Genomic DNA, 134,660 nt, shown 5'->3' with positions numbered 1-134,660 from the left:
TGGGACTGGCCCCAAGCCAAGTTTCCAACCCCCACTGGACTTTGTCCATTCGGTGTGTCCCTCTCTGAGGGGCTTATCCTGTCTGTCAGGGGCTCAGAGTCCAGCCAGGGCTGGAGAAGGGACATGCCGGCCCTCTTTGTCCAGGCTGGATGGGAATGCCTGGGGAGCCCGCTCGGCAGGCCCCCGGCTCCATCGCGAGCCCCTTTGGGGGTCACTGTGTGCACAGTGTCTGTTCTTAAACCCCATCTGGAGCAGTGGTCCACCCACCCCATCCACTGGGCTTTTTAATTACAGTCCAGGACCCTGGGAAGCCGGCCTCGGGGTCCCTGTGGCTGGGACAGCTCCCTGGCATCCCCTCCAGCCACTCACCCACCCCTGGGCCCCTACTTCTCTGCTCTTGGCCTGACCTTTCCTGCCCCCCATCCCTTAGTTTTGGTGAGCATCTCATCACGGCTGCCTGGGGCTGGGTTGCCTTTTCTGAACACCTGGCAGCGTCTTCATCTCTTCCCTCCCCCTTTCTTCCTGACTCCAACCCAGGCCTTTGCTGCTGCTTTCATGTTTGGAAGCCTGTGTTTTCAAGGCGTGGGACCAGATTTGGTTGGATCAGAAAGCCTGACCCTTTCTCTGCACGAAGACAGCACCCTCCAGGCCAGGAAGAGAGCAGCGGGCTGCCGGAGGAAGGTGGTGCCTAAGCCCGGAGCCTCCTCCAGAACCAGATGAAACAGCCTCAGCTGATGAAACGACAACATAACAGCCCAGCCTCCCCTCCACCGCCGCCAGCCCACCGCCCTCAACCCAAGCAGCTCCCCAAGTTGGCATGACTCCCTGGAGTGATGACAGGTCTCAGGTGGGGGCTGCCCCCACAGTGAGAGGAGGATCTTATTTTCCTGGCTGGGGTTGGGGGTGGCTGCTGAAGGGGTAGAAAAGAGATAGCAATTTATGTTGCATGTTTAGTGACACAATCCAGACACAGGTGGGATTTTCTTTTTGAGTGACAGGTGTCACCATGAGTCCCAGTGTGGAACGGCTTAATACAGGGGTTTGTGTACCTGGAAGGGCATCTCCAAAGTTGAGAAGACATCAGGCTCAGGGGAAGTCCCCTTCCAGGGAACTGATATGTGGAAGAGACGAAGAGGACCCCGCCTGTGAGCCTGTGAGGATTAGCCACGCGGGAATCAGCTCAAAAAAGCGTCATCTGATTAGACCATGGTCTCGGATTATCGTCTTCATCAGATAAGGAGCAGCGGCTGGTGCGCTGGCTGCGGTCTGAGCTGGCCGCTCGGGCTGTTAGAAGGCCGGAGTTAATTCATTAAACAGCAGCCAGCCGATGAAACAGCTGATGAAAAGTAGGGTTCTCGTGCCACAGGTGCTTGGCGGACACAGCCCTTTGGTGACGGAGCTGCGCTTGCCTCTATGGTCCAGCAGTCACAGGGCACGTTTTAGGTTTGGCCTTTCTTCGGTCAGAACCCCACAGGACGCTCCTTGGCTGTGGGTGTTTGGGGGTCACAGAGGTGCAGAGAGATTTATAGTAAATAAGATGCTCCCAGGACCTAACTGTGACAGTTGGATGAGGTGGCAATTCCCTGGGGCCAGAGTGGAACCGTGGAACAAAAAGGAGCCACTGGCGGCTCGGGAGAGTCCTGTCGGTGTGGAGACTGTTGACCTGGATCTTCAGCTCCGAGTCGGCTATAGAGCCAAGACTTGGGCTGGAGGCCAGGCTCCCTGTGGCGCAAACCCCTGTCACCGCCCAGACAGGGTGTTTGTAATGTCAGCGTCGCTTCGATTGTGCCTAGATCCATCTCCTCTAGGGCCCCTGGGTCTGAGAGGGGTGGGGAGGGCGTCCACTCTGGGAGAGGAGCCTGGGCCCTCTGGAGTCAGCTCCCAGGCCCACCTCAGGCTTCATGACACTGTTTTTCCTGTTAGTGAAGTTGGCAGAGAAAGTCTCCTGCGCTGTGTGAACTGCTTGGGGATGTGTCATTTAAACGGAAACGATCCAGTTGGTAGTTCCAGGTCTTGTTTACTGTTATTATTATTACTCCCTCTTGCTGGTTTGTTTGGAGGTGGAGGAGCACTTTCAAAGCACTTCGGGCTGCACTGACCCTCCCCCGAGACCAGGCCCTTGAATGTGATTGGGGCTTCAGGCTTGGAGAACAGTTTGAAGAGGATGCTGACCATCTGCTGACCGCACCCCCCAACTCCCCCGGCCCGGAACCTGGGCCTGAGGCTGAACAGGGGCAGGGCTTCCTCTGTGGTCCCTCCTGTGGCCTCGCTCCTGTGGCCTCCTGGCGTTACATGTAGACATTCAGCAAGCACTCGGGGGCACTGATGTGGGCCTCGCGGGTCCTGGGCACAGCCTTGGGGAAACAGATCGAGATGCCACTTTCTGGGGGAGCTTCCCAGTCCCCAGGCTTCCCAGGTGAAACAGCAAGGTGAGCAGAGGTGGGAGAGGGGAGACCCATTCTTCAAAGACTAGGCTGGACCCCCTCCCTGCAGAGACGGGGAGACCAGGCTGTCAGGGGAAGGGGGGCTGAGGGGGTCCTGTATTTCTGACCAGTTTTCTTCCTGTTAGATATTTAGAGCTTCAAAATGTGCATGGGGTCCCAGAGGTAAGGAAGCTCACACACAGACTCTCATGACCCCCCTACACCCCATGAGACAGGATGACTCCTCTGGTGACAGGTGGGGGAACCCTGACCAGGGTGACTCCGAATGCCCCCAAGCCCTGGGCATGACTTCCAGCCTCAGTGCTGTTTGTCTCTTCTACGGCTTCCTGCCTCAGTTTAGCCATCTATCTATAGGTTGAGAACAAGGAGGGGGCCATTATTTTTCCCATTTCTGTAAGAGCAAAGGGCTGGGAGGGGCCCGGGGGGGGGGGAGGGAGGGAGGAAGAAAGGGGGGCTCTCTCCAGCACAGGCCTCCTGGACTCAGGATGGCAGCCCTGCCATCAGAACTCTTTCTAGAAAAACAGAAACACTGGCCCCCACTTCCGCTCTCCCTTCCTGACCCTGTCCCACATGGGTCCCACTTGCATGTGTCTAAGTTTCTGTATGAGTTGTCTCTCGTTTTGATTTAGCTGTGGACTCTCTGTCCCTCCCTCTCCCTCCCTCCTGCCTGGATTTGCCAAAATGCCAGCCACCCCGGCTGGTCCGGACTCCACAGTAGCCTCTACTGCACTTCTACTCCTAAGTGGGCAGAAGCACAGACACACACACATGCATACACACTCACGTGCACACTCACAGCCCCTGGACTGCTAGGTGAAGGCAGGACAGGGTCCGCCTGGAGGCTCAGGATGGGCCTTTGCAGCCCCAAAGGGGGTCCTAGGCCTGGCCCGAAGCCATGTCCTTCCAGCCTGGGCTCTGCTGGTGGCACTTTTCGTCCTTGTCAGTCCCACCAGGGGCCCAGATTCGCACAGTTTCCTCTCAACAGGGCACCTGGTCTTGGAACTCTTCTTCCCAGTGTCCGCACCCACCCCCCAACGGGGCTGTGCTCACCCCCCGTGCCCCAGCCTGGCCGTCTGTGGGTGGCGAGTCTGTCCAGAGAGCAGGGACGGGGGTTTCTTTCTGGGCTATTCCTGAGCTGCAGACAGGCCTCTCCTTAGGCTTTTTCTGTTCCCACAACCTCCCACCTGCCCCAGTAGGAACCAATGAGGAGAGAACGGGGATGGGGTTCACGTCCACCCCACTTTCTGGGTTAGTGCTGGGTCCATGTTTCGAGCAGCGAGCGGGTAGCGGCGGCTGTAACAGGCCTGGGCGCCCGGTGGGAACCCTTGGCTGGCCCAGTTCACAGGCTAAGTTCTATGGTGTCAATGACTTTTTGTTTTTTAAACAACGTACATAACAGCAAGACTGGTTCCGTGTGTATATGGATGAGTGTTGTGTTGTGAACTGTAATGTTTTGATACCGTGACTGGCTTTGTTTGGGTCTCTTTTTTCTGTTACAGCAATCGCTGTTTCTGTTGTTCTCTGACAAGACATGCTCTCTGACCTCCCAGGGCGTTCTTGACCTAATTCTACCCAGACCCACTGGGAGCTGACCCCCAGCCCCCGCCAGCTTTCTCCGGGGATCCAATCCAGCCAGGGAGTGTCCCATCCCATCTCAATGACTCGAGCCTTTTTGGTTCCAAGATAGGAAGAAATCTCTCATGTCAGGGACCTAGGGAAGCTTTCAGACTTGCCCTGGTCCAAACTGTGCAGCCTGGGCCCAGGCCTGCCTACAGCTTAGCTTTTCCAGAGCCCTCAGGACCAAGTCTCCCGCAGACCTGCCCACTGCTACTGGGATCTCCACAGTGCCCCACAGACGCTCAGCAGAGTTCCAATTTCTCCAGCATTCTGCCAGCTTCGAAATTCATAACTCAAGCACCATTACCGTACATGTAATGAAAAATACCATGTATGACAATAAGCGGCTTTGTACATATCTCCATGTACATATTTATATATACACAGGCATTCCTATGATAAGTATATAAAGCATGACATCTCTGGCATTCCAAGTTTGTGGTTTTTTAAAATCCTGGAAATATGGCTTTGAAAACCTGTTCTTCCTTTTCCCTCTTTTCTATGTAATAAACATTCATGTGACCTTTTTGGTGGCTTCTCAAACTGGTGTCCTCTCACTTGCATAACTGAACAGATCTTTGATTGATTCCTAAATGTCTCCCTCCCTGTCTCTTGGCAGCATTAGCTATCAGTGTCCTGTCCATTATGAAGGTTGCCCTTCCCCAAGGTGGGCCTTGCCTTCGTTCAGACCTTCTTACCCACATTCCTCTTCTCCTGGGAGGCTTATGCAAGGAACTCCTCAAGGGCCATGTCTTTGGTGATCTGATCCCTTTGCAACTGGAAATTTGCACAGACTGGTGTATCAAGAATAAGCGTAGAGATGAAACTCATTTCCTTGCCTTCACTGCTCGAGGGGTTGATGAAGCATAGGTGTGCCATGTACACATTTGTTGAAGCCTCCTGCGTAAATAAAAAGCTGGGTAAGAGTGATTAGGAGAACTTAGAACTAGCTGGTCAGCTAGAACAAGGGGCTGGCTGGACTGATATCACCTTGGAGGGTATTGGCAGGGCACAGTCCACAGCCCAGACAGCATCTTCGTCAATGACTGAGTGAAGACCTAGAGAGCTGATCAAATTTGTGAATGAAGGGAACTAAATCTATTAGAACAAATCAGAGTTCAAAAAGCTCTTGACAGGCAGAGGAAATCTCACAAGATGAAATCTAATAACTAAATCTAATAGTTAAATGAAAAAGTAGTGCTTAGGATTAAGAACCCTCCATGCTTTTCCTCATATGTAGGGGCTTATCTGATGGGCCGGTTCGGGGCCCATCAGCACTGTGATGTGGCTGACCGAACAGAGCATCGGATTTCAGATGCATTAGAAGCAGCAGGCTGGGGTCTGGAATGAGCCACATTTTCAGCGTTGTATTCAGCTCTGGGTGCCGTGGGGGTGAATCTTACACCCCAGTGGAAAGACCCAGCCCCCTGGGGACTGGCCATCCTGGCTCACTGACTGGCGGTGTTCTCAAGGGCCTCGATATGACTACTGTCCAAAAGAGCTTAAAGTACAACCTTTCAGTGAGACTCCAAGCTCAACCACAGTGACCCCCTTCAAGGCCCCAGAGGTGGCATCTGTGCCCACTTCTAAAGCCAGAGCTCAAAGCCCAAGGCAGCACAATGACCTGAGGCAGTCTCCATGTTGCCCAGACACCCCAGGGTGCATTTCTAGATTTTGTTCAGCTTTCAAATACTTCCTGCGCTCAGGTTATGCCAGAGAATTCCTTCTGCAAGGTGTGCAGCTCAGAGGGGCTGGTGGGAAGGCACCATGGGAGGTGAAGACAGCATCACCCTGGAGTCCTGCCCCGTGAGGGACGCACCTCAGGCCCACTGAGATCTCTCCTCTCCCAGCCCCAGTTCATTTGTCCTCAGGAAGGGTGACATGGGACAGTCAGTGCCTGTCTCCTGGAGAGCGAGTGTCTCCCCCCACCCCAAACAGCTTCCCTCAGACCCGGAGGGAAAGGGCTGGGCCGGACGTGAAGACGGCTGCTCCCCAGAACTCCCCACAGGCTCTGAGAGGTTTGCGCTGGTCTGTGGCCAGCCACAGGAGGACATGAGGACACACAGGGGAGGGGAGGTGGGGGGTGGGAGGGCCAGGGTTGGGGATGTAGACCAGGTCGGGGATCTGTCCTGAAGGAGCATGGCTTTCGGAGAGGGAGAGCAAAAACCTGGGGCAGAGAGGGTCCCTAGAACAAGTACCCAGCCAGGACTTGTAGTTACTAGTGAGAGAATCCCAACTCGAGTCAGCCTGTGGAAAGGAAGATGATCAAAGGGAGGGAAGAGAAAGGAAAGGAGGGAGGAGGGAGCTTGGGTCGGCTGAGGAAGCAGCAGGCCCCGGCAGCTCCTTGAACAGGACGGCCTACCCCGACCTCATGCCGCCACATGGCCAGGAGATGCTGAAATGGAAAACTTCCCAAGTGGAGGATGGCTTCCATTTGAGTCAACAAGACCTCACTGTGACACAAACCAGGGATCACGGAAATGCTCACTTGGCCGACAGCAGGAGGAGAAGGGGGGACCTCAAAGAAAAGGAAGACAGCAATGGCTGATCACGTGAATGGGGTACAAGTTCACGGCTCAGGGGCGGCAGCATATCCCCGGCTGAGGCGCGTGGATACTTCCGCTGCTGCCCACTTTCGGGTTGTGGGAGGCACAGCTTTGCAGTGGCTTCTGTGGCCTGTGGCCTGAGTGTGGTTGTGATAAACCTGGAGGCCTGAATGGCCCCTGGCTCATGCCCTCTCCGCCCACTGACACTGAGCTCAGGCCCCCGATGGAGCTGGCTCCGTGGAGAGTGATCAGAGCAGGAGCCTGCAGCTGGGTCCCAAGTCTGAGCAGTGGATGTTTATATTTTCACCCAAAATAGCTACATTAAAACAAAAACAAAAACCAGCTTTAGAAAGCAAAGAAAGTTTTAGAACTTGGGATGCCGATGGTGGGAGAAATAAGCACTTTCCAAATACTTAAGAGGTGTCCCCATGCAGGACGAGAGGGGAGCCCAGAAGTCAGGGAGGGAGGAGTCACCTCCACTGTTGTCTTCTGGGAAACTCCAAATACATCCAGAGCATGGATTTTATTACAAATAAATCAGTGTTGTTGCTTTGAGCCTCCTGTCCCCCGGCATGGCGGTGTTCCCAGAGTCTGCATCTGCTCTCTCCCCGGTGGAATGCACCCCTCCTTCCTTCTCCCATCAAATGTTCCCTGGCTCCCCACGCCCAGCTCAAGTCCACCAGAGTGACCTTGTTTGCTCTGCTCCCCACCCTGTTCCAGAAGCCATCTTCTCTCCCTACTCCACCCATGCGATTCTGGGGGCGTCTGCCAATCACAGAACCCTCCGCCCCCAATCCCAGCCAGGCTAATAGCAGGGCTCTCTTGCGGAGCTAACCTGCAATGATGGGGTCTTTCCTGAAATCTTCCTAACTGGATTTATGGGAAAGCTATTTTCCTCCTTGGCCCGCAGGCTGAAGCTACCTAGGACCAAGGATCCCACCTCATAGAGACGCGAGGATGGAGCAAGACACCGGCACACAGAGAAGGCAGAGATGAGAGACGGAGCGAGAATGTCATTCCTGTCATCCCCAAGGCCCCTGCCTGTGCCCTAGTTTAAGTGCACAAGCCATCTTCCTTCCTTCCTTCCTTCCTTCCTTCCTTCCTTCCTTCCTTCCTTCCTTCCTTCCTTCCTTCCTTCCTTCCTTCCTTCCTTCCTTCCTTCCCCTAAACTTGTTCAAGATGAGCTTCTCTCACTAATAACAAGAAAAAATCCTAACTAAATATTTGCTACCAAAGCCTCCTCTGACTTACTCTGTCTTCACTGTTCTTCCCACCAAAAACAATAGCTACTGAGTTTCTACAGTGTGCCAGACACAGACCAGATCTTTATGTCTGTGACACACATACACACACATGTGTGCACACCAGGCCTGGTCACACATACAATTGTTTTCCATATGTGACAAGTGATGGATTTGGCACTTACATGTGACACGTGTTTGTTCCTTCCAGCCCCATCCTCCTACCTTGTCACTCTGCCTGATTTCCCCTGTCTCAAAGAATATTGGAGAACAGTATTTAAAGAAAAAAAAAGTAGCTGTATACATGCACAATGATTTCAATGAAAACTTTTTTAATATAAAAACTTCCAGAAAAAGCTAACATGCTTGTGCCCTTTCCTTTCCCATCAACTCAGCCGGAAGTGTAGAGGCCCAGGAGAGGTAGGGCCTTGGAGGACCCTTGGTGGGCGCCTCCGGCTTGCTGGGACTTAGCTGGTTCATGAGGGGCCAGTTAAGGGAAACAGAGCCTGAAGTCTCAATACCTATGTTTAAGTCTCTCCTTTCTGAGCCTTCATGGAAACTGAACCTTAGGTTGGCATTCCGAAGTCCCTGGGAATTCTCAGATTCTCTCTGCTCTGCCAGGGTCTTGCTGTCCAGCCTGCAAAGTTATCCACAAAGAAAGACCTATGGCCCAAGTCACTTCACAGAGGGAACCAGGTTTCTTAGACATGAAACTCTCCAAAATAGCACCGCCTCCTATACCATTTTTATTTTCCTCGTGCCCCCCTAGCTCTGTTCCAGGCAAATTCCCTGCAGGGAAAGGTGCAATTAGAAGCAGCAAGATGCTAATTGATATGAAGCGCACCTGCATATTGGCCCCCTCTTCCCACCTCCCATCTTCTACCTAAAATGGAAAATATGGCTCAGCTGGGGTGGCTCAGTGGCTTGAGTGTCATCCCATGAACTGAGAGGTCCTGGTTCAATTCCCGGTCAGGACACACGTGGGTTTCAGGCTCGATCCCCAGTAGGGGGTGTGCAGGAGGCAGATGATCGATGTTGTCTCATGTCAAAGTTTCTATTTTTCGCCCTGGCCGGTTTGGCTCAGCGGTTAGAACATTGGCCTGCGGTCCGGAGAGACCCGGGTTCGGTTCCCGCTAAGGGCACGTACCTCGGTTGCAGTTTGTCCCCGGCCCTGGTTGGCCATGCAGGTGGCAGCCACTCGATGTGTCTCTTTCACATCGATGATTCTCTCTCTCCCTCCCACTCTATCTGTGCAAAAAATGGAAAAATGTCCTCGGGTGAGGATAAAAAAAAAAAAAAAAAGTTTCTATCTTTCTCTCTAAAATAAATATTTAAAAAGACTCCCAACTGAAATTATAAAATTAACAATAAGTAAATAAATAAAATGGAAAATATTTTCTGCAGAATCCTCTCTGTACCTAGTATAGAGGCAGACTTTGTTTCCATTGGCTTCCTGCCTATCTGAGGGGTTGGTTATTTAGCCATGCAAATATGCTCAAGCCTACAGGCCCAGGAGCTCCAAGAATTTCATTTGGACCTGAGAGAAGGTCACAGTAAGAGAGCAAACATTTGGAAGATGAACAGCCAAGTTTCAGGAAGGGTGGCGATACTTTCATGGTCTGACAAGGATTTCCAAAATGACTCGCAATTTCAGCGAAAGCATTTCACTTATAGGCTTCATTCTTTTTATTTTTTAAATGTATTGGTTTTAGAAGGGGGGAGGAGGAGAGAGAAACATCATTTTATTGTTCCACTTATTTATGCATTCATTGATTGATTCTTGGATGTGCCTGACTGGGGATTGAACCCACAGCCTTGGTGTATTGGGAGGATGCTCTAACCAACAGAGCTGCCTGGTCAGGGCCTAGGCTTTGTTCTTTGTTGTGAGACCCAAGAGGCATTGTTTAACGTGGCCATATGGCAGTCCAGGCCCTAGGTCACTGGGTGGTGAGTCTGGAAACATCACAGAAGTGGGTAATATTGTGTGTGCCAAGGTCCATGGTGAACAAAAAAAGGTGACTGCAGATCACTGGCCTTAGCTGCTGCCTTGGCCTGGAGGGCCCAGCCTGAGGACCATTTTTCAGGGTGTGGAGCCTGGGAATGGGTCTGGCCTATCCCACGGAGGTGGACTTTAATCACATCCATAAAATACCTTCACAGCAACACCAGGTGACATAGAGCTGACCATGACACTTGGTTTCTGCAAATAATAACTGTGTTTAAGGATTAATAAGATAGCACATACATGCCATCTAGAGCTGATACAGACCAAAAGATAAATGGCGATGGCACACAAGAAAGACATGTACAAAGAATTGCTCGCAGACACTGACAGTGACCGTGAGTGATTTTTCTCTTCTTTATGTTCCAGGCTTTTAAAATTCATATTAGGGACTAATTAATTTTTTAGTTAGGTTTTTGTTGTTGTTGTTAATCCTCACCCAAAAATATTTTTTCATTGATTTTTTTTAAAGATAGAGTGGAAGGGAAGGAACAGGGGGAGGGGGGAGGGAGAGAGAGAGAGAGAGAGACATTGATGTGAGAGAGTCACATCGATTGGTTGCCTCCTGAATGACCTCCCAACCGGGCTGGGGATCAAACTTGCAAACCAGGCATGGGAATCGTACCTGCAACCCTTTGGTCCTTGGGCCAACGCTCTAACCCGTGAACCAAACCAGCCAGGGCTTAGTTGGGTTTTTTGAGGAATGATTTACATACAGTAAAATTCACCCTTTATAGTTTTATACACAGTCCTGTGTGCAATTTGTCAGACACATGCAGCTGTAGAACTGTGACCACAGTGAAGACATGGAAGAGTTCCTTCAGAACAAAGAGTGTCCTGGTGCCCCTCTGTATTCAAACCACATGAGGGGTTATCCTTGGGGATGTAAGACTGGTTCCAAATTAGAAAAGTAATCAGTGCAATTAATCATATCAGATTGTCAGGCCAAAGAATTAGCTCAAGTGGGACAAGTCACGAAAGGAAGAGAATTTTTTCTTCCCCTGTGCTTTCCTGGGGGACAGCGGAGGAGGCTCACTGAGCAATGGGGCTTCCAGACCTTAAAGTTAAATGAACTTCTGACCCATCTTCCTTTTTTTTTTTTTTAGGTACCTTGTAATGCACATGACCGTCCAGAAGGGGGCAGCCTTCCCTGACGGGATTCCCTATCTCTTGATTTCTTTCCAGCACGTGTTCTCAGACAGCATGACTAAAACTGGGCGTTTTTTTCCCCATTGAAATAAACAGGGCTGCTGGCGAGAGCAAATTGTCTCAGTCTGATACTGTTTGCCCATGGTTTGCAGAAACTGTTTTTGAAATAACCCAAATACACGTTGCCACATTGAAAACCTCAGAAATCAGCATCACAGAGTTCACCCCCTACCTCCGCACCCCAAAACTGCTTCCCTCATTCACAAGTTTGGAAGGGACAGAATGGAAGGTGGAGTTGGAAACAGTCGTGATGTTAGTTAGCAAAAGGGGGCGCTGTTATGGCTGAATGTTTGGGCTCCCCCACTGACCCAAATTCATGTGTTGAAGCCACGGCCTTCAACGTGATGGTGTTTGGAGATGGGGCCTTTGAGGACCTGATAAAGGTTAAGTGAGGTCATAATGATGGGGCCCTAATTGGATAAGGCTGGCACCCTTAGGTGAAGAGGAGGAGACACCACAATTCCCTCTTCCTCTCCTTCTCCCTGCCCCACCCCCCAGCCGTCTGCCAGCCAGGAAGAGGGTCTTAGCAGAACCCCAGCCCTACCAGAGCTTGGTCTTGGACTCCCGCCTCCCGAGCTGTGAGAAATACATTGTTCACGCCCGGTCTGTGGTATTTGGAGCCGACTGAGGCCGGCCCGACTCAGGGCAGCACTTCCCTTTTTATATTATTATCGTTGTTAGCATGCTATCAAACTAGTTCTTTTGGTTAAAACAACAACAACAACAACAACCAACCAAACCCTGCAATCGCTCACATGTTGCTCAGTGCGAGATGCCTCTCCACGCGGGCCACGTGCTTTCCCTCCCTCACTTCCCTGTGAGTTTGTCGTCTCAGGCCTGCAGGGGGCGCCCTCAATGCCAGGAGCAGGCCAAGCTGTCACAGGAGAGAAACGACACATGCTGTTTCTGGGCGTTTGCGAGACTAGGATGCCTTTTCGGGTTTCCGTGGAAGGGCATGTGAGCCAGACGTGAGCTGGGGAGTGAATTGGTTCTGCAGTCGGGGGGGGGGTGGAGGGGGAGGGGGCCATAGTGAATCTGCATGTCTGTGTCACAGGCGCTGAGAAAACAGAGGGCTGCACCTCCCTGCAGGGTCCCCCAGAGCCCAGAACAGTGTCAGTGTCAGAGAGCTCCTGATTCAGGGTCCCCCCCCCTCCTCCCCCGGGCGGATGTTGGTCTTGGGAGCCAACCCAGTTATACAGGGTCTGGAAAGATCTTGAGCATTGGTTCAAAGCCTGGGTCCCTTGCTTCCCAGCTCTGTGAACTTAGATACGTTCCTCCGCCTCCCCTCTGCGCTCTCACATACCAGGTTCACATACCAGGTGGGGTCACAGCTCATCTGATGAGGTTTCTCTAAGGATTAAACGCCTCAGCCTTAAATCACCTGGTGTGGTGCCCGACAGGTAATGCTTCATCGGTGGTCACCAGAATGCAGAGGCAGGGGATGGAGGACTTTTCTGTAAAGGGCTCTACGGTAACTGTCTGAGGCCTTGTGGCTGGCAGTCTCTGGCGACACCCGGCTCTGCCGTTTTGGTAGAAAGCAGCCATAGACCGAGCATAAAGCAATGGGTGTGGTCATTTCCAGTAAAGCTCTTTTTAAAAACAGGTGGGCCCTCGTTCTAAGGTGATGCCTGTTCAGAAGGCCGGATGTTCAGGGAGGGGAAGGAGGGGGGCAGAGATGTGGGGGTGTTGAAGGGTTGTCAGCCAGCCTGGGAAGTGGGCATCGGAGGCTGGGCAGAGGAGCCTGGGGGAACGCAGGGGGCCGTGTGTAATGACCACTGGGGCTGCACATGGCTGGGGGTGATGACAAAGCCCTGGAGGTAACAGGAGAGGGTTGAGGTGAAGAGGAGTGAAATTGTCCAGGCGAGGAGGTATTTGGGAAGCTCTCTCCTGACCAGTCATTGGTCATGATACGGTTAGAGCAGGACACAGAGAAGGGACGGCTGCAGGATGAGGTGGCTGGAGGACAGGGCCGAGGGGCTGGGACCCACGCCAACTGGGAATGTTCTCCTGCCTAAGCAGGGGCGTCACTGAGGCGCTCAGGCACCCCAGCCAGCACTTACTAAGCATCAATCACATGCGTGGCACCGCTAGACTGAAGAAACAAGTTACAGAATCCAGCCCCACCCTCCGGGGCAACGTCCCAGTGAAGGAGACGGACCCCAAGTCCCGCAGATGGCCGTGAATGCTGAGCAGTGTGACAGATTAGTAGTGGGGCACTGGAGGGGAGTGGCTGGGGAGGCCTTTAGCTGGGGCTTCTGGGACTTTCTAAAGCGGCACCCCCTGAACCGAGACCTGGACGATGGAATCTGTTCAGTTCTCCAGCGGGTAGTCTAAGGGGAGGCTTACTTCCTACTGCTTTGTTGGAGTGCAACCCTAAGAGGAAGTGAGGGACAAGGCCAGGTAGCCCCGATACAAGGACAGTGATCAAGGGGGGCCCACAGAGTGCAGCTGGCCGCTCAGTCTCATGGGAGCACCCTCTGGAAGGCTGGTCAGGCTGCATCCAACCGCAGGGTGGGAGGTGAAGGAAAGACCTACCAACCTGTTCTTGTCTGCAGGGTTTATACCGTGGGGGACTAAATGCCCCCGACTTCAAGGTTACACAGGCACGAGCCTGGGTGGATCTGAGCGAACCTGGGTACATTTGGTGGGATCCCACAGAGCCAGTTGCTGGGGCACCGACAGGAATAAGGTACAGATGGGAGAGTCTGAAGTTCCCATAGTTACCATGTGATAACTTGGGGGGAACGTCCCAGGCAGAAGGAACAGAAGGTGCCAAGGCCTTGGGGCTTTCCTGTAACTTTTCAAAATGATAAAAGATGCACCCCGCCCCAAATACGGAGTTCTGAAAATGAAGCCCCCAACCGTGCAGAGCTGGGAGGGGCCTGAAGGGAAGCGGCGGTGGTCCCGGTAGGTCTTTGATGTGCTCCAGGGGCTCCTACTTTCAACCACTCTCCCTGCCAGCTCAGCCAGATGCCCGTCATTAGGGTGCCAAACCCTCGCTGGGAAGCCGCTTGGTACCAAGCCCAGTGCTTGGTGCCTCGGACCTGGGCAAAGATGACACGAGCTCTGTGCCCTCCACACGCTCCCCAGGTAGGGAGGCAGACAGAACTGGCTTAGAAACCAGGCGGACCCGGCTGGTGTGGCTCAGTGGTTGAGCGTCGACCCCTGCACCAAGAGGTCGCCGGTTCGATTCCTGGTCAGGGCACATGCCCAGGTTGTGGGCCTGATCCCCAGTGGGGGGCATGCAGGAGGCAGCCCATTGATGTTCTCTCTCATCGGTGTTTCTCTCTCTCTCTCTCAAACCAATAAAGGAAAAATAATTTATTTTAAAATAAATTTAGAAACCAGGCGATTTCTGGATCCAAATCCCTGCTTCCCGTTTGTTACCCAGGTCAAGTGTTTGACCTTTCGAAGCCTCAGTTTCCTGTAAAATGGAGACGACACAGCCTTCCTTGCTCATCAAGCTGATATGGGGATACAAGGATACCACAAATATGAGCCCCCCAGAGGCCGCCCCAGGGCTCCCCCTGCCTGGGGAAGCACTTTGTGGTTGTTCAGTGTCCATGATCTACTATGTAAAGGTTTCGTGGAGAAGGTAGAAAAGACCTGCTTTGAAGAGTGTTTTAAATCCTTTGCAGATTAAAATGTTATCCAATCTGACCCCATTCCCCGGAATATCATCACAGCCTCAACTTAATCCTCCAGCTTCCAGAGTCCACCCCCCCCCCCCAACTCCTACCCCGGAGCCACTTCCCCAGGGCTGGGGGTAGAAGGACCACACTGCAGACAGCACCGTGGTCTCCAAGGCCTTTATTCAGGAAGGTACAGAGCGTCTGCAGTCGGTCTGACAGGCACTGTTCGGGGTTTGTAACAGTTCAGTTTTCTCCAAGGTGGCGTGGGGAGAGGGGTGCAGAAGGCAGGAAATCCCTCTGGGAATCTTCTCCTCCAGAAAAGGCACTGGCTCAGGGTGAACACTCTGCTCCTTCCCGAGGAGGACCTGGGTTATGTACACACAAGGGTTGACTGGATGGATGCAGAGAAACTCAAAGCTAAATACAGCTAATGGAGGAAAGAGACCATGGGGGAGGGGGGCACCAGGGCTGCATCCAGGCTCTTTCCAGGAGGTTCAGAAAGAAGGCAGAGCTTCAGAGGAGAAACAGAATCCAGCCTCTCAGTCTTAGTGTTTTGTGCAATTAAAAAAACCCAACAAAATAAATATAACTTAAAAACTTCTTACATGACACTAAAGGCAAGTCTGGGACGAGCAGTTGAGAAGACCTTCTCCGAAGGCTAAGCAGTGCTGAACACCAAGAATGCCGGCGGGGGCGGGGAGGGGGTCAAGGACAGGGCAGGAAGGACACCCACCCTCCTGGCACCTGCATGCCCAGGACCCTAGGAGTCCCCGCCTGGACTGGGGCTGGGTGGGGTAGGCTTTTCAGACAGCCTGGGCAGGGGTTCTGGAAAATTCCATTCCAGGATCCATACAAGGGGGTGGGAGGTCAAAGGGGAAAGAGGGTTGAGAGAGTAGGTATGGAAGAAGGAAACTAACACAGTAAATACAAAACCCCCGGGCCCCTAAGTAATAGAATAACCCTAAAAAGATGCCACTTTCACATATAAATGTGACCCAAAGCAAAGAATTGCCAGTAAGAGGCCCCAATGGGTCTCCTTTAATAAACAAATCCTTTGCTTATTAGCACATCATTTGCAAACAACTGGTGCCTGCTTAAAGTGCTTGTTTGTTCTCTTAGTAGGTGAAGCTGGTCCCTGTTTTGTTCATAGCATCATGTGCTTTAGCAAACTTTTCATACACAGGAGGAGGGTGACTCCTGGCCAGCCCACAGCTGCAGAACCTTGACGTCTAACTGAATGATGTCCCTTCTGCAGGGAGCTGCAGGCAGACCACCGGGTCCCTCTCACCAAGTGGAGACAGCTCCCATGCTCCTGCCCGCCAGGATCACATGTCGTCACAAGGTCTCTCGTGCTCCCCAGGGGCTGGGGTGTGACCTTTAGCAAGTCAGCCCACACAGGAGCTCACCACTGTTTTGAACAAGAGCCAGGAAGTTGAAAAATGATTTCCTTTTAAAAAATCTGAACTTATATATCCTCGTGTCCCACCCTTCACCCCCATCAACTGTCACTCATGAAGCATGAAAGGGGAAATGTGTCACATGGGCAAGTTGACAGTTCCCCCAGAGACCCTGGGGTGAAGGGGGTGGCCCAGGAAGCCCTCCCTCTGGATTGGTCCTTACAGGTACACACACCTGGGCACACACTGTCTCCACTGTATCCCTGAAAACAGATCCCCGTGGAGCAACTGGTCCCAGTGTCTGCTGGCCTGGCCCCTGACTCTCTGACAAGGGGGGACACCTGGGGGCACAGCTCCACATAGCCATAGCTGGAATTCTGTCTTTGAAAGTCATGCAAATTTTACATTCTTCTCCATAATATAGACTTACTTGCTTCGCAATGAGAATAAGGCTTACAACTGGTTCCCCACGAATCTTCAAGCAACCTAGAGACTCCAGGACGAGATGCCCGGAGCACGCCCTGGCACCCACCACCTACCCCGGAAACTGCCCACACCACCTTGGGAAGCAAGGGGCTAAACCCTTCAGGCCATAACTTATTTCAGGGGAAAAGAGCTGATGCCAGGAAGCCAGCTTCCTCCTGCTTCCTCCCTGCCCAGGGCTGGCCCGAAGTCCCGCCTGTAGCTGCTGGGGACGCTGGACGTCATGAGAGAGCCCCCAGGGTGCAGGCAGGGCAACTGAGTGTCACCAGGGAGTGGGAGAGAGGAGTGTCCCACGCAGGTTCTGGCTTTCTTCCCTAGAGACTGCCTGTGCCCTGGCCACTCCCGTGCAGCCCTTGGCATTGTCACAGCGGGGGGGGGGGGGGGGGGCACAGTGGCTCTGGGGGTCAAGTGCAGCCCAGGAAGCTCGGGTTGCAGAGACCCTCTGAATTCGTGGGTGATAATCACGGATGGAAGAACACAGCTCCTGCCTGCCCCCAATGGGGGAGGCCAACATCAGAGAGCACAGCCCAGTCGGCTCAGGACTGCTGGCTCCTGGGTCTGGCCCAAAGGTGGATTTCATCAGCCCGTAAAGGGCCTATAAAAGCCACCACACGTCCTGGACCCCCTGGGCTGATAATCAAAAGGTGCTTTACTCATGGCCGATATGCGGTTCCCAGGGATTCTGTGCCTCAACCGTGAGAAAGCCTGGCACCGGTCACCAGCTGAAACATGGGCTCTTACAGCCCCTGCCAGGCTAGAAGGATGGGGTGGAAACGGCTATGCTGGGCCGTGGCACTACTGGCACTGGCCACCAGGAGGCAGCAAGCCCACACAGGTAACCCACCCAGAAAAGGGGGCAGGACCCCTGGGCCACCTGAGCCTCCACCCAGATCTAAACCAACTGACCTCTCCCGCAGGCAGCAGAGTCTGGCTTGGGCATCACTCTTCCAGAAAGATCCTATTTACAGAAATAAGTGGAAGCCCCAGTGCCCAAGCCCTTCAATTAGGAAAGTATCTAGAAAATCTCGTCTCCTCTTCTACAAAGTGTCTTGTAGTGCAGTTTGGGAGGGTCAGTTCTGGGGCTTGCACCCAGGTAGAAGTGAAAGAAAAATTAAGAAGGGAAGGAAAGGGGGAGGACAGAGGCCAGGAGCGCAGTGAGGTGGGCACCAGGTTGCCTCAGGCGAGAGGGGCACCTGGGCCAGGGCACATTTCCGTCAGGATGTCGATGAGGTTGTTCAGTCCCGAGAGGTAGCCATCCTCCCGGTTCCCTTCCTGCCAGGGGATGTCATGCTTCAGGGTCTGGCCCTCCGGCAGGGGTGTGGTTTTCCCGAAGTCGATCATCCACACCTTGGCCTGTTCCTTCTTGTCGTGGATGAAGAGGAGCGAGCTGCCGATGACCTGCAGGGGACCAGGGGGGTGAGCAGGGGATCCCAGAGCCCCTGCCCTGCCCCCCACACTGCAACCTGGCTCCTGAGGCTTGAGTGAAATGGGGAGAGGTCGCTCAGGTGAGACCCGGAGCCTACAACTCTGACCCCATTCTTCCCTGGGCAGCAGAGCCTGTGGAGGGTGGCCACGGGGGGTGCAGAGGACATCGGAGTCCAGAACAGCAGTCAGCCTTCTGTGTGGGCAGTGGCAGGAAGTCCCCAGTGGCAGACTGCCGCCCCCCACCCACTCCAGCCTGCACACTATCCACTATTTCAGACCACAGCCGATCTCAGGCAGGACAGTCCTGAGTGGTCAGCCCAGGGCTCCTGGCACAGACGCGGTTATGATGTGTTTCCTGCATGAGGCAAGGGGCCCAGGGCCCAGGGCCCAGCCCCGAGTGGACTGCCTCCCGCTGCTGTCGCCCTGAAAACGCCCCTTGGGTTTTCGGAGGAAGCAGATCTGTTGGCGAGGGAGGAGTGCTCACAACTCAGGTGGCAGGCCCAAAGGTCATGGCCAGCTACACGGAGCACAGCTCTCTGTCCATGGCAACAGCCCAATCAATACCTACCTCATGGCCCTTGAAGAAAGGAGAAACTTCTAGCGTGGCCCGAATGTCCTTCAGCCGGTCTCGGTAGGCAATCTGGGAATAGAAAGGTCACCAGATTTTTAAACACTTGGGACTGATGGGTGGATTTTAAGCTCCATTTGGCCCATTAGAGTCACTAAGTGTCAGGGGGAGGGACCTTACACCCTGACTATGTAAGCAACTGAGGCCCAGAGCAGGCAGGGTGCTGGGCTCCTGGTCCTATGCTTCCCTGTCTGCACTGCTCCGTGAGCAGGGGGGGCTGGGGGGACAGTTCCCAAGCACCCGCGCAGCCTCCAGGCGCTCCTCACAAAGGGTTAAGTTCATTCTGGAATGCAGCGTAGAGGCGGGCAGCATCCTAGGAGCCCGGTTGCCATGGTATCTTCCTGAATACAAACTTCAGTGACTTTTGAAAGGACAGAGTAAGTGAGAAAGCCACAAATATCTCTGCCAGGGGCCTCTCCACCGAGCCCTCCACACCCGGGCTGACTGCTGGCCCTGGGGGTGCCCGCCTCCCCTGGGGACCGCTGGGGAAGCCTGGTGCACACAGGCGCACAAGGCCCCTCAGTGCCCCTCTGCAGCAGTGCCAGCCTGGAGCTCAGCACCAAGAATAAACCCCTCTCATCGGGGCACAGGAAGCACATGTTCTGAGCAGGCTTTGCAGAGGAGCGGGTGGCCCGGCACCCAGAGGCTCAGGCTTTGGAAGAGCCGGGGTTGTACCCCATGACTGAAGTCTCAGCCCTGGCCAGGGGCCAAGGGAAGTCTTCCCAGTAGAAAAGGAAGAGGGGAGGGGAGTCCCCAGTTCCAGTGGTGCTGAGTCTCCTCGGAGAAAAGGTTGCCTCTCTCTGTGCCCACATCCCCAGTGTGCCTGGGTCTCTGACTGTCGCAGGCACCCTGCCCCCGGGATGCAGAGGTACGACACATCCTGCCTCCACCGGGAGGGTCGGGGTCCTGATCCCAGCCCACCTCTGCTGCAGTGTGAAGGAAGGCGCTGTGTCGTGAGCTTCTGCCACCCACACCTCCAGGCTCAGCAACAGCTGGCAGGTTCTTCCCAGGGAGGGAACAGTGACTCCCCCCAGGCACACTTCCCTGAGACGCAGGCCTGAGAGAGGCCCAGCCAGGCCTGGGAGGATCAGGTGTGCAGGGACCAGCAGGCCGCCCGCCCATCTGAGTGGATCCTGGCTCCATCCCTGTCCTGGCTGTGTCCTTGACCTCTGTTTGCTCATCTGTGGAACGGGGACAAGAATGTCTGCCCGTCCCGGAGGCTGCTATGGGAATTGGATGAGCACTTGGCACAGTTCTTGGCAGGCAGTGGGTGGTAAGGAAACCCAGTGATGGAAAGGATTGCTCTTACGAGGATGGAAAACGCTCTCGGGAGCCGTGAGGCTCACGGCGAAGGGAAAGAATGAGTGTTCGCCACGCTTTCCTGTCCACCCGCAGAAGGGGCTGCACCACGTGACCTTCCTCTTCACCTTCCAAGCAAAAGTTTGGGGCGCCCGGCCGATATAGCTCAGTGGTTGAGCGTCGACTCACGCACCAAGAGGTCACTGGTCCGATTCCCAGTCAGGGCACATGCCCAGGTTGTGGGCCAGATCCCCAGTGGGGGGCGTGCAGGAGGCGGCCAATCGATGTTCTCTCTCATCGATGTTTCTATCTCTCTCTCCCTCTCCCTTCCTCTCTCTCTAAAATCGATACAGAAAAAATAAATAAAAAGTTTGCGACCAGGGTTTTAGGCGGGCACCGTGGCCACTGCTGCTGGGGCTGGCCTCCGTGTGGGGCCGGGCACACTTTCCAGCGTGGGCACCGCCGTCCTGCCTGAGGCCCCGACCCCGGCTCACTCTCGGGCGCCCTCACTCACCAGGATGTTCCGGTTTCCTTTAGTGAATTCTCTGAAGGCCTCCGTGACCTGCTCCCGCGTCTTGGTCTTCTTGAAGTCCCGGTTCACAGAGCCGTCTTCCTTCTGAGAAGGAGAATCCAGGGGGGTCAGCAGAGGGCTTGGGGGCAGGCACTCCCTCATCCACCCAGGGGGCGGAGAAAGCCGCTCTGAGCCCAGGTCTGACCCCTGGGCAGTGAGGTGTCCCTGCGCAGGCACGGCCAGCACGGGGTGGTTAATCGGGCAGCACTACAAAGGGAAGCCTGTCTGGGGCCCTGGGAGGGTGGACTCAGCATCCCAGGCGGCGTGCAGAGCGTCAGGAAAGGCTAAGAGGTGTGAGGGCCCCTTGGGTCAAGCATGTGGGGGTGAAGCATGTGAGCAGCAGGGGCTGAAGGAGATGCACAGCCCTTGGCTTCCCCTGGGGCCTGGCCCCAGAACCCAGGTGCCAGGAGGTCCCTGCCATCCAGAGGCACCCTCCCTCCCTGACCAGGAGAGAGAAACACTCCTTACCCCAAGTTCAGCTCTATTCCCCTTACCATTTTTTTTCCCTTTTTAAAATTGATTTGAGAGAAAGAGGAAGTGAGAGGGAGAGAGATAGAAACACAGAAGAGAGAGAACATCGACTGGCCGCCTCCTGGATGCCCCACACTGAGGATTTGGCCCACAACCTGGGCATGTGCCCTGACCGGGAATCGAACCAGCGACCTCTTGGTGCATGGGTTGACGCTCAACCACTGAGCCACTCCGGCCGGACTCTATTCCCCTTATAATTTATTTTATTGTAGGATCCCTGAAAGCCAAGAACTAATACTTTCTGCCCACCTCCGCTCCCTGGTCCCCCTGCGCGTGAGCCAGCTCCATTTTCTTAGTCAAGGCTGTTCCAGGGCAGCACGTGGAATTTACCTCTTTTAGGAGGAAATCAGTCCTTTAGGACCAAGGGTGAGAAAGGATGGCTCCTCCAGGAGCCCCACAAGGCCTTGTGTACCACCAGCGAGGAGGGTGGTGACAGCCCCGTGGCCGCCTGTCAGTGCAGGCGGGCCTGGCCGTGGGCAGACCCGGGGTGCACGCGGGGTGGACCTCACACCCCGGCTGAGCCTTGCCCACCGAGCCCCTGCAGGGCATCGCCTGGGCCGAACGGAGTGGACCTCTGGCGGAGACTGGCTGCTCTCAGAGGTGGTGGCCTCCGCCCCAGAAGCCGGCTGCTGGCTGTTTCCACAGCAGAACAAGGGGCAGAGACAAGAACATCAGCTTGAGAGCGAGAAGTGGAGGGAAAGGTGGGTTGTTTCAACAGATGAAGGAAAATGAGCATGACGAGGAGGGTGAGCGAGTAGTTCGAAGAGTCTGAGGGCTGGATGTGAACGAGAAAGGCTGGTTTTGGGAGACGGGGCGGGGCCGATGGCTTTCTCAGCCCGGAGCTGGCAGAGCAGCTGGCCCGGGGGAAGGCGAACACTTTCCCGGGCTCACCACCGCCAACTGCAGAACCTTACACCTAAATGCCATCTGAGTGAGGCTGCGGAGCCTGCCCTGGCTTCCGCGTGCCCGAGCAGGGCTCCTAGCCGCCCAGCCCTGGCTCTGTGGCTGGACAGTGAGTGCCAAGGACGAATGAACAGGCACAGAACCCAAGAACACCGCGGGGACCACCCCCCACTGCAGGAACGGCTGCCTGAGACCGAGGGGCCTGGTGTCCCGCGGCCCTGCTCCTGGGGATGAGTGCGTGTCTGAGCTGGCTCTTCAAATCTCACAGCGGGGGAGGTGGATACAGGGAGAACATTCTGAGGTCCTTTGGGGCAGATGGAAGAGGGGAGAAGAGAGAATGGGGTGGCCCTAAGTTTGAGGGATGCTTCAGTGCAGCCTCACCAGCGCTACTTGGGGACATAGAGGACCAGTGCTTGGTCCTGCCTGTCCGGGCAGAGCAAGGGTCACAGCCTGGATGTCAAAGGTGGCCAGTGCGCTCCTTCCCTGGCCTGCATCTCCGCCAGTCCCCAGTTTTTGGGCCATGGATAGAAGGGGCCAGCTCCCCTCCCTGGCATCCCATAATGTGGCTCCCAGGGAGGTTCTCAGTGCCCTGTATAGTCTGGGCTAAGAACAGTCCTTCGCAGGAGTAGCCATGCCTACTCCAAGGCCCCGGCCCCCTACGTGGCTGTCCCGCCCGTCCCCAGACTGAGGAATAGGACAATTTCTCCAAATGTGTGGAGAAGCTTACAGACCCCCGGTGGAGAACAAGCCCCCATCCCTTCTGTACCCAGGCAGCCTCAGGTGGCAGCTGGCTGGCCTTACCTTGATGCCCTCAATCCTGAACCCCAGGGTGGCCGTGGAGCTGATGGTCTCCCTCCATTGCATGTACCGCGGCTTGGTCACAGCACGCTGGGCTTTCTCCTCCTCAGTCGGGGCCTCGGGGTCCACCTCGATCATCTTCTGGTACATGTCCTTCCGGAGGCTGGGCTTCTTCCGGGCCTTGGTGAGCTCCTCTTCCAGGTAGGTCCTGCATGGGACGGACAGGAGGGCACGTGAGGGCCGTGGCTGCAACAGCCGCCTAGCAACCTGCCTCCTTCCCTCATCGGTTGGCCCTCTGCCAGGGCACCAGCGGGCCAAGGGCAGGGTCCTCTCAGGGCCCCAGTTGTCCCTGCTCAGCTGCCTGGGACCCTTCCCCAAAGCAAGTGCTTCTGAAGCCAGTATCTGTGTGGGTCGAAGGGCTCATTGTACCCCCGTCCTACCCACCTCCCCATTCCCTGGCCGGCTGAAGGGCTGAGCAGGCCCTTACATGATTGACTGGCTCTCTCCAGAGTACACAGGTCAGGCCAGAAGGTGGCCTCTCACGGGGCCACGGGCTGGAGGGAGATGCCCATGGCAGGAGGGGGGCTCCACGGCCTCTGGTCTGTGGCAGGGCTGCCCCGGCTCATCCTGCCACGTGGATACCAGGCCCCAGCCCAGCCCACGACTCCCCACGCCCCCAGCCTGAAAAGCCAGAGAAAAATGTGTCCAACTGAATGGTTCACTGTCCTGCCCTCCGCACAAGCAGGCTGGGCCTGCGGATGACCTGGAGGGGGTTTCCGGACACTGGTGGGGTATCAGGAGCAGGGACAGTACAGGATTTAAGCAGCCTGAGGCTGAACCCCTGGCCCTGGCTGTCTCCCTCACCCCATCCTTTGCAGCTCTTCACCCATGCAGCCCTCTTCCCCGCCCCCTTTTAACCTCCCTCCTCCCCTGTCACATTGTGGGCTGAGCTGCTGCCCGTGACCCTCCACGAGACAGAAATGTGCAGCGTGACTTGCAGTAGAGGGAAGTTTTGTTCCCTGGCCCTGCGTGGGTGGGAGCTGCCCACAGGCAGCCTGTTGTGAAAACAGGCCAGGTCCTTGCTCTCCCCTGTCTGTCCGGGGGCCTTGCTCCATGGCCCCCACCCCTCGTCTCCAAGCTGTTGGTTTGGGACCCAGAACAGACTGAATGTCAAATTCATGACATCTTTAAAAGACAGGTTTTCATAAATCACTGTATCAACTGAAAAACCCAAATCCTTGGGTGTGAACTTGGGCCTAGTCATTTAGGACCTTCCGGGGAGTGATGGAGAGTGGAAAGGGCCTGGTCAGCCCTGGCTGCGCACCTGCACACACGCCTGTGCCCACACCCACACGCGTGCTCACTACTGTGCATGCAGAGCCACAGCGGTGCTGACAATTCAGGATTCAGGCGGACGCGCGAGGCAGGATGCGTCTGCGCGGAGCACGCGTGCAGGTCTGCGCGGAGCACGCGTGCAGGTCTGCGCGGAGCACACGTGCAGGTCTGCGCGGAGCACGTGTGCAGGTCTGCGTGTGCAGGGCAGCTGGGAGAGGGACTCCTGCCGGGCCTGCAGAGTGGTGGGCGGCCGCACTTCTGCAAAGAGCTCTCAGTAGCTCCTTAAACAGGAAGCAAGCCTCGATGTCAAATCCCTCTTCATGCAGGGCTTTTTCCAAAAAGGGCCACTGCACTCAATCTGGGCAGGGTTGCTCACCCTCTGGGGGGGTGGGGGGGTGGGGGATGGGCAGAGATGCCCACAAGCGGCGCCGGCTGGACAGGGGCACCACAGGTCCAGTGGGGAATGACCCATGCTGCCCTGCGACCTGCCACCGCCCGCACCAGGGAAGGTCAAACCTCCATCTCGGATGGTGGTGGGGGTGAGGGTGTGGGGTGGCAGGGGGTGGAGAGCCAACAAGTGACATAACAAAGCCAGCTTCAAACAGGGCAGAGGTGCTGGAGACAGTGCTGGTCTCCTCCCCAGACCCTGGTCCAGATGCCTGACTTTGAGTGGCAGGCCACATAACACAGATTTACAGGGTCACATCTAAGAAAACTCCCCAGACTAGTAGAGCATATGTCCACGTGGAACCGGGGTCCGAGATGCCTCGCGTTTAGGACACTACAGGCTCCCACTGTGCTGGAGGCTGGGTTTGCCCATCAGCCCTTCCACCTCTGGGAGTCTCAAACCCACATGCCTGTGACTTGGTATCTGTGCTGACCCTGGGCTCAGCCTCCTCCCTCGGCCAGGCACAGGCCATGCTCTGGAAGTGACTATGGACTGCTGGTCTCAGGAGAGGCTGTGAGGCCAAGGGTTCCGGATCAGTGAAGTTGGAAAATGTCACAGTCGCTGCTTGGATGCCGGGCCCACAGAGCCCCCGCGGCAAGTGCAGGGTGAAGCCCAGGCTGGATTCGCAGGTGGAGGCCCGAGGCAGATGAGGGCGGTGCCTCGGGCTGTGTGGCCCTGATGGGTCCCTGAACCTCCAGTGTCAATGCTCAGTCCCAAGGAGACCCTGAGGAGCACCTGGCACAGCGCTCAGGAACACAGAAGGGCCGATCTTTGAGGCAGAGACGGTGGAGCCTGGGGTGGTGGTGCCAGTTCTGGGGAGACCTACCCCTTCCTCTCCACAAAGCTCCTCTCGCGCCCCACTCCTGCCTCCAGTCCCTGCTCAGGACTGGGTTAAACACGTCCCAGCCTCGCTGGTCCACTCTGGGTCCCTGAGAGCCCTCGGATATAGTGGGGCAGAAGCTCCAGGAGGCAGGGGGACGGGGAAGCCCTGGGCAGAGGGGGTTCCTGCCCCAGCAGCCTCCCAGGGAACAGACAGGTACCCAGGGCAGCCTTTCAGGACCGACTGGCTACACGTTCCTTCCGCAGGGTGTACTTTATTTGGCCACAGTCTGAGTGAACACCAACCAGCTTATTTATATGTTTTCCCTTGAGAGGGTGCATCCTGGTGCACCAAGGGGCGGGGCACTTCCTGGGACAGAAATAAATCTTGTGAAGAGCAGTGGCCAAGTGGTGGCTGGAGGGACGTTCTGTCACCTCCCTGTGGGCTGGAGCTGGTGAAGGTCCTAGAGGGAGGCAGGGAGGTAGGGACAGTAAGAGCAAACAGTGGGACCTGTACTCCCCACCCCCCTGTCCCTGCCTTGGGCTCAATGCCAAAGAAGCACAGCATCAGCCTGCAGGGTCAAAATTTAGGACCAGCTCCCAGGGAGTGAGAAGGAGAACTGGTGGGCTTGGCCTCATGGCCTCGCTCGCTCTCTCCTCTGTCTCTCCTCTCTTCTCTCTCTCTCTCTTTCTCCCCCTTGTTCTCTCTCTCTCACTCTCTTTCATCTTTCTCAATCTCCTTTTATAAGAAATAAAACTGCTTAAATCATCCAAAGTAAATAAGCTCCCAGTCCAAGCTGGGCTTCTTAAAGTCTGGCCTGCCCGGTGAGGGGACGGGGAAGCCCAGTGTCCAGCATCCTGTCCAGGCACCTGCAGCCAGGTGGCTCTCCCAGGTGAGCACAGCACACTGGACACCATGAGGCCGACAGCCCCAGAGGACTTCACCACCCAGGGCCCAGCAGGAGAGGTAGCCAGGTGGCGACTCCTGGGATTGACTGGTCAGCGTTTGGGAGGGGGTCAGAAAACCATGCAGCTAAAACAGGGCCCAGAGCTGAGGGTGGTGGGGTCTCAGGGCCTCCAATTCTGCTTGCCTTGCACCCAGTCTCCTCCTGCCTGGTCTCCTTCCCCTCCTTCCCTTCCGGGTCCTTTCCTGGACAGACGTCAGGGTGAGCCTAAGTCTGGGTGGGGGAGGGTTCCAATGCCACACACAGGCCCAAGTACCCCTTTCGGCCATGTGCTTACCCCGGGGCCCGGGAGCACCCTGCGCCGAGCTGGGGCCACCCTCAGCCCCAGCCGTTGGTGTGGGCCAGGGGTGTGCGGGCCTCTGGGGCTGCTGGGCTCCCCTCTCCATTGTACTCTTACGCAGACACAAGTCTTTTTAGGCAAAGCAACCTGTCTACCAACCAGCTCTCTCCCTACCTACCGGCTCGAGGTGGGGTGTGGGGGGAACAAGAAGAGACTCTGCTCCAGTCTCTCCCTCGAGGCTCACGTAACAGGAAGCCACTGTTGCTACCCCAGCAACCCCTCCTGACCGGATGGGCAGTTCCTTCTGCCCTCTCCCTGGGGACACTCAGCACCAAGCCAGGCCTTACCAGCGACTGGCTCCTGTCCCACCCTAGCTCACGGGAGAAGGGAGGAGCCATCGGGATCAAAGCCAGGGTCCCAGTCCCCTCTGCATATAATGTGACATGGCTAGGGTGGCGATGGGGGCCCAGTAGTCCCACGAGGCCTCCGGGAAGCCTTGGACGCAGTGCCCCTGTCGCATGGCCACGCGTGGTTCGAGGCGAGTGCTCCGAGGAGCCCGGCTCACCTGACGCCCATCTTGCAGTCCATGACACAAGGCGAGTCGAAGTCGGCGAGCAGGTCGTCCATCTGGTTGTAGCGCTCCCCGTCCTTCACCACGTCCCCGTGATAGGCCGGCACGTAGGGCTTGAGCACGTCGGCCATCAGCCGGTCCAGGCAGCGCTGCTCCGACTCGCAGTGCTTCTTCAGGATCCGGCCGTTGGCGGCCGCCTTGAAGCTCCCTGGGAGCAAAGTGAGAGGCGGCTTGGTCCCGGGCCGAGGTCTTCCCGACTCTGACCACCACCCCCTCGCCCAGAACGGCCCCCTCGGTGACAGTGCCCGTGGCCCTCGGGGATGCTTTGGGGCTTGCTAAGCATTGGGCTGACGGTGGGCCCAGGTCTCCACTGTGGGCTGAGCACTTTAAGAGGATTGGGTACAAGTCCTAGTTCCCCGCACACTGACTGCAACTCTGAGCTGGTTCCCCGACTTCCCTGACCCCTGACTCCTCATCTGAAGGTGGAGGGACAGCAGAGCTCACTGCAGGAGTGTCAGCAGGGCTAAGCGACAGGTCTGTGCCAAGACTTATTCACTCCTCTTTGTATAACATACTATCACCATCCCATCTCCACCATCAGTCCTGCTTGTTGGGTAGGGTCTCTAGTCTCAGGGGAAACCCTGATAGGACCTGGCTCAGTGCCAGGGCAAGGCAACTGGCTGAGAAGTGGGGGTCCAAGGCTCGGCCCACCTGGCCAGGCTCCTTCTGAGCCACACCCTCAGGTGAGTATTTAGGAAGTGTGTCCATCCAAGTGCCTTGGGCTGAACCCATGTGGTTGGGCCTATAAAAGAAACATCAGACTCTGTGCTGGCCTGAAGTGCTGAAGGCCGAGACCTGGGCAGCCACTGAAATGCCCTGGAGGTCAATGCACACCAAAGGGCCCCGCCTGTGGACTGGACAGCTCTGGGGCTGGGGCTCCAGGGTCCCTCCTCCCCTGTCACTGATAAGCAAACTAGAGTCCACATGGCTGACCTGGTGCCCTGGCCACCTGCATACAGCACTCCACCCCAATTGGCCACCGATGAGCTCCTTTGGGGCAGATACTACATTTTCATTAATGTTGTGACCCCTAATAATGGGGGTACACGGTAGATACTCAATGAAAGAGTTAGCATTGCCTCTTTGTCCAAGATGACAAATGGCGGGCGGACTATAAGGTCTACAATTTCATCTGTTTTACTGAGTTAAACTGGAAGAGCTAGAGAAGGATGGAAAGAATCAGAGACTGGGGGGAATCAATCGTGTGTTTTGGAGAAGGGATGGCAGTTGTCCGTGTGCATGTTCAAGGCAGCATTAAGGCCACATCTCGAAAGTATGGCTGCAACTGTGGGCCAATTCTCAGAGAGAACCTGTTTGGACACTTCCACCCCGGGGAGCGCCCAGGGCCAGGCCTCACCCCCCACACATGCTGGGTAGCTCCCCAGGGAGCCCGAAGTCCTGACGGGAAGAAGACCCAGGAGAGCCGTGCTACCTGCGTGTCCTGCCAGCTGGATCCAGGGGTACTTCTTCTTGAAGGACATGACAAAGGGAGACCAGTGCACCATGTTTTTTATTTTCCTCCATGATTTGCTCTAGAAACAAGCAAACGAAAAGCTTGACATTAGAAAAAGAACCGCTTTCCGGTTAGGATACATTCAAAGCAGGGTAACTCACCACCAGTGGCCACAGGACGAGCGTGGCCATGCCCACAGCCCAGGGGCTTTGGGCGGGGCCTTACCTCTGTCGGAGGGGGCTTTCCCAAGTCTGAGCAAAATGCCCAGAAGCAAGGGGATCTTCAGGGAGGAGGGTCTTACAGGTTTTGGGGGTGGGAGGAAGGGGGGAAGAGTGCTCTCAATCGAGGGCTGACCCCCATCCCATGCCACCTTGTCAGGGAACAACCGAATCCACACCACCCTCCTTCACGTCCCTTCTCAGGGCCTCAGTTTCTTCATCTCTCCGGAGAGGGAGAAACAGCTGGTCCGCCAGACTTCTTGACGGATGGACACTCCAGGAGTGGAGATGGCCTCCTACATCCCAACAGCATGGCCTTCGGAGGAAGGCCCTGGCCCTCACACCCGGCTGCAGTGTGTCAGTTCACATGTCATTTGCAGACGTGGTAACAACAGAGGCAGCTCTGCCCTCGAGGGGTTTGCAGAGCCATTTTAAAGGGAGTTCTCCAATAACATTCATGGAGCGCCGTCTTTTCCCAACAAGCACGCAAGGCAGTGCGGTCATTTACAGAACTCAGGCTTCAGAGACGTAAGCGATAACATTGGCATTCAAACCCTCACCGACACCACTACTTTTTAAAAATCCCCTTCCCCACAACAATAAATATTTCTCTAGAGAAAAATATCCCTAAGTTAACTCTAGTAAAAACGGGCTATGGGGAGAGAGAGATTAAGTGGCCCCAAACACATGAGCCATTGAGCTCATGGGTGATGAGAACTTGAACTGAGAAGGATCTAAGTTCCTGAGAAAGCAGATCCCCGAGCAGCCAGAACCAGGGTCGGAAGCTCGAGGCTCTGTGCCGGGGAGGAGAAGCTGGGAATTCTGTAGAAGCGGTGAGGAGGGTCCTGCCCTGACGGGGACCCTGACAACGCTCCTCCCCGCTCCCTGTCCTGCAGGGGCCAGCAACCACCCCGAGGAGCCTGCACGGACTCTGGCTGTGGAGGCTGCTGGAGCCCAAGGTTAAATCAAAGTTAAATCAGCCTCCTTTGTTTTTTCTCTCTTTGCCAAAATTCACTGCGACTGTCATCAAGTTTTCAAGTTAAAATCTGTTTAAGGAGAAGAATTCTTCCCTCCTGAACCTGGCATTTTTTTTTTTTTTTATCCTCACCCGAGGACATTTTCTCATTTTTTGTTCAAATAGAGTGGGAGGGAGAGAGAGAGGAAGAGAAAGAGAGAGAGAAACATTGACGTGAAAGGGGCACATCGAGTGGCTGCCACCCACACGACCCAACCAGGGCCGGGGACAAGCTGCAACCGAGGTACGTGCCCTTAGCGGGAACCGAACCCGGGTCTCTCTGGACCGCAGGCCAATGCTCTAACCGCTGAGCCGAACTGGCCAGGGCCTGAACCTGGCAATTTTATCCCCGTCCCAGAAGCCTCACCCTATGGCCAGGACCTGGTCTATCTTAAGCAAGCCCCCCCACACCCCTGCCAGGCCACGTGACAAAAGGGCTGGGCCTTTACTGACAAGGGTGTTTTTCCTAGATCCTTCTGATGGAGATCACCAAAGAAGGCTAAGGAAGGCGAGGTATTTCTTATCTAAGCGCCCAGAAGGCTGCATAAACAATCAGGGTAGACAATGCTGAGGCAACAATGGAAAAACCTAATTACATGAGATGAGCCAAGCAGCTGCTTGCTGGTCTCACAGGGAAGACATTAAGACAGGTCCAGAGGAAGAGTGAGCAGCCAGCCACCACCTGCTGGTCACGTCCCCGCAACCGAGCTCAGAGGGGATGAGGGTCTGACGGGTCCAGGGCTGGGGTCGGGGGAGGGCTGACCCTAACCCATCCCACCCTGTCAGGGAACAGCTAAGCTCCCACTGCCTTTCTTCAGGCCTCAGTTTCTTCACCAGCTACTGAGGAATGGACAGCTGGTCTACCAGACTTCTTGGAATGACAGACACTCTAGGACTCTGGAAAATGATCTCCCATATGCCAACAGCCATGGCCACTCAGAGGAAGATTAGAGAGGGCCACTGTAACCCGCTGCAGTGTGGCATCTCACACTTCATTTGTAGACACAGTGGCAACAGAGAGCCCAGGGATGTGTCCCAGGGCCAGGGAGGGGCCTGCACGGACTGGGGGTGCAGACTGATGACTGCTGAAGGAAGGCTGGGGCTGCACTCAACAGGCAGTTGGGGAAAGACCAGGGACAGGGAAGAAGATATTGGGGGATGGGTGGCTTGTGGGAACAGAGGCCTGGGACAGGGATTTGGAGTAACTGGGACCAGATCTGCTGAGAAGGGGAGCTGGAAGCAATGGGGCATGAGGCTGAGCAGGTGAGTGAGTTGTGTGGGCAGAAGGCCCACCTGGGCCTGAGTCCTGGTCCCGTCCCCTCCTCACTGACTAGTTCTTGACCTTCCTTGAAGCACTATCATCTTACCCATGAAATGGGAATAACAGATTCCCGACAGCAGGAGGTAAAGCCATTAGCAGATTAAGGGGTGTTTGTGGAAGAGTCTCAGCTCTGTGTTCAGGAAGAGAGGTCTCTAAAGCTCTCCTGGGAGCTGAGCAAAGGTGCTGCCATAATTCCTAAGGCCCACCCTGTGGGGGTGCAGCCCTCCAGAGACCCATGGAGACACACGGAACCTGCAACCTGCGACCCTGAGAGGCAGGAGAGAACAGAGGCTGGATGAGCACAGGGAGGCTTGGGTCCAGCAGGGGCACTTAAAACTGTGAAACCTCAAGGTCCTGGACCTCACTTCAGAGACTGGAGATCAGGGGTCCAGCAAGGAGAGGAGCGCTGGGGGGAGGGGGGGGCGTGTCTTCTGATAGTTCATGGGATCCAAGACCCTCTCAACATCACTAAGCTCGGAGTAAGGGAATTTCTGCCACATGAAAGGGGCCCCACGTGGCCGAGGCCACGCGAGCCCTCCATCCCGTGGCTACACTGCGCGGAAGGGCGGTGGAATATTCCACTCGGATGGGCTTGCACACCAGGGGACTTCACTGCCAGCACCAGCACACAGGGGCTTTTCCCGTGGTTTTTAAATAGCAGCACCCAGGCAGTGCCTCGTGGCTGCCAAACATTAAACAGAAAGGCACTTCCAGGTCCAGATCCAGGCCTGAGAAAGGAGCCTGCAGGGGAATCCACTCTCCCCATTTCCAGCTCACAGGAGCGGAGACAAAAAGCAGAGCAGATTTCAGATCGCCACTTCCTGTTTGATGGCCCAGAGACCAGAGCCCCCATTCAGGCACCAAACCTACTCTAGGTAGCATCCCCTTGGTGGAGGAAGCCACAGTCCTCAGAATTGGACGCCAGGCATCTCCCCAGAGCTATGACAGGTGACAAGGCAAGAAAGGAGGGTAGCCCAACAACCTGGAAGAATCCCATGCAGAACTGATCTCTCTCAGCTCTGGCTCGCTACCTTTTCTCTCCCTGGAGGTTCTCAACAGCCTCAGCCACTTCTCTGAAATTGGACTGTCCCAGGTCTCCAACATCTCAAGCTGAGCTTCGTGACATACAAAGCAGCCCGCAGGTGCCTTGAACATGGTGTGGCAAAGGGCACTTGGTCCTCTCCCATGGTGCAATGGTGGCCACCAACTGATTTCATTTCACTGGTCCTATTCTTTCATCACCTCTCAATCACCAGGGACATCTGGTAACCCTCTGCTGACCCTTTTTGGAATGTCCCCAAAGCTCTATATGCCGGAGAGGTCCCTGCTGACATCTCCCTGGAGGCTGAGAGGGCTCATTTCCGTAGATGTGTAACACGTATGCCAGCCTGCCTGCCAGCCCTGAGCCTGGTGTTTGCATTAATGACTCTTCTCACTTAGGAACTCTTACTATGTGACAGGCCCTGGACTGCACACTTTATGGCCCTAGCTCTAATCTTCACAACAGTCTGAAAAATAGAAGTATTTCTTTTTTTTTTTTATCCTCACCCGAGGATATTTTTCCATTTTTTGTACAGATAGAGTGGGAGGGAGAGAGAGGAAGGGAGAGAGAGAGAGAAACATCGACGTGAAGGGACACATCGAGTGGCTGCCACCCGCACGACCAACCAGGGCCGGGGACAAACTGCAACCGAAGTACGTGCCCTTAGCGGGAACCGAACCCGGGTCTCTCCGGACCGCAGGCCGATGCTCCAACCGCTGAGCCAAACTGGCCAGGGCTGAAAAATAGAAGTATTTCATCTGTAATACAGAGACTCCAAGGCCCAAGTTGAGTTGCTTCCCCAAAGTCATTCCACTCTCTGCCCATGCCCATAGGTGCAGGTTCACACTGGGAACCTCAAACCAGTTCACCAACTGCCAAACCTATCAGCAAGCAAGGGCCCTCGTTCACAAGGGCTCCTTGTTTCGGGAATGTTCTGTAGCTGACCATCCAAGACCCCAGGTATGTCCTATTCTGGGGCTGGACAGGTGCCACTTCTGACTTAGCTACCAGGTAACACAAGGTTCAGATCAGACCAGGTAAAGGCTTCTAGACTGGCGAGAATTCTGCTCTTGAGATGTTCTTGAGAGCACTTCAAGGACAAGGAAAACACCACCACGCTGATCACCTGCCAGGCAGGTAAGAGGCCACAGGGCGGGCTGGAGACACATGGTGTTCACTTTGATTCTGTGCTGGGCGGTTACACGGACTGCAGACCAGAATGAGGTGTTTGGATAGCACCTCAGGTTTATGGGCTTGGAGGAAACCCAGCTACACAAACCCCCAGGTGACGGCACTTTGGGGTTAATAAGCACTAGTTTTGGCTTTGCTCTGCTTTCTCCCTGTGTGCAGAGTAGCAGTTTCTGCTGAAACAGCCCTGACCTCATTCTGGAAGAGGTGGAGTCTCCTGCGATCCTTGGGATGCACAGTTCACTCTGAACAGTTTAGGAGGAAAGAACCAGAAAACAGCCAGATGGGGGTGTGCGCTCCTTGAAGACCCAGAGTGGCCTAGAGATGCCTGGTGTTCTGAAGCTGCCTGGACAGTTCCCTCCCCTTGTACCTGACTTGACAGGTGCTAAAATATTCAGAGAATGTGGGGAGAGATTTGTAGTGGGAGAAGAAACCTTGCAACAACAAAACCCCAGCCCTCTTCATGCTTGAGATGACTGAGGTCATGGGGAAAGTGAGTTTCAGAACCAGGCAAACACCAGCTGAGCCTTCTCCGGCCACCGCCAGCCAGCCTGGCCCCACACCCACGTGCCCTGGCAGGAGGACCGGCACCCTTGAAAGGCTCGGGGCTGAAGCCACCCACTGGGCCAGGGAGAAGCCTGGGCAGTGTCTCTGACGCTGTGTGTTTATCTAAACTAGATTCCAAGCCTCCTCTTGCGTGATGCTCATGGCTCCTGGGTAAATGCCATCCCCGGTCTGGTTGTCCTGGTCTGGTATCTCTCCTCAGGCTGCAGGGAAATGCTGCCTTAAATAAGTAAAAGGGCTAACCAGGATAGTAATCCCCAGTTTAGCCTTTGTCTTCTACAAAGCAGCTCAAAAGAACTGGATGAATAGGAGGAGGAGGAAGGAGGGGATGCAGGGACTCAGAGCTGAGGCTGGGGGCTGAGGGGGCCTCTGGCGACCCCCTTCACAGAATGCTTCAGCTACGGTCAGGATCAGCAACTTGCGACACAGTCCTGGTGCAAAATGAAAACGTGTGCCCCTTGTGCAGCACTTAGTGAGAATGTCGTGATGGGGACGGCAGAACATGAGCCAAGCCTGGGACCCCTTCGAGGGCCCGCTGTGACTGCCCGGGTCTCTCACCAGGAATCCTGCCCAGCCGCCTGGGGTGGGAAACGGCCCTGCATTTGGTGGTGACAGGTGGCCCTGGGCCTGCAGGGCCTTCTGGTTTCGGACCCTCTGGCTCTCTGCTGATACATGGGCTGTTCCATTGCTCTTCAATGCTGGGGGCAGGGGGGGCTGGAGGCCCCAGGCACCTGAGGCTCTCCTTTTGGGGGGCTCCCAGGAGCCCTCTGAAAGGCCTGGCAGCAGGGACAAGGACTGTCGCCTGTCTTTAGCGCTCCCCTCACTGTGCATCTTCACACGTTCTGCAGGGTCTGGCCTTGCTCTCTCCTTTCTTGTGGTTTCCTTCTCGTCTGCTAAGAGGGGAGGGAAGCCTGTAGTGGTGTCTGAGCCGGGTGCCAGCCCAGCCGCTCCCACGGGAGGACGAGCCCCCCAGTTCAGCCCACAGTACCCCATGGGGTCTGCTTCCTGTCTTCTGTCCAGCCACTACCTGCCCCTCCAAACCAAACGTGTGCTTCTCCATGTAGCTCGGGGTCAAGAGGGGGGAGAAAGGGAGCGATACTGGGGACAGATGTCTCTGCTGTGAGGACCACTTCACACACTGCAGGATGTTCAGCAGGCCTGGTGCCCAACCCCCATCCACACAGTTCACCACACACATTGTCTCAGGCCTGTGAGACGCCACAGGCAACTTCTGGCTCTACCTCTCCCCGTCCACCCTCAGCGGCCTCCACGGTGTGAGTGTCTCCACCAGGGATTCTCACAGGAGTGGCCATAAGGCACGGGACACACGCACCCTCACCCAGCCTTTCCCCAGACCCTTCCTCTGCTCCAGCTGCCCATCCCAAAGTGCCCTGGGCACACCTGCATCCCAGTTCTAACCTGGGTGAGTGTAAGCCTCCCCTGAGCCAGGAGCCCTCAGCACCTGGCACACCTGGCTCACTGGGCACTCGGCAAACCCTTGCTGGGTGCCCCTGGGAGGCCACCAAGTCAGCCAAGCTGCACATGACAGGTGTGTGAGGGGCAATGTCAGCCCCCTGGTCAGAGCCTCCTGAAGCAAGTTCCAGGTGGGTCCTGTCAGCCCCAGCGATGCCTGGACAGCCTCACAGGAGCAGGCCTCCCGTGGACAGCTGCTCAAAATCCCTGTCACCCCCAGACAGCGGCCCTGCCTCCTGCTCCCCTTCCCGCTGGCTGGGCCAGGCTGGCCCTGTTTCACAGTCCCCCAAAGTAAGGCCGAAGCGACACCCTCCGCCCCTCCACCTGGATCCTGTCTCACATCCCGTCTCGAAGCTGAGAGGCGGCCCACAGCGCTGGAGTTCGTTTCCAGAACCATGAAGGGGGTGGCCCAGGTTCTGCTTTTCTACCTACTGTTCTCATGGCACGATGATGTGGCAGTGCCCTGCCCACCCCGTGGGTCACAGTGGGAACTGAGGAGGCAGTAACGTATCTATACGGGCGCTGGAGACTGTCACGGGACAGGCCAACCTATGCTACTTTGCTTCGACTTGTGTGTCTGTTTTGTTTTTTTAAATAATTTTTTAAAGAGACAAAGGAAGAGGAGGATGAAAGAAAGAGAGAGAGAGGGAGAGAAACATTGATTTGAGAGAGAAAGATCGATCGGTTGCCTCCTGTACCCACCCTGACTGGGGATCGAACCCACAACCTGGGTAGGCGCCTGACGAGAATTGAACTGGCAAACTTTCAGGGCACAGGACGATGCTCAACCCACTGAGCCACACTGGCCAAGGCTGTTTTTTTGTTTTTGTTTTTTCTTTTTGTTTTTTTATCCTCACCCGAGGACATATTTTCATTTTTTGTTCAGATAGAGCGGGAGGGAGAGAAACATCGATGTGAAAGGGACACATCGAGGGGCTGCCACCCGCACAACCAACCAGGGCCGGGGACAAACTGCAACCGAGGTACGTGCCCTTAGCGGGAACCAAACCCGGGTCTCTCTGGACCGCAGGCTGACGCTCTAACCGCTGAGCCAAACCGGCAGGGCTGTTTTTGTTTTTTTAATTGAAATAATTTTCTCCTCCAAGCCATTATAGACAGGCAAGAATCCAACTGGGCTCTTCCAGAAGGTCAGATCATTGCTGGGTGGCAAGAAGATGAGCTAATTAAGTGATTAATGACTTACAAAACTTCCCCTTGGATGCTCAGGGCCGCTGGGAACCCACAGGGCGGCACCTGTGACTCAGGGAGTGTCTGAGTCGGCCAGGGCCCAGGTGTCTTCACACCAGCTTCTGGGTCAGAAGGTTAGCGAAGTTGCCAGGAGAGGAGTTTCTCAAATAACCCATTTTGCTATGTGGAACTCCGTTAGGCACAATGAAGAACAGTATTTTGGGGGTAAATAGGGAAACTGCTGAACAAATTTCATTTTATAAAGGGGGTTTACATACATACTCTTCTTAACCTCCTTCCCACCTGACTTGTTCCCCTCTTGCTACTTTTTCCTCCAGCACTTTCCTTTTTATTTAAATAGTTTGATCACTTGGCTCGCTTTCCTTTTTTATTGTAAAAAGTCTCCATTGTTTTTTAAGAGTAAAAGAAGATGAAGGGAAATCTAAAAATGTCAGAAAAGGGAAATTATCTCTGGACTCTGGTTCTCCTCAACAATATTGCCAGGATTCTTTGCTTTGTTTTGTTGCACATGTGTGAATGTAAATGGTGATAACTTCACTTGTGGGGGAAAGAGACACAGAAATCACCGTTTAAAGGCCTAACATATTACTTACTAGGCATTTGACTATGCTAGAATCTCCTGCATCCTGACTCACATCACTGAAACTGTTATCTCCACTCTGGAAATGATAAACATGCCCAGAGATGTTGAGTGAGTTGCCCAAGGTCACATAGCTTCCTGCTTCACACCACTTAATTTGGAGGATTTGGTTTTGTTTCAGCCAACAAAATAACTGGGTCCCCTCTCCCTGTCCCAGGACTATCTGCCTCTCCCCACAGTTAAAAAATAGACTCAGAGCTCGGCCAGTGTGGCCCATGCACCAAGAGGTCACCAGTTCGATTCCCGGTCAGGGCACATGCCCAGGTTGTGGGCCAAATCCCCAGTGGGGGGCATGCAGGAGGTGGCCAGTCGATGTTCTCTCTCATCGATGTTTCTATCTCTCTCTCTTTCCCCCTTCCTCTCTCCCTCTCTCAAATCAATAAAGAAAAAAAATTTTTTTTTAAATCAATAAAAACATATTAAAAAAATAGCCTCAGACAAACAGCAAGTGCTTTGTCAAAAGAGTGACCTTTCAGATGGGAGGCCTGCCTGCGGACCGGCCCCGCCTTCCTTCCCAGTGGGCTCCCAGAGGCCTCAGGGACACACACTCAGGGAAGGCACATCCGACAAAGCACTGAAAGTGGATGAAAGGCGCCCCTGCCCAGGGAGGGTTCGCGCTGTCTCGGCGCCTTTGTTCTGCTCCTGCAAGAGTCTGAGCGAAAGTCACTGAGTTGTCCGTGTTTGGAAAAAATGCTTTTTTCTCCCTTCTTCTTTTGGTCTTTGGAAAACACCAGTCAGGGTTTCCCTGGTGATCACTGTTTCCTTCGCTGGGGCAAGGCCTCGCTTCTCAGGCGCAGGCGGCCAGCGCTGTTCACTGTGAGCCCTGGCAGAGCGCTCCTGTGCCCACAGCTGGGTGCAGGCCCTGGCAGGTAGGGAGCCTGGCTCAGAGCTCCTCCTGCAGCCCCGGCCAGAAACCCGGCCGCGGCCCAAGGTGAAACCCGCCGCTGCCCAAGAGTGAGCTGCGGGCTTGGATGGGAGAGGAAAGGCCTTTCAAAACCGAGCCACCAAGGATCAGAAAAATTAAGCCCAAGGACCTGGCAGGGCAGGTAGCTCCAGCTAAAAATGGGTCTGCCCCCTTCAGCAAACAAGAAAACTGCCCTAAAAACCAAATGCAAAAAGGTTTTTTTGAAAAAGACCTGAGTGCTGTTTAGTCCCCACCCCTTCCCAGCCCTGTCACATGATGGTCCCACCAGGTGGGTGGCTCAGAGCACCTTCTGCAGAGTTCACGGCTGGGTCCCAGCTGCTCCCCACCTGTCTTTCTAGTGGAGGGATGGGTGAAGAGCTCCCTCAGAATCAACAGCTGGTCTAGGGCAGGAGGAGGAATGTCGGCCTCCCCCTCACCTTGGCCACTGCAGGTGTGACAGGAATTCGCTCTGTATTCTCAGGGTGGTGCTGTGTCCTCTCCACTCCTACTCGGATCAACAGGGCTGCTATGCTTCAGGCGTGTAGGACCTGGTGAGGCTCCTGTTTTATTTTTTATTTTTTTTATTTTTTATTTTTTTTTATCCTCACCCGAGGATACTTTTCCATTTTTTGTACAGATAGAATGGAAGGGAGAGAGAGGAAGGGAGAGAGAGTGAGAAACATCGACGTGAAGGGACACATCGAGTGGCTGCCACCCGCACGACCAACCAGGGCCGGGGACAAACTGCAACCAAGGTACGTGCCCTTAGCGGGAACCGAACCCGGGTCTCTCCGGACCGCAGGCGGACGCTCTAACTGCCGAGCCAAACCGGCCAGGGCGAGGCTCCTGTTTTAAAATGGCAGCCTGGCTGGCTGTTTCTGAGGGGAGCCCCCTTGGTCAGTCAACTCCTGACAGTAATTCTGGCCAAAGCCAAGAAGACCATGAGTGACCGCCCAGCTGTCCTCTCCTGATTAGCTGCCTTCTTCCTGTTGCAACTAGAGGCCCCATTTCTAGGCCAAGGGCAGCATCCAGGCTGCACACAGGGGTCTTCCATCATGGCCACTCTGCCTCCCCCACTGTCAGCCAGCATCCCTGCCAGAGGAGGCTGCCCAGGGCCCCACGGAGTGCTCGACTACCACAGGGGGCACGAGGCTCCACCAGGAACAGGGGCCGCCCCAGGCCCCTTTCTGTCCTCACTTCCCACTCTCAGGTGCCCTCTCTGAACCGCGGGCCGGCCACCTTCTCGTCTCACACCGGGCCCACCCCAGGTCTCTGCTCAGCCGGTGCTCTGCCTGCAGTGCTCTCCCTCCGTCTCACTGAGCCACATCCCACCTCTCCCTCCGGCTGATCCTGTTGGAATTTGTGAGTTGGACCCACCTTCCCCATAAACCTTCGCAGACCAGTCCAGCCACGTGCCATTCCCAGGACCCTCCCCCGGGGGGTTAGGGTTTGGGGTGCTTTGTGGCTCTTCTGTGTTGTTTTGTGTCTGGAGAACTGGAAATTTGGCCTGACACTGCTGCACGCCCCCCAGGCTGGACACGCAGGGGGTGTACAATGCTATCAGCCTCCGACTGGGAAAACTCTGCGGGGCCAGCACGCAGCAAGGGCACGAGCACCACGTCCCAGCTCCTCGAACCAGCGGACACTTCCTTGTGCCCACCTGCTCAAGCCTGGCTTTCCCAGCGACATCTCCAGGGAGCAGGAGAGGCATACTTAGGGGAACTTCCAGTTCCATCTGCCCGGGGTTCTCTCCATGCCCCGGGGCTCCAGGACAGAGGGGTTCTCTCCATGCCCCCGGGGCTCCAGGACAGAGGGGTTCTCTCCATGCCCCCGGGGCTCCAGGACAGAGGGGTTCTCTCCATGCCCCAAGGCTCCAGAACAGAGGGGTTCTCTCCATGCCCCGGGGCTCCAGGACAGAGGGGTTCTCTCCATGCCCCGGGGCTCCAGGACAGAGGGGTTCTCTCCATGCCCCGGGGCTCCAGGACAGAGGGGTTCTCTCCATGCCCCGGGGCTCCAGGACAGAGGGGTTCTCTCCATGCCCCGAGGCTCCAGGACAGAGGGGTTCTCTCCATGCTCCCTAGGATCTAGGACAGAGGGGTTCTCTCCATGCTCCCTAGGATCTAGAACAGAGGGGTTCTCTCCATGCCCGAGGCTCCAGGACAGAGGGGTTCTCTCCATGCTCCCTAGGATCTAGAACAGAGGGGTTCTCTCCATGCCCCGGGGCTCCAGGACAGAGGGGTTCTCTCCATGCCCCGGGGCTCCAGGACAGAGGGGTTCTCTCCATGCCCCGGGGCTCCAGGACAGAAGGGTTCTCTCCATGCCCCGGGGCTCCAGGACAGAGGGGTTCTCTCCATGCCCCGGGGCTCCAGGACAGAGGGGTTCTCTCCATGCCCCGAGGCCCCAGGACAGAGGGGTTCTCTCCATGCCCCCGAGGATCCGGGACAGTGGGCCGCCTGGCTGGCCCCAGGAGTCTCTTGACACGCACACATGTGGGCGTGGAGGATCCCCCTTTCACTCAGGTCAGTCAGCCCAGCAAAGAAAGCCCTTCCATTATAGACTGTTCCAGATGCACCCTCCTGCCCTCTTCCTAACTTCACAGGAGCCGGCATCAAAGGGGCCCACTCTTGCCAAAGGAGCCTGTTTTGGGTTACTCAAGAATAGAGGTATCCTTCACCTGAAATGGAAATGCCTCTAACACTCCCTATCGGGCAGGGCCCAGCAAATGCCCCTTCTCTGCTCTAGAAGCTAACTCCCTCCTGGATTCCATCCGCTTCAGAACTAAAAATAATGGAGGAACCGGAGGAAAGAGGCAAGAGGGAGGAAGCAGCAGAAAACATAGGAAATGCTTTGGTGCACACAGAGGCCTAGCAAGCCTCTCACACCAGGACCCTGTCGGGGCCTCAAAGGCTGCTGGGACCAGAAGCTGGGGGACCAACAATAGCAGGAAACAGGGAGTGGCTGGCTGGGGAAGAGCCCTGGGAGTGGGGGTAGCCTCCAGCAGCTGCTTCCTAACGGACAAAGCTCACAGGACAGAAAGGCCGAGCCGTTCCTCTGGGAAAGGGCATCCGGGGCTCTGCCCAGCTGGTGGGGCCACCCCTGCAACACACACCAGGCCCCTTCCCTCCCCAGAGATTTTATTTTTACTTTGGTAAAATGCAAAAAAACCAAGCTGAATTACAGAGCGTGGAAATTTACTGGCGGTCCACGCTGGTCAGTAGACAACGGGCACTGAGGGTCTGGAACTACTGAGCATCCCGTGCCCCTCCCAGGCTAATCCTGAGAAGGCCCACCCCACCCCCAGACCCCCCCCACCTCCTCCAGCTTCCCTGGTCTGGGGGGTGAGAGGCTTTTAATCCTTCCTTCTTAGGAGGCGCCAGGGTAAGGCCAGGCGGGCAGTGAGTGGCGCTGCTTTTCTAGAACCGGTAATAAACGGCTAATACGTATCGAGTGCTTGCTAGACAGGCACAGTGCTCAGTGCTTGATAAGGATCGTGCATGTGTGACATGAGTATCTCAACCTTTCACATAGGCACTCTCACCCATTTTACAGATGGGGACAGAGGCACACAGAGATTAAACAACTTGCCCAAGCTTCAACAGATGGGAGCGGCAACGTCGGGATTTGAACACAGGCAGTCTGGCTCCAGGGTCCAAGCTCTTCATCACTCTGCTAGGCCACCTGGTTTCCTGCGTGATTTGTAACCTGTAACCTTACAGCCAGATAAACCCAGGCTCAGACCCTGAGCAGATCCTGGCTGGTAGTATTAGGCAAGTTCCCCAAACTCCCTGAGCTTCGGTTTCCTCTTCATCTGTGAAACGGGGAAATCACCCATCCCGCAGGGTTGTTTTCAGGATTAAATTCTGTATGGCAGCACCTGCTACACAGACAGCAGCACCTACTCAAGGTGAGGACTGCATACCTCTCCTGTGTCCTGTTTGGTGTCTAAGTCCCTGAGGGCAAGAGCCTGTATGTGGGGTGAAGCACAGGGAGGGGGCTCTGTGCCGGCTCAGCAGATGTTGGCAGCAGGGTCTGACCTCTGTCTCTACCCCCAGCCCTGGCCTTCACATCCTTTTCCACGAGGAAAGGGCAGAGGTGGAGGCCACAGCTGGCAGAAAGTGGGCCTCCAACACCCCTATTCCTTGCCATGAAACGAACCCTGGAGGAGCTTGGAGCCTGTCTCAACAGAGTCTTTCTGGAAGTTCAGAATACCCAGGGAACCATTTTAAAGCTGGGTTCGAGAGACCGTGGGTGAGGGGGCAGCCTCAAACAGAAGCCACCAGCCGTGCCACGGGCGGCTCTCCTGTCCCCTGCACCTTCTCTTCCCACCCGCCTCTTCCCCGGGGACTTGTGGTCTGAAGGAAGTCACTCTGCTTGTTTCCCGGGAGACCCGACCAGGCAGCTCTGCCCAGCGGCCCACGTGGAAACACTTCTTTACCCCATGCTGGAAGATGACATTTAAGAAGCCAGGGATCTGAAGGACATTCTCTGCAAAATGGTGAAGAATCTCACGTGTCACTTTCTTTCCCTGCGGCTGTCACAAGCTCAGCGAAACAAATCTCTCCTGCGTTAGCCGCTCTGTGATTCTCCCTGGTATGTCTGTAGGGATCCACTCAGACTGAAAACCTTCAGGTTGTACACTTACAAGCCTGGGGGGTACGACTAGACACAGTAGAAGGGACGCGATTTCCTCAGCCAGCTTGCCGGAAGTTTCCTTGCCCAGGCCAAGGACATTAATAGGTAAGATACCGCCTTTTTTTTTTATTTTTATTTTTTTATCCTCACCCGAGGACATTTTTGCAATTTTTGTACAGATAGAGTGGGAGGGAGAGAGAGAGAGAGAGAAACATCGACGTGAAAGGGACACATCGAGTGGCTGCCACCCACACGACCGACCAGGGCTGGGGACAAACTGCAACGGAAGTACGTGCCCTTAGCGGGAACCGAACCCGGGTCTCTCCAGACTGCAGGCCGACGCTCTAACCACTGAGCCAAACCGGCCAGGGCAAGATACCGCCTTTTAAGTCGTTTCTGAGAATCCAGAGAGATCTGGTAAAGGGGTTACTCTGGACTAAGCCCAAAGTCAGATTTTTGTGAACTCCCACGTAAGGAATTTCTATCAAGGAAACTTCAGGAAGAGCCTGAAAACCACATGCAAACTTACAAGCAGTATCAAATATTTCGCTATATTTAGAAAACATTTCCAAGCAACGTACGTCGTCGGTGTGATTCAGTTTCTGACAGGTGGCGATGATTTGCCTGTGGCAAAGTGGGAAGGCAGCCTTGCAGGGAAACCTCGAGCTGCCTCCCAGGTGGCTCCTGCGAGCCTGCGCACAGAGGCCGAGGCGCCGCTCTGCCTCTTGCTCCTACTCCCCCTGCCGCTCTCTCCCGATCGGAGCTGCTCAGTTCAGCAGTCATGCATCTGCTCACGTGTACACTGACGAAGGCACAGGAAATGGGTTGCCAAAAAGACACACAGTTAACCCCCAAGACTCGTCAGCTCTCAGAACACGGCTGTCCCCCGGGTCATCTTGACGTTTGTGTCGGTATGTGTGATTTTCATAAACAGATTGACTCATTGCCCTTCCTCCAGCAGCTCTGTCGACTGGGGCCCCAAGTGCTTACTTAGCACTTTCCCGTGCAGCATGAGCCTCCCGGGGCTCCTGGGGGCAGACTCACCTCCCATTCCCCAGACAAAGGGGCTCACTCAAGCTTGTGTCTCAACCAGGAGACAGACCTGGGGGTCCTATTCCAACTGCTACCCTGGGCAGCCTGCATGCCCAGCTGCTGTGGAGGTAGGGGGGGGGGGGGTCTCCAACCTACTGGAAGAAGGACTCCCTCTCCTCCCTTCCCTATCTGTTTCCTTCACTTTTTTTTTTTTAATCCTCACCCGAGGACATTTTTCCATTTTTTGTACAGATAGAGTGGGAGGGAGAGAGAGGAAGAGAGAGAGAGAGAGAAACATCGATGTGAAAGGGACACATCGAGTGGCTGCCACCCGCACGACCAACCAGGGCCGGGGACAAACTGCAACTGAAGTACGTGCCCTTAGCGGGAACCGAACCCGGGTCTCTCCGGACCACAGGCCGACGCTCTAACCGCTGAGCCAAACCGGCCAGGGCTGTTTCCTTCACTTTTTGCTTTAGGCTACAATGAATAACGTTTATTTTATACTGAGATACTTTCAAGCAGCTCTTGGGATAATTACACAAAGGATGGGTTTTCACCACACTGCAGTGGGACCCGTCCCTCCTGCGTTCTCCCTCAGATTTACAGAGAAGCTAACCCACACACAGGGCACTGACATCTGTGTGCAGCATCCAGGTTTTCTGTCTACAGTGCCCCACCATCTGCCTCAAAGCCGGACCCACAAAAGTGCCCCTCTTGCCTGCACGGCTTACAGATGCTTCTGGTTCTCTGAGACTCGGTTGGTCTCCTTCCCACCAAGTTAGGGGAAATGAAACATCACCGAGCTGCGAGGGCTTATCTGAGAGATGTATTCTGGAATGACAGAGGCTGAGGAACTGGCTTAATGACCTCAGAGAGTCCTAGCCAGTGACCCTGAACCAAAGGAACGAGGACACTGAAGGGACTGGGCTGCTCAAGGCAAACAGGATCTAGGTCTCACCAAGGTCCAGGCCTCTGCGCACAGGTGTTGAGGGAATGCCTTTGTCTGCCAGTCTACAGGGACTCGGGCAGAGACAGGGACTCCAGAGTCCCACAGTGCGCACAGCTCTCTGGAGGGCTGGCCCCTCAAAGGTCTCTGGGGACGACCCACATTTAGGAACTGGAACATCACTTCTAGGGAACAGACCCAGCTGGCTGATTTCTTCCCTTTAACTTTCAGTGTTATTATTAGGGCACATCTGTCTCTGAGTGAAATCACCAAGGAAAAACCCAACTGAAGAAAATATTTTCAAGCAGGCGTCATTTCAATTTTTAGAAAAAGAAGCAAGGTAAGGAACTGCCTAAGAACCTCAGGATTCAGAACGACCCAGGAGGACAATGGAAAGTATTTGCCCTGGAAATGCAGGCAGCTGGACTATTTATACAGTGCTGGGCCATGGAACTCGAATGGACCAGCAGCTTCTGGACCGGCTTCCTTTTCCCTTCCCCTTTCCCCAAAGCCGGTGGGAAGTTCTCCCACAACCCTGAATCAGACCCAAAGGAGAGTCAGTTAGTGACAAGTGACCCCGCGATGTAGGGCAGAGATGCCAGCCAGTGGCTAGCAGACTTATTTTCTTTGGCTATAATTTTTTTTTCTTTTCTAAAGTAGTTGCCAACATTAAAAAATGAGGACATTTCACACACAACTTTCTTTGAAATATGGGGCTTGCATTCCTGTGTGGCATCCCTCCGTGGGCCGGAGCTGGACAGCACACCCGAGATGGGCCTCCCCTTCCCCTGTCACTGAGCCCTGAGCATCCTCATCACTTGCCTGGTCCTGGGCAGCATCTGAGCTGAGCCCCTGGGTTTAGAGACAAGGAGGAATGAGCGCCAAGGGCAGCCTTAACCTCTGCTGATCTCACACAGGCTACTCATTGGCATGTGAATGTGGACAAGTACCTGTTTCTCCGAGCTTCTGTTTCTCCGAGCTTCTGTTTCTCTGTCTGCAAACAGAGAAGACAGGCGCAGCACCGCCTACACCTCCAGGACTGCAGGGAGGACTGTGTAGGACAACAAGGGGAGTGCTCTGACACCTGATTGCATCACACGTGCAAGGTAAGACAGGAGCAAATAAAACGCCCAAAGAAAGCTGGCCTCGGACTAGATTAGCCGCTGGGGAGGCGGGAGTGAAGGAACGGAAGCGCAAGAGATGGCTCAGTGGTCACTCACCTACGGGGGCTGAAAAAAATAGAAGCCGGGATTTCTAAACCGCCCAACCACGCCACCTTGCCCTGCCTCCTCGCCGGGGAAGGGGAATGTCACTTGGTCACAGCTGAACAGAACAGGCTCTGACTGGCCTCTGCCTCGAATCGGAGCAGAATCTAGAACTGGGGGCGCCTTGTCTTGGGGACTGCCAGCCGTGACCCCGCCTGGGACAGGAAACACTCAGATGGCATCTGAGCGGGGCCAGAGGAAGCCTGGCATCTCTCGGTTATCAAACTCAACACTCTGTTGAATACGCTAGGGAGGAACCAGAGGAGACACCAATGGCCTCTGAGTGTTTCACAGCGTGACTCCTACTGAACTTTGAGTGTGGACTCACACCAGACCCAGAGGCCCTTGGCCACCCTCTCTCTTCCCCGCGACCTGCCAAAAATAAGAGAGGGCAGAAGTGACCGCAGAGGGCTAGCTACCAATGGGCTTCTTGCAGACAAGGAGAGGTTTAAATGATAAATGTCTTAGTCCCCTAATGTTTCCCCGAAAGCAGTGTATGAGGGCTCCGGCTTTGTGCGGGGAGGGCTCAAGGGTGAGCTGTGATCTGGTGGGATCTGGTGCCAGGAGCCCGGGCTCGGGGAGGCAGCGATGCTTAGGCCACCCAATCAGGGCGCCTCCCACGGAGCCCGAGGAGCTCAGAGGGTGGTTCAGCAGGTGCTCACCGCTCTCGGGACCATCACCTCCTTAGCTGAACACCACAGATGCCAGGGATCCACCCACTGCCCATCTCCATACCCAACTGTGTTCTCTTGGTGGCTAGGGGCTCGAGGGGCACCCAGACCTGTCACTCCCTGCTCAGCAGGTCTGACGGGACTGTACTGGGCTTATGAAGACATAAACTTTGTGGGTGACCCTGAGATCTCCTCTCGAGGGACAGCTAAGGGGACCATAGCACAGTGTTTCCAGAACAGTCTGCAGATCTCCAGAGTTGTGCAGTTCTACCACCCTGACAACTCTCATCCCTGTCATCACCACCCTTGCTCTTCTTGTCTCTCCTGGATCATTAGGGGAGCCATCCCTGTCTCCGGGTCGACCTCCTGCAGTCCCCTCTCTATACCTGAGCCTGGGAGATCTTTCTAAAACGTACGTCTCATCATGCCAATTCTAGCAGGCCCCTCCCTGCTTTAAACCTCCCATGGCTTCTCAAAGCCTTCAGGACAAAGACTGAACTCCTTCAAGAAGGATTCTCCAGGGCTCCTGCCCGACCACACCCCTTCACCCCTGTGCCGAAGCAAAGGTGGCGTATTTGCCAAGACACACCAAGCTCCTTCGTGCGCTGAGCCTCAAGTGCCCTTCCCTCTGGCTAGATACGCCGCCCTAACCCACCCCGAGGACTCGCCTTCATTCTTTACAACCGTGCTCAGTTATCCTCATCCCCTCTTTGCACGCCCCCAGACCCCGCTTCCCCTGCCCAAGGCACAAAAGCTAACTGCTTCGTCCTCTGCAGCCCTGTCCCTCCATACCTTCCACACGTGTTCACTGCCCCACTTAGAGTGCATTCAAATGATCCGGTGGCTCCCAAAGTGTCACCCCCCACTACAGTGAGCATCGCGTGAGGACAGCCAACGGTTAATTCGTGGCTGAATCCCTACCCCTAGCACATTACTTTCCCAGGGTCAGGAATCAATAAATGCTTGTTAAACTAAGTGACTGGGAGCCCCCTAAGACGCAGAGCCTGGCTGGGAAGGCAGAAGGGTTGACTTGCTCAGAATCCCCAGCCCTAACTCTAGGGTCTGGCTTAAGGCTGGGGTTCCTGACCCAAGAAGGGAAGCCTCCCACACACCCAGAGGTCAAGGACCGGAGGCAGCAGACTTTGAGGTTCTGTGTGAGGTCCCACCACAGGGCCAGCCCCCCGGGGACAGAGGTAGACAAGGAGAGCTCCAGAACCAGGGCCTCGCTCCCTGGTCCTCCACGGGATGGCTCCTTGGCCTCCTCCCAGAATCAGGTCGCCCAGACCTTCTGAGATCCATGCTGTCCCTGGCTGCACATAACACACACTGGGTCTGCTTTCTCCGGGGGTAGGGCTGGCCAGGGCCCGGGCACCCGAGGAAGGCGGAGCTCCCAAAGGCACTTGTGTGGCGCTCTGAACACCAGAGCAAGAGCAGCTGGAGTTAGATCCCTTTCAGATCCTACATGCTGATAAGGGCCAGAAGGGGAAGGGACTTGCCCAGAGAACAGCTCAGCAGAGAAGAATCCAGGTCTTCTCACACCCAGGCCAACGCTGGTTCCGCAAACACATCACCTTCCTTCATCAGCCCTCCCTCAGAAGGGTCTAGTCTTGCTGAGAGAAGACCATTCCTTCTCTGCTCTTTCTAGGTACCAGGCCCAGGCCCTTTGCTGACTGCAGCAGCCTCCACTCCTGCCTGCGAACCCCCAAATCTGGTGGCGCCTGCAGCATAATTCATCCACCATTTGCACTTCACCACCTAGAAGAATCCGTACCCAATCAAATCCCACAACTTGTCCCAGATACTACAGACTAGGTTTGGTGCTAAGTCCTGAGGAGCCCACAGTTCATTATGGGGATGAGCACAGGCCTAAATAACTACAATACAGGACAGAAAATGTCAGTGACCTTATAGAGGCACAGATACTGGGCTACAAGAAGTTTGTTTCTTTGGGAGATGGAGGAAATACATAAAGGAAGCATCATGGTAAAGGTGTCATTCCAGCTACATCTTCAAAGATAAGGAAAATGAATAGGGTGTGTGTGTGTGTGTGTGTGTGTGTGTGTGTGTGTAAACTGGGGGTAGGATTTCAGGTCTGGAAAAAGCATGAGCAAAAGCAGAGAAACAGAAAAAGCACCAACAGCTAAGCTAACCTTAGCACCAATGGCTGGACAAGGAGTGCAGTGTGCAAGCAACTTAATTAATAAGTACCCAACTTACGAGGGTAAACTGTCTGCAGGAAATTTAAAATAGTAATAAAATTGATCAGCTTTTCAGTATCACCAGGAGCTGCAATTCTGATCAAACCTATTCCTCCCACCCACTCCCCAAACCTTTTGTTTAATTCTAAACAGCTGCTACATTACCGGTTCGTTTTAATAGTGCATGTGAGCTTCCAAGTCATACTTATTAATTATCCTTTAATAAATCGTAGTGTACATGGAAGTTAATTCCGAGAACTCCCAGTTATAAAGTCAGCCCCTAACACAGAGACTCAGATACACGTTTCAAGAGACAGCTCACAGGATTCGGAATCATTCAAGCCCGACTCCGGACACAGCGTGTTGTCCCCAAATCCTGTGGTACTGCACGTTCTTGAACTGCAAGAGCAGACCAGAAATAAACTTCAGACCAGAAATAAACAATGGCAGCCCCAGCAAGAAGACAAAGAAACAAAACCTGGCTACTTCCATCCTGTCATTCTATGAGATCACTTGGAAGTTTTATTTGTTTAAAGTTTTTCAGCAGCATAGACATCCCAGAGAAACACAGATAAGGACAGCATTCCAATTGCTGGATTTATTGTGAAATGGGGAATTTGTGAATTGTGACAACTATATCTTTATGATTAAGTTTTTTCCTATCTTTTGCTTCAACTGAAAGAAACTTTTCAAAGTTAAAACTAATAACAAGTCCTCTGCAACCAACCATAAGGAAAGACAGACAAATCTGTCCCTGTCTACTGAACATGAATATGCAAAGGAGATCAGTTTTTATGAAGTCTGACAAATTTATACAAGATCAAAAATAGAAACGATCATGCCCTGGCCGGTCTGGCTCAGTGATTGGAGCATCGGCCGCACACCGCAGAGTCCCGGGTTCGGTTCCCACTAAGGGCATGTACCTCGGTTGCAGTTTGTCCCTGGCCCTGGTTGGGGTCGTGTGGGTGGCAACCACTCAATATGTCTTTCTCATGTTGATGTTCCTCTCTCTCTTGTCCTTCCTCTCTCCCTCTGGCTCTATCTGAAGATAAATGCAAAAATGACCTCGGGTGAGGATAAAAAAAAAAAAGAAACGATCATGTTATTATTCATTACAGCTACAGACCAATACATAAGTATATTTCCCCCTTTTCCCAAAATATGCCTTAATGCATTTAACAAGTATTAGATCCATCACTACTCCCCCACCTTTTTTTTTCTTCCCCCTAACTGGCGTGATCATATACACAAAATTCAATAGAAAAGTTTCACAGTTCTTTTCTGGCCATTTTAGTTATTTAGTTCTTATCACTGAAAATAATTTTTTGTCATACAGAAGAGAAGACTGTTAAAAAAACACACAAAAACTCATCCACACCAAGTGCCAAATACGCGAGATAACCGCACCACCACTGCCCCAAGTTCAGGAGGAGGACAGGTGAAGCTTCTGGAAAGGAGAACTGAGCCGGAACCCCCACAGCCTTGAGTGCCAAGCTGATGAACTCGGACTAGAGTCTCTAGGTAAATGGGTGGAAATGACAGAGAAAATTACCAAGAGCTTTGACTATACAAAATGTAAAATTTTTAAGTATCAAAGGCAAAGAAACCCCTGAATTAAAGTAATGGTCAAATAAGCCGGAGAATATAGTTTACAAAATATATCATGGTGGGAGAGTGAATTCAGCTGGTACACAAGGAACTCAGACAAATAGGTGGGGAAAAACACACTGAGATGCCAATAGATAGTTGGCAACATACACATAATTCAACAGTTTTTCCCTATTAAGTTAGCAAAACACAGACAAATAATCGATGGATGTGCTCCTGAGCCATGCCAAAGTGCAGCTGGAGACATCCCAAATGCACAAGGCCCTTGGGGAAAGCAGCCCAGGAATATATGTCAAAGGCCATAAAAATGTCTGAACCTTTCGTAAATTATTTTACCTCTGGAAATCTACTTAAGGAAATACTCTAAAATATGGAAAAAGTTACAAGCACAAAGATGTTAATTATGCCATTGTTTATTTAACAATAGCATTGAAAATAACCCAACGTCCAACAATAGAGGAATGGCTAAATGAATTAGGGGCACATCCTTACCACTGATGTTTCAGTCCTGAACAATAAGAGTTAGAAAGAAACACGGACATTTTTTAATTTATAGGGGGAAGCCTGATAGGCTATAAAAATGTACATACTTTCAAAGGCTGGGAGGAAACACACCGATTGATCAGAATAGTTGTATCCAGTATGCATTTCTGCATTTTAAGTTTATACTGATTTCAATAAAACTATCTGACCTTTTGCTCTGATTTCTTAGCTGTTATTATATTCTAAGGTACTGCATACAAGTTTGTAAGCATCCCCGAATTCTTTTTGAAGACAGAATATAAATTAATAATCAACAATCAATATATTTATAAGGGTAGGGTTATGATGACAGACATCCTTTATTTTCAAAATGTCTATAATGTGGCTAGTTTGCTTTTATAATTAAAAATGTGGACAGATCACCAAATCCACAGGAAGGAACTGCTGCTGTGTCTCCCCCAAACCTTCAGCACTTCTCCCCGCATTGGTCTAGGAACACAGCCCCCTCCAGGATGCCCCTTCATCTGAGAGAGAAGCACAGCTTCCGTCTTCTCCGGGTAGGTTCCGCGAGGTCAAGACTGAGCTCTGTGCCCTGATGGAACTCTGGGAACCTGGGAACAGTAGTGGAGGGCCATTTTGAGAACATGCAGCTAGATGGTACAGTAGAGGGGCCTTTCCCATGTTCAAAAGCATGTTCAAGGGCAGGAGTGGTGAAGAGGGTCTGGGAAACCTCCCCCAGAGAGGAGATCAAAATTGTGAGCTCCTTGGAAGTCGTCTTTGTCGCCTTGTTACCAACACGGTACCCAATAAACAGCTCAGTCCGCGCTGTTGCTAATGGATTCATTTGTTCTTTCACTGTTGGCCAAATACTTACAGATCACCTACCATGTGCTACTGTCCTCGGTGCAGGGATGTTGCTGTGAACACAGCGAAGTCCCTGCCCTTGAAGGAGCTTAGGTTCCAAGTGGAACCTAAGTGTTTTGAAGGAAAACACAGCCAGGTGGGGAGACAGGAGTGTCCGGGGCAGAGAGACAGGCATGCTTCCCGAGCTGGGCCTGGCGCAGGGCCTTTCTGCAGAAGTAAGGACCCGAGCCCGCACACCCCTGGGAACAGCCCGGAGTGGAGGCCCCAGGCAGCGTGCTGGGTGGGTGAAAGGCCAACAAAGAGGTTGGACCCGGTGAGCAAAGGGGAGCGTGGGGCGAAGAGCGGCCCCCTCACGGGTCCCCCCATGCAGAGCTCCTCAGGCCATTCTTCGGATTTGGATTTGAGGTCAGTGACGGGAAGGGCTGGAGCGCTTGGAGGGAGGAGTGTGTCATGGTGTGGCTTATGTTTTAAAGGGGTCACTCAGACTGAGTGTAGCGCAGACCTGGGGAATAGAAAGCACGTGAGAAAAGGTAAAACCAGAAAGGTCATTTTTGAGGCCACTCTAACAGTCCAGGTGAGAGGAAGATGGATTTTAAAAAACTCTTCGCTTCAGACCGTGACTGTCATTTGGTTGTCTCCCATTCCCACCTGGAGGTGTAGTCCCTGTGGGAAGAAGGTGCCTCGGACCCTGACACGGGGCAGTGGGAGGATCCGGTGCTGGACATGGAGCCTCTCCGAGGGCCTGGGGGAGCGGCCCCAGGGGGCCTCGATGGGCGGCGGGGTCCTGGAAGAATCCCAGGTCGGAGCAGGTGGCGGAGCCCCCTCTCTCTCTTCAGGAGCCCCTAAGAGAGATGTGAACCTGAGCAGACAAACAGGAAGAAGGTTCCAGAAACAGCCTGCCCTTGGTTTCTGTACCCCAATTCTAGTGATTAAGAAAACCTGCACACTCAGAACAATGCCCCTTCTGAACCCGCATCCTGTTTCTGACAAGCGCAGAACGTGCTTTGCCCGGTACCAAGCGTATGACAAGCGCATCCTTCTAGATACTCCCATTTAAAATAGGGATGCACTGGGCAAGCTGTGGACACGCAGGTCTGTCTTGCCTAGGAGTGGGGTGACTGGAGGAAGGCCAACACAAATCTGCCAGGGTTGCAGGAAGTGCCTGCTTACTCTACCCACGGAGCTCAGCCAGCACCGGTGGTGGAATCAACAACCAGTTCAGCCTCCTCCCAAGTTCTCCTGAATTCTTTAGACAAATGGAAATCTTTGATAGGTCTTCCGGAGCCCGGAGACATAGATCCATGCATAATACACATCACATACATTAGATATTTGTTATATATTTAGATTTCTTGGCCTTTCAGCTTTTATCACCTGTTTGCAATATAAGTTTCTATATCTGGACTGGCTTGCAAATCAGCCGGAGTTGCAGGAAGCTCCTGCTTACTCTGCCCAGAGATCTCTGCCAGATAGGCTCAGAGACCTGCTCTTCCATTGTTCGGGTTAATGATGCACAAAGGTTAAGCACAAACACACAGAGTGGCTTTACTTTTCCCCCTCTGGGCTCAGCTCACAGGCATGGCTGGGGCAGGGAGTTGAGAGGGTTCAGCCACATGTGCCTCTAGGCCTGCATTTCTCACTGGGCTGCGCTGCCGCCCTGCAGAGTCAGGGCCATCAGCTCAACATCACAACAATTTTCTGGTGACAGAATTCCATGCTCTCAAAGGCTCTAAGAAAAATGGGTGGGGGTGGAGGAAGTGGAGATTCAGAAGTCCTTGCAACCCCAAACCAGCAATGACAAAAAAGTATTAAAGTATTAAAAAAAATTTTTTTTTCCTTTAGTGATTTTAGAGAGAGAGGAAGGGAGAGGGAGAGAGATAGAAACATCAGTGAGAGAGAACATCGACTGGCCGCCTCCTGCATGCCCCCCACTGGGGTTCAGGCCCACAACCTGGGCATGTGCCCTGACTAGGAATCAAACTGGCGACCTGTTGGTGCATGGGTCAATACTCAACCGGCCAGGCTTAAAGTAATTTTAAAATATTTAAAATGAATGCCTCTCTTTAAATGTCTTACTCACCCTTGACGGACCCGTTCCTTATACCTCCCCACCCTTTCAACAGCTGGAGAATTCCTATTGGCTTCCTTTTCCCCATCACCTAACCACCAAGTCCTGCTCTGCTCCCCTCGCCACTGTCAGATAACAACTGTGATGCCTACTCCTTATCATCCTAATGACCTCCCACGTCTGCCACCCCTTGGTCACCCACACACCTTGCCTCTGGCTCATCCAGCGACTCCAATAATCACGATGCTATATTCCTCCTCAGTTGACTCCAACCCCAGTCCCTTCAAAATGAAGCAGGATGACCAAGGACTTCATGAGAACCACATCTGACCTATGTGTGGGTTTTCTGTTTCCAAGGCCACTGCAGGGTGCTCTGAAAACTGTCAGCCAGAAGGGAAGGAGACCTGTCCTTAAGAACCGTGTGTGTGTGTGTGTGTGTGTGTGTGCACCTAAAGACAAGAAGAGAAAAAAAAAGGAACCCACTGAGGCTCTCAGAAGGGAATACTCGGCTGTAACTGGTGTTTACCATGTTCCACTGGGTGCCGAGGAGGAAGTGGTTACTCTAACCCCAAGGGGGAAATGCTCGCTTGAAACAGGAAAATGGAACTCTTACTACTTTCCACTAGCAGCGTGCAAGAAGCCGGCCATACTTGGAAACGCCTGTACAAGCACTCTCCCAGGTGAGTGTCTAAGACCCGGTCCCATCACCCCAAACCCTAAAACACAGATCAGGACAGACACCCAGGTCCGCTTTTTCCAGCCACATCTCAAGCACTGGAAAAATCCTCGTTGTCACTTCCTACCCTTACCTCTAAGCAAAGGGAATGGCCAGGAGCCCCTGGGGGGCTCGGGGAGGAGGAGGAAGGGGAAGAAGGCTGGATGGCAGACTGGAAAGAACACTGAACTGAGTAAGTCCCAGCTCTGCCATTTACTAGCTGTGGAACTCCGGGCAAATTACTCAACCTTCCTGCTTCTGGGTTTCTACTTCCTCTATAAGACGGGGATCTTATTAACTGTTCTGTTCACGTCCTTGACTGCTAAGACTCATATGAAATCAGGCGGAAAGATGTAGGTTTTCTGGAAACACTAACATGCTCTAAAAATGTAGGCTGTTACTATCAACAAGATTAAAGTCTCTTTCTTGAGTGCTGAAGTTCAGCTTCTCAAACTCATCCCCTCAGGTACATTTCCATTTGAGTACTTCCCCCACCTCACCCTCCTGAGCCTTATTTATAATTCTATCCACATTTCTGCAGAATTTCGGTAGAATATTCAATACAGTCTGGGCAGAGGAGTGTAAACAAGACTGAATAGAAGAAGTGAGAGAAATAAATAACACTATCAGAACCCGGGCCCCCCGTTCCCACATTCTCTGCAATCCAGAGACAAAGACGTCACCCTCAATGGCTTAATTTGCCTGCCTGGAGGGTCAGATTGGCCCCAGTTCTGAGTCATATTTTCCATTTATTAAAATGAACATCTGGCTGCTGCCTGATGCCTTTTGTGCATAGCTTTTAACTCACGATCACCTGCAAGGTAGTTCTGATGCCTAAAGCAATGCAGAAAGAATGACCATGGACACCCCACGCTAATCCGTGCCACCATGGCGCGTGCAGAAGCAGGCGAGGTTGGGCACAGTGAAAATCAGCCATCTTGGTTTCAATCTGACATGCAAATTCTAAGGCAGAAAAGAAGGCAGTTCAGAAAAGCAACCACCAGCAGGTTCACACACAACATAAAGAACGTGTGAGTTAATTTACGTTCAAGGGGGCCTTGGGTCTTAGGAACCATTCTGCTGTTTCATCTCAGTGGGAAACAGGACAGTTAAAGAAAGACTGAGCTTAGATGCTCTCTCCACCCCCATGCGACCTTGAACAGACCACTCAACATTCCAAACCTTGGCTTCATCTGTAGAACAGGGATAACAACAAGATATACCCTGCCTGGCTCCCAAGGTTAGTGTGACAGCCAAGTGGGGAAACAGATGTGAAAGTGCTTTGTAAACCCACCGCATCCAAGTGCAAGGTATTATCTAGCAAAAGTACCTTGAAAATAACCCCCAAATCTGGAAGTGTTTTATTTTAATCCCTTAATAGATGTATATCCTATCTGGATTTAAGAAGAATTTAAGGTAGCTTCCCAGAGAAATTCTTTTTTTTTTTTTTTTTTTTTTATCCTCACCCGAGGACATTTTCCCATTTTTTGTTCAGACAGAGCGGGAGGGAGAGAGAGGAAGAGAGAGAGAGAGAAACATCGATGTGAAGGGACACATCGAGTGGCTGCCACCCGCACGACCAACCAGGGCCGGGGACAAACTGCAACCGAGGTACGTGCCCTTAGCGGGAACCAAACCCGGGTCTCTCTGTACTGCAGGCCGACGCTCCAACCGCTGAGCCAAACCGGCCAGGGCCCAGAGAAATTCTTCAAAAATTTCTAAATAAGTTTATCCAAGCAAGTTCCAAAACAACCCACTGGATTGGGCCAGTAGGCTCTTGGACTTGAATAGGAAAACCGGAGATGTTTCACTTTTCTTCTCTTACTCTTATTTCCAAAAGGACGAATATGAGCTCGTTGTGTTGCCTTTTAGGCAGCACTAACCATAGGCACCTCACACCCACCACCCTTTTTCTTCTGTTCCACTTCTTCCCCTGAGTACCTTGGCAGGTCCTTGGCCATGCCAACAAACCCTCCCTTCCTGGGCCCCCAAGCTGGTTTGGAAGCCTGGAGCTATTCGGAACAATGTTTTCCTAAGATTTTGAAGGCCAAAGGCATCCCCATCCTCCTTCCAGGAGGGTGTCGCCCTTAGGGAGAGACAGCAGGAGTTCCCAGGACACACAAAGGCTTATTCTGCTCACAAAGGGTTTTCACCAAGTCAGCCCCACAAGAGTCTGCCAGGATCAAGAGTCTGCCAAGATACCAGTGAAGAGCATAGACTGCCTTCTGATTCACTGCCTGGCACATCCACCCTCTCTATTATTAGCATCCCCGGCAAGGTGCCACCAGGCTGGGGGGAGACCTTTGTGTCAAGGTAGAGAAAGCAGAAAGAGGTGTGTGTGCAGGAGACAAGCAGGAGTTGTTTGAGGTTTCTTTCAGGGGCGGGGGGGGGGGGTAACGTAGTCTCCTTCCTCATCAGTTTTCTAACCTCATTTGAACCCCAGACAAGCCCAGCCCCAGGGTCAGAAGGCCTGGGACTCAGACCCACCCTGGCTGTGGCTCCAGGTCAGGGAGGCAGGCTCCCACGGAACCTTCTAGGCCTGCTGGGAGTCATGCCTGCTGACTCCACTGGGCTCCAGGTACCAGAGGTTGCAAGACGTTGGAGCCCAGAGAAACAAAGTGAGTGGGGAAGTTGGAGAACTCATCCCATGGCAAAAAGGCAACTTACTGCAGCACCAATGCACGTATGTTCCCTCCACTTAACAGCTACTACTTAAAGAGCACCTTCTAGGTTCTTCGACCTCTGCGCTTCGGAGTGGAGAGGCTAAGTTAGGTGCCAGGGAAGAACGTGGCCAACACTGACGGAGAGTAACAGGGTTGAGGGGCAGGTGACTAGTTTCACCTTTAGAGATCTGTAAGGCATTACTCCATCTGTACAGGTATTTCATTTATTGTATTATGTTACTTGCTGTATCAAGCTTGTATAGACATTATGTGAATACTTTGAAACATCAAATGAAGGAATTTAAAAAATGACATGCTGCCAGTCAGTGGTGAAGTCTGTGTGTGTGTGTGTGTATAATTTTTTTTAATGTTTTTATTGATTTTAGAAAGAGAGAGAAACATCGATGTGAAAAACAATGACTGCTTGCCTATTATAGGCACCCTGATCAGGAATTGTACCCACAACCTGACCAGGAATAGAACCCGTGACCTTTCAGTGCACAAGAGGACCAACTGAGCCACACAGGCCAAGGCGGTCGAGTCTATATTTTAAGAGATTTGTCGAGCCCTGGCCAGTTTGGCTCGGTGGTTGGAGCATCGGCCCACAGACCAATGAGTCGCGGGTTCGATTCCAGTCAAGGGTACGTACCTTGGTTTCGGTTCGTCCCAGTCAGGGTCGTGTGGGAGGCGGCCAGTTGGTGTGTCTCTCTCACATTGATTTTTTTCCTCTCTCTCCCTCCCTCCCACTCTATCTGGACAAAAATGGAAAAGTGCCTTCGCGTGAGGATGAAAAAAAAAAGAGATTTGTCGGATTCCATAATACACTCTCTGGCCACACCTCCACACTTGTCCAAACTCAAACATGGATGTGGATACTGACAAGACTATTCTTCTAGCACTATTCATAGGACATTTTTATAAAAGAACCAATAATTAAACGGCAGTTATTAAACAACAAAACTGTCCTATGGACAAGAGAATGACACAAAGTGAAAACCGGCTGTCACGAAAATTTACGACAGGGCCTAGGAAGTCAGGCCACCGCCTGGCGTGCCAGACCCTAGACTCGCTCAAGAGAGAAGAAAATGAACTCCCTGCGAGATGGCTCCGGTGTGTTGCCACACAGTGGAAGGGGCCCAGCCCTGGCAGGAAACCAACTCGTCTGGCCTAGTGGTTAGAACGGTGGGCTCTGGAGCTGGGCTGTGTGTGAATTCTGGCTCTGCCATCTATCAGCTACGTGACAGCAGGCAAGTTTGTCTGTGCCCCATCCATTCCCTGACCTACAAAATGAGCTTGCGATACAATGAGAGGGCATCAAACCTTCTCTCGGTGTTCATTTTTATAATCATTGTTAGTCCCAGTCAGAGAGTCAGAGTGGGCTGAGGCTTTGATCAGGTTCTTACACGGTGTTGACAACCACCGACCATGTTCACGACAGACTTTTCTAGCTGCTCAAAGGAAGGAGGTTTCCTGTGTGATGAGTGATGCTTCCCAGGAAGTGACACAGGGGTGTCAGTGAACACTCGCGGCATGTAAAACAGGGCGGGCACAGACTGGAGTGCCAGAAAGAGGGGCATCCCCGGGGAAAGGCCCAGCAGAATGGCTAGTGACAGAGGAAGAGAGACTGGTGGTTGACACGCAGGGAACACGCAGAGCTGTCAGGACTCGGGCTACGGGATTCATGGGGCCAGCTTCTTCAGGACTGGCCCACGTGTCCCAAAGAACTGGGTGCCTCTCCAGGACAGAACCCTCTGCCTCTGATACATCTCTTTGCTGGTATTTTCTTCCAATGGGGACAGCACCTACTTAAGAGTTCTAGAAAAGGTCACTTTGTTTCAATTTGTAAAAAGAAATCAGAATGTACCAAAATTCCAAAGAAAATTGTCCCTTTCCAATGTCCCCCCCTCCCCTCCCTGACTTGGTTTTAAGCTTCCAACCTGCTAGCAAGCAGTCACAGTCGGTGCTCCCGGAGTTTGGGGAGGAGCTGATTCCCAGGCTCCCTGCCTGGGTTCTTCTGGTGTCAGGTCTTGGACTAATTAGGCAACCCCTAGCAAGTCATGCCACTTTTGAGTCTCAGTCCACAAAACGGAAGGATTAACCACACAAATTCAAAAATAATACCCGACTCTGAAATTCCGTGGTCTTGGGATAGTCTCAAAAAAAGCTGAATTGTGGGGACTGACCTGCGTTAATATTCCACTTCCCTCTTGAAGTGGTTTTTAAGGGAGAAGGCAGATAAGAGAATGGAAATTTTCTTCTTTATCAGAGTAACCCAAAGGAATATAATTAAATAGCATTTTGACAGTATGAAAGCAATTTTTAAAAATGCTTACCAAAAAAAAAAAAGGTCCAACGGGTGAGTATAGGTGATTTTCATTTCTTTATAGTTTTCTAGATTGATTTATCTACAACGGATGCATAACATATTTTAAATAAGTGTAAAAGTTAATGTTTTAAACTATATTTTCCTGGGGAGAGGGTTAAGGATCTAACTCCTGAAATCCCTCTTTTCTCCAGTGTTAACTGCCCCCCCCCCAAGCCGGGAGAAACCAGAGGGGAGTTAACTCAGCCACACAGGGAGGGGAGAAAGAGAAATGCAAAAAGCCCCAAGAACCTCATTTTACAACCCATATGGAAACCTCTGCCCTGCTTCTGCGCCTCTGCCCAGCTTACGGAGACCAGCCACCTCCTAGTCTAACACAGGCGGGACACGGACGGGACACGGACGGACACGGACGGCTGCGAGCCTGCGGGCAGCTCCTGGGCAGCCTCAGGCCGGCTCGGAGCTGGGCGAACGGTGGTAGGAGCCTCCCGGCCACGAGAGCACCACCACCTCTGGCCTTTTCCAGACAAGGCACAGGGCTGCGCACGGGTGGGTGGGGCTGAGCACGGGACACCCCCCTCAACACACACACAATGGCCCAAATCAGCATGACCTCCAAAGAGCGCCCGGCTTCTGGAAATTTAATGCATATGCTCTTAAGATTTGAAGGGCAGCGTCCAGGTTCTCAGCAGAGAGGTGCGGTAGGAAAGCTGGCGGGCAGCTGGGCGCGGGCAGGAGGAACAGAAACTCTTCCCCTGAGGAGATCAGTGCTGAACGTGTTAGGGTCCCGGGCCAGGAACATCTGATGAAGCAGTTCCTGGGCAGGTGACTTACCATTGATGAACTGCATTAAGTTACAGGCGATTCTTATTGAAAAGGAAAGCAACATCTCACAGTTTGGGGAGGAAGAAAAAGGGGACAGCAAGGACATTTGCTGAAGTCCTCTCATGACAAGGACTTCTCCGAGAACAGGAGCAGCTAAATTGGGGTGCAGCTCAAGCCAAAGGAAAATCAGATTGAGGAAACTGAGCAGGGGAATGTTCTCCAAGAGACATTTTAAATGCCTTCTCTCACCAGAAGGATTCATGCTGTCCTCCTGCCTTGAAGCCCACTGGGCACAAGAGAGCTAGTCTGTCCCTGGGATAAACAGAGAGGGAAGATATGCCACCCATTCTGAGTGGATGCAAGACCTCACCCCACCCCCAACACACACACACCATTGTCATTAAGCCAAGGGGGTCTGTTCCTTTAAACTGCTAAGAAAAAACCCCAAGTGGGAAATGTCAGCCCAGGAGGTGAAGTCACCGCCCCTGACAGTGCCTATGAGAGGTGGTGAAACTATTCCTGTCACCCCGGTGGTCTCTCAGCTGAGCCCCTTGGTCAGAAATGTAATCGTCCACCTCCTCGTATCATGTCAGATGCAGTGGTCTAGGGAGAAGATCTAAGATGGGGTACTCCTTAGCCCAGGGGGCTGCTGCAGGTCCCCAGAGAGAAACTACATGGGTCCTTTCTTTCCAGCCTACGGATAACACCAGCCTTCCGTCCCTGAGGTGTCTTACTCCAGTCACCATTGGGCTGACTAGCAAGTTTACTGCTGCGGACAGAAGACATCTCCATCATTACAATGCAGCAGGGACGGACGGGAAGAGGATTCATGTGTTCGGTGCACATGCTGCCTGGCACTACGCGAGAGGTTGGATCCATTCTCTTTAGTCTTCACAGGCACCCTGGCAAGAACACAGAGTTGTGAGTGTTGCAACTTTGATAAATCCAGTGTCCAGGTCCAACCCAGGCCTGGCAGATGTCAGACTGCCTTCCTGCGGTTGCCTGGGACAACAAAGGAACACCTATTCAAGGTAAAAGATTTGATTTAAAAATTAGTAGTCTTTTAGCCCTGGCCAGTTTGGCGCAGTAGTTAGGACATCGGCCCGGGGACCAGAGAGTCCCGGGTTCGGTTCCCGCTAAGGGCACGTGCCTCAGTTGTAGTTTGTCCCCGGCACCGGTTGGGGTCGTGTGGGTGGCAACCACTCGATGTGTCTCTCTCACGTTGATGTTTCTCTCTCTCTCTTCCTCCCTCCCGCTCTATCTCAAGATAAATGCAAAAAATGTCCTCAGGTGAGGATAAAAAAAAATAGTAGTCTTTGATTTTAAAACCCAGTTTTCATAGTTCTGCCTTGTGCAGAGCTGGATCTGTGCTTTATCGTTCCCCACCTGCGACATTTAAACGCCCAACCTGAGCACTGAAGAAGGGAGCAAATGCAGGTGCTACACATCTGTCTGGCAACCCTGCAGACACAACTCTCCTGACAATATCCCGCCTCCCTCTTGAAAACAAATGCCAGTATTCCAGCATCTATCTCTGAGAAGCCCAGCTGGGAGTTCAGGTGCTGCTTATAAGCTTTAGGCCGAATGACACCATTAAATAGTCAGTCACAGAGGTATCTAGAAACAGTGTAGCAGCCATGGAGGTGGGCCACCTGAAGGTCTGGCTGGAGAATTTCTTGGCTTCCTGAAGGATCCCAGGGGGCTGCCACCATCTCACCTCCTTAACTCCAAGGAGCACCACCAGCTGAAGGCCAAGTGGGTGAGTGTGGCTTCCCATCAGCGTCACCTGGGCGCTTCACCATTGTTGCCCAGGTAGGTGCAAGTCCCAGGGGTTCCGACTGGGTTTGGACTGCAGTCTGGTACAAGGATTGGCTAGACCTCCCACATTTCTAACCTGCAGCCTAGGTGAGAACCACCGGGTTGGTGTTTGGTTATACTAGAGAGCTAGAAAAACAAGTATGTTCAGCAAGCTAGTCAGGGTTCTGGAGAACAGGTAAAGCCCAAAGGGGCTTCTGCTGATCGGCAGAGAGAGGTGGGGTGGCAAGGTGGAGCAAAGGTTTTGGAGCCAAGCAAACAAAGTTGAATCCTAGCTCCAGCCCTTTGCCTACTCTGTGACACAGGCCAAGCCGCTTGATGCTTCTGCGCCTTAGTTTCCTCATCTGTAAAATGGAGATGTTGATAATACTTCCCTCATCGGGCTGTTCTAAGAACCAGCTGTACCAGGACATTGCCTGACATGCGTCTTCAGTGGATGACACCTATGACTGCTAACAAACAGCACCTGGATGAACTTGTGGGAGGTCTGAAGAGAAGGTATGCTGTGGGCCGACAGTCCCTTCAGAGGGAACTGTTTGGGAGAGTGAGATTCATTCCTCCTTGGGAGGAGCTGTGGAAACTAATGAAGCTCACCGTGGTGTGGGAGACGGGCGGGGCAGCAGCCCCAGCCTCCAGGACACCTCCAGCTCTCCTTCCCCACCTCCAGGCTTTGCCACTTCCAAGTCCAGCCCCAGGAGGAGGTGTATATTTAGAGGGAGAGTCCAAATGCATTTGGCCACAACTCTACCTCCCAAGATGGGTAGTAATCAGACTGGATTGTGTCACCCTGGATTGTGTCACCCCAAGCAGCTCTGCCCAAGACAGGTCTGTCCACCCAAGGATCCACACCTACTCTCTCCCTCTTACGTTAAGCTATGATGCTCCGAGGGGAGCCAGGACCTAGAGGGGTAGCCAGTTCTGGAATCTGTCACCTGTTCTGTACAAACATGTGTAAACCTGGGTAGAAGAGACAGACCTTGGGAATCTATGACAGTGTCCCAAGGCAGAGGAGATGGGGGAGTTCAGCATAAAAGAGCAGCCCAGCATCAAAGAACCTACTTTCAATGTAATTATTTCTCATTTGCCTCCTCTCTCCTTTAACATCAGAGCTGATGGAGCTCTTTCACATACATTGTTTTCTATGACACTCGAAACAGCCCCGAGGCAGGTGATGGCAGAAACTACCCGGATTCACCACTAAGAAAACAGAAGCTCTGCAGGTCCCATGACTTGCTCAAGGTCACAGAACTCATCAGAGGCAGAAGCCGGACCTAAATCCATGTCTGTGTACTAGAACCCATTTCTCTCCACCATGGTATGTCACCCAGCCCCCTGTAAGCCAACTGTGAAATGGGGGGCATGGAGTGGAGAGGTGGCTGGTTTGGGTCTCAAACCTAAAACTGGTTTGGACAACACACCATTTCCTCTTCTCTGTGCGTCTCTCATATTCTCATTTGAGAAATGGCAAAGCCAGCTGCCCAAGGTCAGGGTGAAGAACTCAAAAACCCGACCACCAAGTTCCTTACAAGGTCTGTGCCCTGGACCATAAGCTTTCATCTTACTAAATTTCATCTTTAAAAAACTAAAGAAATGAGGGTAGCACAAGGCATTTTTCAAAGAGAGTTTTAAGTTGCTGGTCCAAAGTGGGAAGTGCTAACTTCCAGCCAAAGAAGGCACGGATACCCTGCTAACACCAGAGGCATGCCGCATCTCGACGCACCATCTGGCTTTCTGGGTCTTGGGGAAATTTCCAACATAAAGAGTAAATGAACTTGAACTAATAGAAAAATAGCCCCTTTACAGAACCCAGTTCTCACCAACTGAGAATTCTCTTACCCTTGGCATGAAGCGCTGATGTTGGGGCCATTAGGAACAAAACCAAGGGAACGAACTGCAGCCAGCACAGTATCGCAGGAGGGAGTGTGGAAGCGAATGCAGGATCACCCCAAAGGACACACGCCAGGAGACACTCTTGTGCGTCTTACCAGGCACTGTCCGGCCGGGCTGCCTGGCAAAAGGCTTCCAGAAGAAGGGGGCAGCCAGCCTGTAGACCCCCACCATCTTTCAAAAGCCTGTATGGAATGCTACATGTGGAGGGGAGGACACAAGGTAGCGCTTTTTAAATTTATTATTATTATTTTTTAAATCCTCAACCGAGGATATATATATTTTTTAAATTTTCAGATAGAGTGGGAGGGAGGGAGGAGGGGTAGGGAAAGGGAGAAAGAGAGAGAGAGAGACAGACAGACAGACAGACAGACAGACAGACATTGACGTGAGAGAGACTCATTGACTGGTTGCCTTCCACAAGACCCCGACCAGAGCTGGGGACCAAACCGCAACCGAGATACATGCCTTTGACCAGACGCTTAGAGCGGTTAGACCGCTGAGCCAAGCCGGCCAGGGCAAGGTAGCGCTTTTTTTTAAAACCAGGTAAGGACACTCATAGGTACAGTCCATACAAACCCAAAGTCATTCTTGTCCCAGACCGGGATCTCTAAGGCCCCCTCAGGCAGAAAGTCCTTTCCACAGTGAGGAGCCCGGTGCAGCAGCCCTCGGGAAGGCCAGCTGCAGGGGTACAGATCAATGCACGTGAGGTTCTCAGGCCTCATGCTGTCAGACTGACATTCTCGTACAGTGTTTCATTTGCTCTTCGTGGAGACTCCAGAGGTAGGCAGTCATTCACATCTGACTAATAAGACTGATTTTTTTTTTTGTGGTACGTGCCCCTAGTGGGAACCGAACCCAGGACTCTCTGGTCTGCAGGCTGATGTTCAACCGCTGAGCCAAACTGGCCAGGGCATAAGACTGTTTCTAACTGATAAGAAAACACAGGCACAGAGGGCCCAGTGACTTCCCTGACAGCACACAGATGGGCTCAGAGTCCAAAGGCACCAAGGCCACGGTGCTGTTTTGTCCATCAGAGCACCCTAACCCCCACCAGGCATGCCCATGGGTCCACATTCCTGGGGCAGCACAATATGGAATTCAGCATCGGGCTGACTCATAAGTCCTGCACAGGGACAGTAAAATGGGGCCAGGAAAAACTACAGGATTCTGTGTCCCTCTTAAAGCCCGAGCAGACACTGAAACCAAGGTGGGGAATGAAGGAGGTAGCCTTCCACGCACCAGGAAGGAAACAGTCCTTCAATGGGAAAAACATGGTAAGAGAGGCAAACCGAATCCTTGTTATCAGAGTTACCTCTGTATGCCTAGGTTTATTGATGCCACTTTAAAAACTCGACAAGTCCTCTTGTCCCCCACAGGGTATTTTAACTTCCTGAAAGTGTGGCACTTCAAAATTCAGCTCACGCCTGAGCTTAGCAGTCAGGACACCCGGCACACAGACTCCAGCTCTTCCCCACCCCTGCCCCAAGTCCTGGCGACACCAGCCCACTCACCATTTCCCGGTCCCGCCACAATCTCTCCGGTCCCTTGGCCATTGGATCTTTCAACTTGGAATCTTACTTCCCTCCCTGTCCAGCCGCTGAAGTCCAACTCAGCAGTGAAGACTGGCTGACTGTCCTGATTCTGGGAAACCTGCACAGAGATAACTCTCACCTGGGGCTTCCCAGCACACCCCGGGGCAGAAGCCATCCCTGCCTGGCTGTGCCACCGCCCTGTCCCTGCATGCCTGGCTCTGGGATGATTGCACATCTCTGTGATCTGCTCCACCTTCAGCTCCACCATCCAGGGCAGACACTGGGTCTCGCTTGGCTGGAATGTTTAGCACGTAACACGTGTTTAGTTCAGTGTTTAGCACTAATGAAAAGTCTAAACACACAAAATCACAAGAAGATCCCCATTCTTGGCCACGAGGCTCTAGTTCTGGGGACATGAAGAGCTTGCCTCTGAGAGCCAGGTCTGACCAGCAGCTTCCCCTGACAGATGCACGGGGAGCAACCCCGAAGCTGACGACGGGTGCAGACCATGGTGAAGAGTAGGGGAGGGCGAAGACCCCCCTCCGATGAACAGGGCAAGCCGCTGGCCAGGGTGGCAGACAGGCCCACGTGCTCACAGGGAACTTCAGGGGAACCCAAGAGAAAGCCACACGGGCCAGCAGGCTCCCCACTAGGTTCTGTCTGCTGTAAGGGGGTCACCGGGGTGGGTGGCAGGGGCAGGCCACAGAAGCGCCTGACCTTGAATCAACAAGCGAGGCTCCGGCTGGCTGAGGAACATCTCCGTTCCCCAGGCACCCAGGGCGCCGGATTTCGTTTCTGGCATGTCTGGTATTGATTAAAGAAGGTTGTGGTTAATTAGCCAAGAAAGTAGGAAAACTCCCCTGGGTTCACAGAAATACCATGACAGGACTCGGGTCCCTTCGAGTATTTCACAGGCCAGAGATGAGGATGCACCTGCGGCTTTGGGGAAATGGGAAGAATTCAGAAGGATCAGTCCATTCGAGCGTCCTTAAGCTCAGGGGGGGACACGGAGCTCCTGCCTCCCCGATCCTCTGTGGCTGGAACCTCTCCCGCCCGTGGTGACGTGCCCTCTGCCCCAGCACAGACAACACAACAGGCAACCAGCCAGCGCAACCTCCATTCTGACCGCGTGCCTCTTGTCTACCAAGATAGTTTCTGGAAATGGAGTATGTGGCTCTGCACGAAGTTGGAAAAAGATATCCCAAAGGGCTTGGGTGTGGGCCCAGTCCTCCTGCGTGGTAGGTGTGAACTTTCTACCATGCCCTGGGGGCTACAGGTAGCTGCTTCGATTTTTCTTTTTTTATCCTCACCCGAGGACATTTTTCCATTTCTTATTCAGATAGAGTGGGAGGGAGAGAGAGAGAAACATCGACGTGAAAGGACACATTGGGTGGCTGTCTCCCACAAGACCCAACCAGGGCCAGGGACAAACTGCAACCGAGGTTCCCTTAGCGGAACCGAACCCGGGACTCTCTGGACCACAGACCGACACTCTAACCGCCGAGCCAAACTGGCCAGGGCTGCTTCGAGTTTTAGTTGCAGCCCCATATGTGACAGGTGCTGTGCTTCATAGAGCTGCTCCTGTAGACCCAGAATACGACCCCAGGCTCTTCCAGGACGAGAGGGCTGGAGCAGAGCGTGAAGTGCAGAAGGGCACAGAGGAAAAGGAAGAGTCACCGCTCCGCTGGCTGGGACAGTGTGCAACAGCAGACAGAAGTGCGACAGCAAAAGCCCCTGGCGCAGCTGGGCCTCCAGGCAGTATTGAAACTTGGACCAATTCCCGCCTCACTGATGTGGCACAAGTCATTTGCCGCCTTGGGTGTCCAGTCTTGTAGTCAGTGTGCAAAAAGGAATCCCTAAAAGGGGCATCTTCTTATAGCACCACTTACACTTGGCTGAAATAAGAGTGGAGCTGGAGACTCGTCAAGAAGAGGAGGCAGAAACAGGGCCGAATGCTGCCAAATATTTAACCAGGACATACAGAACCGCAAATTATTTGTGAAGAGAGATCTTTCAGCATCATGAGTCTGTGGCTCCCATCCTTGGAGGCAGATAGAAATCTCACGACTGTCCACGCTGAGCCACCAACAGTGGGCCTAAAAAGGGACCAACAGGACCTGGGTCTTATGTGCCATCTGCCGTGGGCCCACGGGACACTCAGCTCCCTGGTCTCTGTTCTCCAGCTCAGGGGTTAGCCTGGAACACACTGCCTTTTGTCCTGGGAACACCTTTCTCCACGGGCCCACTGGTGCCGCCCACAGCAGAGGACCGCGGGTGAGCTCTGAGACAAAACCCACCTCTGATCTTGCCAACCTGAAGCCAGCAAAACGGAGGAGGTCCTTGAAATCAAGTCCCACCAGCTCCACTCACCTGGAGACATGGTGTCTCCCACCCCCCTTCCCGTGATCCTGCCTGGAGCACACAAACAGGGCCACACACAAGCCAGTGACAGCAGGTCCTTGAGCCTGGGCAACACCAAAATCACTCCTCACTTTGAAGGGCCACTTATGTGCGGCCCTCTGCCCAAGACAACAAAGACCAGGGTGCAAAGATACCATCCCTGCACCTCCCCAAGGAACTCACCAACTCCCCCAGGCATTCGGGACAGGAAAGAGCTGCTCCCACGAACCAGGAATCTGCCAGGACCAGCTGCGGGAGTTTCTGCAACAACCCTTTCTTTCCTTTCCTATTTTTAATAAGAGACAGGAGAAAGCTCTCGGTCTGCCTAAGTTTTCCTTAGAATAAACAGACCTAAGTGGAAGGCAACACCAAGTCTGGCCCAAGTCCAAGGCAAGGACAAACCCTGGGCTTAGCCCTTCTGATAGTCTTAACCCTTCTGACAGGGCTAAGCAACAATTTGAGTCCCTCTGAAATAACAGATGAGGTAAGGGACATTATTGTGAAAATGATGCTTGCAACTCTTGGGGTCCCAGAGAAGAAGAGTGCCTCCTTTTTAGTTACAGCCCCATATGTGACAGGTGATATGCTTCACAGAGCTGCTCCTATAGACCCAGAATATGACCCCCGCCCCCAGGCTCTTCGAGGATGGTCCCATCTGTTTGGGGATCCCCTGAGACAAAGAGAAGAGGCACCCCCATTCTACTATATTTGACATTAGATAACACCAAGGGCCACATGCAGAAGAGAGGAAAGGGGGTCTTGGTGGCCGAAGCAACCTCCACAGCAGCAGGAGCCCGTCACGGTAAGCAGGTGCTCAGGGCTGCCAGGACCACAGAGCTGTGGCAACCTTCCGTGTGCTGGAGTAGCCCGCCCAGTCCAGCTGGACGCTAGAACTTTCTCCTCTGCCTTTCACCCCGCATTTGGAACCCCACCAACAATACCTTCTCTCTGCCTGAGCCACAAACTACTCATGGAGGCTGCTATGATTCGCTGGTCAAACCAAAGACAGATGCTCTTGGGTGGGGGAAGGGGTGGGTTCCAGAGAGAATGATTTGAACTTTGTTCCCTTCACCAACCATTCAGTTTCTCCCCAACACACAAGTCCTCTCCACCTCACTGACATCTGGATTTCACGCCATCAGCTTGGGACTGAGTTAGTTCTCTGACCTCCTCCTCAGGATATTCGGCGACTCGATCAAAACAACTCTCTCCAAGGAGAGACATCGTGCTTCATGAAAATTCCTAAAGCCAGTGGGATATGTTTCTTGCCAACCCATCTGACAACTGGCCTATTTTTAAAGTTACAACTAATAATTGTTTAAAAGCCTTCCACACACAGACGAGGAGGCAATGACCAAAAATGTAATGAGGCCAGTATTAGGTTTTTTGTTTTTCAAACAGCTAGAATGTCCCCATCCAAATATGATTCTGTCCTCAGAGCGGTCCGCGGAGGAGCCCTGCATTCATTCCCATGCTGTGTTTGCTCAGGTCGTTCTGGAGAAAATCTGTTGTCGACTAGCCTTTGTTTCACATGTGGTGTCCAGCAAAATGTCAACATGCCTACAAATGGCAGCCGCTACCGTGTCGAGAACAGTCTAGGCTCTCGGAGCCATATAAGTATAACATTAAGTAAAGTCTCTCCTGGCAAGGTGTTCACTATCTGATGCAGAAGGGAAGAAAAGGGGAAGACAGACTTTTTTTTAAATGCATACCAAAAGTCAGGTACTGAATGAATAAATTATTTTTTTAAATTTTTTTTCTTCATTGATTTTAGAGAGAGAGGAAGGGAGAGGGAGAGAGAGAAACATCGATGAGAGAGAACATCGACTGGCTACCTCCTGCATGCCCCCCACTGGGGATCGGGCCCACAACCTGGGCATGTACCCTGACCGGGAATCAAACCAGCGACCTCTTGGTGCATGGGTCAATGCTCAACCACTGAGCCACACTGGCTGGGCTAACAGTTTTTGATATATTATGTTTAATACTCACATACGCATGCACAAATCCCCTTAAATACACAGGCTGACATTAAGAGAAGTTGTGACTTGGCCAATGTCACACAGATAGGAAATTACAGGACCGGTTCTGGCCCAGCGCTGCCAGGCTGAACCTCCCTCCACCCCCTCCACCGCAGGTGCCTGCAGTAAACCGGCCATCCCAGTTCAGGAGGCACAAGGAGAGGCTGGGAGGAGAGGCTGGGAGGAGCAATGAAACTGTCTGGGTTGTCCAGGACCTGGGGGAGGAGCTTGCCACCTGTCTGTTCTCACGTCAGTACCGGCCTCACACAGGCCTCCTGTTTACCGTTTCATCAAGGATTTGACAAGCCAGGTGGGCGGGGAGAGTTTCTCTAGATATAAAACAGGACTTTTATACACTCTTTACATAAACTCAGACAGACAGATGGACACTCAGACACATTGGCACGTATCTCACTCACTCCTACGGAGAATACTGTCTCTTCAACTTGTCCACCTCACCAGGGAGCAGAGGAAGCGGGCCTTCGTCTCGACATGTCAAAAATAGTTTCCTACAGTACGAAGCAACCCAAGTGTTCACCGATGGATGAATGAACAAAATGTGCTGTATCCATACAATAGATATTATTCAGCCTTAAAAAGGAAAGTCTGACACATGCCACAACATGGATGCATCTTGAAGGCACTATTCTAATATAACCCAGTCGCAAATGGATAGATCCTACCCGATGCACTTATAGGAGGTACCTAGTACAGAAAGTTGAATGGTGGCTGCCAGGGGATGGGGGAGGGAAGAGTGGGGAGTTCGTGTTTAATGGGACTTTCAGTTGGGAAGGTGAAAAAGTTCTAGAGATGGATGGTGGTGATGGTTACATAACAGTGTGAATGTACTTAATGCCCTGAACTATACATTTAAAAATGGTTAAGATGGTATATTTTATCACAAATTTTAAAAACCAACTTTATTCTCTTTGGGAGTAAGGATGCATATTCTCTTCTTCAAACTAACTTCAGACACGTCTGTAAGATCAGTTTCTTCTGTTCTCTTCCCAACCTCAGAGCATAAGGCTTCAGATACAGCAGCAGAAGGCAGGCAGTGGCCAAGCATGGCTGGGGAGGGGGGGAGACACACAACACACATACACACACACACGTGCGTGCGCACGCAGGCATTCTAAAATCCCCAGAAAATCCCCCAAATGTATATGAATGCCTGAGCCTGAGTCTGAATCAACAGCAAGAAGGGGAGGACCTAGAATTAGCAGATACCACCCCACCCCACCCCAATTTGCAAAATAGTATTTTGGCTAATGCACATGGCCCAGTATAGAGCAGAGCAAATAGTTTTAGTGGAAGAACTATGAAAGGGGCCTGCTAATCCTAAGACTAATGTCTTCAAGGAAACTGTCCTCTGCCCAATTTCACCTTTCCCCGATACATAATAAGGCTGTGATGCCAAGCTGTCCGTTATGCCATCTCCACAGCGGTGTGCCCTGCTTCCTAACAGGTTCCGTTTACGCTGCCTCCATTTCTCCCCACTGCGTGTGGTACTTGATGGGTTCAACTTTAATGACCCCAAACCAAAAACAAACACGGAGGAGCTGTGGGAGCAGCACTAGATTGCATCAGCCCTGATCCTGAAGGCAGTTTCCAGTGGGCCCCCAGCCTGCCCAGAGCCCACACAGAGTCCAGAGTACTCTCTATGCTGGGTCCCCAGGTACCTGCTGAAGCCCAAATGGATGACCTACTGATTGATGGCAAGTGGCGAAAAATAATAGTCCTGGGAAGACAAGGATAACAGGCCTGGGAGGAAATCAGTATGTATCAAGGGCCTCCTAGGTACAAGGTGCTTTACCTTTATTTTTTCATGGAGCCTCCATAGCCTTGTAATTGTCAAGTTTTATAAGGGATAAGACATTCCGCAATATGCCCAAGGAACAGAGCTAGAATTCAACTCTAAGTCCTCTGACTCCAAAGTCTGTGCTCTTTCCATTACACTAGGGCTGCCTCTCAGAATGACTTTTTAAAAAAATCCGGCTTGCCTGGCTTTTTAACTTCTTCAAGTTTTCCCAGCCCAGCCCAACTTTCCATTTGGGTAAAAAGAACAGCATCCCAGCTGCTATATCCCAAGTCACATGAAACGGCGGGAAAATATTTTGTAAACACATGTTCAAAAGCCTCTTTAAATAAATAGGAAAGTGGAGATCATTTTTCAAGGGGTAAGCTTCTAAAGAAAGACTCCTGTTCTGCAGCCCTGGAACCCTCAACATCAACCAGCACGGGTCCTCACCCCACTAGCTCAGAGCTGCTGAGCTGAACTTGGCCTCCAAATCCTACATCCCCCTCAGAGAGCCTGGGGTCTGGGCAATAAGCATGCTGGCTACTTCTGAGCCACTCACCATAGAAAAGGCACATGAAACCACCTCCCGGCTGGAGGGAGCCTGTTGTTCAAGTTCAAGTTCAAAAGCTTAATCCTTCAAATGTAGAATTACCCAAAATATAATATAAATATCCAGGTATGAGAAACATGCCAACTTGGAAAGAAGGAAGGGGGGGGGGGGGGGAAGAGAAGGGAGGGATGGAATAAGGAAGGGGAAAAACAAAACAAAACTCTCCAACAAACACTGCTTTGCCTTGGCCGGATAGCTCAGTTGGTTGGAGTGTCGTTCCAATACACCAAGGTTGTGGGTTCAATTCACAGTCAGGGCACATACAAGAATCAACTAATAAATGCATAAATAAGTGGAACAACAAATGAATGTTTTTCTCCCCCTCTCTCTCTCTCAAATCAATAATACAAATTTTAAAGAAACAACACTGCTTTGTGTAAGTATTTTTGCCAGTGTGAACTCTATCTCATTTCTCCTTTTCCTCTTTTCCTGACAAGCACCAACCATCAGACAACACAATCTCAACATCTGGCTCCCACGTATATGGCTTTCGTCTTCTCTGGGCACTTTGCTCAGCTCAGATCCCTGACCAGCCACCTCAGGCCGGACTAAGAGAGCGTGGCTGGTCAGGGAACAAAGCAGCCATTTTGGTCCTAACTCTGCTACTGCTTTTGTCCAGCGACTGAGGAGCCCTTTAAGGCAGCACTGTTACAGCAGACCCTCTGGTCAACTTCTGTGAGCAGATACACAGACCTGTTTTCCCAGAAGCTGGATGAAGTTACTGATGGGAACAGGGAGGGCCAGGAGCCAAAAAGCAGAGTGTGGAAGACACTTCACTAAGATTGCCTTGGGCTTCTGGAAGTAGTCAGGCCCCTCCATCACCCCTCCCCCCTTTCCTGCTCTCCCGCCTTTTCCTGGCTGGTCTGAACTATACAGTCGAGGGAGGCTGAGAACCTCTTCACCACACAGAGATCTGTAGACCCCTAAGGGTCGCTGCTGTAGAATTAACTCCTAGACTTCAGAACCACTTCTGATATGGGTCTACAGAGACCATCGCCTGTTGCTCTCCCAACCTGTTTGTGACCTATTGTAAGCAATCAAATTGATAGAATGCCCCAATATTTTCTCATACACACACACATAAAACGAACAGCAGTTTCACAAAACAGTACCGACCCCTGCTTTGGGCAATGCACGCTAGTATTTCCAGTCTACCCCTTCATATTGTATTTCATTAAAACACGTTGGTTGTGACCACCTGTATCGACCCCCATTTGACAGTCCCACCTTTCTTCGTTAACATCAGGTGCTGACATCACGGGGCAGACAGAGGTATAAACGAGTTAATTTGTACTTCATTCCACTTTCCTGAGTAATTCAAGTTTACCCAAAAAGGTCCACACTGGTTCTTTTTAGAGAACTCAAATTATCTGATGGGCCCAGCCACAGTGGGTGCTCACAGCACAGTTTGCTCACTGTCCTTGTCTTTAAGGCGGCCATAAAAAAGCTCAACTATGTACTCAAAGAACCATTGCTAGTAACCTTTAAGACAGAACAGAGAATACAGAACGGTCAGAGGACTAAAGATAGGTAAATATTTGCCCAGTATTTTGCCAAATTGGATTCTGGAAGCTTTCGACTGGCAAACATAGTGCTGAATTACAGAACAAGTGATTTGTGAACATTTACAGCGAAAAGCAGACATCACTGGCAATCGAAATGTGTTCACTAAGACAAAGTCTCAACAAAGCCATCTCATTCCTTCTGCTAAGGCAGGCTACAAAGCCAGGAAGGAGACCACGGAGAAAGTGTTTAGGTCTCAGCAAGTGCACGGAACGAGAGAGAAACAGAAATGTGCATCTGAGTATGGGTGGCTACTTCTGAAGTTGTCTGAACAACTGCACTCCGGCGGCTACGTTCACAATGGCCCGTAAGCACGTGGAGGAATGCTACTGCTCGGACCCCCGAGAGCTCCTTCCTGAGTCCAATCCTAGTCACCCGCTTAATCAATGACTTCGTTCATTTGTGAAAGTAGCTAACTACTCATTGGTCTGGAGTGCCCACAATCATAACTGATAAATGGATGAACTGGGCACCCATACAGCACTTGACACTTTTGTTACACGTTGTCACATAACTTATCTCATTTGAGCCTCTCAAGCAGGGAGTCAGGTATCATTACACTCGTTCTGCAGTTGAAACCCAGGCTCGGCCCAGTTTCTCAACCTTGACCACATTGACATTTGGACAGAGAAATTCTTTGCTTCCCAGTGCACGAAGAATGTTTAACAGCACCCCCCACCTTAGAGTTGTGACAAAGAAAAATGTCTCCAGACACGGCCAAATGTCCCCTGGGGGTCCAAATCAGTCCCGGCTGAAAACCACTGGGTAGGGCGGCTTGATCAAGGTCCGCAGTTAAAAATTGTCAGGGCAGCATTTGACTTAAAGCCTGATTCTTGCTCCCCTCTCAGACAGCTGGGAGGGGTACTGGGCAGGATAAATTACAGAGCTCGATGGAAATGCTGGGCCACAATCAATAATGAAAGAGAATGAAGGTCCATATTTTGGTTTTAAACATATCTATGTGCAAAGTAAGGCTGGTGCTGATTTAAGAGCAGTTGTATATGACAAACTAGGGTCCATGGAGGGCGGCCTCAAACTCAAGTTCATGAGCGGCAGTCCAGGTGTCTCCCACCCTCCAACCCAGCCCAGCTGCCCCAGCATTGCCCTGCCATCCTCTCTTTCCTCCTCGCCCACAGCAGCAGACCCTAGACAACCTGCCTCTGCCCCATCCTCACCCTGGCCTTCCGAGGAGCGAGGCCTCCAGAAAAACTGGCAGACAGATGGCGAGAAGGAAAAGAGGGGAAGGAGGGCGACAGGGAGACGAAGAGGAGGGGAATGGATTAACTGTGGCAGGACGCACACACCACTGTGGTCACCCGATGCAGGGGTGGCAGAGCAGGATGAGGGTGAAGAGAGGGAAGAGGGAAGAAGAGGGAGAAAAAGGACCTATGACTAGGACAAGAAACAGGAAAAAAGGACAGAGCAGGGGAAAAGGCCAATGTCTCCCAGCCCTCCTCCTCTGCCCTCTGCTATTTATTCCCACCTTAATTCTTCTTCGTTCATCAACTCCTTCTTATTCCTCATCCTGGGCCCCCAGCTTAGCCCCTTACCCACCCATTACTACCCCTCTTGGGAGTCTTTGGAATTCAATATACTTGGTTAAGATCCTGGCTTCATCCACTCCCAGCTGTGCGATCTGGGTCAATTACTTAGACTCCCTAAGCCTTAGTTTCCTTATCTGTGGAATGGGGATAATATCTACCTCATAGTTTTGCTATGGGATCTAATGAGAATTAGACCGACACATAGAAAGTGCTCGCCGGTAGCTAGTATCTAGTTGAAACAGACAACGCTGGCACGGAGACGGTAACCGTATTCTCCTTACCTGAGTGCCCGATCCACCTCTGGTAAGGCCAAGGCCGAGAGGAGATGGTGGCCAGCCTGGCCCTGTACTTCCTCCTGTTTCCCGAGGACACATTTCCTAGTCTGCACATAAGCTGCTACTTTCTCAGGATCCCTTTGGAGACAAAGTGACCACCAAGATGACTAAATTTCTCTGCAGATTTCATTGTTGGCACGAGCAATGAGGAAAAAAACAACACTATGACACCTAACACCCAGTGAGGGCTGTGAGTAGTTCCTAAGTTTTTATCACACTTACGAAGGTCACGGAATCTCAGAGCTGAGACACTGCAGGGGTGATGTGGTCCAAGCCTCTGCCTTAGGCTTGAGTCCCCTTGTACCCCCTACTGAGGGTCAGTGGGGGTTCCTATAACCTGTTCCCACTCCCAGGAAACATCCCCAGCATGGATCACACTCAGTGATGCTAGCTTCCTCCTATAGGAAGGGCAGACAAAGTGTTCCTGTTTAAAAAGAAGACACAACCCTGAAGTTCATCCAGGCCTCTGGGAATAAATCACACCAGCAACCCCCTAAACAAATTGGTTCACTTGAATTTGGAGGTGTTATTGTATGAGCAATATAATATAATTCACTGAACCAGAAACCAGAAGCCATCGGCAAACTTTGACTAACAGCTGGTAGGTCCAGGAAGAGATCCACTGATTCAGGCTCCGTGTCTGTTGCAACCTGGTTAACCTTTCTGAATCTGAAAAGTGATGGACGTAATCGTCGTGAGGCATGACTGCGGCGTGACGCATTTAAGGGCACGGTGCGTGCTTGGCAACTAGTCAAGTGTTAAGCGGCTTTCCCTTTTCTCCACCAATAAGCACATCTTGAAGATCACACGTACACAGTGCAGAAAACATGAGAAAGAGGATTTCCCCCTTTTGGGCAAGTGGGCACTTGCCAAGGAGACACAGCCCGGGTATCAGGAAACTCTTCCCTCTTCCTGTCTCCCCCACTGCCTGAAAGTCAGGTGAAGGACTCTCTGTGCCTGAAAACACTCACTGGCTCTCCAGGTTCTTCAGCACAGAACCCAGAACTGTCCTAGTGACAGGTGCCCCAGGAATGCCACGGTTCTCTGGCCTTGCCTGGCACTTCGGGCCCCAGCTCTGCCCCATGCCAGGGCACTCAGCTAGGTTATGGCGTCACCTGGGAGACCTCCAGGGGTGGGTGCAGCTCTGAGGGCTTAGGACAGAGGGGCCACAGGCTTCCAAGCCTTCCTTCCTCGATCCAAGTACTCAAGGGGGAAAGTAACTGCCAAAAGCAAACCCTGAAGCGAAGGCAGAATGTGGCGGTATCGCTGCTCCTCTGCTACACAGTATCCCTCAAGGGCCTTCTCTGCGTCCACGTCCACCAGCTGAAGCACCCCCTCAGAGATCATTCCAGGGAAGGGGCTGGTCACACTGAGAAAGATCAGCCCACAAAACAGATGCGCCTTTCCATCTAGATGTAAGGGGTCCCAGGGAGGAACTAAAACTGTCCTGGGCAGCGCAGGTCACAGCCACCAGACCCGGAGGGAGGGTGTCCTGCCCTGTGCGCTCCAGGCAGATGGCTGTGCCACCGCCCCAGGCAGGACAGCGCTGCAAGCTGAAAGGCAGCTTTGGGTTTCTCTGCCCAACCGGTTAAATCTTGTTTTCTGTCCCCTAAATGTCATGGGTGTAACTGTCAAGGGGCCAAGGGGAATCACCACATTGAACAGTTCCTTAAGGCAGGTGCTCTGTTGGATGTCTCTTTGTTTCTGCAGCACCTAGCACGTCACCTGGCACAGCCTGGATGTTCTGGAAATCTCTGTTGATGCAAAAGATGAAAAAGGTCTCTGACTCCTTAAGGCCCTTAAAGGGGCGGTTACAGCTCATTTCAGGACTGACCACAGCTGACCTCAGGGCTGAGGGGCAGGGCTAGGGAGGCTGAATGCCTGGGTGACCACAAATCTCTCTTAAATGAGCGTGGATGTTCTGAACCAATTACAGGAGGAGCAGCGACCTTTCAGAATCATTAGGCTGGAAAGTGTGTGCCTTTCCATTTCATCTGGTGCCTCCGCAGGCTCGGAGCAGGGCTTGAAGACAGAGGCCCAGGGGACAGGCACTGGTCACCCACATTTGAACGGGTCAGGACTAATTCCCCAGAAGCTGCAGAAGAGCAGCAAAGAAAGACCCCCCTCCTCCGAGTGGCCAACCCCAAAGCTAGGGAGCTGCTGACTGAGGTCCAAGGAGGAAGAGGAAAGGCAGCATCAGCAGGAGGTAGAGAAAGCTGCCTCCAGCTGGGACAACCCCACCCCGCCAGGTCCCCGAGCCAGAGCTCAGCTCTGGACCTGGCTCCGCATCCCGTCCTGCTGACTCAGTACTCACACATCTGCGGAAGGTCTCCAGGAAGAGCCCTGGGCACTGTCCACTCTGCTTCTCCGGTCATACCTCAGGCTGCTGCCCTTTCCAACCTATTGCGCTTATATGCTTAAAATTAAAGGTTGAACCTGGTAGCACAGGAAAGAGCTGGAAAACCAGTATGAAACCAGTCATCTGGAAACTCAAACAACAGCTGGGAAGGACCCAGGGAAGAGCTACTGGGCAACAAACAATGTCTTAACTTTTCCTCCGGTTCCTTGAACTCTCCGTGGCCCTCTGGCCTCCTCTCACCCCACCATCTTCCATAAAAACAGCCCTTGCTTTCTAACATGTTGATAATAAGGGCCTATCAAGTCAAGAGGGAGGGGAAGGTCTCAGCCAAAAGGAAAGTACTCAGTGGGCCGTTTGTTCAGCAGGAAAGTTGAATGCAGTGGCCTCTGACCACAGTGGCACTGTGACAGAGTGACTAGAGGTGTAAGGGCAGGGCACCTAGAGGACGACCTCTGAGGGTCTCAGTAGGTACCCAGAGGCTGCAGATTCCCGGATCTAACCACCTGACCTGAGAGCAGGGTAGGGCAGAGCAGGTAAGAGCGCAGACTCCAGAACCAGGCTGTGTTCACATACTAGAATGTTCTCTGACCCTGAGAAGTTACTTCACCTCTGTGTCTCAGTTTCCTCATCTGCAAAATAGACACATTAAGAGCACTCACCTCACAGGGCCATTTGTGAGCATTAAATAAGCCAAAATACTTTAGCACTTAGAATAATGCCTGGCACATATTAAATACTCAACAGTGAGCCACGATTTTACTGTAGCTTCTGAGAGCAGTCCTTAACTCAGATATTTCCAAAGCACCCAGGATAGTACAACCTCATTAATTTAAAAGCAAAAACACTGCCTGGCCGGTGTGGCTCAGTGGTTGAGCGTCAACCCATGCACCGAGAGGTCGCAGGCCAAATCCCCAGTGGGGGGGCATGTAGGAGGTGGCCAATCGATGTTTTCTCTCTCCCTCTCTCTCTAAAATCAATAAAGAAAACTAAAATAAAAAAATAAATAAAAGCAAAAACAGTACCACTTACCATGCAGGCAAAGCACTCTACTTCCACCACCCTATCCCCACGTAAACCCAGTGCAGGAAGCATTTTCACTGAAGAGAAATATATTGCCTAAAATGATAATAGTAATTGGCCAGACTGGGATTGAAACCCAACCTCTGGCTCCAGAGCCTGACCCATTGGCTACACTGCCCGATTGCTGGACACCTTCTACCCTGCACAGAGCCAGAAGGGAATAGGAGCCCAGGCAGATGTCAAGCAAGACTGGAACAGAATATGAGAGATGAGGGGGGACCGCAAAAGCAATTCACTATCTTGTAAAGGCCTGTGTCTTTCTAGAGCTAGGTTTGTCATCATTTGCAGCTTTCCCTTTGTTTTTAGATTCCACAGGGCATTACATGGTAGCACGCAGCACCTGTGATTTTTCTTGAGAACACACCTCCAAGAACTTCAAATGCTCTTGGCATTCTGATCAGAGGCCAGCCATGCAGAGTCTGTGTGCATTGCAGGCGAGACTCCCTGCTGTATAAGCCAGAAGTGCTTTTGGAGGAAGTATCACTGCTACAGAACAAAAAGCACAATCCCAACAGAATCCCTATAAGACTCAGCAGGCTCTAACAACATGCTAACAACAGCCCTCCTTCAAAAGCTTGACTTTATCTGTTTTCTCCAAGGACCACATGTCTTACGCTCTACAGATACACTGAAACCTACTCAGTAAACTGTCAGCATGGCAGGGAGTAGGAGGAGTGTGGAGTCTTCCCAAGCCCGCTGCTGACTGGGCACTCAATAACCCACCTGGCTGTGTTGAGAGGGCTCAAAGTCATGACCAACTGAATCCTTCTAACTGACCTCACAGCATCAGTACCATCAACACCCCCTCGTTCTGCAGAGCAATCAGCACCAAATAGCCATTTCCTGCTCCCCAATTGCTCCTTTATCAGAAACCTTCCTCCTCCTTCCTCCTTTAACACCCATGCACACACAACCAGAGGATCAGAGAAGGCAGGAAATGCTTGCCTAAGACCAGAGAAAAATACCAGGGAACAGAGAGAGACAAAAAAAAAAAAAAAAACTCCATCAGACATTTGTTGAGCAGGGCAGTTATTATTTCCCCAACAGAAAGACCAACATGGCGGCTCCCCCTATTTCTTCAGGATGAGGTTTCCAGGAAGAATGACCTCTGCTGAGCTGCCCGTATCTTCTTAGGGCCACACCGTATCTGTTAAAAAGGCAGGAAGCAACTGGCCCTATGGCTAGGGAGATGAGCTGAGTTAACCACACATGCACAGCAACAGTATAGCTTGAGTTCAATCATCAGGTTCCAAGAAACTCAGGAAACACAACTCAGTCTCTTTATGGGGCAGGTGGTAACGCAGATCAATTAACAGGGTGCCTTCCCCATTTGCCAGTTAGAATCCTCTAAGACTAGAGTGAACAGAACTGGGAAGCCTGGGGTGCTAAGAACAAGAAAGTAAATTTAAGAAAAATCGACCACCAGGAGCCTAGAGATTGCATTCCAGCAGTGGTTTCTTTGGCCCCTGTTTGTTTTTTTGTTTTTGTTTTTTTTTACTTAATCTATTAATTGTTCCTTCAGGGAACTTGGTAGTTTGAATCATTTTACTCCTAATTAAACATTTTTTCCTCCCATAGATAGTCTACACTGACCCTATCAAGGAAAAAATCTGAGCTGATGCAACTGCAGGAGGTGGCTTATTTTCACAACAGTAAAATATCTAAACCAAATATGCCCTGCGTTTCAGCAGCTTTAACAGTGAGGTCTGACCAGGACCCGAGGTTCCAACTTGACTTGCCAGCGGCCAAGTGTGCACGTTTTAAGGAGAGAAGGTCTGGGTAGGTGCAGGGGCAAAGCGGCAGGTGTTGCCAGGGAAAAGAACGAGCTTGCACATGAAGTCCTATCACCTAAGCATGAGAACCGACGGTGCGAGCACCCCGAGGTGCGAAGGGCGGAGCCTCCCCGGAAAACAGCGAGGACCTGCCCCGGGGACCCGGGCGATGCAGACGGATTTCATTTCTCACTCGAGTTGTTTACAATCAAAGACGGAGCAGCGGCCCTTCCGCCCCGCCCTCAGCCCGGTTTGCACCGCCCGTTGGTGGGGAGCCGCCCAGGGCCCGGGGAGGTCGGAGGGGAGCCGGCTCTGAGAGGGGGGTCTTCCTCCCCGCGGTTTCTCCCGGGCCCGGTCTCCAGCGAGAGCGCCCCGCCCGCCGCCCACGCGCGGAAGCTCGCGGCCGGGGAGGGGGCGCCGCCTCCCGGCATGCTCCGCGGCGGGCGGGCGGGCGGGCGCCGGTCACGTGACGGGGGCGGCGCCCGGCAGGCGGAGGTCGTGCCACCCCTGCGCGTTCGCCTCGAACCCTGAAAGGGGGAACTAGCGCTGCGGCTCGTTTCGGAAGGAATCCCAGTGCAGTTTGCCGGCTCCGAGGTCTTGGGAAAACGGCTCCCAATCTTGGTTTCCTCTTTTGTAAAACTGGGTGGAATGCAGACATTTGTAAAATGGGTAGAATGGCTCTTTGGTAGGGATTCCGTGAGACCTGAAAGGGACAGCCCAGGCCTGCTGACCTAATTTATTAAGAGTTAGCAAGAATTTGTAATCGGTACTTTACTGCGCGCGAACCAGATTTTCCTGAAGTGTTTGTATAATCAGTGTTTATACTAATTAGCTCACAGCGCTGGTTTTCATGCTGCAAAGGAGTTGCACTCAGCCTGATTGAATTATCAAAAGGATCAGCTCTTGGGTCTTCCCCCCGCCCCTCTCCCCGCGAGGAGCTGAACCTTTTGGTCCCAATATTAGTTGACTTTGTGCAAGGACTGATTATCCTCTCCTCCCCCACAAAGACTTAATTTCTCAGACACAACACGGTCCAGCTCCATGGAGAGTTGTATCCAGAGCCACCAGACTTAAGCTTATATTCATTTAGACCTCCAACAGTGAGAGGGCAAGGCTCTAATACTATTTGTTCAGACCCCAGAGGACTTTTGATAATTCAGTCTTGGGCTGAATTCAACACACTTTGCACTATGTGATCAAAGGGGGCTGCCAAACTAATGAGCTGAATACACGTGAACAGTACCTGCACTTCTAAAAATCTACTAGGCGCCCTGGCCGGTTTGGCTCAGCGGTTAGAGCGTCGGCCTGAGGTCCAGAGAGACCCTGGTTTGGTTCCCGCTATAAGGGCACGGACCTCAGTTGCAGTTTGTCCCCAGCCCTGGTTGGGTCGTGCGGGTGGCAGCCACTCGATGTGTCCCTTTCATATCGATGTCCCCCCCCCCCCCATCTGAACAAAAAATGGAAAAAGTGTCCCGGGGTGAGGATAAAAAAAATAAAAGTCTACTAGGCATGTCATACACTATCAATCACGAATTACTAATTCTGATTAAATTAAATCCAATTTGATTATGCATGACCAAGAAAGCAATACAACGACTTACCCTTTTAAAAATTAGTACATAATCTAGGCTAGGCACACCACAACACCCACCACTACTGGCCACCTTTCCTGCACTGAACTTCTTGGGTGTGCTGATGAAGATATATGAGGCCCAAGAAAAAAATCAGCTCGTTTCTTTCCTGGGTCGCTATAAAATTGAAACTCAGGCAACAATGAAGATTGTCTTTCTAGAAGACTTTCTGGGGCATGCAACATTTTTTCGCTCTGGAGAAACAAACAGAAGGACTGTGACAAAAGCACTGGAGATAAAAAGGACATGGGAAGGGCAGTTGACAGTGGCTTGAGACAAAGCAGCACATCATCTTGGCAACTCTACAGCCAGGCTTTTGTCAGAGATCATCGGCTACTTAAACCAGTTCGTAATGGACAGCCAACAAGGCAGTGCCTAGTCTAGCAGCAAGAGGCTTTCACCTCCAAAGCTGATAAGGGAAAACCTGTGACTTCACACAGCTTTGACTTCACTTGCAATCTTGAGCCACAATGAACTTTCTTAAAGTGGTAGACTCCTTTGCTTTAGGAAACGAACTCCTCATAAAATTTGGAACTGGAAGAGAGAACTACTGCAAAAGCTGTGTTGGGTGCTTTTAGGAAGAACAGCTCTTGCTTGGCCAAAGTGTTAAATGTTCAGAGATGAATTCCAGAATAGGGAGGAAACAAGAACAGCACTTATACTTAGGGTAGAACCGGGTCCATAGGTTCCCACATTCCGGTCATTCTCCCACACAGCAAAATCATCCGAACATTTTCTAAGATATTTAAGAGCTAATTCCTTTATCACTTGCTCCACGTTTTACAGAAACCTTCTGGTGGCCAGAGGGAGGGAAGAGATTCCAGGAACAAAAAATGGGGTCGATGATTCTGATCTCACCCTCCTGCCCCCAGCCATGTCAACTTCCTGGGTCAAACCAAAAATTCAGAAGCGCCTGTGAACACAGATGCACACACATACTGTCAACATCCCACGGTCGTGACTGCCTCCACCAGCTGGACGCGGTGGGCATCTCCCCTCCAGTTAAAGTCAAATTACACTGGGAACTTTTTCCTGACCCCTGAGAGTGGATCTTTGAGGCCCAAGTCATTCCTTCCAGCTCCCTCTCAGGCAGGTCATTTGAGGAATTAGGAAAGTCCCTGGGAACTGAAGCAAAGCCTATTAACCAAGAAGGCTTAGAGGTGCTGGAACAGTGCTCTGATCAACCAGAAGACATTTTTCTCTCTCCCAGCTCCCAAGCACCCATTTGTGTGCAAAAACACCAACCTCACCAGCTCGTTCTCTGATGTTCCAAGTTGCTAAAGGCTATGGGGTCAGCAAGCAAAAGCTGACAGCTGCTGGCAGTTGTCAGGAACATTTGGGCAGATGTTGCCCCCTCCCTGTGATGTGAAGGTCAAAAAAGCATTCGGCACCCATGTCCCCCACAAACAGCCCCCCAGGAAACAGGAAAGACTTCAGTAATTTCAGTCAGAGGCAGTACAACATTTTGAAAGAATAAGATGAAGGGAAAGAACATGGTATCACAACGTCGAACTCAACCCTGAAAAATAAAACAATAGAAAACAAATAAAAATATCTGATAGTAAAACCCTTTGGGCTGGACAGCTGTTTCCTCCACTTCATCCCGAGGTTTCTTGACGGGAAGCTTTCTAAGACTGGGGCTTTCTGAGCTGAAAGGGACCTCCGAGGTCAATAAGTCTTTGGGTTCTAAACCGGAAGACTGTAGACTGGAGTTGAGATGGGCTTCTAGATGTGAAAGTCCAGAAAGGGCACCCAAATTGGCTGTGAACTGTCCATTTCCCCAGGGGGAGGGTGCACCACTTCTAACCACTTACCCAAGATGGCATAAGAAAAAGGGGTTAAAAACCACTGGCCTGGTCCAGCTCTTGGATTTTACAGATAAGCCCAAGAAAACTCAGTTGAGTACTTCAGGTGACAGAGCAAATTATATGTCACCTTTTAAAGCTGGTTGGGACCCGTGGGAGGAGGAGAACACCACATGAGCTAACAGGCCTTTTCCCTTTCTAATTATAAGGATTCCGTGAAGTCTCCAGCCGCCACTCTGTCTGGCTTTCTGGGCCTGGGAGTGTTGGTCACCACTCTGTTGTCAAGGTGTACAGATGGCCAGGGCACAGGGGTTGGCTGGATATGGCCAGTGGCCAGCTAGCTAGCACCCAGGCACAAGCTTGTAGCCAAACTGCTTCATGGGCATTCAAAAAGAGTGTTTTCGTTTTGTTTTTTAAACCCAGTCTTCATAGGTTGAGGCACAGTTCTATCATCTAAGGATCCCTCACAAAAGTCGGTTGCATTAAGAAAAATTAGTAAAAAAAAAACAAAACGACTGTCCTCAAGTACCTGATGGTCCCTACGTCCAGACCAGAGCAATTAAGAACAATTTCACAAGGGAAATAAAAAGGATCTATTATTAAGTTGGAGTGAGAACGTTGTTGCAAAATAAAGCACGATTTTCAGAGAAAACCACAGAATAGAGAAATATTTGTAAGCAACAATGGATAGCTTCCTATAGAAAAACGCTTTCAACAGGTGCTGTTATTACGTTCAATTCCATGGTTGCTCCATGGGGATAAGCAGGCAGTTTACACAGAAATATGCAGAATCTCACTTGAAAACTAAAGGATTACAAGTGAAACTTTAAGGGACAATGAGACAATACCAAACCACAAAGAAAACCCAACGGTGGTAGAGAAACAGGACATTCAGACTTTGCAGATGTCTTCCCGGAGAATAAGGTGGGCAGATGCCACCTCTGGGCATTCTCCTTGGGCTCTGACAATCATACCACTGAGAGGAGCATCTCCCAAGAAAGTTACTAAAGGAAGAGGAGAAAGGGGCTTTTATGAAAATGCTTACTGCTGCATATAGTAACCACTACGATAGTAAAAGCATGAGGACAGTCATTATGTAGTGGTCCAAAGTGCAGGCTCAGAAATCAGACTTCCATCTGTTTCTGGATACCCTGTGCCTCGGTTTCCTCGTCTGAGAACAGGGTACTGTGAGAATTAAGTAAAATAATCCAGTGAAACTGAGAACAGTGTCTGGTACATAGTAAGTACTTGATAAAAGTTAGGTGCCATTATTATTATACATTCACTTAAAATGACAAGCAGATGACCTATATCACTTCATGAAAATGTGATGACATTTATATGATCCAATCAAAATTTAAAATGAGTACAATCGGATTGCAAGGATGTAAAAACGAGGCAGCCTATCAAAGACTGAAGTACGCTTAGTGTGAGTCATGGTTTTCATTAGATTCTTCCCCTGTAATGTTTAAGGGTTTTCATTAGATTCTTTCCCTGTAATGTTTAACGGTATATTAAAAATAAAAAAGAACAAAGAAAAAAAAAATCAACATTGCCTCAAATCCTTTGCAGGATGAGGTCCCGGGACCAGAGTTCGTCTGGGTGGCTACATCACCCCTGAAGGAACACAGCAAAATGTGTGCTTCGTTCGAGCTATTTCAGGAGAAAATATAAATTGTTTTATCACTCTCATGCCAGAGGCTGACCTAGGCATGAGCATGTGACATGTTCTAATCTATGAGACATAGGGATGTCTCCCGGGTGTCTTCTAAGATACCTTAGATATGAGGAAGACCCATCCCTCTTTTTCTTCCACAGGACATTATTTGTCCACACAGGACACTTGGACCTGCCATCTTGTGACCCTGAGAAAAGATAAGTCAACATGCTGTGGGGACAGGACAGGCTGATGCAAAGGACACAGGCCCTTGAGTTACTTTCCTGCACTAATGAACTGCCCGGCGCTGAAGCTGCCTCTTCTGGGACTTATTCATGAAGGTGAAATAACACATTTTCTTTACTGTTCAAGCCAGGAGAGTGGCAGTTTTCTGTTTCTTGCGGCTGAGGGCATCTTAATCAATGAGGGAGGAGCCCGAGCAGCCCTCTGATGGAGGCTGGAGAGCCCTCAAGTCCACAGGCCTTAAGATTCTGCCGGGACTCCTCATTGTACCCCATCCTGGGAGACAGCCTAGGGGAGGTGGAAGAGGAAAGGGACCTGGAATTTCCATCTCCATTTACAAAAGTGCCCTCCTAGGCCTAAGGACAACCCAGATGGCGCAGCGAGTCGGTGACAGCACTGGGCAGCAGAGCCCCAGATGTCTGGCCCCCGCAGAGGGGACATCTAGAGGCCGCCTGGCCACAGCTCCCTCGTTTCTGGATTCACACATTTCACACAGGCTGTGACAAAACTGCCCAGAAGAGTACAGGGCACCCCATTAAGCCTGAATTCCAGGTAAACAAGTAACTTGTAGTATAAGTACGTCCCCTGTGGGAGGCCTCTGAGCCCTCGCCCCAGCTGTCTCCCTTCTCCGCCAGGCACCAGACGACAAAGGCCTCTCTCTGCCTGCACACGGAAATGGAGGTGGCCTTCCTGCCCCCCTGCCATCGTCTGGGCCGCCCTGGGTGTGTCTGGTCCAGAGGTAGGAGGGTGGCCAGTGTCTGGGCTCCCCAGGTCTCCGATGAGTCTGGGAAGGTCTGGTGTGTATTTTATAGTAACAGACAAGAAGTGGCGGACACCTAAAAGGCAAGGGTGGGGCCGGCGTGACTGCGGTCCTGAGAGGTCTGGAAAGTGTGCAGCAGACTGTGGGAGGAGGCCGGGGAGGGAGGGAGCACAATGGCTCCTGACAGCCAGTTCCCCCAACAAGAAATTCTTAGCTGAAGTAGAAGAGACGACACGTCCCTGACCTACCTTGCTTCCATATGGCTTTCATGATTTTGTTGACAAATGGTGAAAAGTGGCAGCAAGCAGAGCCCTGTCCTGTCCACTCTCGATAGACTCACCTTCTCGGTGGTCACCTTGGGCTGTGTTGTAAACATAGTGCCCAGGTCAAAGAGAAAGCCTGTTGAATCTGCTCAGTGTGGCACTGTCTACCTGTCACGAACAATCCTGTCGTGAGGCTGGCCGATGGGAGCCAGGCCTCATTTCCTGGACAGGGCCAGCACCAGCCCAGAACTGGCACATAGTATGTGCCTGTGAAGAAACAGATCACTGACTAGGGAAGATTCAGCACCAAAAAAGTCAAGTCCCAGAGCCAGACAGACCGATGACTCTTCCCTGTCCTCTCTGACCCCTGGTTTGCTGCCTCCTGTAGAAGGCGCATTGTGGGAAAAGAAGTTTGGGGTGGAGCCGCTGGTGGCCAGACTTTCAGAACAGAAGGGAGAAGACACAGCGCATCTAAGTTCTCAGTGATCCCTTTTAGTTAGCTGGGTTTCTCCTTGGGGGAAACGGGAAGGCCAGCTCGGAAACCGCAGGTAAGAGTGAGGTGCGCGGGACCTGCCACATCATTTGCAGAGCCTGGTGCAAAGTGAAGACATAGCACCTCTTGTTCAAACAGCAGGAAAAGGGGCCATGAAAGGTAGTAAAATATAAACCTTTTTTCTTTCTTCCGCTGTCTCTCTCTCCACCCGATGTAGTGTTGCTTATTGGTTATTAAACATCTCTGAACCAGTGTAGACACTCATGGGACCCAGGAGCCTCACCCCATGGCTCTGACCACTCAAGGGGGCTGTAGGTTCCCTCTGGTCAGCTGCCAGGTCACGAGCAGGGAGGTCTCCCCTTCCCACAGGCCCACTGGAGGATGGGAACATGCAGAGGGGCTGCTACCTCCACGTGGGACATGGATCTAAGGATGTGGTACCCAGATCAAGAGTGACCACAGGCTTATTCCCACTGAGTTACCCTTTTGTGGCCCTGTCAGCCTGAGGTGGGGATGGCACTGTGCCCTACCTTGTGACACCAGGGGCACAGACACTGGCCCTCCCTGATGGGACCTAGGGCCAAAGATGCCAAATGACCTGCCTGTACCAGACAGTTGCAAACAATGAGAACCATCCTACCCAAAATACCAGAAACACCCCATTTGATAAAATGCACAGGAAGAGTTTAAGTAACCATGGAAACCTACCCATCTGGACTGCCTTTCATTTGCTATGGAGGCAACAGGAGCCAACAGAAATCCCTCAGGTGTACCGCCCATCATCTCTAAACCCAGTAGTATGTCTGCGATTACCTAGCATCCCTCACACCACTATTCCATCCCTAACCCAGAGGCCCCACATATAAAGGCCAGAAGGAGGAGAAAGAGGGGTTTCATGGCCAGCTGGGACCATGTTGGGCCCCCAAATCAGCTCACTGGTGTGAGGTTGGTTGCTTTTCTAGTTCCCTCCCTCTTCCCAAGCAAGCCCTGCAACAGGCCTCCGTGGGGAGAACGCTGTTTCTCAGAAAGTGTCCCCAGCCTGCCCCCTGGGTCTGGGAGAGGGCTTCAGGAAATCTCCGTGGTGGTGTACAGTAAGCCACCAGGGTGGAAACTTAGCAAGAGTGAGATAATAGTCTTGGTTTATATATAGCACCTGTGTCTTCCGGAGACCTCAAAGCACGGGGTAAGAGCAGGGTTTAACCTCCTTCCTACCACCTGAGGTGGGGGCAGGCTCACTTGGAAACAGCCCTTCTGGGGCCCTGCTACTTCCCTGTCCCCAGCAGATGGGAGCCTCTTGCTGGGGACTGTCAGGCCCTTGTGTGGTCCACAGCAGTCTGGTCCCCTGCCCTTCTGGTCACTGTGGGCACAATTCCCATCCTAGGCTAAGAGAAGGGCAGGCGAGTGTTCGCAGCCTCCCCGCACCACGGGGCAATTGAGAAAGAAGGTGATGAAAGCTGAGCCACAGAACCACTTCGACAGGCCTCCGTTTCCGAAACAAATTCCAGAGCTGGTGCGTTTGCAGACACTTCCTGCTCAACCGAATGCAACGTGCCCATTTCCCAGCTGTGAAAACAAAGGTGTTGAAGGAGAGGGTCATGGTGGAGGGAGCACCGGACTGGGAGGAAGGGGAGCTGGCTTCGTCTTGCCCTCAGCAGCCTGCAGCCTCCAGGCCCACCTGGCCAGGCCCTGAGCTCTAAGGCTTATTCCCTTCCTACATGATCTGGTTCTGCACAGCCTGTTGAATCTTCTAGAAAGGCTCTGTCAGCCTTGCTGCCCTCAGTGTGAGAACAGAAGAGTGCAGGCTGGGGTGGGGGTGCATCACGGAGCTCCCCGGAGTACCCGACACAGGGAGGAAATACACACAACCCAGTTGAGGCAGCTATCAGCAAACCACAGGATGGTCAGTAACGCTCACCCATCCGCACGGCCTCCCACTGACGCCCTCCCTTCAGCGGCACACACATGCACACGTACCCCTAAACCCACTTGCACACACATGTATACACACACGGGAGGGCACAGACACAAGCTTCTGCACACACATTCCAGCAAGACCCCGGAGGCAAGATGACTCTGGACCTAGCCGGCTGTTTCAGGTTCTTCTCATCTGTGAAATGCCCCTACCTCCCAGTTCCCAGACTGGAACTAATTCTGTCTCCCGCTGAGTCAGTGCCTGTGCCCCTCACCCGCTACCCCATTTCTGTGCACCTCACTTGCCCTGGCTCCCTACACACCATGGTGAGGAGCAGTTCAGAAACACAGTGGAAGCCAGGTCTGGAAAGAGCTCTTCGTTGGGGAGGGAAGTGGCCAATGGTTGCTATTTTTATTTCTATTTTTCTAAGACCTCTGTGTCCCCTCTGTCAAGGGGTGACAAGGACTGCATCCTCCCCACAGGTTTCCGGTTTTATCCCATTTTAGATCCATGGCAGCCAGGCTCTGTCTCTATCTCCTCTCCCAGGGCCTGGGACAGAGCCGCTCCTGAGTTGGTAAGGAATTTGTTTAGGCTTTCTAAAATCATCGTGAATGTCCTTGGGGGGCTACTGCTTGCATCTAGCACTTTCTTTAATCTCAGAGCAGCCCCATAAACGTATAGGTCACAAAGGACACCGTCCTACTACAGGACACTTGGCCCGGGCTTGACAGCTGGTCTGTTTACTACAGGAACAGTCAGAGAAAGCACCCTCTGTCCCAGACGACTACCTCCATCTCATTAAGACACGCTGACTGAATACCAAGCATTCCCACTCCCCTTCTCATGTCCGAACTCGAAAAATGAGCCTGGGACCTGGTCCTAACAAACAAGGACCTCTTGGCCCTGGCCAGTTTGGCTCAGCGGTTGGAGCGTCGGCCTGCGGTACAGAGACCCGGGTTCGGTTCCCGCTAAGGGCATGTACCTCGGTTGCAGTTTGTCCCCGGCCCTGGTTGGTCATGTGGGTGGCAGCCACTCGATGTGTCCTTTTCACATCGATGTTTCTCTCTCTCTTTCTTCCTCTCTCTCCCTCCCACTCTGTCTGAACAAAAAATGGAAAAATGTCCTCGGGTGAGGATTAAAAAAAAAAAAAACAAGGACCTCTTGGACTTATTCAGAGAATTCAAATTTCTAGAACCTTGACCATCTAATTTTTCTTTTTGCTCAAGTTCTCACTGAGTTTGGCCAAAGGCCATTCTTTAAAGCCAAGGTAGGAGGCCCTCAAAGCAACGGTGAGTTGTCTATGCTGGCATGTGCCAGGCATGGGCTTTTGACATCTGTGTGGCCCTCCAAATAAATGGTTCCGGTTCTTCTGGGCACATGGTAGGACTCGATTCTGCTGCCCCCTTAAAGTTACGTGAGAACATTAGACGTGCTTGGTGGATTAATCACAGAAGTGATTTGTGGCTACTTCTCTGGGCTGAAGCTTTACAGGACAGTATGTGATCTGCCATCCCCTCGCTCCCTCTGCCGAGGTGACCAGCAATGCTCCAGACAGTGGCTGTGCCATCAGCCTGGGTCCCAGGGTAAAGACAACATGTAGCAGAGGCCATGGCTGCTTCAGATCAGGCATGTGGCACGGGCAAGAAATAAACCGTTTTTTGTCTCCATCGGGACTTGGAAGGACTTGTCACCCTACAAACACAGTCCTTACTCCCTGGAAAGCCAGGATGAGCAGGGGCGATGGGACATGCTCTAGAGCAGTGGTTTTCAACCAGGCCAATTTTCCTCTCAGGGGACATTTGGCAATGTCTGAAGACATTGGATGTTGCTTAACTTCCTACAGTGTACAGAACAGCCCCCCAAAACAAAACAAAAAAAAATGTATCTGGTCCAAAATGTCAATAGTGCCAAAGTTGAGAAACACTATTCTAGAGTAAGAATGCCTGGATTCATATTCCAAGTCTTCTGTTACTGAAATTTTAGGCATGTACTTAACTCCTTAGTCAATGCCTAGCACGTAATAAATGCATAACAGATGTTACATAGTGTAATCTGTCTCCTCTACTGAAGTGAAAATTCCTAGAAGACAGGGACGAAGCTCTCTTTATATACAGATAGACACAAAGTTTTGGGCAGCATGAGAAAGGAGCTCACCCTTTCCTGAAAGATAGTTAGTTCCAAACAGTAGATGGATCCCTCTGCCTGCTCCCCAAAAGGCAAAGTCTGTGCATTTAGCAAACCCTGTGCTAGTTTCCATGTATTTTATTACTTCTGATTCATTGCAAATACATGTATAGTAACTCTTGGTCAACTAAAATATTTAAGAAACTAGATCAGCACACATACCCTCCTGGAGGAATGCAAGTTCATGGGAAATAAGTTTTTTTTTAACAGTGATGCTATCTGGAGAAGTGACTTGAATCAAAATGAACCTCTCACCAATAGCCCTAATACATTTTATTTATTCAACCTCAAACCAAGCACAAATATCAGATTTTAATTGGAACCAGGAATGTAACAAGAGGTGCTTTTTATTTATTTATTTTAACTCTACTGCACAAGTTCAAACCAGAATCAAACCTAGGTTTTCAAACAGCTACCAAAGCAGAAAAATATTCTGAACCGACCTAACATGTGTTTCAGCTATATCTTGGGTCTTGGGCCCAATCAAAGGACCATTCAAATGTGCTAGAAGATGTTAACGGCCCGAGGGGACCGCGTGGAAAGCCTGTGACCATCTACCCTCACAAGACTGTCTCCACCACCTGGGCTCAGGGACACCTGTAAAACTCCTCTGCCCATTTTCCAAAAATCCTCTAAGCCCACACAGAAAACAATGCCACCTTTGTGTAGATTGTCGAAATGCACCAAAGGAGATTTGGCAAATATTATACTTCATTATACCAAGGAGGAAACAACCATGCCTCTTCATTTCTGATGACTCACTCAAGTAAAGGCTAAGGATGCTTATTTCACACACTGTGAAGTCCCATGCACATCATCAGGCAGAAAAACAAAAATAAATACACTCTGAAGCAGATGATACGGACCCTGCTTCCGGGTGGGCCCAGCCCCTCCAGCAGGTCCTGAAACTGGAGCAACTAGGCACACTCACGACCACTTCCTGCTCCACCTCTCAGGACAGGAGGCAAAAGGCAGTAGTAATAATAATAATAATAATAATAATTTTTAAAAAATCAACAACACTGCTAAGCAGACTAGGGTAAAAGGGTGCAATTAAGTTTGTTTGTTTTTTTAATTCCTCACCTGAAGATTTTTCCATTTATTTTCAGATAGAGTGGGAGAGAGTGAGAGAAACAATGATGTGAGAAAGACACATCGATTGGCTGTCTCCCAAACAACCCCGACCAGAGCCAGGGACCAAACTGCAACCGAGGTACGTGCCCTTGACCGGAATCAAAGCCACGACTCTTCGGTCCTGGGGGCCAACGCTCTAACTGCTGAGCCAAACTGGCCAGGGCAGCAATTCAGTTTTAAAGAAAAAAATGACTTCAGTCAATACTGTACTTAGGAGTTTTAAATTATATACATACTTTTCCTTTTTTCTTTAAAATCCTCACCCAAGGATATTTTTCCATTTGTTTTCAGACAGTGTGGGAAGGAGGGAGGGAGACAGGAAGGGGTGGGGGGAAGAGAGAGAAACAGAGAGAGAGAAAAACATTGATGTGAGACAGACACATCAACTGGTTGCTCTTGAATGACCCCGACCAGGGCTGGGGACAGCAACCGAGGTACGTGCCTTTGCCTGGAACCGAACCCAAGACTTTCTGGTTCACGGGCAACACTCTAACTGCTGAGTCAAACCGGCCATAAAGCTGAAGCCCAGGCCCAGCTGGAGACACAGAGGGAAGCAGGAATGAGCCTCCCGGAGAGGGGGGCCTGGTCCTGCCCAGCCTTTCAGGGAGGCCAGGGGAGGTGGCAGGGAGACACTCTACATTTATTCCTTTGTTTTTCTGTTTATGTCCAGGCGCAAATGTCCACAGAGAACTTTCCCTAAATACAGCACCTGTGAGTCAGCTTTGGCGGGATCCTGGGGAGACAGCGCCGGGGGCAGGGGTGATGTGTGTGGGTGGGGGACCAGCCTGGGGGACAGTGTTCTGGTCACCACTCTGTTTAGGAGTCAGAGATGGTTGGGGCAGGAAGGGACCTCAGAGGTGACCAAGCACCCTCACCTGAAGCCTTGAGAGGTGAAGCTCACATGGGTGGGGGAGGGGAAGTGGGGGGGTTAACGCCCAAGGTTTTTGACACCTGCCTGTGTCAAAAACAGCACCTCTGTAGAATTTTTTTTTTTTTAAGCCAGATCATTTCATTGAAGTGGATATACAGATGGCAAATGAGCACAGAAAAAGATGTTCAACACCATCAGGGGAAAACAAATTAAAACCACAATGAGACAGCCTTGCCTAACTATCAGAGTGGCTGAAATAAAAATAGTCCCACCACCACATGCTGGTGGGGCTGCAGAGAAACTGGACCCCTCGTCCACTGCCGGTGGGGATGCACCGTGGTGCAGTCACTCTGGAAACAGTTTGCAGTTTCTTCATAAAACTAATAAATATGCACCGGCCATGGGACCCAGCGTTTACCCACCTGACCATTTAGCACCAAGAAATGAAAGCTTATGGGCACACAGAAACCTGTACATGAATGCTCATGGCAGCTTGATTCATAACAGTCAAACACTGGAAACAACACAGATATCCCCTCCTAAAAGTGACAGTTTAGTCAGATTCTCAGATGACAAGGCCAAGGCTGAGTAACTCAACTTCAAGTTAAGGAATCCCTGAGAGTGTGGCGGTCACTCCACCTGCAGCTGACTTGGCCCCGTGATGGGTTGCTCACCGTCCCATGTGGCACCTCCATGGTACTCACACGGAGGCCACCTTCACGTGGTGACACTGTTGTGCTCCCCTCTAAAGAGGCACCTTGGCATTGTCGGCGTTCACGCCCTTTAGTCTCAGCTCCGCCCATCGAAGTTTTGCAGAGAAAGTCTCTTCTTGTAGGTAAAGAACCCGGAGACAACCATCTATTGAAAGCCTAGGCCTTGCCCTGCCCGGTTGTGCTCAGTGGTTAGAGTGTCGGCCTGCGGACCAAAGAGTCCCAGGTTCGATTCTGGTCAAGGGCACATACCTTGGTTGTGGATCGTCCCTGGCCCTGATCGGAGTCATGTGGGAGGCAACTTGTCGATGTGTCTCTCTCACATTGATGTTTCTCTCTCTCTCTCCCCCTCCCTCCTGCTCTATCTGAAGATAAATGGGAAAAAAATATCCTCCAGGTGAGGATCGAAAAAAAAAAAAACCTAGCCTCCTGTCCACCTGCCCCTTGGAATAAACTTTCTCCCTATGCTCATCCATGGTCTCCTAATTTAACTGAAGTCTGTAGGCAGGTAATGCAATCTGATGCACTCAACTCCAATTCAGGTGCTAATACTATGTTTGAAATAGAAATCCACTTTTACCTGTGTCATTTAAGGGTCCGGGATGCCCCAGTGAACCCCAAGAAATGCAGACGCCCCAGTGCTCACTCTCTGGGTGGCCTGAGGAAACTGGACATGTACGAACCTGAGACCCCCCTGGCCTGCAGGCGGCGCTGACCGCCCCCCCCCCCCTGCAGGAGGAGGCAGGAGGCAGGCAGAGACCCCGGGGCCCAGGGCTACAGAACAAATGGCTGGATGCCCTCCCTCTCTCCGTTGTCAGGGGCTCACTGCCCAACTCGTCTGCCGCAGTGAGGAGCTTTAACTTTTCCTTGCCCTTTTCGGGTTAGGAGTTCTCCACTTTCCTCTCCACCAGCCTGGGGGCCACCGGGCAGCTCCAGAAGCTCACGTCGCTGTGGTTCCATCTCCTGAGTCTGTGTTTTTGTACAAAGGTCCATTCATTTAGAAGAAAAGAATCCTTTCTTAGTTCTGCGAATAGAAAACTGATCTTGACCAGACTAAAACGCTACTCCAGGGCAACTATGTGAAGACAATTCCCTTGACCCCCTCCACCCCCCCGAAGTAATATGTCCAAGGGAACAAGCCACTCTAATTCATTCAACCATCTCCAAGGCCATGGTTCAGCCCCCCATCTTCCTCTGCCTTCAATACAATTAGTCCCCATCCTCCTAAAGCAGCAGCCCAGAACTAACCTCAGTCCTTCCCTCTGCACAGAGCTCCGCCACCTTCCTCTGCTCTCCAGGTGACAGGTGATGGGTGGCAGAGGAAGGGGCAGGGATGCCAGCTTGGCTGCTGACCAGCTGTGCTCCTGGGACCGGCACCCTAATCTGTCTGATCCCGTCTGCTCGGTGTAAAAGGAGGAAAGTAAGATACACCTTGCAAAAACAAAGTGAAATCACTGATGGCACAGGCCTCGCACATTTCAGACACTTCAGAAACCAGAGCTGCTATTACGTTCTTCTTGTGCAGTGCAAGACGGCTCCGGCTTTTTAACAGCTGCACCACAGTTTACGCACACTGCGTTCCTGGTGACATCGTCACTCAGGGAATGTCATAAGAAGTATTGATGAGCCAGGCCCCCTCCATCCTATTCTATGTGCAATGGGATTTTTAAAACCTCGATTCAGGTCTCACATTCTGTTTACAAAAGCTGGTCCCAGGGGTCATACTGAACTATTTTCTGAAGTTCTTGAAATCTTCTTTCCAAAATCAGTTCACATGTCCAGAAACCACAGTCAGAGGCCAGTCTAATAATCCCCAGCAATGTGCCACCTGGGACATTCAGGGCACTTCCCTCCAGGCTGAGCCACAACCACCCATAGGGACCCTGAAACTCTTGGGTGACACTCTCCTGCCTTCCCCTGGGGATGTGGTATTTGAGGACAATGGTGACAGGCCAGAAAATCTAGGCCAGTCCAGGATGCCAAAGAAAGGATGCTGGGAAGAAGCTCTGGACCGGCAGGCCTCTGTCAGCTTCCTGGTGTGAACCAGTGGCCTGCAGTGAGGCGGGGGGGCTCCTGGAGGGAGCAGGCTGATTTCATGTACAGTGTGATACCACAATGTAAACAGCGTCCAGACACTGCTCCCTATGGCTTTAGCCCGGGATCGAAACTAATTACGTCCTGTGTATATTTCCAGGTTGGGGCAATAAGGGAGTTACTGTCCTGCACACTCTGCCTCTGAGGTCAAGGCTGCCACATACTAACAAGTTTTTCTGGTGGTTTCATTCCTCCCAGATGTCAGCCTCTCCATCCTTGCAATGGGTAGGAGGAGGCAGGAGCTTGGCGACGTTAGCATAGGCCAGGCCCAAGACCCGTATCTCCAGAAGGGCGCCTGGCCCAAAACCGTCACATGAAGGAATATTTTGCTCAGTGCCTGGCCACCTAATGGCCACCTTGGGGTGCTGGCAGACTAGGTGGGCAGGGAGATGCGAACTCCAAGGGTTAACACTGCAGGCCGCGCGCCCGTATTACAGTCAAGAAGGAAAGAAGGATTTCCACGTCACACATCAAATGTCTAACAAGGTAGAAGCCCGTGTTTGGCAGGCGAGGTATCCAAGACGGTGGTGCTGTCTGGACAAGGGACAGCCTAGCTGCTCTGGGGGAACTTGTCACCACACAGCCCCACCTCCTACCAGACTGCAGGGTCCCCCGGGCCTTCCAGAACTCCCAAGTGAACTGATATGCTTGGGGTCAATCCAGTTGGGCCCAGCCCGACTGGGTTTCCCTCCACACCACCATCCACCATCTCAGCCCTGAGGAGCAGCCCAGAAGGCCAGGTTGGCCTGGGCTCCCTGCAGCTCAGGCAGGACAATGGCAAAGGACAGCTTTGTGACCGGGGAGGTGCTGAGCAGGCTCTCCTTTGCTCACTCGAGAGAGGTGGTGGGGGTGGGCAGAGTGGACTGCAGAGCCCCCAGCCCGAACCTCGAGGCTTCAGCTGGGTGTGCAATGAAAGGAAGCATCTCTTCAGTCTGAGAAAGATCCTGTTTTAATGAACAAGGGCCTGGCCCGCACCAGATACTGCACAGGAAAGCGATGCAGGCATTCAGTCACACACATGTTCCGAGTCCCCTGGCAAGCAGAGCCACAGCTGTACAAAGCAGTGGTGAGACATATATGCCATTCTCTCTCCTATGAGCCATGGGAACCCTAAAACATGCACCAAGAAGGCAGAGGAGTCAGGAGAGGGAGAGAAGGGATGGAGCCTTCCAAGGCCCCCAAAGCTGAGCCTTCTGTGCCTGGATGACCTCAGCCAATTTCCACCTCCAAAACAGGACAGAGAGGCTGAGGAAGGGAGGGGGGGGTGCTGGGGAGGGGGTAACCTGACACCCCTCACAGCAGCTGCTGAATACAGTGGATTGTTTTTAAACTTCAAGTTCTGAGCCCTGGTAACAAAGTGAGGCCTCTCCTGCAACTGAGAAACCTCCCTGGAAAAAAAAAACAAAAAACTCCTGCTTGGTCATCATCATGGACAAGGATCTGCACCGGGATGAGGTGACTCAGTGACGGCAAGTTCGTATAACAACCCGGGGGTAGGGGCCTGGACAGGGGCTCCTTCCATCCACGCGTGTTCTGTGCCAGGTACTTGGGCTCCATGATCTCATTTCATTCTCACGAGAGAGGGCCATTATCCTCATGTTAGAGCCAAGGAAACGCAGGCTCAGAGAGGCAGATCCTGCCAAGGTCTGGGACCTAGGGAGGGTGTGACGCCCAGGCCCCACCCTCCAACAGACAGACCATCTCCCTTCTTTGCTCATCCGAACAATCCTACTCTAGCACATACTTCCTACAGACCTGAGCATCAAAGGGCCCCTGCACCCCACTTGTTCTTCCATGGGAAGAAGGCCACCAGCACGAAACACTCATTCCTCAGTTACCACCCTTCACTATCACCTAAACCAAGAGAATGGTGGAAACTGCGGGCTCAGCCATTGGCTGCTGCTAAAGTCCATGTAGTTTAGTTACTGTTTATTGAGCATTTAGGATGTCCAGACACTGTGCTAGGCACCTCGCACATGACCTCATTTAAGGCTCACAGTCTTAAGGTGGGTATTATCAGTCCCATTTTACAGATGTTGAAACTAAGGGACAGAAAGGTAAGACATTCTCTGGCTGGTCTGGCTCAGCGGTTAGAGCATCTGATGCTGGAGGCCTGAAGGGTCATGGGTTCAATTCCCAGTCAAAGGCACGTACCTCAGTTGCAGGTTCCACCCCTGGCCCTGGTCAGGGTCATGCGGGAGACAACCCATCAGTGTCCCTCTCTCTCCCTCCCTTCTTTCTACTTGATCTAAAAATCAATGCAAAGTGAGGATTAGCAAAAAAAAAAAAAGAAAGAAAGAAAGGTCAGACATTTCTCTAAGGTCACATAGTCAGGAAGTGGTAGAGTTTAGACTCAATCCCAGGACTGTCCTGACTCCATACTAGGGCTCTCTACTCACTTCACCTCCCTTCCATAGGTTCAGGCTCAGTGAACCCTACTGGGCAGAAGTCCCTGTCCAGCTGTCCTGACCATGTCCCTCTGGTCAGTTGAGGTGGAGGTGGGGAGTCTCCTGAGGCCCCATTTTAGCTTCACGAGAGCACACTGACCGTGCAGCTGCCCAAGACTGAACCTTCTGTCAGCTGAGCATCGATGTGTGTGGAGTTCAGTGCAGGGCGTAAGGCTTGGAGTGACTGGTGGTGGGGGGAGAGTTGCCCTCTTGCTTTCCAACCTCCTGGAGTCTTTGGAGCCAGAATAATCTCTTTGCTTGCCCACTTCTAACAGACAGCAAAGCCCTCAAGGCCTTTACCCAGACTCCTTCTCCAATGGCTGTGGCCCAAACTTAATTCTTCTTCCCTGTTCCACAGCTTCCTGAAGCTTCCTGCGTGTCAAAGGCCACGATCAATCCATTATTTATTAACTCATATTTAATAAATGTGCTTGTTTAATGGCTATACAACTTGTTCTCGAGTTTCGCAAATCTCAAATATGTCTGTTGGCATCAGCTTTCCTTAGACGGCAGAGTCCCAAGGAGAGGGACAGTATCAATTAAGCCATTCTCTTCAACACAGGTATGTGCAGACAGAGGCAGTAGGTAAATGCCTGCTCTTTGGGCAGCCACTGGGGTGTAAGTCCACTTCACAGCGTGGGCGGCCATGAGAATGGAGGTCCAGCTCTGGGCAGAGGTTTCCAGATCTAGCCTGGAGCCCAGTCATCCTCAGAAAGTGCCCGGTATATATTTGCTGAATGCCATGTCTGCTTTAAAAGCTCAAGACTCTGTTGAATTCCTCTCTTTCACTTCCCAGGACACAGAGGAGAAAATAGCCATCATGTGGTATTAGAAAAATCAATGCTCCCATTAGGTGTCCTCAAGCTCTAGGTGGAGTGCAGTCTCCTCTCAATTATTCAGGAGCTAGGAGCCCTGTTCCAAAAACATCAGACTCTTGCTTTGCCACTCCCTCCCAGCTTGCTCCGTTCTTTCCTCTTGTCCATCATTTGCATTCCTACCTACGGGTTCGCAAACCACAGGGGCAGGAAGCTTCGGTCACAGTCCACATTGGTCAAGATGGTCAACCAGGCAGGAGGAGGCTACACCAAGCGGCGGAAGTAGAACCAGGATGGAATCCAGAATGTCAGTCTACACACCTCTGCTTCCTACCCCCACTGCAACATCCATGTCAGCATGGGCCCCGCTGTGCACTTAAAGATTGTTTTTGACAAAGCTCTTACCCATTTCTCTTTCAGCAATGTGAAAGTGGGGCTCCCTTGGATGAGTTCAGTACTTGTCCTTGTCCGTCCCCTTTTGGGAAGCTCTCAGAGCAACTCATAATTAAAACCAATTTGGGCAGGAAAGAATACACACTCTCTCAAAATGACTCTACAAAGACTTTCTCATTTGAGACTCACAAAGACCACATGAAGCTGGAAGACTTCAGCACTATACCCATTTTACAGATGAAGAAACCAAAGCCCATCGAGGCCAAATTTGAGAGTCACTAGTCTTTCCAGCTCACTGCACTCCTTACGTATGCCCAGCAAAGTTCTCAGAGGAGGCCCGCGCCTCCTAAATTACTTGGAATTACTCAGCTGCTCAATACTCACGAGTACTTAACACTGTGATGACCATGATGTTGATGGTGAAAAGGAGAAAAAGACTTCAGTGGCCTCACACAGCTTAAACTATCAAATGTAACGCATTCAAAATGTCTCCTACATTAGCCAAATTTGTTATCTGTAAGGATTTTTCAGCAGTTTCTCAAACCAGAACAGTCTTCCTAACCTCCCAGCTTTAACACACAGCAACCAATGTTCCTACCCTCGTCTCAGCCATCTGGGTCTCAGGATTTGCTGTCCCAACGAAACCTCCCAGTCATTTCTTAAGCTATTGGCTGCGGTTGAATTTTCCACTTGACATTGTTAAGAGATTAAACTGTTTATCTCATTGTCATACACAGGCTCTTTCAGTTTCCTGCTAATAGATTCAGGTTAGATAAGGATTACAGAAGTGATACTCCCGGAGTTCCTCTCCTTACCGCCTGCTCATGTCCTTTCCCCACGATTCTGAGGCATATTTTAGTAAATCTACTCTTCAGGTAGAACTGGCAAAAAGAATCTAGTACACAGCCACGCAGAGCAGAGGATTAGACAAACGCCAGCTCCTACACTACTGCGGAAGAAGCACTTAACAGGAGATCCTGCTGAATTACATTCTACCACTCAGTCATCAATTGCCATAGAGAAAGAGAAAACAAATTGAGCTGAGCCTGGAAAGAATGTCAGTGAAATTGGAAAAACACTTGCTGGGAACTGCCTGGGGGTACAGTGACCTCTCCTGTAATTGCCCAGGTCCTACCACCTCCCAGCATACCAAGAGAGATTGATGATTGGGCTGGTGGATGGCCAGTCACCAGGGAACCAAATCCCTCTGCTCTGTGGCAGGCTGAATACTCCCCAGAGTGTCTAAAAATATTAAGTGCTGATAATATAAAATGTATTACAGACGGCTGGTGTGGCTCAGTAGTTGAGCATTGACCCATGCACTAAGAGGTCACCGGTTCAATTCCCCGTCAGGGCACATGCCCGGGTTGTGGGCCCAATCCTCAGTGGGGGGCAATGCAGAAGGCGGCCAATTGATGTTCTCTTTCATCGACATTTTTCTCTCTCTCCTTCTCATTTCCTCTCTCTCTAAAATCAATGAACAAATGTATTGCACCTTCTTCTTGGAAAATAGTACAATCAATTTATTCATTCTGAGTAAATGGATGGGGTGGGGATACAGAATGCAGAGAATCCCTTAAGAGGAGTAAGAAAAACAACAAAAACTACTGTCAATGCCCCCAAAACCAATGGCAAAAGTACCTCATTTCTGCCTTCTGATGCATTAAGACCAACTTTATAAACATGAGCAAATGGACCACCCTTTTGGAAGAGTTCTTTTTGGCCAGGATGGGACCATACGCTGCATTGTTAATACATATTATCATTCTTGGGTTAGACAAACCCTAATCTTAGTCACCAGGTCAACGGAAATAATCTCAATGTCTTTGTTTGAGATGCTGTATCACTTAATTTTCCCTTTCCACCCAGAATCTTACCACAAAAGTAAAATGCTAGATTAACAGGATAACAGTGAACTTCATGAGGGAGGATACTTTTTAGTCGAAAATTAACCATCACCATCTCTGGTTGAGTGCAAAGTTCTTTTACATAATCCAAAATGAGGAAATAAAACCATATCCTGCCCCCCCCCCGTTATAACATAATACATAAATATGAATTGAGGAGGTTCATTCTCCTTGCTTCCTGTTTGTAGCTCCAACTTCTTAATTAATTATGAAGATTATCAGTTGGTTGGGAGCAAAATAGATGTAAAATTTTCAAGGAATAAAAAAAATGTAGGCATATTGACTAGTAGCCTTTTGTTGAATAAATTTCCATTAAGTGATATCCAGTCAATACAATAAAGCTCAATGGAGGGGAAAGATAATTTTTTTCTTGTTGTTTTTGTTTGTAATCCTCACCCGAGGATATTTCTCCATTGATTTTTAGATAGAGCAGGACGGAGGGAGGGAGAGAGAGGGAGAGGGAGAGAGAGAGAAAAAGAGAGAGAAAGGGAGAGAGAGAGGGGGAGAGACTGAGAGAGACAGAGAGAGAGAGGGAGGGAGAGGGGGAGAGGGAGAGAGAGGTTGTCTCCCACACGGTCCTCAAACCTGCAACGCAGATAGGTGCCCTTGACTGGGAATTGAACCTGAGACCCTTCAGTCTGAGGGCCTACATTCTAACCACTGAGCCAAGCAGGCCAGAGCAAGATCAGGTTTTTAACAGTGACTTCTTAATGAAATTGTTGAACAACACGCCAGACAAGTTAGTAAACAGCCTTCGTGTTACTTGCAAGTTAACTGATGATGGTGGTGATGATGATGATTACAAACCACTTCTCAGAGAAAGCTTGAACGGTCCTACATTCAAGCAGGAAACATCAGAGTGGTCTTCCCTATAAAAACTCTGCAAAAAGGTGTCATCATTGACCTTACTCCTTAAGGCCCTGTATACAGTATGCACTTCTGCAAGCTATTCACCCATATGTCTCTTTGATTTCCAGCCTTAAAATAATCCCCAACCCAGCAAATGAGCCAAAGGAAATAACACCAGGAAACAGTCTAGAGAGAAGGGAAGGCCAGCCTTATTCTCAATGTTCCATGAAAGACACTTCATGAAACTGTCGTGGTTTCACAATAGCCTGTGTATACCAGTCTTTGAGAAATTTAATTTCATTCCAGCCTTTCTGGATTGTATTGGGATGAAAGTGGGACCTAAACAAAATCCTAGGATTGCTACAAAGCATTTCTTCCAAGGGACCTAACGAAATTTCAAGACAGACATTGCCTCACCAGTACTCAAGATGTCTCCCAAGTTCACCTTGACCACATTTCTGGAGCCTCTACATATGCTAAGTACTTATATAAACACTGCATCACTGAACTCTGACCCCATGAGGTCACGCCTACTCTCCTCATTTTTCAGAGGGCTTGCAAGCTATGTTGTAGACTGGGATTTCACTCCAAGTCTTTTAAACTCCAGTCTGTCACCATTACCCCTATGGGTCAAAGTCACAGGAATAAGCAATGAGCTTGCCATCATTGTTCTTTTTTTCCCCTTTCTTTTTTTTTATCCTCACCGGAGGACATTTTTCCACTTTTTGTTCAGATAGAGCGGGAGGGAGAGAGAGGAAGAGGGAGAGAGAGAGACATTGATGTGAAAGGGACACATCGAGTGGCTGCCACCCACACAACCAACCAGGGCCGGGGACAAACTGCAACCGAGGTACGCGCCCTTAGCGGGAACCGAACCCAGGTCTCTCTGTACCGCAGGCCGATGCTCCAACCGCTGAGCCAAACCGGCCAGGGATCCCCTTTCTTTGTTCTTCATCTTCCAGATGGTTCAACATTTTTTTTTATGAACAGATAATGAGATGTTGTCTCTTATCTATTCCTTCATTCATTCACCCATTCCTTTAACAAATGATTTGAAAACATGTACTATGTTTAAAGCCAAGGTAGAGCTCCCAGGACAAGGAGTTCATCCACTAATGAAGTTTTTTAAATAAAAAGAATGTAAATGTGGGTCCTGTACTATAGGGAACATTTTTTATTTATTTATTTATTTATTTTTTATCCTCACCCGAGGACATTTTTACATTTTTTTTGTTCAGATAGAGCGGGAGGGAGAGAGAGGAAGAGAGAGAGAGAAACATCGATGTGAAGGGACACATCGAGTGGCTGCCACCCGCACGACCAACCAGGGCCGGGGACAAACTGCAACCGAGGTACATGCCCTTAGCGGGAACCGAACCCGGGTCTCTCTGTACCGCAGGCCGACGCTTAGGGAACATTTTTTGAACTTGCTTTCCTCATCTGTAAAATGTGGATGTTGGAAGAAATGAGCTCTCAAGCCTTTCCCAAACCCAGTTTTATATTATGCTAGTTATATAAGCTATAGAAACGTTTTTGTTTTTAATAGAAAAACAGAGGCCTAACTGCCTAAGGAGGTCATATATTATTATTATTATTATTATTATTATTATTATTATTATTATTATTTTAATCCTCACCCAAGTATATTTTTCCATCTATCTTCAGATAGAGTGGGAGGGAGGGAGAAAAAGAGAAACATCAACGTGAGAGAGACACATCAACTGGTTGCCTCCTACACGACTCCAACCAGGGCCAGGGACGGACCGCAACCAAGATACAGGCCCTTGACCGGAATCAAACCCCCAACTCCTTGGTCCGCAGGCTGATGCTCTAACCACAAAACCCACCAGGGCTAACGACATCATATACATTCATTCATGTCTTTCAGCCTTTCAGCCAAGGAGACTTGAATTGTCTTTAAAATAACAATCTACCCTGGAAAAATGAATGACCAGGTATCTAGAAGAACCACAGTGAGACACGAGTTTGACTCTAGGGTCATGTGACCAGGTCGGATGATCCTTCCAGACCTCAAAATAGGTTTCACAGTCAGGTAGACTGGACCCATTGGTCTGAGGGAAAGCTGCAATGCTGGGTGTTTCTGCTCCATGATGCTGAGACTGCTTATAACACCCTCAGAAGAACTGGACATACAAAATCCCAAACATCCAGATAACAAAATGGTACTTGGCATACTAAATAAAGGGCTTTTCATATTTCAAAAGAATTCCCCGTTGGGTTTGGTGTGATTTCTTAAACAACGAGCTCCCCTGATTCATGAAAATTACATCTGTGCCAATTCTACTTAGGAAAAAAATCATTGCAAGGCGTACTGGTCACAGATTTGAGGGCACAATGTGTATAACCTACAACGCTGTGGTCTCATCTCCTATCAAAACCCATAGAACCTTCCACATTGAAGGTTTAACCACAACAGGAATTAGAAGAGTTTCTGAGTTCATTTAGATTCCTGCCAATTACCTGAAGTCTACAAAGGTTTTTCTATCAAGATATAAAATTCTTTCCATTAAATATTTTAAAATTCCACTTTTAGATAACAAAGCCAAAATCTGACAAAAGAAAATATGCCTAAACAATGTTATCAATGCTCCTAGGTATATAAACAAACTACACAGAACTAATCTAATCTGTAACTACATGTAACAGGTATGTGCCAACAAAATCACAAACATGACTTCGTAGCAATTCAGCACTTAAAAAACAAAAGTTCTGAAAGTGATTTATCTTACACCTGAAACATTTTTCTCAAAGCAGCAACTGACTGGTTTAATATATTTTTCTTATAAAACCCAAAGGCTAGGTGAATCCTGTGTTTTTGCAATGCCTAAACATCTCTCTCTTTTTTTTTTTTTTATCCTCACTCGAGGACATTTTTCCATTTTTTTGTACAGATAGAGTGGGAGGGAGAGAGAGGAAGAGAGAGAGAGAGAGAGAGAAACAGCGATGTGAAAGGGACACATCGAGTGGCTGCCACCCGCACAACCAACCAGGGCCGGGGACAAACTGCAACCGAGGTACATGCCCTTAGCGGGAACCGAACCCGGGTCTCTCCGGACCGCAGGTGGACGCTCTAACCGCTGAGCCAAACCGGCCAGGGCCTAAATATCTCTTTTTTGCAATCTCTCTTTTTCTCTATACCCCCCACTTTATTTGAAAGAATTTTCAGCTGGTTGAGTTACTTTTATCTTTGATAAAAAACAAAAGACTTTTGAAGTGATGTTCTGGCTCTGTGTAGGCAAAGCCTCAGTTTCTAAACTGAAATATCGGAGGAAGCCAAGGCCCTCAGATATCAGCATTTACTTTTCAGGTTAATGTCCTGGCACCCTACCAGCACAGCCTCTAACATCAGTCTAATTATTAATAAGAATCTTGGGGATCATACTGATGATTTATTTTGATGATGCTTTTTTTCATTGTGAAATTTAAAAGAACCAGTTTTCCAGTAGAGGCAGAAGAGAGGCAGATCAATTAATGGGTCTAAGGTAAAAGCACAAAATTAAATGTGCCCAATTTTGGCCTCTTGGTCTACACCAAAGGAATCTTGTCACACTTCCAGACACCCTGAAGTGTCACATACACCAAGTTTTCTATCAAATGTCTACAATTAGATAGTCACAGAGAGTTAGAACTAGACAGACCCCAATCCTCATGCAATAGGCACATTTCATTTTTTATTTCTTTTTCTAATCCTCACCTGAGGACATGCTTAGAGAGAGGAATGGGGAGAGAGAGAGACAGAAAGAAACACTGATGTGAGAGAGAAACACTGATCAGTTGCCCTCCATATGCACCCTAATGGGGGATTGAAACCCAGGCATGTGCTCTGACCAGGAATGGATTGTCAACCCTTCAGTGCACAGGATGACTGGCTGGCACAATAAGCACATTATTAAGGGAGGAAACTGAGCCAGAGAGTGGAACCATGAGTGTGTCCTTGGGTCCCTTGTATCTCTCTGAGTCTTGGTTTCTTTGTCCCTAAACAAATCAAAGTAACAACCAGAACCTCACATAAATGACTCAGTGTCCTACCAGATCTGAGAAGTGCTGAGGCTTTGCCAGAAAGGTCCTATCTACACACCTGACAGAGAAGAAGGCGGCCCCATCTCAAGAAAACTACATATTCTACCTGATTCAGATACACCGCCCCCCAGAGCCAAGCCTCCAACATTCTCATCCAGAAAAGAATTTTCTTCTTAAAAGTACTCACCACTACATTCATTTTTAAAAAGTAATCCTCAAAGGCTTTGAAATTTTAATTTCATTTGCCCACAAATAAAAATTGTATACTTTTCAAAACCACATAATACCTTTATAAACTGTGTGAACTTTTTACTACATGTATGAGTTAGTTTTTCACTCAACAAAGACAATAAAGATCGGTACTAGACTTATCAAGAGAGATCTCTCCATAAGTTATATAAATGTCCAATCACTATGTGGTACTCCTAAAACAAATATAAAATTGTACATCAACTGTAATTGAAAAATAAGCCCTGGCCGGTTTGACTCAGCAGTTAGAGCGTCAGCCTGCAGTCCAGAGAGACCCGGGTTTAGTTCCCGCTAAGGGCAAGTACCTCGGTTGCACTTTGTCCCCGGCCCTGGTTGGGGTCGTGTGGGTGGCAACTACCCGATGTGTCTCTCTCACATGGATGTTTCTCTCCCTCTCTCCCTCCTTCTCTATCTGAAGATACATGCAAAAGCGTCCTTGGGTGAGGATAAAAAGAAAAAGAAAAAAATTAAGACAACAAAACTAGCCCTGGCTGATTTGGCTCAGCAGTTAGAGTGTCAGCCCATGGACCAAAGAGTCACGGGTTCGATTCTAGTCAAGGGCACATGCCTCAATTGTGGTTCGTCCCTGGCCCTGGGTGGGGTTTTGCAGGAGGCAACCAGTCGATGTGTTTCTCTCGCATCAATGTTTCTCTCTCTCTCCCCCTCCCTCCCACTCTATCTGAAGATAAACAGAAAAATATCCTTGGGTGAGGATTTTTTAAAAATACAACAAAATTAGTCAATACAAAAAAAAAAAAAGAAAAAGAAAAGAAAAAAACCTCCAATGGCCCTTAGAAAGTAGTAAGCACCAAGAAACCAAAGATTTTGTATTATACTTCTTTATATATCCTCCCCTCCCCTATTCCCACCCTGCAGGCAACTCGGTCATTTTGTTTTGTTTTATGTGCCTATAATTGACAGTACAATTTTGGAATAAATCAATAAAATCTACTTTTTAAAGTAATATGCACACATAATTTTAATATAGTCCTTTAAGCCTAGTGTTTCAATGGCTCAGATACTCTTTAAATGGAATAACAGAGGAAAGTAAAGAACTGATGATTAATTTTGAGTTATTTTTAAAAAACAAAAGCGAGAACACCATCCTTGCTCAGTGAAATTCGCTTCTATTCAGATCCCAGTGAAGAATAAATGTGCCCGAATTTAAGCCATTGAACACAAGGCATGTAATACAGTTTCTTCCAAGCAAATTTCAAGTGTCCGATCCTTTATAAACAGACATGCAGGTGCAAAAACTTGGAACATTCTATTTCAGGGACAGACGCATCTGTCAGGATCATCAGAAAACACAGGAAAGGCCCAAAACACTTTGCATGTTTCTGAGAGGTCTTTCTAGCTCCTTCCCATGGAAGCAAACGAGGAGACTGGGCCTTCTCACCACCTTCCCTTCCAGTGTAAAGGCCTTTGCTAATTTGCATAATCTAAACAGTGAAGTAATTTTCAGAGTACATTTCCAAACGACTTGCTTTTCACTGTATTTTTAACTATAAGGACAGCCTCTGAATTCCCCGAACACCAGTTCTGAGATTCCCAACAGTGATGAGCTGCAGGGAGACCAGACAGCAAAACCGCTGACGAAGCAGCCAGCTCCCGGTTTCTCCAGGCTGTCACCTCGGTCTGCACACTGCATCACACACAGGCAGTTCCCCCCAGCAGGTGCCACACAGGCAGCAAAGGTTTAACTCTGAGCAGCGTCAAAACCTCTGAGGGCCAGGGGCTGGAAGGCTGAGCGTGCAGTTTCAAGTCTGTGTGTGTGAGCCTGTGTGAGCACAGGTGAGGGTGAGGGTGTGTGAGTGTGAGGGTATGTGTGTGAGAGCATGTGTGAGGGTGAGGGTGTGTGTGTTTGTATGAGTGAACATATGTGTGAACATGTGTGAGGGTGAGTGTGTGTGAGGGTGAACATGTGTGAGGCGTGTGAGTGAATGTGAGCACGTGTGAGGATGTACGCACCCGGAGTGCAGTATAAAAACAAGCAGCAAGGGCCAGGGAAGAGAACAGGGTGTTGTAGTGCCTCGGACAGAGCTGGCTCAGGTTTTATCTGTAAAACGGAGAAGCCCAGCCAAAAGGCCCAGCCAATCAAGATGTCTGGTCTTCTGTAGACAAAATATCAATACTAGGTAATCAAGGGATTTTTGACCCAGTGAGCAAATGTTATGGTGTCACAAATACAGCCCCACCATAACAATCTGTACAAGAAAAAGAAAACGTAGCTTATCATGCAAACACTCAACCAAAAGCTTAACCGTCCCTTAGGATCCCATAATTTCCAGTTGGTTACCCCTCCTCCCCCCACACACACACTCACCAGCCTCATGTGATTCCGAGAGCAAAGCTGCCAGGGGACTCTTCCCTGGCCCTGCTCTGTGAGTGTCTGGAAACCTGTTTGAAAGTGGGAAGGAGGCTGGACAAAAGGCAGGCCTCATTTCTACCTCTGGACCTGTTAGCTACCTTGAAAACACCACTCAACCCTCTGGTTTCTCAGTCCGTTTTCTTCTGGCAAATGAAAAAAAAAGGAACAAGGATCACCTGTCACTATTTTTCTCCCCTTTAACTCACTCCCAGACAAGAGCCCTTTTCAAACATCAATGCACAAACTGTTTTGAGAACCAGCCAATAGGAGCTGCGGATCCACCACTAGAGAGGGCGAATGGAAAGTTGGAGAACAAGTTAAAGCACCTGGGCTGTGCCAGTGATGCTTCAGGGCTTAAAAAGCAAATGGGAGGAGTGAACAGAGGACCGGCTCCTTCTTGCCTTTAACTGTAGGCAGGAAGGCAGAGAAAGCTGGGCCCCATCTTCAGTGAGAAGCACTTTCCACCTGTCCTTTACCACCATCCCCTTCCAAGCGAACCATCCCTCCCCTGACGGTGGTGTGCCCATGCCTGAGGCTCTGCCCTGGCCACAGACTGCCAGGTTGGCTGGGGCCAGATTTTGCATATACATTTGCCTCCCCATCATCAACACAGAGTGCAGTTTCAAGAAGAGAGATGCCTAGGCTTCAAAAATCCAGACTGTGATTTCTGAAGTGGGAGTGAGAGAGAAACATGGTTTGAGGTACAAAATACCTTAGACAAGGACAAAGAAAGAAATATTAAGTTCTCAGTTGCTGGGGTTTAAGTCGTAGAGGTACAATGAACAGTATTGGATATTCAAGATGAAATCGGAAGGCTACCTAAAATGCAGACTTTCCCCACGGTAGCACAAGAAGCCCTTGTACACTGAACTAGGAAATTCCCCAGTCTCTAGAAAAGCTGAGAGAAAGTCCAGACCTTTTCAGAAGTGCTAGCTTCAACTCTACGTCCTCTGTAAGACACTCTGATCATCCTAAGAGTGAAAACAGCCAAGGACTGAGATTAACCACAACAGAAATAAACTCATGTCAATGGCCATAGCCAGAACAAGATGTCAGTATGATGAATCAAAACAGATGCACTTAAAAATGTACCTGAAATGTACCTGTACCAGTCCACAAGCATAGCCTTTAGATGGTGTCTACCCTAGAGATATTACCCAGGTCCCTATCTCAGGAATTAGACCAAATATAACATCCTGTGATTAAAGAAATGCAAAGCATGGTTTTTATCTTAACTGATACATCAAATGCTATCTTAGTTACTTAGTCCTATGAATATTGCAAGGTCCTTACTTAACTTAGTGAGGCTAAGTGGTTCTTCACTCAACAGACCCGTCACAACCACATGTACAGGTTCAAGGGCCCTGTCACAGAATCACATCACTCATTTTCCTGGCCTCTTAGTACAGAGGATGAGTTAATTCAATGACGTCCTTGTCAGTTTTCTTCTGCCTAAGAGTCACAACATTACGTGATTCGCCTGAGCAGACAAAAGCTACACTTAGCAGCTCTGTTCGCTATCTCTGGGGATTAATCAGGAAGATCTTGGTAACATTCATGAATGTTGTCTTCCTACGAAGTGATGGTGACCTGCCAGAGGTACCATAAAACTTGTTTTTTAAGATGTACATGGAAATCTTACAAAGTGCATGGTCAGTGCCTAAGCACCTGCCCAGCAAACACACCTGGAGAGAATATAAATTGTGACTGCCCCACACCAAGGCCAGGGTCTTCATGACTCAGCAGAAAGTCAGAAACACAGGGACACATAGGGCATGAAAGCAGCTCAAGTTCTAGGGCAAGACTTACCACTCTGGGCTTTTGCTGGTCCAGGGTATGCAGGAAGGCAGAGTTGGGGTCCAGGCAGCGCTCAGGGTCACTGGAGATGTCCTCCTCCGAGTCCTCATAGGAGGAGGAGAAGCCAGTGGAGGAGGCAGAGGAAGAGGACAGTTTCCTCAGGGGCAGGCTGCCCAGCGGGCTGCCCTGAGCCTCCTCCAAGACCCCATCCTCCTGGGCACCCATGTCTGTAATGATGACAGCAGGTATGTTGCTGGGGCTGCAGGCCTCCCTCAGGGAAGGCTTGTCTTTCTGATCTGGGGAGAGCAGCTCTGGGCTGAAGTGCATGGTTCTCTCCAGCGGTGGGCTTCCCCAAGTCCCCTGGGATTGTACCCCAGTGCCACACGTCCAGGCCAGATGGGCTTCCTCCATGGGGCCCAGCCAAGCACTGGAGTTCCCAGGCTGCCCACCCACTCTGTCCCCAGGAAGGCACTGAGGTTCTTTCACATCTTTTGCTGCTTCCCAACAGGGCAAAGGTTCCAGCATTCCGGCAGCGGGAATTCCCAACTTCAACTCCCCCGCTCCTGGCTGTGCTGAGCTGCTGCCCCCACGCAAACCCGGCATCGGAGACCCTTCATCCACTCCGTTGGAACGCTGTGGTGGCTCCCAGACCACTGGGGCCCCAGTCTGGGTCACCTCGGGCCCTACCGAGCCCGGGTCTCCTGACCCCCTGAACCAGCTCAGGGCCTCAGAGGGTTCTGAGCGTTTTTGCGCGTCCACAGTCCTCTTCTCTGGCCTTTCGCCCGCTTCAGGTTCCCCGGGGCCCGGCATGCCACAGGACAGATTTTCTTTCCCCACCTTCCCAGGGGGCTCTCCACCGCGAGGCCCGCCCCTCTCAGAGGCTGGGCTTCTCTCACTGGCCGGAGACTGCCCCTTACCCTCCACCAGGGCCGGAGGAGGTGACGGGGAATGCACACCCCGAAGCTCCTGGGGCCTCTCAGGCAGCTCCATGAGGGCAGGGTCGTGCGGATGGTGTGGCCCAGTGGATGTAGCTCTCGCTGCCACTTCTGTGGCTATTACAGAGTTTGCTCCGATCGGCCCTAACGAGGGAGCTTCGCAGCTCCGAGTTTCCAAAGGAGGGGAGACCCTCTTGTCAATTTCCATAGCTACGGGTGAGACACAGTGGGGTCTGGCAGGAACTCCCTTCTCAACTCTCACCGAAGAGGCTAGACCCTGAGCCCCTGAGCCCGACGGGGAGGCCAGGCAGGGAAAAGGTGCCACTCCCTCCTTGTCCTTGGAGAGGCTTAGGCTGGGTGCCCCTGCACTCCTCCTGGAGTCGGCCTCTGAGGTCTCTGGACATTGGTCCCCCCAGGACTTGGTCCTCCGTTCGTCGCTCTGAGCCAGGACCCTTCCTGGGGGCTGACTGCTGCTGCGGAAGGGGCATGGGGAGGGCGAACGTGCCCTGCCCAAACGCGGGCTGCGGGGCGCTTGAATGGCGGAGCTCTGCGCCTGGATGTGCGCCTCGAACATGCCCACTTTCTGGTTCACCTGCACGTTCTGCAACTCGCGTTGCAGGATTCGCAGCTTCCTCTGGGCCTCCTCCGGCCCTGGAGGAGAGAGGGGACCGGCGGTCACTACCTGCTGCCCGTCCCCTCTCAGGCGACCCGCCCAACCCGGGCTGCCCACGCTGCTGCTGCTGCCACTGCCGCTGCCGCTGCCGCTATTCAGCCTGCGCCGGCCACTCCGCCAGCCCCCGGGGCTCCCGGGCTCCTCGGGCGAGAACGACTCGGTCGGGGGGAAGAGGAAAGAGGAGCTTCTCCCGGGGCTGAAAACGCTGCCGGGGCTCAACACGGCGCTCCCCGGCGGTGGGGGTGTCTCGCTGCTGCTGGGCCGGGGGGCGCAGCCGCTCTTCACCTGGTTGGCGCTATTCATGATCACCAGGCTGTTGAGTGCATAGCAGTACATAGCCATAGTACTGGGTCCCGCGCTGCTCGCCGCCGCCGCGGCTCCCGTTCCGGCTCCGCCGCCCGCGCCTCCTCCTCCCGCGGCTCCCGGTTCAGCCCCGGAGGCCCGGCGGCCGCGGCTCCGCGCACAGATGTAGTGGCATGGCCTGGGCGCCGGGCGAGGGGCAGGACTGCGGGCTCAGCCCCCGCCCAAAGCTCCATAAACAACAGCGCCGCTGTGGAGACACAAGGAGAAAAGTCAGGACCCCGTAGGTCCGGTGTGGGGAACCGGGAGGGAACGCCTCGACCCGCAGAACCCCAATCTATCGGGGATTGGGCCAGTGGATGTCTCACCGACCGAGGCTGCGTGAGGACACAAGCCCTGGGGGTGTCAGTGGCCAGCACGGTGGTGGGTGTGCCTTTTCCAAGTGCGCTCCCATCCCTCACTCTAGGTTATTATTGCTTTGGAGGTGCCTTCAAATTCCAAATTCTAAGACTCGTCTCCGGAGCCACGCGGATGGGTAGGGGACGATGTGCAACTGCTTAGTCCCTGAATGTCCCGTGTGCAGGACGCGACTGCCTCTGATAGTGAGGACACCCACCCACCCTCTCCTGGTCTTCCGTCTGAGCAAACATAGGTTATACTGGGTATAACGGGGCCTCCCCCGCCCCTGGAGTTCAGGATCTCCCCGCTCCACCCTCTCTGGTCATCCCGGACCGACTCAAAGGGAACCTGAACAGGACCTGCCTTCTCTCCGTCGCTGCCTGTGCTCGAGGCTGGGAGGACCTTGAGTGCCTGCCGTTTACCTTCCTGACCCCGGCCTTGGGGCTGTGTCCCTCGGCCTACGAAGGTCTAGGCGCGCGGTGGGGCCGCAGCCGAGGCATTTTCAGCATCAGCTTTGTCCCCTGTCCCCAAACAAGTATGTTCTGTGAATGTGGGCGCGCCTGCGCGCGCCCGGGGCCAAAGAGCTGCACGTCTCCTATACCGGAACCAATACTCGCTGCCCCCTGCCGTCACCCCCAGCGGAGGGGCGTGTGTGTGTGTGTGTGTGTGTGTGTGTGTTCCCGCGCGGACAGCGAGTCAGCCTCCGCACTCCCTGTGCCCGAGGACACGGCTGTCCCTGCGGGCTCCGGGACCCGCGTTCACTCGGAAGAACTCCAGGGCGTGCGCGGCTGCAGCCGCACGGGAGCCCGGGCTCTGCACACCTCCCAGGGGCCCGAGATCCAAACCCTCGGGCAGTGCGGCCAAGTGCAGGGCTTCTCCGCATCCTGGGCAGCCTCGCTCGGCACCCGCGGAGCCGCCCTGCCGCCCTAGCTGGGGGACGCCTGGAGCGCCCGGGGGAGGTGGCGCGGAGCCCGCGGCCTGGAAGGCGAGCAGAAGAAACGCCGACTACTCGCCTCTCCCTGCTCTCCCCTTACCTCGACTCTGCGCCACCCTCCCAAATCAAAACCCCTTCTCCGGTCTCTCCAGCCCATCTCTCTGCGCCTTTTCATAACCCGGGACGCTCAGATTCGACCCAGAGCTGGGAGGGGAAAGACGGTTCAGAGGCGAGAGCCGTTAAAAAGCCGCCAAACTTACCTGCAATTTCTCAGATTCCCGAGTCCTGTGCAGACTACATGGCCCAGGAACAAGATGGCTTTAAAAGTTAAAAAGCTCAGAAATGATTTCCTCCCCGAGCAATGGAAGACAAAAAATGAGAGTGCGAAAGAAAGAAAAACGCTCCAGGTCTGGGGGCCGAGTGATCCCGGCGGTGGCGACGCGGGGCCGGCCCTGCACGCCCTTCTAGGCGGTGGAGATAGTACCCCTGTCCGCGTCTGCTCCGGGCTACTTCAGTGTTTGTTCAACGTGCGATTAAAAAAAAAAAAAAAAAAAAAGTTGGGGGGGGGGTGCGGTGGAGGAGGGAGGAGGGTGAAAGGCGGGGGTTTGGGGGAGGAAAGCAGGAAGGAAGTTGTGAGCCTGTCTGGGGTTGAACTCAGCGGAACAAGTTTTTCTTTTCTTCTTTTTTTTTTTTTCTATTGCTTGGCAAGACCGAGGGAGGGAAACACTTAAAAAAAAAAGTTTCCATTGTTAGCTAACAACAAAAAAAAAAGCCTTTTAACTTCTGTGGGTTAAAGATATACGATCGATTTTCCACCCCTCCGTAGAGGCTTGCTGATGTCTACCTTTATGAAACTCTTTTTTAAAAATGTTTTAAATAAAGTTTTGAGTGTGCATTTTAAGCAAAGCAAGTCATAGGGACCTTTTTTTAGCATTTAAAACGGGCCAAAATCCCATTTAAACGGTTTGTGTTCTTGTACACAAATATGCAAATTAAAGGAAGAGACTTTGTGGGCACCTTGTTGCAAAGTTGCAGATTTTAAATGCATCACACTAATATTTTGTATACCGCTTGGGTTGAGAGCTGTTGATGGTTTTGCAGTTCAATTGCTAGTGGTATAAACAGGACTTTACTGTTATACATTTATCTGTTACTAAATGCACACAGCAAATGTGACCTTGGCATATTTTTGCACTTAATTCTCAAAGTTATTTTTAAAAAGGATAGTCCTTGGAACAAAGAAAGCCTGAGACCCCTTGCTCAGGCTCCTGTAGCTCATTTTTAAGGGCCTTCCCTCCCACCACCCCCAATCAGCAAAAAGGGTGAAAGTACATCCATCAGCCCATACCAATGGACTGGGTATCCTACCCCATTTAAACTCTGTTTTTACAAGTGTGTTTTGCATAATTCTCTAAATCCTAAACTACAGCATTTAGTGAAAAGGGAAAACAAAGTTGCCAGGCTGAGGAGATTTAAAAATCTAAAGCTTGAATCAGTTCTGATAGTCCCTTGAGCTAGAATTTAACTGGAAATTTTGACTTTGCTGGTAGCAAACCCATCTCTTGCTTGTTTATGTAATAATACTGTTTCAGTGAGTAAAGCAACCTGCTGCTCAATCAGGAAAAGACTCGTGTTCAATCTAAAACCAAGATATCTCCTAGCCAAAAATTCCTGGGAATCAGACACTGTCTAGTCCTTAATTTTTTTTTTTTAAACACACCATGAAAGGATTGAGCCTAATTCCTCTCCCACTCCCAACTGGGCTCAATATAAAGAGCTTATATTAGGGTGTTGACTCAGGATGTGGGTAGTTGTTAAGACAGAACAGCCAAACCTATCCTTATCCCTAATTCCATTCCCTAGTCGCAAGAAAGAGGAGCTGCCAGTCCCCAGGGTACTCACTCCATGGAGTTTATTTCTGACTAGTATTTTAGATGCAAACACCATGACAGGTGTCATGGTGGAAGCAACTGGAGGACCGAGGAATGCAGTGAATACTGAAACTTAGCTTCCCAGCCTTGGGAAATCTCACTGTCACATCATTGACCTTCACCAGGATTAAGAAATTCAGGCTTCCTGAATGTACAATCAGCTTGAAGAATTCTTGCTCACAAGGCAACTAACAGCTGGTCAGGTGCCACATACAAAAAGGATTTCCTGCCTTGGTTGGACTGGAGGTAGAACTAAAGGATAATTCTACCAGCCTGAAATTCCAACTGTGCCACTAAGAATGACAGGGATTGGGGAAAAGATGGAGCAAAACCAATATCTGGAAGCTAGCATGGTTGGCTTGTATCCTGAAGCAGAATCTAGTTGTCTTTCATGAATTTTAAGTGAATATAAGAAAAAATATATATATAGTACTTTTTATTAGCTAGGCACTGTTCTAAGCATATTATACATATTTATACATTTCAATCCTCATAAAAAAGTAATGAGGTAGATACTATTATTATCCCCATTTTACAGGTGGGGAAATTAAAGCACAAAACAGTGAGCAGTTTGCCCCCAAATTCCACAGCAGGTGAGTGGCAAGGCTAGAATTTGGACCTAGGAAATCTGGGTCCATAATCTATGTTTATCACTGTTTCTCTGTATTCTATACTAGTTATTTACAATGGAAGGGAAAGTTTGCCTAACTTTTCAAGGTTCTCATTTTCCCACCCTTTTTTTTTTCTTAATTGGTTTTAGAGGGAGAGGAAGGGAGAGGGAGAGAGAGATAGAAACATCAATGAGAGAGAAAATCGATTGGCCGCCTCCTGCATGCCCCTCACTGGGGATCGGGCCCACAACCTGGGCATGTGCCCTGACTGGGAATTGAACCGGCGACCTCTCGGTGAATGGGTTGACACTCAACCAGTGAGCCACACCAGCCAGGCTCATTTTCCCACTTTTAAAGTGAAATTTTAAAGACCATAGCTATGAAACTAAGCACAGAAAAAAACTTCCTCAACCTGACAAAGAACATCTATGAAGAAATCTACAGCCAACATTATACTTAATGGTGAAGGCCTGAACACTGGTTTCCTATGATCAGGAACAAGGTAAGAATATCTGCTGTTGCCACTTCCATTTAACAATATACTGGACATCCTCAGGGCAATTAAATGAGAAAAAGAAATAGAAGACCACTGAAATTCTCTGTGCCTCAGTTTTTAGCTCTGTGAAATGGCAAGCATTATAATACTGCCTCCATGGTGTTCTTATGAAGATCTGTTAGTTAATGCACAGTTCAGCCTTCAAAAAAATACACTTTTTTAAAAAGTAGGCTCCCACCCCCTTAGCATCTCATACCAAAAAAGATCAAAGACTAAATGGATGTGAGAATCTGCCTTATACATAGCAGGTACTCAGTAAATAGTTGCTTCTGGAATGAGATTCTTTAGTACCCCGAGACCTCTTCTCCCTATGCTGTTCTGATCTCCTGGTGATGGTGACAGCACCAGCAATGGTGGAAGGGTCTGGAGTCCTACTGAGCAGTTTATCTTTGCTCTGTCTTCAGAAACTCTGAAATCTAATGACACTGAGATGACCATGTCCACATCCAGGGGTAAAACTATGTGAGAGAGATGCCTGTTCACAGCTCACTTGCCTTTCCAAGTGAATCTGTCTGCCCTGTTCCCTATTAGAAATCCAGGGAATCAAAGGACCACTCTGGGCCCACAGCTAATTAGGCTGAAGTGGACAAGGGTCCCACAGACAGCTAATCCACAGGCTGGTTAAGGACCTGGCATGAAAACACGAGGCAGTCAATTGGATTCCTCTCATGGGACTTTGGAGTCCTTATTACAGGAACTGCGCAAAAAGGCCATGTGGTAAACCTGGGATTCATGAAGCATGTGTGAGAGCTATAAAGGAGAAACCAGTAATGAGCAAAGGATGTCGGAATAAGTAGAGGGGGTAGTGAGGAACAGACGTGTCTAGACTAAAGAAGCCGCAGTGTCTGGTGCACACCTTGGAAAGAGTAAGGCAGGGAATCCCCTGGCTTGCTGGTGGCTTCCCAGAACCCATTCCCAGGAAGCTGGCAGGTCTGTGTCTGCCCTTAGATTATGTGAGCAGCTATGGCATTTCTATGAACAACCCCACCCTCCCCCGGTCACCTAATACCTTGCCCTACACATAAATATTTACTTATGATTAATTCCTTAATCTTTTAAAAACACGATTTAAAAATATAGCCTTATTTATTTTAATTTTTTTTATCCTCACACAGGACATTTTTTGATATTTTGTTCAGATAGAGTAGGAGGGAGAGAGAGAGAGAGAAACATCAACGTGAAAGGGACACATCGAGTGGTTGCCACCCACACGACCCAACCAGGGCCGGAGACAAACCGCCACCGAGGTACGTGCCCTTAGCGGGAACCGAACCCGGGTCTCTCAGGACCGCAGGCCGACGCTCTAACCGCTGAGCCAAACCAGCCAGGGCAGCCTTATTTATTTTAAACACACACAGAGTCTTGCTGCCCTCTGCCACTACTAATAAATAAGTGATAGAATCTGGAAAAGCAAAATGCAAATAGCAGCATGTTATGATTCCAGGTTGATATGAAAAAGTTCATTTTGACACCCATCCTAGTTAGATGGACACACTCCATAGTATTGGGGCTTCTCTGTATTGTAATAGATGTGAATTTATTCAACTACTTATCAAATATTTTCCAAACACCCTCCTACTACATACTCTTGTAATCTGCCTCCTTGTGTTTCAGGGCTCATGAAGGTGGGGAATAATAATGCCTTATTCCCATTGGCACCTGCAGTGCCTGCTGCAGAGAAGGTACTCGATAAATGTTTGTTGAATGATCAATGTTTCCAACTCAGGCAAGGGAAACAGCAGAATTTTCTATCTTTCCTAAATCCAGAGGGTATTTTGGGAGAAGGGGGTGCCAGAAAGGGAAAACAAGCTGATTGGAAATATTCCTGTAGTGAAGCATAAGACACAGGTATACAGGACTCCACTTACATGTGGACACTGAAACAATGATGTAGTTTCAGATGGATTTGCAGCTATTCAAACAACTGACCCTGCACAGTTGGACTGGCTCTGTTGCAAATCTGACTCAAGCGCAGAGACCCAAAAGCCGTGGCTGAGCCATTATCTGGGCCAGTGGTTTTTATATGCTATATTTTTTATTGTCTGGAAACAACCATGAACTGATAAGAGATGGCTCGAAAGGATGGAATCCTGCTTTTCATATCTAAATGAGAACTTAGCCAACTTAAACACCAAGTTGAAATGTAGGGTCACGACTTTGTTTCAATATAAACGGAGTCATCAGCTTAAGACATTGACTCTTCGGTTTCTGCAGCACACATAGCCCTTCCCCAGGGATCTATCTCCTCCTGTTCACAGGGCCTGTTTGTGACAAAACACTGCTCTGTTGTAAAGCTTAGATGGTGAAGCTGTGAGGAGAAGCCTCAACATCCACACCCTTCCCACGTCCCCTTCTCTGGATAAGGACTGTGGTATCTGTGCTCCCCCTGGGACAAAAAGAAGTAGTGAGAAAGAACATCAAGGACATGTAAATTGCATGAAAGTTACAAGACATGTTCTTTGAGGTTTTGATGTAGTCAGCCTTGGGTTTGAGCAGTCTCAATCAGCAAGCCCAGGAAAGCCAGAGAGGGCCGTTGAGTCAAACCTGTCCCATCGTTTAATATTTTGGGAACAGAAAAGAAGTGTAACATTTATATACTGGGTCTTTAAGGACAAAGTCTCAGAAAAGGTCACCATGTAATGTTTTAACACAATGTAGACTGCTATCTCCTGCAGAAAGAGGAAGTTTCTTAGGCCTCCATTTCTCCTGCCCCTCACAATGAAGGAACAGTATTAGCAACATGAGATTTTATCTCTTGTGTTTGCAAACCATGCTCCAGCAGTACTTCAGGTGTCTACAGAGCTCTGGTTTGGCCCATGAGCGCTTTGTTTCAGCCTTGGGTGTTGTTATGAATGTCATTCATTTACTCATTAGACCATTCCCGGGTTTTTCAGGCAAGGAAAGGGAAAAGAAACCTGAAGAGGAATATAAAAAAGAATAGAAGAAGGATATAGAATTCTTCAAAAAATTCACAGACTAAAATGGGAGCCAAGGTTAAAAATAATTGTATCTCAATGTGGTACATGGAATAATAGCAGTTCAAGTACCAGGAGGGCTTGATGGCAGTTGTCCTTGGGCTGGAGGGGGTGGGGGGAGGTGGGGGGGGGGGAGACTTCAGGAGAGGGTGATATTTGAGCTGGATAATAAAGGATAAGTAGGAATCACTGGACAAAGAAAAAAGAATCTTCTAGGCAGGGTCACAGCATGGGCAAGTGCTCTGACCCCTGGAGGAGGAGGTAGAAGAGTGGTCAGTTGGCGCGGTGGGAGCATTCGGCAGGAGCGGGGGAGCAGTGGGGGAGAAGAGCCTGGAGTAGCAGTCTGGGGACATATGATGACGTTCCTTGATCGCTATGCTAAATAGTTTAGATTTTTATTAAAAATGATAGGGAGTCACCAAGGAGTTTGAAGCAGAGAGTGACACAATTAAATTAGCATTTTAGAACAATCTCTCTGAGGGGATGTGAAGGATATGTTGGGGGAGGGAGAGAGAGACCAGCTCAGGGAAGCCACAAGGATTTCTAGAGCCCCCGTGCTGGCACTAGGACTTCAAAGATGAACACAACACCATCCCGGCCTTCAAGTACCATGCAACTAAAGGAGTGTATTAAGTCTCTATTGCTATCTAAATGCAAACTTAGAATACCAGAATGGCCCTGGCCAGTATGGCTCAGCGGTAAGAGCGTCACCTACGGACCAGAGTCCCGGGTTTGATTCCAGGGAAGGGCACGTACCTCTGTTGCGGTTTATCCTCGGCCCTGGTTGGGGTTGTGCAGGTGGCAACCAATCGATGTGTCTTTCTCACATCGATGTTTCTCTCTCTCTCTCTCTTCCTCCCTCTCTCCCTCCAGCTCTATCTGAAGATTAATGTAAAAATATCCTCTGGGTGAGGATAAAAAAAAAAAGAATACTAGAATGTTAGGGGCTTAAAAGAACACATAGTCATTATCTTAGCGTTTATATGAGATGCAGTGTGGTTTAGCTGAGTCCTCTGCTTCAGGCCACAGTCAAGGTGTCAGCCAGGGTTAGGGTTTCATCTGAGGGTCAACAGGCGAAGAATCTGCTTCCAAGCTCACATTGTTGCTGGCTTTGGCCAGAGGCTGCCCTCTGTTCTTTGCCACGTGGACCTACTTAGCATGACCATGTGCTTCATGAAAGTATGCGAGCTATGAAGGCAATGGAGAGAGTATGCTCACAAGACTGAAATTGTGATCTTTTTTTGTGTGTGTGGTACGTGTCCCTAGCAGGAACCGAACCCGGGACTCTCTGGTCCGCAGGCGGATGCTCAACCGCTGAGCCAAACTGGCCAGGGCATGAAATTGCAATCTTACATAACATATCACAGACGTGACAGTCCATCATCTTGGCTAAGAAGCAACCCCCGGTCCCACCCACACTCGAGGGGAGGGGATCACACTGGGGTGGAAACACCCGTAGGCAGGAATACTTTGAGACCATTTTAGAGTCTGTCTTTACAGAAGGAGACATCTTAAACTATCTCTGCGTAATCAGGGAAAAATAAGGTGGGGTATTCTCCATGGGCTGTGAGATCAAAGAGAAGTTAAATAGACCAATCCAGCAATTAAAGCACTACTTCCTCAAGGCGTTCGATTAGGAGATTATTTCTGTGGTCCCTTGAGATATCATCATTTTATTGTTATTAGCCATAGGGTCCTTTAGTTTAAAAGTCCGTGATGGTCCAGCTGGTGTGGCTCAGTGGTTGAGTGTCAACCCATGCACCAAGAGGTCACCAGTTTGATTCCCGGTCAGGGCACATGCCCAGGTTGTGGGCCCGATCCCCAGTGGGGGGCATGCAGGAGATGGCCAATTGATGTTCTCTCTCATCGGTGTTTCCATCTCTCTCTCCCTCTCCCTTCCTCTCTCTCTAAAAAAATTTTTTAAGTCTGTGATGGACTCAAGTTTACATCCCAGCTCTGCCATTTACAGCAGTGTGAACTGGGGAGTTAGGTAGCCTCTCTGAGCATCAGTTTCCTAATCTGCAAAATAGGAACACTGCTGCTTACCCTGTGGGGCTCTTGAGGGATTGAATGAGATGTCATACATAAAAATACCTAATACAGGCCCTGCCACACCCAAATTTAACCCATAACTAAGGCCCCATTTCACTAAGGCCAATAGTGTAGACCCAGATGGATATTAAAGGCTTGTTCAAGGTCACACACAAAGCAAGGCCTGGCTGTGACAGATCCTACATTCCAGCCTTCTCCTTAGAGATCTGTGACCAAGACTCCCACAGACACACCCAACATCTCAGTGGTAGAAAAAGGAGATCCTCACATCTCCATGGTGTGAACACTCCATTCATTTGACAACTACCTGATACATTGTGATAAATACTTGCTGACTGCCTTCTAGGACCTGGGCTCTAGGGCCATGTCAGCCTCCCCAGAAGCTCTGCCAGGGCCCTAAAACAGGCAGGTTCTCTCCATTAAAGTTCCTCTGTAGCTCCAGATTTCATCCCATGGTTTGGAACAGCCAGACACAGTGCTAGCCATGGGGCCGTGGGGTCATGAAGCCTTGTTCAATGTGGATGACATTTGTAAGTCCAACATAGTGGACTCAGAGATCATAGAAGTCCTGTCAGGGTCATTCCACCTTTTTCTGAACAATTTATGTAACAAAATGACAAATGAACTCCTACCACCCCATCCCAGGCTCCAGAGTCTATGGCCTCTGACACCAGACTTTACTTCCATCCGTCTCTCAGTCTTACTTATTCTGTTATTTATTTAAAGCTCTCTCCATTCACTCTATTTGCAGTCCACAGCCCAACAGAAGAGAAGGCCTTGGATTACTGTGCCTAGCTTTGTGCTAAATGAAAACATGTGATTAAGGATATGCTGACTTTAAAAAAGAAAAGAGCCAGTTATTCCACCAGCAAAATAGGTTTATTTGAAAATAGCAGAGGAATTTCAAGCAAGCTGTGGTGAGCCATAGGCCAGTCTGGAGAACAGGAGAGGGGCTTGCTTTTATAGACAAAAAGAGGAAGTTGGATGGGGCTGTTTTGAAGAATTCTGGGTGGTAATGGCTTCTCACTGGCTGAGTGTGGTCATTTGTCATTGGCTGGACTGTAACCAAGAACCCAGTCCTGAAGGCAACCAGCTAAAGAAGTTCAGGTGAGGCTTGGCCAAGATGGAGGTGTCTTGTTGGGCAAGGAGAAAGTCTTCCTGCCTCCTGCTGTGGTATGTCCTCCTGTTCGGGGTCTGGATGGCAATGCATGAGACCTCCCCTTCAGGGCTTCCACACCTCAAATGAAATGAAGTTTCCTTTATTTATTTTTAATAGATGGATGGCTGGGGTACCTGGGGGCAGGGGTTGGGGAAGGAGCTCTTCTCAGGCCGGGCTTAGCTTTTCTGTCCATGAGTGTGGGCTCCCTACTAAGGCAGAGCTCAGATGTTGGAGCTGGGGATAGGCTGGGCCCCTCTTCCTCAGTCTGGTCTCCTGAGTACAACTTCAGTGGTTGTTACTCCAAGATTCTATGCAATAGCCTGGAGATGCAGCTCTACCGGAATATCCCCTGGAGGAGTCCTGGTGTACAAATGTTCGGGTTGAAGACTTCCCATCCAAGTTCTTTGTCCCTGTGGTGACAATGCCACCAACCTTGATCGATCCCATCATGTGGAGAAAGTCCATCGGAAGAAGATTCCTAAATGCCCAGATACATAATAACTTCAAAACTAAACATCTTTTCCAAAGAGCACAGCTCAAAGATAAGTGGCTTCAAATTGTGAAATGCAAAGAATGGAAATTGCTAGCATCAACGTAAGGCAGATTGTAAGATGTTAGGAAGGCTCGTACAAGGTACCTCCTATCTCTGTGGTCACAGCATGCCCCCACCTCTGCTGGTGCTGGTGCGGGTACTTATTACTATGGGGTGTCACAGCGCAGGGTCCTGGATTCTTAATGGCAAGCATCAGAAACTGAGTTTCACTTCTATAAGCAGAAGATACATTCATAATAAAAGATATTGTTGAGCTTATAAAATCATCAAAGATGCAAAAAAAACAAAACAGACTTGGCAGGTGGGGCAAGAAAGAAGGAAGCTCCCGAGCCCAAATCATGCCCCAGAACTAGTTCAGTGCCACCGTGGCATTGGCAACACAGCTCAGACTGCGGTCCCTACTACTCCTGGAGCCTGGATGCGGCCACCACTGCTGTCACCACCACCACCAAGGTGGCTTCTCTAGGCCCCTGTTTCCCTGGGTGTCTGAGAGGCTGAGCCTAGTGACCACTGCAAGGGAAGCTGGGTAACCAGCATCTTGGGCTCAGAGCAGCTAAACAGTGATAGTGTCCATTGGAGCCCCAGGGCTTATATCCAGGTCTCCCAGGGCCTTCTCTCTTTAAATAATTAAAAGGTAATTACATGTAAAAAGGGAAGAAGACAAATTCACTCCCAAAACATTATTGAGCAACTATACGTCAGGCAATATACTAGATGGTGAGGATAGAGCAGTGAGCAAAACAGACACAGTCCCTGACCGTGGAGACGTTACATGGTGGTGGGAGACAGGGAGTAATAAACGTGTGTGTGTGTGTGTGTGTGTGGTGATAAGTACTGTGGAGAACAATCAGGGTAAGGGGGCATAGGCAGCAAGGAGGTGAAATTTATAGAGGCGATCAGGAAAGATTTCCCTGCTAAGATGACGTTTGAACAGAGAAGGAAGGATGGAAGTGTGTCATGGGGCTCCCTAGGGAAGACCATTATGACAGAGGAGATAGCCGAGCAAAGGGCCTGAGGCAGGGGCACACCAGGGCATTGAAGAAACAACACAGCCATTGTGACTGGGGCAGTGAGTGAGGAGAGACTTGGAGGAAACGAAGGCGGAGAGATAGGAGAGGTTTTACTCAGCGCAGGCAAGAGAGCTAATGGGAGGTTCTGAACAGAGAAGTGAAATTATCTGACTCCTGTTTTAGAAGGAGCCCTCTGGCTGCGGGTGGAGAACAGGCTGTAAAGAGGCAGAAGTGCAGGCGGGAGAGCAGGTAGGAGGCTCCTGCAGTGACCAGACAGGAAGGGCAGAGGCAGGACCAAGTGGGAGGACGGCAGTGGTAAGAAGGAGGCAGGTTCTAGTGCATTTTGAAAGTAGAGTCATCAGGATTTGATGGACAGGATATTTCATACTTTCTCTCAATCTCATATATATACACACATATACATATATACAAATATATACATATATACATGTGTATATATATATATATATATATACACACACACACACATATGTGTATTTAGGCAAAACAAAAAAATCTTATTCTAACCAGAGTGCTGTTCCAAAGTTAACACTACATAGTAAAATAAATAGAGATAACAAAGAAAAAACAGATTAGTTCTGTTATTTAGCTAAGACTTGATTAGCACAAGCTCCCAATTCCTGCCTCTAGGTAATAATAATCATAGTGATATTTAAATTGTTTGAGTGCTTACTGGGTCCTAGGCACTTCCCTAAGCACCTTACATAAACCATTTACATGTATTAATTATTTCATTACCACAGATGCGCCATAGGTAGGTGATATTATTCTTCCCATTTTAAAGGCAATGAAATTGAATTATGGAATCATTTAATAAGTTAGATAAGAACCACTTACAGAGAAATGAAGTTTTGTCTGTAGTGAAAGATGGAATAATTATTAAATAACCACCTAAACAAATACATTGCTCCCTGGGGCTTCACTTCATTTGCAGAATGAGGGCATTAGAAGAGATGATTGCTCAGGTCCTTTAGCTGTGACTATCTGTGAATCCTTCATTGCTAGAAAAGAAAATATTGTCCCTTTTGCCTGCCTGGCATTATAAACATTAAATAAACAATTCAGCTTAACATTTTTTTTTTTTATCCTCACCCAAGGACATTTTTTTGCATTTATCTTCAGATAGAGCAGGACGGAGAGAGGGAGGAAGAGATAGAGAGAAACATCGATGTGAGAGAGACACATCGAGTGGTTGACACCCACGCAACCCCAACTGGGGTGAGGGTACAAACTGCAACCCAGGTATGTGCCCTTAGCGGGAACCGAACCCAGGTCTCTCTGGTCTGCCGGCTGATGCTCTAACCACTGAGCCAGACCAGCCAGGGCACATGTTACTTCATTTAATCATCACAACAGTTCTATGCCAGAGGGACTACTATTCTCCTTATGTTTACATATGAGGAAACTGAGGCTTTAAGATTGTCCAATACCACAGAGCTGTGATGTAAAATCACCAGCACTCATTATATCTTAATTTTCTTTTAATATATTGCAGAAAACTCTAATATATTGCTTAACGTTTAAAAAAACAAAGCAAAGCAAGGAGAAAATCAAAATGACTAAGAATCCCACTACCCAGAGACAATACTTACTATCGTCATACAGCCTTTTTTCTCTGCATATATGCATAAATATACAAATTTAACAAATCAAAATCTAACTCTACATATCCATATTTTACCCTGGGTCTTAATTTACTGAATGATGTTCTGAAGGAAATACCACAGTGTTTAAGAATGATTAACTCTAAATTTAAGTTGTATAGACTAAATCTGTACCACTTTCTGTATGACAGTTATACCTCAATAAAGTGCTCTTTAAAAAATATTTAAGCCCTGGCCGGTTTGGCTCAGCGGTTAGAACGTTGGCCTGAGGTCCAGAGAGATCCAGGTTCGGTTCCTGCTAAGGGCATGTGCCTCAGCTGCAGTTTGTCCCTGGCCAGTCGATGTGCCCTTTCACATCGATGTTTCTCTCTCTCTCTCTCTCTCCCCCTCTCCCTCCCTCCCACTCTATCTGAGCAAAGAATGGAAAAATGTTTTCGGGTGAGGATAAAAAAAATATTTAAAACAAAATGTTTAAGAGCCCTGGCCGGTTTGGCTCAGCGGTTAGAGCATCAGCCTGCGGTCCAGAGAGACCCCGGTTTGGTTCCCGCTAAGGGCACGTACCTCGGTTGTGGTTTGTCCCCGGCCCTGGTTGGGTCGTGCAGGTGGCAGCCACTCGATGTGTCCCTTTCACGTCAATGTTTCTCTCTCTCTTCCTCTCTCTCCCTCCCACTCTGTCTGAACAAAAAATGGAAAAATGTCCTCGGGTGAGGATAAAAAAAAATGTTTAAGAGAGTAATTTTGTGACTGGAACACATGATTCACCAATTCATCATCCCACATTTAAGGGAAAAGTGTTCTCAAGCACCTCTCAGGACTGACAAATTCTTTTTTATAGAGTTACTTAAATGTGTACAAACATAAAATTGTATGTAAACTTCTCATTATTAAAAGTCTTACAGAACTATAACAACAAAATAAATTTGAGATGATATGCGACCTCCACCACTGCTGCCTCCTATTCCTGTAGACAAGTAGCTTTCAAACCTTTTTTAACTGATGGGAAGAAATACATTTTATATCATTATCCAATATATCCTCAGGTCTACTATCAACTATCTATGGAGAAATAGATATGCTATTTAGATTGAATAACAAATTCGAATAAAGGTTTTATTGAACCTACTGTTATTAAATCTGATGCACGCTGATGACTTCTTTTTATTTATTCTGTTTCTCTCTCTCTCTCTCTCTCTCTCTCTTTCTCTCTCTCTCTCTCTCTCTCCCCCCTTTACTGATTTTAGTGAGAAGGAAAGGGAGAGGGAGAGAGATAGAAACATTGATGAGAGAGAACATCGATTGGCCGCCTCCTACATGCCCCCCACTGGGGATCGGGCCCACAACCGGGCATGTGCTCTGACCAGGAATCAAACTGGCCACCTCTTGGTGCATGGGTCGACGTTCAACCAGTGAGCCACACTGGCAGGGCTTTTTTTCAAAATGCTGATCAGATCCAATGAAGCTGGTTCCACCAACCTCTAATGAGAGATTTCAATCCTTTAGTTTGAAAAACACTACCTCTGGAGGCCAAAACTATGCCTTTTAATCTCTATATCCCCAACACACAGACTAATGTGAAAGTTAATTTTTTTTTAAAAGGGAGCAATCAAGATTAAATTAGTAATATTATTTCAAAAACTGATGAGAACAAAAAGACACAGCGAGGTCAATTGACTTACTCAAGATCACACAGCCACACAGATGTTTGAATGCAGGTCTGTCCGAAATTCTGAAATGAAAGCCTGTGCTCATTCCACTGACTGTTGTCACTAGAAACGGAGCCTGAAATAGGGGTTTGGTGTATGTCATATATGTATGAAGTTAGTGCTCAAAAGAGAAAGGGGGTGAGAACAGGGGAAGGATGTGAGGGGAAGGATGTAGTCTTGACAGGAGACTGGTTTCTGCAGTTTAATCCCACAAGCAGCTCTAGAGCAAGAATTACTCTAGGGTTTGTTCCACCTTGAAACAAGAAGGCAGTCACCTTTTTCTTCTTATTATTCTTTATTGATTTTAGAGAGAGAGCAAGGTATAAACATCGGTGGGAGAGAACATCGATTGGCCAGAAGGGAACCACCTTTCTGTGCGTCCATGTGTCAGTGAGTCATTGGCTATGGGTTGCAGGTCCCATAGCCCAGGTCCCATTTGGCCAAGGCAATTCCTTGGAGAAGAATTTAGCAATAATTAACCATTTATGTTATTAACGATCATAATGGTGGCCATGACCATTGGCAATAAAGCTTACTCTGAAGTCCCATCTAGTTGACTGGAGAGCTAACTGGATGAAAATTCATAACAGGATCTCCTACTTGTCTGATGGGGCAAGACTTTCTGGCTCAGATCTGCATGTGGCAATTCAGTAACTAAAACCCCAAGGAGCCCAAGGGGACTCCACTTCAACCCAAATTCCCAGTGTTTAATTCCTGTGACGATGCCCTGGGCTCACACTGGTCAGTATGACTTTGGGCGTAGCTCACAGACATCAGACTCAGAGATTCAGGATGAAATCGTCATCCCAGCCCTAAATTAAGTCCAAGACTACAGGATAGAGGGGATGCGGGCCGGGGAGGGGGTCCGCTGGGAGATCAGGGGGAGTGTCCCCAGCCCTGGTTCTCTGTTCCAAGCAAGAAGAGAGCTTGGCTCCATCTGCTAGTCATGACTTGTGCTGACCTCACTGTTTCCAGACTCTGGTCCCTGAAGGTAAACCTTCCCGGATCGTCCCTTGTCTGACACTCAGCATTTCCTCCCCAGTGCTTGTCAACACCCACCCCCTTCGCCCCACGGATTAGGGCATTAAAATGCCTAGTTCCTGCTGAATTTTCAGAACCTCAGATGACTCATACTGTGCACTTTAGTGAATGCAAACCATTCCTGCTGCTAATGGCAGTGGTTTCACATTTTTTGAGATTATGTAAATCTGCATTTCTTTGAGTATTGTGGAAATACTTGATGAGGGGGTGAAGAATGGTAAAGCAGAATAGGGAAGAAGGCAGACGTTGGAGGAAGTCAAACTGGGCACAAATGTGACATATATCTGCATAATCATTTGTTTCTATTTCTAGAAAATTTTTCTGGGACACAGAGATTAATGGAATTGTGGGAGGGGGGTACCTCTGATCCCTCCCCCATCTTAGAAGCAGGTAAGTGATTCACTCCTTTGCCCCATTCTCTTATCTAACTACATGCCTCAACCCCACCTTTGCTGATGGCTCCCCAGACTCTGTCCAGTACTGTTCTCTCCTGTACATCAGCCCCGTGGCTACAGCAGCTCAGTGGTATCAAATCCAAAGTGAGTCCAAACTGAGCCCAGTATTTTCTGCTCTTTGGTGTTTCCTCTCTCAATTAAGAATCTAATGACACCACTCATTCATTCCAGCTAGAGACCCTAGAGTCTTCCATTTACCTTGAGGGATAGACTTGGCTTCTTATTAACGGCTTCCCAACCACTTGAGTTATCAAACTCGATTCTATTCTAACTTTTAATGTGTCTCAAATCCACCCTTCCTCTCCTTTTCTGCCTCCACTGTTCAGGCTCACATCATGCCTGCGTGAAACTTTGGAATAGTCTCCTAACTGATTTTTTTTTTCCTTCATCTATCCTACATATTTATTGAGCACCAACTATATGCCAAGCAGTGGTTTAGGATCTGGGGACACAGAGATAAACCAAGCAAGATCCCTGTCCTTATGGCATTTCCATTTTAATGAAGCAGTCAGGTAACATCCAACAAATAAAATACTTCTGGACTAAGGTGGCAGATTGATACTTTCTCATTGGGTTTTGTTCCACCAAAACCTCAAAAATAGCCAAAAGAATAAAGAAGTAAAAATAACCTAAAGAAATTCACCAACAGTCATCAAATAAGGAAAGAGGCATACCTAGCACAATAAACTTCAAAAACTGTTAACCAAGAGAAGAAACAAGAGTCCAGGGTAGAGCAGAGAAACCTAGCAGAGCTTTGCTCCTACCTGGGTTCCTACTTCCTTAGACACTATCGTGGAGAATCTACCAGGTCCTGTGAATTCTCGCGAATACCCACAAAGCTGAGAGAAGCCAAGAATGTAAGTATCTGTATCCATTTCCTGCACTGACTGAAAAGTGGTAAGAGTGACTATGGGACAAATGGGTGTCAGAGGGCAGTGAACCATGGGGCTGATTCTGAACAAAGGGAAGGCTTCAAACTGATGTGGGTAACAATGTAAGTCTAAGATTCCACCCAGGGTATGGTGTATGCGACCCAACCCCGAGGAGTAGATCCTGACGCGGCTCTGAAATCACAGCAGGTAGAACAGAGCCCAGGCATTCAAACTTCCACCGCTCTGCCCACTGCCCACCTAGTTTCCACAACCCTCACAACGAAACTGAGAGAAAACCAAAGTTATCTCGGTTACAAGAGGAAGAGAATCCAGAAGTCACCCACACTCTGTCAGAACAAATAAAGCCAATGGATGAAGTTCCCTAAGCATTAGCGAAACAAAAAGAAAAAAATATGACGACACTGAAATCATACTACAGAGGGCGGGGTGGGGATGCAGCATGCAAACGACCAGCAACCCAAAAGAGAAGATGTCATAACACAAGCAACAGGAGGAAATTCCTCCCAATTTCCTCACAAATCCAGTGACACACAAATTCACAGATGACATGGTAAGACCGCAGAAATGAGATGAAAAGGGAGATTTCAGATTTAAGAGACCAAACAAAGAAGAGCATCATTATAGAATTAAACTACACATTATAAATGAGGACACTGAACAGATGCTGTTGAAATCTGAATACTGATGTAGAGGAAAGGCTTAAGACAATCATAGCAAATGGGAAAGAGAAAGAAATAGATATGGAAGAGAGAAAAACATTAAATATAAGAATAACTGACGGTCCTTAAGTAAAGAGCCCAGCTATATGGGATCAGAAGATGTATTTGCGTGTGTAATCAATTTCATTTGCATGAAAAGAAGGGCTGAATAGACAACTAAACAGAACAAACTTTATTCTAAGAGAACAGGATGTGGGATGTTAAATACCAAAATATATTCTAATTAAATTAGTGAACTTGGGTGATAAAGAAAAGTTCTTCAAGTATCTTGGCCAAAAAGCCAATCATCCCGGGGAGCAAGACTCAGCAGCTAATGTTTATTGGAAGTCATTGTGTTTTAGACACTTTCCAAAGTTCTGTGGGAACTTGTTTACTCTTCACAGCCATACCATGAGGAAGATATTATTATCCCCCATTGAAATAATTTCTTGAATAAGTTAATAAAAATGAGTCATGGTTTAAAGAAGTTACAAACTAAATCCCATTATAGAGCTCAAAGCCTGTCTATCACAGCTGAAAGGTCTTGGTGCTGTCAAAGTAACCTATTGTCTTGTAGGTACTTCCCTGAAGGTAGCGTGTCTGAGCACACAAGGGTGGGATGACCTCCACTGAAGAGATTGGGCCAATGCCAATGACACTGGTGCAGAGGTAGAGGGCGCTGGCTGCCCTGGCTTCCCCATGACATCATAAAATATCTGGGTTCCCCCTGAAGCCAGCAAACAAAAGAACAACTGCCTTTCAGAATAAGTAATCCCGATACTGGATCTCATCCAAGACACACAGAAGGAATCCTTCTAGCAGATAAATCAAGCAAGAGGGACGTTAAAAATCATCCAAGACTATGGTTTTGTTTTCAAGATGGAGAAACAGAGGCCCGTAGAGGTTAAAGAAATGATCCAAGGTGGCACAGCTTGTCAATACTGGTAACTTTCTGTGTCCCCTGAGGTTTTGCACATGCTGAATGTCTACTCAGATGATTCACAGGCCCAACTTCAATACTTGAAGGCGATATCAGGAACTGGGCAGGTGGACTCCATGTTTTGTCTTTCATTTTTTGTAAACACACTCTGGAGGAGACTTGGTTCAAGGCTAATCAGAGGTGGGAGCTCAAGGACACACAGTTTTCTGTCACTTGGAAACTTCCATGCTCGGGGTGGTAGAACATTTCACCTGGGACGGGATGCAGTCCCCCTGGAGAATCTACTGCATTTCCTCCGGAGTGGGATGGCAAAGCGCTTTGATTTCATGTTCTGATCAGCAGAACAAATGACCCTCTGACCCCACCAGCTTCCCGAGGATCCTCTCCTGGTCATGGCCTCACGGCCACCATGCATTTTCTGAACCTCCCCACTCCCAACTACCAGCCTACCAGGGTGGCCTTTTCCAACCCTGGGACCATGTTTAGCACTGTTGTAGGGGAGTTTTTTTTGTTGTTGTTGTTGTTTTATCCTCACCCGAGGACATTTTTCCATTTTTTTGTACAGAGTGGGAGGGAGAGAGAGGAAGAGATAGAGAGAGAGAAACATTGATGTGAAAGGGACACATCGAGTGGCTGCCACCGCACGACCAACCAGGGCCGGGGACAAACTGCAACCGAAGTACGTGCCCTTAGCGGGAACCGAACCCGGGTCTCTCCGGACCGCAGGTCAACGCTCCAACCGCTGAGCCAAACCGGCCAGGGCTGTAGGGGAGTTTTTAACTTGATTTGAGTGTCTGTTGCTATCTCTTGTTCTGAGATCAGAATATCAGAATATCTCTAGGCTGGGCTGCTGCTTCTCATGCCTGCAGACTCCAAAACGCCCTAACACCTTCAGTCTCCATAACAACAGGCCCACCTTAATTGCGTGTGGGCCGCAGGGCAAGGGCACAAATAGAGCTCCACGTACCATAGGTCTATATAGTAAGAAGCAATAAGTCAAACCAATCAACTATTAAGTAAAACGTATTCCACCTTCCTATCTTTCTAAAGACAACATTTTAAAACATGTGTAAATGTATGATGTTTACATGACTAAAAGTTAACAAAATATCTAAGATATCTAAACTTTACTATTGTAGGACATGTCTAGTGTTTGGTTGGTGGGCTGGCAATTTCTAGATGAGTAAAAAAAATAAAGACATGGTAATTCACATATTATCATAGTATTTATACCATATAATTAATTCTTCTTGTCTTCATTTTAGCTACACTGTTAATTATGTTATTGTAGTAAAGATGTTCACACAATTTTTTTTCCGTGACAGTAATGATCTAAGAAGTAAAT

General features: G+C 50.6%; 1 protein-coding gene across 1 annotated transcript; it reads right to left on the bottom strand.

Annotated features, from left to right (window-relative positions):
- Positions 1-14,854: 14,854 nt before the first annotated feature.
- Positions 14,855-113,863, bottom strand: ITPKB (inositol-trisphosphate 3-kinase B). Its single transcript, XM_036277455.1, has 7 exons — positions 111,885-113,863; positions 28,637-28,736; positions 27,139-27,352; positions 22,730-22,934; positions 20,438-20,539; positions 18,565-18,636; positions 14,855-17,969 (listed from the first exon to the last, which is right to left on the bottom strand). Exons 1-7 carry the CDS (start codon positions 113,820-113,822, stop codon positions 17,748-17,750), a joined length of 2,853 nt encoding a protein of 950 aa, XP_036133348.1. The 5' UTR covers positions 113,823-113,863; the 3' UTR covers positions 14,855-17,747.
- Positions 113,864-134,660: the final 20,797 nt, after the last annotated feature.

Source organism: Molossus molossus, unplaced genomic scaffold (assembly GCF_014108415.1).
Source record: "Molossus molossus isolate mMolMol1 unplaced genomic scaffold, mMolMol1.p scaffold_m16_p_23, whole genome shotgun sequence".
NCBI classification, from domain to species: Eukaryota; Metazoa; Chordata; class Mammalia; order Chiroptera; family Molossidae; genus Molossus; species Molossus molossus.
The sequence above is the reverse complement of the archived record's forward strand: the minus strand, read 5'-3'. Positions and strand labels throughout refer to the sequence as shown.

Bases quoted from the DNA above. Each gene is read 5' to 3' on its own strand.
- ITPKB (XM_036277455.1), bottom strand. From the start codon at position 113,822: ATGGCTATGTACTGCTATGCACTCAACAGCCTGGTGATCATGAATAGC. The intron at 18,637-20,437 runs GTGAGTGAGGGC...TTCTATTCCCAG, and splicing joins AAGGAAACCGGAACATCCTG to ATTGCCTACCGAGACCGGCT. The intron at 17,970-18,564 runs GTAGGTATTGAT...GGTCCCCTGCAG, and splicing joins CTTTCTTCAAGGGCCATGAG to GTCATCGGCAGCTCGCTCCT.